The sequence below is a fragment of the Rousettus aegyptiacus genome, unplaced genomic scaffold (assembly GCF_014176215.1).
Source record: "Rousettus aegyptiacus isolate mRouAeg1 unplaced genomic scaffold, mRouAeg1.p scaffold_m13_p_12, whole genome shotgun sequence".
Taxonomy (NCBI): domain Eukaryota; kingdom Metazoa; phylum Chordata; class Mammalia; order Chiroptera; family Pteropodidae; genus Rousettus; species Rousettus aegyptiacus.
This window is the reverse complement of record NW_023416287.1, coordinates 63290374-63434552: the sequence shown is the minus strand read 5'-3', so window position 1 is coordinate 63434552 and position 144179 is coordinate 63290374. Positions and strand designations below refer to the sequence as shown.

General features: G+C 34.3%; 2 protein-coding genes, 1 non-coding gene and 2 pseudogenes across 4 annotated transcripts; 3 read left to right on the top strand and 2 right to left on the bottom strand.

The window, feature by feature from the left end:
• Nucleotides 1–18760: 18760 nt before the first annotated feature.
• On the bottom strand, nt 18761–18879 carry LOC118610293 (annotated as a pseudogene).
• A 38237-nt stretch (nt 18880–57116) lies between these two features.
• LOC118610508 lies at nt 57117–57234 on the bottom strand (annotated as a pseudogene).
• A 10785-nt stretch (nt 57235–68019) lies between these two features.
• Nucleotides 68020–94760, top strand: DSC1 (desmocollin 1). The gene is made up of 16 exons (XM_016131200.2): nt 68020–68140; nt 71010–71094; nt 72348–72550; nt 73706–73825; nt 74651–74806; nt 80169–80313; nt 81426–81592; nt 81993–82127; nt 83552–83737; nt 85273–85532; nt 85684–85826; nt 90369–90581; nt 91067–91312; nt 92626–92747; nt 93465–93719; nt 94563–94760. Exons 1-16 carry the CDS (start codon nt 68078–68080, stop codon nt 94758–94760), a joined length of 2697 nt encoding a protein of 898 aa, XP_015986686.2. The 5' UTR covers nt 68020–68077.
• Nucleotides 94761–96094: 1334 nt separating this feature from the next.
• Nucleotides 96095–96201, top strand: LOC118610140. Its single transcript, XR_004953799.1, has one exon. It is a non-coding gene; the product is annotated as a U6 spliceosomal RNA (small nuclear RNA).
• Nucleotides 96202–112620: 16419 nt separating this feature from the next.
• DSC2 (desmocollin 2) lies at nt 112621–140186 on the top strand. 2 transcript variants are annotated; one of them, XM_016131210.2, is made up of 17 exons: nt 112621–113132; nt 120784–120868; nt 121747–121946; nt 122873–122992; nt 124255–124410; nt 125727–125871; nt 126835–127001; nt 130204–130338; nt 130572–130757; nt 132671–132927; nt 133055–133197; nt 134496–134723; nt 136501–136737; nt 137137–137261; nt 138491–138757; nt 139294–139339; nt 139428–139533. In XM_016131210.2, exons 1-16 carry the CDS (start codon nt 113064–113066, stop codon nt 139327–139329), a joined length of 2556 nt encoding a protein of 851 aa, XP_015986696.2. In that variant the 5' UTR covers nt 112621–113063; the 3' UTR covers nt 139330–139339; nt 139428–139533. The 2 variants fall into 2 exon arrangements, with proteins under 2 accessions (XP_015986696.2, XP_015986695.2); XM_016131209.2 differs by lacking the exon at nt 139294–139339 and having other exon boundaries at nt 139428–140186.
• The last annotated feature ends 3993 nt before the right edge of the window (nt 140187–144179 follow it).

Genomic DNA, 144179 nt, shown 5'->3' with positions numbered 1-144179 from the left:
ATAAATTAATAATAAGGGTGAGTTCTACTTCTTAGATTATATCTTTGCTTTGTTACTTCTATGCTTCTGGGGTCTGACTTTAGACGGGGACACGGATGACAGGGAAAAGCTAACTACTTGATGGAATAACCAGGGTGGCTGTGCTGAAACAGCTCGAATTTGCCCTGCCAGAGAATGCCAACTTGTTTCCTGTGGACAACACTTGACCTACATGGAGAGGGAGTTGGGCTGGAGCCCCTGGGAGAAGGAAGGGCAGGGACTGCCAGGATAGCCCTTGAGACCTCTTATAAGAGAAGCACTGCCAGGAAAAGAGATTGAAATGACCCAATCAAGTCCAAGTTCTCATCTATTCTCTCTCCCTCTGTCTTCATCCTGATGGGAGTACATACACCCCCTAGAGAATGAGGAACAGATGGAAGATGTGAGAGCAGAAGCCAACAGCACCCCTTATGTCCAGAGGTTGCCAACTATAGAAGCCTTAGCTGGGAAAGGGCGGAAGACTTACCTTTGCTTCAATATTGAAGAATTGATTCTCCCATTTGCTATGTATTTGCTTTTTTTCTTGAAATTTTGATTTTTATATTAGAATCACATTTTGTGACTTTGTGACTTAAAGGTCTATTTATTTAAGAATAAGCAAAAAGCTAGTGGAAACTGCCCCCATTTTATCAAGAGGCAGGGCCAGAAGATAGCCAATGAATACATTCTAAAAGGATGATGGGAAACCGAAAGTTTAAGTTGCATTTTGATTAAACCGTAAAACAAAGAACTAAACTTATTTCATTTTCCTGTACATTTTCTAAATTTAGAAGCAAATGTATAAAAAACCTGTCCCTAGACATGAATGAGAGTAACATCCGTTCTTGTCTGAGACTAGCCTAACACAGTCAGGCTGGATGTTGACCAGTAGAATCTGAGGACGCTCCTGGATAAAACGACAGTAGAGGAAACAGGATGAAAGAACTATGCGCCACAACCATTAACATGAGAAGGTGATTATTTGGACAAAAACTGAAATTTATTCTTAAAGAAAAGCAGGATTACACAAGATTGTCTTTATCGACATAGTTAAGAGCAAAGAACAAGGAGTTTTCCTTGGATTTCCCTGTTCCTCATATCTCACATCTAATATGTCAGCGGGCCTCACTGATCTAAACCATTTCCCAGGCCTGTTTACCTCTCTCCATCTAACCAGGTCACAGCTTCACGCTATTTAAAACCGTCTAATAATAGCAATGAAAAAAACATGTACGTTTGTAAATCCTTATGCGACCCAACCTTTGCTGATCAGTCTGTCTTCATTTCATATCACTTTCTCTGTCATTTACTGCTCTCCGGCCACTCTCACTGTCAATACAGCCAGATGACCTGACTTCCTTTTGTTACTGAGATCTCAGTTGAGGTGCCCACTCCTCAAAGAGGCCTTTTCTGACCATTGAATAAAGAGACAATGTTACACTCAATTATAACACACTATTTTGATTCTCTATTGAGTACTCATTTTCATTTGATATTATCCTTGTATATTTATTTACAGGTGTGGTAGATAGATTTTAAGGTAGTCCCCATCATCTCCATTTCTTGCTATTTAAGTCCTGTGTAATTTCCTCCCTTTAATTATGGGTAGGACCTCTGACTTGATTCTAACCTATAGAATATGACAAAAATGATGGAATGTCACTCCCAGAAATAGATTTCATTATATTGAGAAGATGATAGGACGTCATTCCTGTGATTAGCATGCGTTATAAAAGACCCCATTTCTCTACTAGACTTGTTCTAGAGACTTCCTCCTTTGAAGAAGCAAGCTGCGATGTCATGAGAGGTCCCCATGGAGAGGGCCACGTGACAAGCAACTGCAGGTGGCTTCTTGCGGATGCAAAAATCCTTGAAACTCACCATTCTATATCTGCAAGAACTAAATGCTGCTGACAACCACATGAGTTGGAAGAGCCCTGAGCTTCAGATGACAACACAGGCTTAGTCCATACCTTGATTTCAGTCTTGTGAGACTTTTATCAGAGGACACAGTTAAGCCACGTTTGGACTTCTGATCCACATAAACTAGGAGATCATAAATGGGTGTTGTCGTCAGTTGCTAAATTAGTGGTACTTTGTTACCAGAAAAAAACAAATACTACATCAGTTTATGGTCTCTCTCCCCAGCTAGATTGTAAACTCCATTGTTGAGAAGACTACCTACCATCGCTTAGTAACTGTCCAATAAATATTCGTTGAAGGACTGAATGAAAATATTTAGATTATGAAGTATTTAAAATGACAACTAAATTCTTAGATAATTTAGTGTATGAAAATTGAAAATGCAATAATGAGTCAGTGTAGTGGGGGACAGTATGTATCATGGAGGTCAAACCATGGGCCTTGGAGTTGAGCAAACCTGTATTTCAGTGCCAGGTCTCATTAGATTATGACTTCGAACAAGCAGTTTTAACTCTGATCTTTTGCCTTCTCATCCCTTAAGTGGTGATAATAATACCTACATCATATAAGAAGCAGATCATTAAAAGGATTAAACAAGATACACTATTTAAATCTTTAAATCTCAAACATAGATATAGGTACTCAAGCTATAGCTTATCTATTTGTTTTAAAGTTATTTTCTAAAATCAAATAGAAATTCTAAATATCATTTGATCTATGACATTTTCAAAATACTTTAATAAGGATTTTGGAAGTCATATTTGCTCTAAGGAGGAAGGACAGAAGATTACTTCTGTAGTATAAGGCCATAATTTAGAACGGTATAAACATAAACCAAAACACAATGAAGATTAAACTGAGATTTAAAACAATACAGGGACTAAAAGTCTATCATAAAAATACTTAACATTTATTGAGAGCTTATAAGATAGCAGGCACTCTGCTCAGTGTTTTAAATGCATAATTTAATATTTATAACACTGAGTTACAATACTCATTTTACAAGTAGAAAAAAAAACATTCGAAGATGTTAAGTAGTAAGTAGCCTGTTTTTTTTTTTCTTTCTGTGGCCAATAGGAGACATTTGTGGAATATTAGAGAATAGGAGAAGGGGAAAAATTAGGATATTCCCTTTCTTCTATTTGTGCTTCCTGAGGCATCTCTAGAAACAGCTGCTTCTCCTCCTTGACTCTAGCTCCTACCAGATGGGTCTCTCTCCAAAGTCTCAGCTCTACCAGGCAGTACCTCCATGGTTCTGGCTCCCTTTAAAACAGCATCATCTCCCCCACAGTCACTCTAGCTATGTAAGAAGGAGCCTATTGTTGACAAACTCTAAATAGCCTTGTAGATTGTCATCTTAGCTCTTCTACCATATGAGTAATCAACTTTCTTATTAAATTTCTTTTATTTGAAACAAAGTGGTTTCTGTTTCCTGGCTTCATCCTGATGGATTCAAATTTCAGATATAAAATTCAAACCTAAAATTTAAAGTGTCCAAAGCCTGTGCTTAACAACTACTCTACAATGTCATTATGAAAAGAAATAATCTACTTCAAGGGCAGAAAAACTGAATATGATTTATGCAATTATCTATGATACGATCACAGTATAGTTACTTAACATTCATTATATAAAATAATATCTGAGACTGTCAGGAATCAACACAATGTTATTTAGCAAGTATTATACTTTATTTACAAATATTAATGCTTACTATTTTTAAGAATAATTAAACATTTTATTTGATACTACCACTTATATCCATAATATGAAGCATGTTATTCTATGTACAACATGAATTGTATTTTGTTGAATAAAAATTTAAATACTTGAAAAGGAATAATTCATTGCTACAATTCTACAAATTCTCACTGGAAAATGGAAAAATGGAAACACCATATTATTAATTGACATAACTGATTTTTTTTTTTAAGGGAGGAGTTAGGGTTTAACAACAACAACAAAAAAGACAAGGAAAATAAGCTTATTTTTAGTGATTGCTGCAGTTAAATTGATAAAGATTTTTCCAGACATGCTCTATTTATTGTATTGTTATATGTATTCCCAGTTAGACTCTCAAGTCCTTGCTTGCCTTTTTTAAGTCATTCTTTATTAAAAACAAACAAATTCTTATCTGAAATTGTTAAGAACTAGTCCAGTTTTTAAAAGGCAGAGCTTAGAAGCCAAATTCACAGAGACAGAAGCATTTACTTCTATTAATGCAATAAATAACGCTAACAACAAAAACTGTGTTTTGGAAGGTGATGTTGAAATAGATAAATGATATAAAAAGAATAAAAACTGAAATATTCAGAAAGACTTTTCTTTCTGATAATATTGGCCTAGGTAATACTTTTAGGTAGTGAGATTTTTTGTTCCCAAAGCCGTCAGTTTTACATAATACTTAAAATAAAATAAAATGTATTACTACTGTAAGATAAACTATTACATTTGACATCTATACAGACCCAAACCCAAGTCTATAAGTAGCCTCAAATTTAACTGAATTGCACATAGCATTTTTACATACTTCAAAATCATTTCCTAAAAACAAGTTAAAAATCAAGACTGAAAATATAGATTTATGTTCATTTATTCAGATACCAGCAATCTGAAGATAAACAGTTTTTTTCTAGTTCTGAAAAATTCTTAGCTATTTCTTCACCAAACCTTCCTATAATGAAACATTGTAGCTTCTCAGGCTATTTTTCTTGATTTTTAACTGTTTTGTCATATATCTTAAAACTCTTTTATCTTTCTGGGTTTCATTTGGGTAGAAGCATGGAATCCCATCTTTTAATTTGTTAACCTCTCTCTTTGACTATGCCCAGTCTAGAATATTGCTAATCTGTAGAGTTTTTCTTTTTTAAATTTCATCATTGAGCATATTTTATTTTTTATTACTATTTTGTATTACTCTCAGTTACAAATCATTACAAATTACTTACAAATAATTAAAAATTACTCTTATATTTTAATTTTATCTAGAATAATTACATTTCTTATTGTTGATTTTGTTTATTGTCTTTCTTACAGCCGTGTTTGCTTGCATGGTTTGGAATTTTGATTTGTAAACTCACTGAAATGTTTGTTTATTCTCTCTCCCCCTCTCTGTTCCTATTCAACCTTCTCTGTCTTTTGCAGTTTTGAGATGACTTGTGGAACAGACCAATAGGAATAGAGAAGACTATGGTTTTCTGTTTGTTTGTTTGTTTTTAAAGAAATTCAAAGACAGGCTTCTTAGATTTCCTGCCAGTTGATGATAGCAAGAGGATCATTTTTAGTTGAGATTTGAGATTATAAAATTATCTATTAGTACAGAATTCTAATTATGATCAATTAACTCCCTAGATTTTTGAAAATATCTTTTAAGGCATTGCCTTGGTTCCATATTTTTTTTTTTATTTCCTGAATTTATATCCAGAAACTTATCTATAAATATTTCTGTTTCAATCATGAGAACTAAATCTGACCTTAGAGAGATGAAGGAATTACTTTTAAATAATTTTTGCTTTTCATCTGGTGTTTATTTTGTGTTCGAGAAGAAAATTGGGCTTCTGCTTTGCTCCATGAAGAAAGCAGCCTGTATGGCATCTTTCTGCTTGCTCTCTTCCTGGAACCACCTCCTGAACCCCACCCTGCACATTTCACTACAAAGCCCAGTACCATGATGGTACACACACCACTTAGAGCATACATGTGACTGAAAATTCCTAGCACCATCCGAATCCCTTCCTGTACTAAATAGTAGGTCTACCTCACCAAACATCATCTTTAGTACAACAAAAGAAAGTGGAAATAATTTTTACTCCATCAATAGATTATCCAATGTTATAAATGACAACCTCGAATGTACTATTGATACACATCTTAACATATTCCCGGGGTCATCACCGATGAAGTGATATTATCCCAATGATATTGATAATATAGTGGCTTGTTTTCAGATATACATTTTTGGTAAACAAGCATAAATTTCTAATGCCATAGCATCTCCCTGCACATACAAACATGCATGCTTACACACTCCAAATATATGCATTCATTTGATACTCAAAGTGAAGAATGAATAGCTATACGATCCATTTGTTTTAAGAAAAGTATGAGTTATCATTCATAAAGGTCATTTGTATAATCTCTACTACTGATATTTATTATTATTTATATCCAGAACCTTATCCATAAATATTGTTAAGGTTCTGGATACAATTATATGTATTATAATTACATAATGCTGATTACTATTATCATTAGCTATAGTGCTTCTAACTTAGATGACATGATTTAGAGAAGAAATGAAGCATTAGAATCACTCTAGGAATTTACATACTTTTGGAACTTTTAGTTAATATTTTGAAGAAACAGCTGCTCATTTGTAAAGCATTGATCATATAGCTAGAGAATGATTTTGCATGTTTTCTTCAGCAGGGATTGGTATCAGATATCTCTGTTTAAAAAATAGGAAAACAATAACAATAGTTGACTCCTACACAATCGCCCTTACTACATGTCATTATGAGAATAAATGAGTCTTTAACTTAAAATAGAAGTGGAAGTAAGTTTAGAAGTGTGTATCACCATTATTACGCAATAGATCTAAATGCCCATAGAATTTGATGTGTTTGTTATTACAGGAGGTCTGAGGACATTATTTCTTGTTCCAGCTCTGTAGGGGGCAGGAAACAGTGAGCAAGATATTTAAACTGTTTGGTTTTTCAGAGCTCACCATGAGGAGACTATCTCCAGCATTATGAGGTCATGTCTCACCTGAAGGATTCATCTCCACACCCATGAAATCTCATTTTCTCTGCTGACACTGCCAATTTAAATGTACTTTCTGTGTGATGTAGACAGATGTCTGCTAAGAGCTGGACTGACTCCATTAACACTCCACAGAGGGTGGTGGTTTTAATACTTAAGTGGTAGTTAGCAGCTCTGACTCTTGGCCTTAGGTTTATCACTACCTGGTCTCTTCAAATCTTGACTAATATTTGGTACTCAGGCCAATTTCTTAGAACCTTTTTCTTACAGGAGCAAGAAGAAGAAAAATAAGAAATGTTCTTCAGTTGATTCTTCTTAAATATGGTGAAGTTTATTATTAATTTAGAGTAGAGCTCTCTCCCAAGAGAAGGGTGATGATTTATATTGTCAATGCTGTCACAACACCTCCCTTTATTTCATCTATATTCTATACATTATCTGAAGGAATATTTCTAAGTGGCTGAATTCTCATTTTTCACCACCCCTGAAGGCATATAGGGAAAGCAGTAGCTCCACAAAGTTATATTTAAAATATTAATGAACTGTAAATTTTATATATTACTCCAAAGATTTATAAATTGGTTAGAATTTAGTCTACAAAGTGTATTTGTTTCACATGATTCTTTTTTTAAAATTAATTAATTAATTATTTTTTGGCTCTCCATTTTTTTCTTAGGCTATCAGGCAAAGTTCATTCTTGTGAGCATTCTTCAGCTTCCCTGAATGTGTTGTCTTGGAGAAAAATCCTTTCAGCTGAACATTTGGGCTAACAAGAACCTTTGCCTCGGGCATCTGGTCAAGACGTCTTTACTTCTTGTTTTCTAGTCAAAGGTATAGCTGCTGACAGGCTAACATGGTGTTTTTCTGAGAGGCAGGCTATAAGTGGAATTTACCCTATCTGAGCCATCTTTTCTCTGGCGTGCCATTTTGTCTTTTACTTTCTGTTTTCTCTGTCTTAGCTAGACCAATTTCTAATGGATTTTCTGGCTTCCATTTTGTTCACTTAGTCTTCTAAGCTCAATTATTTCACCTAGTCCTGTGTATCACTGTCCAATTCTAATTTAGGACACATAGTTGTGGCTAACAAATCCATAGCACCTACTTGCCTTGAGTAAGTCAGTCAATGTACTGTGAATCGGTTTCTAAAATATCCCACGACGTCAAGAGAAGACTCGAAGTTTAGTGGTGAGATGTTCTCCTCATTAGCAGCGGTGTCATGTCTTATTTTGAAATAAAGTTTAGGGTTCCAAGCATCACAGGAAATATTTAAAACTTTTTTAATGTTAAAATATTTACCCAAAGTACAGATTAAACTCAAGCTAAAAATATTAAGAACTAACAAGATTGAACATAGGCTCTTAAGACTATTATGAAATTTTTAAAAAAATATTAAAAAGTAATAAAATGAATTTGAAATATAAAGCAGGGTTTAAACTAATGGCAAAAATTAGATTCCTATATAAATAAAATAAATGTAAGCTAAATGTTCGCCAAGGCCAAAAGAAGCCCCTCCTCTCCCCTTTTGTTAATTTTTTTTTTTTTTTTTGCTTTGTTTTAATTTAGAATCCAGTGTTGTGCAAAAGTCAAAGTGTGAAAGAAGAAAACGGAAATATTGGTCACATAGGCTGTTTGGGCACCAACTTTCACTGAGAAAGAGCTTCTCGCTGTTTCCTCAGAGAGGAGTGAGGCTAAAACCTCATACTTTGATTTCCTATGTCCCCCTTTACTATTTAAATAATTGTTAAAAAGAAACAACAAACTCAAAATGGAGTCATTTTTGTCGAGCCTCACCAAGACTTGCTACCTATCCTAATTGCAATTTCAGCCTCCCCAGGAGTGGGTTTAAACCAATCAGTCTGGAATTTCCTGATCAACACTAGTCAAATAACCTGACTCATAAGATCCCTGCCTTCCTTCTCCCAAAGACAGGTGACCTTGCCTAAAACAATCCTTTCTTTTCTTTTGCTAATGTTTCTCTTCCCACCAGTTTCTGCCTATCAAAACCTTCCATTTTATACAACTTCTCTGAGGATCTCTCTATTTACTAAATAAATATATTTCCCCATTCATGAATTGTTCTATAAAGACAATTAGATCTTTAAAATTTACTAGGTTGAATTTTTGTTCTTTACCTTAAGTTTAAAAAAATTATTAATTGCAATTTCATATTGTATTATATCAAACTAAAGCCTTTAGATTGCTGAGGAGAAAAAGTTTGTGTATTTGATTTAAAATTTTTAAATCATAATTCTGATACACTAGGCTGATTCATGTTTACTTTTAATTATTTAAAAGACATCCTTTTTGTGCTATGCAAATATGCATTTGTCAGACTGCTGAGGGAAGGATAGTTAACATTAAGGCAATCAAAATCTTTGTAAAGAGAACAGACTGTATGTAGTGGTTCACATCTGAATGTTGAGTAGTTACAGATTATTTGATTTTTTTCTTTTACTTACCTATACTTTTCAAAATTTCTATCATAGCATATATTTTTTATTTAGCATAAAACAAAATAATGTTTGTTTTTCAAGTACTTTCTTGCAACTTTTTAGGAACTTTTATCAATAAAAGTAAAAGACTGAAGCCAGTTGTTTTGTTTTTTACTCACCTAACATAGATTTCTTTTTAAAAACTTCTTCAGGCGAGTTCTTATTTTGGCCTTTATTCAGTCCTTTACCAATTAGCCCATAGTTCATTTCACTCTAAGCATTTGTGTGTGTTGGGGGGGGGGTGTGGGCGGGTGTGTGTGTGTGCACTCGCGCACGTGTGCATGCATGTGTGTGTGTTTGCAGTCTTAACTTGCTTTAAACAATTTGAGGCTGCAGAAAATGCTATGCTTGATCAGGCAGAATGGATTAAGGAAAGGAATGTTCCTGATGTTGGCAGTGAAGACTGTCCCTGTTAGACAAACTACAATGTAATTAGAGATTCAGCAGTTTCCTTTCCCATATAAAATGCTGCATTGTAAAAGACAACTTAAATCATGAGTAAAAGAGATAAGAGATTTGTATAGGAAATTAAATGTATGTTAAAGACATTGAGTTAGAGACTCCATTTTAGTCATTTGTTAAAAACTCTACTGTGAGATTAGACCATTACTTAGAATGCTCCACTTTCCTGTTGCTGTGTTTTGCAGATATGGCTGCATCCCGGCCCTTTACAGATTATATTGCTGCTAGGCAAATTGCCTGTGGTGTTGGCCTTCAGAAATGGAATTCCTAGGTCTGTTTGTTGTTCCACTTGTTGTTCTCAATTCTGCCATTTCACTTTAGCCACATGACAAATTAAAACTCACTAAGACTATGGCTCAAAATATCACTGCCTTTCTTGACTGAAATGGACTTCTTGGAGGAGTTAGTTTGATTACTTCTGTTTCCAGTTCTTTTCTAAAGTTTATATCTTAAAGTCAGGTGCTGACTTCAAATAAGCTATTATTAGGCTCTCTGATAAGCGCCCATGTGCAATATGCAAAATAAGGTCAATAGCTGATCAAGCCTTTTAATTGTGGCATTCTTTGAATCTTATGGAGCATTTTTACATCTAAATTATTTCTTGTTTAACCCTCAGAAGAATCTCTTTAAATTGGATATCATCCTCAGGTTACAGAGAGAACCAGGTTCAGAACAGTAGAATATCTAATCTCAAATCCTTATCTTTATGTTCCATTCTGGTGCAAATGGAGTCCTCCCCACCCCCCACCTCCCAACCCCATAGTATCTTTACTACCCACATTCCTCAAAAGCCAAGAAAAAATGGAGGGAAGAGAGGGGGAAAAAGGGGCTTTTCTGACAAACGTCAAATGTAAAGCACTGATAGTATAAAAATACTTTTTAGTTGAAAATACATTCTTCATACCTTTTAGATGGATTCTTGAAGGGCTTTCTCCTACCCTGAAAACACCTACTTTGCATGGTCAGTCTCTTTGATGTGGGGAGACTACACCCAAGGAACATGCCAGGGAGGCTGTTGGAGTTCAGCGCTCAGTGGACAGTGTGATCTCAACTGTTTTTGTCCTGTGGTTGGGTGATTTTAGCACTGCGCCTCGCTCTGAAAGCCAGTTCTATTTTGTGGGATTTCCCCAGTCTTGCCTTCCTTGGGCAGGCGTACAGTGTTAAAAATAACAAATGATCCCATCTGCTGTTCACGGCCAGGCTTTATATGCCAAGTTTAAATAAGCAAGTCTTACCTGGGTAACCACAATGACCACTGCGTAGTACTCACACCCCACTGAGATCACAGACCAAGTCTAGTTTCCAATTTGCTAGATTCTATTGGAAGTTAGTTATCTGAGTCAATGAGGTATAATACTTTAAGTTTATGAAATGAATAAAAGTTAATGTGACCAGGTACTTTAGAAGTCAAGTCAGTCTGTAGGCTTACTGACTAAGGACAGTAAGGAAATCAGGGAACCTTTGAATGGTTTTCAAAATAAAATTGCTTATGGACTCACATTTAGAGACAACGAAAATACAAATTATATTTATATATGTAATTATAAATATGCAATAATATATATTCACCTATACGTATGTAAATTCTCTGCTGACCCTGGCAGACACTAGCGTTTCCACAGGAACTCTAATGAAGACACCGAAGGTTTCATGATTTCTGTTCTGTGTCTCTGGTGTTTGCCACAATCTCCTGTGGAACGTTTAAAACCTGTATTTGTAAAACATTCCACAGTTGAGTCTCATAGTCAGGACCTTTTTTCAAGAAAGTCTGTTATTCCTATTTAGAAACAAAAGAGAAGTAAAAAAAAAAGAACATCCTAGGGGAGTTAACTCTTAGACCTTTCCCCTGTTGTACCTGCTGCATAACAGATATTACTATTGGAAATCACTGATTTTTCACTTCTTTATTCCCACCCATTCACTCATCATATATACTCAGAGCAGAAACACACCATCTTTTACTCTGCATTAAATATTGTCGAATGAATGAACATGACTTTAGAGAGCACCTTTATTCACTCTGTTCTTTATATGTTAAAATACTAAGACTCAGTACATTTAAGGGATTTGAAATTTTTCAAAATCAGCAATGAATGAATGTAGATAAGAACATGGGGTTCTTTGCAGATAGCTGCACTTCTCTGTGTTATTTTCAAATGGTCACCTACTCAAGTCATTCATCCAAACAGTATTTATTGCCAATGTGTCAGTCACCTCCTCAAGTGTTGTGATAAATACAGAAAGTGCGATAACACTGTTCTTGCCTCAAGGATTTTATTATCTAATAAAAACAATAAAACATATTTACTAAAACTATTTCCCCAAAATGATTGCTCCTCTGATGTGAATAAAATCACTGAATCATTGGCATATTCATCAAAAAGCCAAATATATTCCACAGTATGTAGACCAATATATCCATTACTGAGTTAATCTATTTGTGTGTCTGTTATTTAAGATACAGTTTCAGTCACTATGGATAATGGTTAGAGTCTATGACTCTTTCGATGGAATTACTGGATGTGACTTCCAGGTCCTGACACCATACAATCTTTCGTCGCAATTCGCTGATTCCCTAACAGCCACCCTGAGGAAAGGGCGAAAGGAAGACTGGAGTAAACGATGAGTTAAAATTTCATTTCTAGGCTCTTACCCAAGGCCCAACTCTGTCTGTCTAATGACCTGAGGATTATTATACCTGTTAACATAGGGCAGGTGAAAATTTCATGTTGTCAGCAAAACTCTGATGATATCAAAATAAATGAGTCATGTAATTTTGGCTTTTGAAGGTGGGGTTTGAGAGACAAGAAAGTAGGCTTTTCTGACTGACAGAGGGTGAGATAGCAGTGGGCCTACTGGATGCAAACGGAGGATCCCTCACCACCATACAGCACGATTGCCGAGACCACCACCAAGGTGCCCAAGTCCGGCACATTAAAAGCGAAGGAAGAATTCCCTTTCCCTGGTTAATATTCAGATGCACCATGAAACACACACCTCTCTTGTCACTCCTCTAGTCTCACATAGATCTAAGATTTTAAGAGGAGGTGTTGCCGGACAGTTTCATTGCTCAGGGCTAATTATTCATATGAGAACCTACCCAGCAAACTTGCTAAGCTGGTTTGCTGGTTGTTTGGTGGAGGGTTTTAAAGAGATATTGCCAAATGTGAACATATTTTATTTTCTTTTTACATAAAATTATACATGGAAAGAACAGTGAAAAGACAAGTAACTATAACCAAATAAATGAGACTAAAAATAAGAAATCGGGGGTATTTTGGTGACACTTTGTAAAAAGAACATGAGGTTTTAAGGTACTTGATTTCTTAGTGCTTCTGAGTTTAAAGAGGGAATCTTGTGAGAAAGAAAGGACACTCTGAGAGGAAAGAAAAGAGGATGAAGACACTCATAATTTTGACGGATTTGGCTTTAATACTGGGAAATGCAGCAGTGTATCACTGAATAGTGAAGTGATGCTGAATATCACATCCTTCTTTAGGAAATTATTTCAAATTTATATACGTCAGTGTAAAGAAGCATAGCTTTGCTTTAAACTTCATTTCATCTGTCTTTCCTTTAGGCAGGGCTTAAGTGAGGAAGTGAATGATAATTAAAAAGAATATGAGCAAAAATATATATATAGTCAGCTTTGGGACCTAATTTTCTCTGCATGGGGCCAAAGGTACCACTTCAACTCTAGTAACTTGGGTTTTGGAAATGAGAAAGGCAGGCTCACCCACCCATTCAGTAGACCCATGGGGCATAATATAATGTTGAGATCTCCTTTTTGCATATCTGTTTACGAAGATGTGGTTGTAAGTGCCCTCATCACTCAAATAAATTCTGCTCTGTTTCTGCAGAACAAATCATATTTTAGTAATTGCAAGTATACAGTAGTCCCCTCTTATCCATGGCTTTGCTTGCCGAGGTTTGGTTTTCATTACCTGCAGCCAACTACAGACTGAAAATATTAAATGGAAAATCCCAGATAAACAATTCATTTTTTTAAATTGTGAGCCATTCTGAGTAGTGGGATGAAATCTAATGCCATCCATCTTTGCTCTGCCTGAGACGTGAATCATCCTCTTGTCCAACATATCCTCCCATTAGTCATTTAGTAACCATCTCGGATATCTGATTGACTGTCTTGGCTGCATTCACAGTGCTCATGTTCAAGTAACCCTTGTAGTAGCCTAAAGCCACGTCACGATGCCAGTGTCACTCACCTCACATCATCTCATCGCATAGGCGTTGTATTATCTCATTTAATCACAAGAAAAAGAGTACAGTACAATAAGATATTTTGAGAGAGAGCACATTCACATAACTTTTATCAGTATCTTGTTATAATTGTTCTATTTTATTATTAGTTGTTGTTAATCTCTTATTGTATCTTAAATTTAATTTATAAATTAAACTTAACCATAGGTATGTATGTATAGGAAAAAAACAGTACGTAGAAGATTCGGCGCTATTTGTAGTTTCAGGCCCCCACCCAGGGGAACATATTCCCACAGATAAGAGGGGATGACAGTATTTCAAATGCTATAGTTAGACTTCTTTCCTTCAATTATTAGCCTCTGTTTTCTACTAGAGACTCTGAAGTTTTAATGTGCCCAAAGAATGGATGTACCTGAAGGCAGCCTGTCAATGGTTAAGACTACCAACAATTAAGAACCCTGGAAGGAGAGTCTGCATGGGTTCAAACAAGGCTCTACCACTTACTGGTTGTATAACTTCAAGCAAGTTACTCAATGTATCCAAGCCTCAAGTACCTCATCTGTAATGTGAGGTACTAATTTTACCAAGTTAATAAGATTGTCTTGAAGGTTAAAGAGGATGACCCATGTAATGTGCTCAGTGTAGAGCTTAGTATAGTAAGCTCTCAGTAGATGTTAACTTTTTTTTGAGGTTCCAACTGATCTTCAGTTCACATTCCAGTTAATTCTCTTAGGTAAGGGTCCTTTTATAGTTCTACTTCTGCTAAAATCCAAAGTTTAAACTGAAATATACACAAACTCTCAGAACAAATGTGACGGCAATACATCTGAGTTAAGTTTGGAAGGAAATAGGAAGTTGACCAAATTGGATTCCTTTTCCAATCTGATATACTTTTTATACTCACACAGCAACTGGAAATCCATTTGTTTGCTCAGTGGATCTTTAGGACCAGAGAAGAAATGGGACAAGTTTTGTCTATGGAATTAGGCTTAAATATACTTCATCCCCAAAAGGTTGAAGACTGGGAAATTCTAAAAAAGGGAAGAAATTACTTTCTAGAGAATTAATGCTCAGAAATATTGCAGCTGACTTTAATATAGGTTTCTGTTAATAAAATATGTATGAATTTTTGAATACACAGGAAACACAAAAATCTCTCTCCTTTATATGCTCTTTTTAGAAAATATGCCCCAAAAGTTCTCTGGCTTGGAACCCTTGTACATGTATCCCTGGCCTGAGAAAACCCATCTACTCTCTAAAGGGTGAACATCTTTGGGCTTAGAGCACATCTTTGTGCTTAGGAACACCCTGTGCTCAGCTTAAGATTTTATAATCTTCAGTCAAATCTCTAGGTATCATTCATAACACTTGCAAATACTAAATGCACCTGATGTTCCACTGTGTATCCTATTTAAGTTCTTAACAAACTGTTAAAATATATTTTAATAGAATGATTTTGTCTGTCATGTGATGCCAAGTATATAGTTTCAAGTGTCCATGCTACTTTGGAATTTAATGTGTTATTTATTTTTGCTGTCTCTTTTAATTGTCGTGTGTATTATTCACGCATGTTTTATTGCTTACACACTCAAGCAATGATGATTCTCTTTCTGCCATTTATGCCAACATATCACTATTTGTAGGAGATGACAAATTCAAGTCTTTATTAGATGACATTAGATCACAATGTTATGGTAGATTTTACTCCCCATATAAAGCTTATTTATGCAAATATTGAATTATTATATATTCTCTCACCGAGCATTGGTAAAATAATGGAAGAAGGCAAATGGAGTTCAGAGTAGCAGGGTAGATTGTAGGTATATGTGTGGGGGGCGGGGGTATATGTGTGTCTGAATTTCAGGAATAATCCTCTCAGTGGGCATTTTACTGAATATTATACCACTGAAGGTATTTTATGCTTATTAAAAATGAGGTGACTATTCTGAGTGATGCTGTTATCAAATATCACTTCCAATTTTCTTCTCACGAACTAAGGTAAAGGACATGCAAAAGTAATTTTTATTATTCATTAGCCATTGAATACTCTTCTCAGAGAAAAATTCTTGTCAAATTAGAAACTGACAAGAAAAAGCCCAGAAAACAAAAAGTCTATCAAATGTTACTTTTTATTTTTTTCCTCAGGAGCTTTATGATAATTGAGTTAAAAAAAAAAAAAAGAAAAAAAAGATTAAAACCAAAATGGAAATTACCAACTATTTAGAAATGAAAAGCAGTCAGTTCACTATGTGTGCTTTGGGAAACAACCAAATAAAAATATATTGACTTAAAAGAAGTTATTTGAAAGCAAAAAAAAAAAAAAGTAAAAAAGCACCAAATTCAAAGTATTAGGAAAATAATAAACACAAAGAAAAAGAAGTAAGTAAATTTGATTAACAAAATAATGAAAAAATTATTTTGAAATAAATAACAAAATAGAAAAGAAGAAAAATTGTCTACATTTTTGCATCTCTTTATCAACCCCCTCTCTCAGGGTTCTATTGCCAAAAATAATTGAAGTGCTGTAAGTACAAAATAATTTAAAGATAAAAAATAGTATAAAATAAAGGAAGGACTGACCATTCAAAATGATTTTTAAAAATATTAAGGACCAAACAAACAGGTAATGGACTTTAAAAACATTAAAAAAGACATAATCATGATGAGATTCTATGATGTTAGCACAATCAAAATAAACATTTAAGGTAGAACAAGCTATTAAGTCATCCAACTTTTTAAAAGAAGGACTTTATTTTTATTTTAATAACAAAGAGATGCAGCACACATTTCACAATAGTTTAAGAATTTTAATAGATATAAGAACTTCATTGTAGTTCTCTAATACATCCGCTATCAAGATACTACATGATGTTGAGATTAATCAAAGATACATAGATGTACCTAATTTTTATTCTAAAGTATGTTAATTCATTTAGAAAAATATATTTTTTTAAAGGAACAAATGCCTCTACTTTGGTAATATAGACATTTTCATAATTTGATTAATCTTGACTTAATGTAAATTTTCTGAATTTATCTAATAAGTCTGCTCACAAACATCCTTTAACAATGAAAGCTCCCTGAGAGGCATGAACTGAAAAGTGCCTGGTACACATGTTAGGCTCTCAGTAATATTTGTTGAATGAACAAGGAAATAAATGAGCTACCAATTACATAGGTAAATACTGAGCTAAGTTTGTGGAAGCAGTGAACCAGCAAACTAGAGTTATAAGTGTTGCATATTTCACTTATATTTTATTATTGATCATTATTTAGTTCATCTTTAAAATCAAGCAGAGATTGTGACACACATTCATATTATTCCTATCTTGCTGTTGAAAACATCTCATTTCTCCTTAATGATAATTCTTATTTGAAAAATATTTACTTTGAAGTATGTTAAGACAGAAATTTTTATTTTGGACATTTTAAAACAACAGATGCTTAATAAAGGCAGAGAAAATGGCCTTATTTTTTTTTGCAAATATTTCTATAAACCAGATAATACTCGATATATAAAGTATGTTTCATTGTATTTATATAAGTAAAACAGTTGATTATTTTCAAAATATAAATTCAACATTTTCCTCAGATGAAAATAAAATTTTGACCTATTCCTATTTACAAAAGCTTGTGTTTTTTTCAAGAACTAGACTTTTGTGGTTTAGAATAAACTGTTTGGTTTGTTAATGGATAAGAATATTTTCCTATTAGTTTTTAGTGATGGTTGAAATAGATACAGATACTTGCTATCTAAGGTATTGTATTCATGGACTAGTTGGAACCAACCACAACATTACGATTAATCTTTACAAGTCTCACTGATCAAAACTACAATACTGTAGTTACTAGATAAAATCTGGAGAAGCAGTTTTTACCGTTTCAGAAAATAGCCCACAGACTATATTACCTAAGAAATTTAATGCTTAAACTTTTGTCCAAAGCTTTTCAAGAAAAATTTTAATGACCACTGAGTAATATTTGTTAATGCATAATAAGATGAAAAGTTTGCAAAACAATTCAAATGCTACTTCTAGACCAAATTTCTTGTCTAGAACAAGTTCATATTTAAAAATTGCACTATATCAGTTTGGTCAAAAACAATTCAGTCTTCTTTTTTAAAAATTTATATGAAAACAGAGCAAATGAAAAATAAAGCCAAATGAGATATGTCATGTTGATAGGTAATCGCTTCGGCTCAGGCTGTGCCCTTCTCCTCAACTTGCCTTGCTTCGCTTCTCCTGGAACTCTCGCTTAAGCTCGTGGTGTCGGCTCTCACTTCTGTGCCAAAATTTAGAGACATCTCCTGTTATTTCCTCTTATCTTGCTGCTATTCTTGACTCTACTGAATGTGACGTTGTCACCCCCAACACACTCTATTCTAATCCAAGGTCAGCCACACTCAAAATAAAAAAATTCCCTCGAACCTCCCAACTCCTTTGGCTAGGAGACCCGACCATGCACACAGGTGGGATGGTCTCAAACAGCTGTTCTGGTTTCTGCTAAGGGCTCAGTGACCTCATGGCTTCTTCTAGCTGTGCATGCATGAAACTGCAGAATACTTTTGATACCTCTTTATCTTTTCTTTTTCATCCAAGCCTTTTCAGGTGTTCCCCTTTTGTCAAACCCTTTTTATTCCAAATTCCAGAATCCAAGCCCTAACCGTCTCAGCTTCCCTTCTATGTTACATGTTACTTCATCTCCAATTCAAACCATCATGGAAAATGCTGTCCAACTTATTCCAGGAAAGTTTTCTCATCAAGTCATTCTTCTGTTATATCCAGACTAAGCAGTAAATGTAACTTACATGGGACACAATGTCGGGTATGCAAAAATGTAACTACTTTCTTTCTTTTTTCTTTTCTTTTCTTTTTTTTTTTTCACTCCTACAGCACCTGGTCTTCCTACGTGGTCTTCCATCCAAGTACTAACTAGGCCTGACCCTGCTTAGTTTCTGAGATCAGGTGGGATCGGGCTTGTTCAGGGTAGTATGGCTATAGAGTATTACTGTACCTTCTAATAATTGCAGTCTCAAGTCCAAATTCCATCTGAGAGCAGGAAAAAAAACTCTGTCTAGACACTCACAGGTAAAAGTATTCAAATTCCACAATTTCTTAGTCAATTCAGGACTAGAACTTTGTCATCTTAAGAATAAATTCCCCTTTCCTCACACTCATTCTTCTACCGCACCAGCATATTTATGGAGAGGAAGACTTGGAGTTGTCTTGGTCATAGGGTGGACTGTATATTTTTCATCAGAGTCTGTACACACTTATTTCCACGGAGGCTACTCTTCTTGTCAGATCCCCAAGCTGAGAGAAAGTCTCTACAGAAAGGGCTAAGGGATAGCAACCTGGTAGGAAGAGAGACCTAGGGATTTAGCTTATAGCAAGGATAGTACTTTTACCAAAGAGCTTATAGTTCTTTGAAATGGCTTGTTACTTTGCAGAACACATGAACTTACTTATGCTAACTTTTTATTGAACTCTCTGCTGTAAATTCCTGTCATTCCTGCCAAAAGAATCTGTAGGCCTGTTATTCTCCATCTAGCAGCTAATTTTCATACCTTTCCCAGTATCTTGCCCATTTTAGGAACTCTCTTTTTAAACCACACTCTGAACTATTCAGAGCTAAGCACAGAGATAATATAAAAAATATTTAGCAAAGAGTTGGACCTGGGCACTGAGTAATCAATATGGATGCCAGCTGGGTGGGCTGACCTTGTACATTCTAGCTGTGTGTCAGCCCGGGGTCTATGTGACTCTGGGTCATTGAACTCTGGCTCAGGAGGCCCTGCTATGTGATCATCTGGGGCCATGCTAAGTGCAGAGCTTCCCTGCTAGACTCCTTAGGCACAGGAACTGGAAACGGGCATGTGGCTCAGCAATCTATATTTTAACAAACTCTTTAGATGATTCTGATGCATGTCAAAGTTTGAGAACCAAGGATCTAAGCTATGTGGGGTTTATTTTTATTTTTATTTTTTTATTGAGGTATTATACAGATGTACAACATTGTATAAGTTTAAGGTATACAAAGTGTTGATTTGATAAATTTATATATTGCAATGGAATTACCACCTTAGCATTAGCTAATACCTTTGTCATGTCTCATTATCTTTTTGTGGTTGTTGTGGGAACAATACAAAACTTTCAAGTTTATTTTTTAGCAACTTTCAAGTTTATAATACAGTACCATTGTATTATAATCACTATGCTAAGCGTGAGCTCTTCAGGACTTATTTATCTGCTGGTTTCGAGTTTGCAACCTAAACGACATCTTTCCAATTCCCTTACTCCTCAGCCCTTGGTAAGAACCATTCTACTCTTAGTTTTTATGTTCAAGATTTCTTAGATTCTACATTTAAGTCATATCATACTCTATTTGTTTTTCTCTGTCTGACTTATCTCACTTAGCAGAATTCCCTCTAGGTCCATCTATGTTGTCCCAAATGGCAGGATTTTCTTCTTTCTCACAGTTGAATAATATTCCATTGTATATCTATACCATATCTTCTTTATTGATTCACCCATTGATGGACACTTAGATCGTTTCCATATCTTGGCTATTGTAAATAATGCTAAAATAAGCATAAAAGTGCAGATATCTCTTAGAGATTCTTTTTTTTTTTTTTTTTTCATTTCCTTTGGCTATATGCCCAGGAGTGGAATTGCTGGATCATATGATAGTTTTATTTTTAGTTTTTTTGAGTAACCCCTATACTATTTTCTGTAGTGCTGAAACAAATTTCATTCTCACCAACAGTGCATAAGGGTTTCCTTTTCTTCACATCCTTTGCTCACATTTGTTATGCCTTCTTGGCGACAGCCAGTCTAACAGATGTGAGGTGGTATCTCATTGTGGTGTTGATTTGATTTCCCTGCTGATTAGTGATATTGAGCATCTTTTTCATGTATGTGTCACCCGATTTAGATATGTTCTTTAGAAAATATTTATATAGTTCTTCCACTCATTTTTAAATCAAATTGGTTGTTTTGTTCCAGTTTTTGTTATTGAGTTGTATGGGTTCTTTATATTTTGGATATAAACTCTTATCTGATATATGGTTGGAAATATATTCTTCTATTTTGTAGGTTGCCTTTTCATTTCATTGACTATTTCTTCTGTTGTGCAGAAGCTTTTTAGTTTGATGTAGTTCTACTTGTTGATGTTTGCTTTTGTTGTTTATGCTTTTAGTGTCATATCTAAAAAATTATTGTCAAGACCAATGCCAAAGAGCTTCTTTTCTGTTTTTTTTTTTTCCTAAGAGTTTTACAGTATCAGGTCTTAGTTTAAGTTTTTAGTTCATTTGAGTTAATTTTTTGTGAGTGGTATAAGATAGAAATCCAATTTTATTTTTCTGCATGTGTTATCCAGTCATACTAACACCATTTGTTGGTGAGATCATTGTTTCTTCATTGAAAATTTATGGCTCTCGTCAAATATTAGTTGACTATAACTATGGGTGTTTATTTCTGGACTTTCTGTTCTGTTCCATTGGTCTATGTGTCAATTTTTATGCCAGTGCAGTACTGTTTTAATTAATATAGCTTGTAGTTTAGTTTGAAATCAGAAAGTGTGATGTCTTTGGCTTTCTTCTTTCTTATGATTGCTTTGGCTATTCAGAGTCTTTTGGGGTTCCATACAAATTTTAGAATTGTTTTTTCTATTTCTGAGAAACAACGCCATTGGAATTTTGTTAGGATTTTACTTAACCTAAAGATGGTTTTGGGTAGTATGGACATTTTGACAATTTTAATTTTTTCAATCCGTGAACACAGGATATCTTTCTATTTGTGTCTTCTTCAATTTCTCTCATCAAAGTCTTGTAAATTTCATTGTGCGGGTCTTTCACGTCCTTAGGTAAATTTATTTCTAAGTATTTATCGCTTTTGGTGATCTCATGAATGGGATAGTTTATTTCACTTTCATATGTTTTGTTGCTACTGTATTAAAATATAGCTAATTTCTGTATGTTGATTTTACATACTGCAACTTTACTGAATTCGTTGATTGATTTTAACAGGGTTTTTTTTTTAGTTGAATCTTTAGGGTTTTCAATATGTAAGATCATATCATCTACAAATAAGGACAGTTGTACTTCTTTCTTTCTAGTTTTGGTGCCTTTTATTTCTTTGTCTTGGCTAATTGCTCTAGATAGGTTTTCCAGTACTACATTGACTAAAAATAGTGAGACTAGGTACCCTTGTCTTGTTTCTGATCTTAGCAGAAAAATTTTCACCAGTAAGTACAATGTTAGCTGTGAATTTGTCATATATATTCTTTATTATATCCAGTTTGTTTTTATCATGAAAGGATGATGTATTTCATCAAATGCTTTTTCTACATCTATTAAGTGATCATATGATTTTTATCTTTCGAATTATTAATGTGGTATATCACATTTAGTGATTTGTGTATGTTTAACCATCCTTATATCCCCGGAATAAATCCCACTTGCTCATGGTATATAATGCTTTTAATGTGTTGTTTAATTCAGTTTGTAAATATTTTGTTGAGAATTTTTGCACTTATATTCATCAGGAATATTGGTCTGTCTATAGTTTTCTTGCAGCATCTTTGTCTGGCATTGGTATCAGGGTAATGCTGGCCTCATAAATGAGTCTGGTAGAATTTTTCCTTTTTCCATTTTTTAAGAAAGTTAATTTTTAAAAAAATGTTTAATGTAATTTGCCAGTGAAAACATCTGGTCCTGAGGTTTTCTGTGTTAGGAGGTTTTTGATTTGTTCAGATTTCCTATTTCTTCCATTTTCAGTCATGGAAAATTGTATGTTTCTAGAAATTTAACCATATATTCTACGTTATCCAATTTGTTGGCGTATAATTGTCCATTATAGTCTCTTGTAATCTTTATTTTTTTAGTATTGGTTTTTAAATCTCCTCTTTAATTTTGACCTTTCTTTAATTAGTCTAGCTAAAGATTTGTCAATTTTGTTTATCATTTTAAGTAACCAGATCTTACAGTCATTGATTTTTTTCTACTATTTTTCTCTATTTCATTTATTTTTTTCTCTGCTCTTTATTTCCTTCATTCTGCTAGCATTGTGCTTAGTTTGTTCTTCTTTTTCTAGTTCATTGAGATATAAAGTTAGGTTGTTTATTTGAGATATTTCTATTTTTTTAACATATGTGTTTATTGCTATAAACTTTTCTATCAGAACTGTTTTTGCTGCATCTTACAAATTTTGGTATGTTGTGTTTTCATTTGTTTAGAGATTTAAATTTTCTTTTTCTTTTAATTTCTTCTTCAACCCATTGGTTATTTAGAAGTTTGTCATTTAATTTCCACATTTTTTGCAGATTTTTCAGCTTTCTTGTTATTGTTGATTCCTAGTTTCATACCATTGTGGTCATAAAAGACACATGGTATTTTTTCAATATTAAATTTGCTAACACTTGTTTCTTGTCCTGTCATATGGTCTATCCTGAAAAATAATCTGTATACATTTGAGAAGAATATTTATTCTGCTTCTGTTGAGTGGAATGTTCTATAAATATCTATAAGGTTAATTGGTATAATGTATGGCTTAAGTCCAACATTCTCTCCTTTATTTTCTATCTGGATGATCTACTCATTGCTGAAAGTGGGGTGTTGAAGTCTCCTACTATTACTGTAGTTTTGTCTATTTTTCTCTTCAGATATGCTAGTTATTGCTTAATATATATAGATGTTCTGATGTCAGATACATATATATTTAATATTGTTATGTCTTCTTGATTAATTAACTCTTTTATTATAATTTATTAGCCTTCTTTCTACTTTGTTACTATTTTTGGATTAAAATCTATTTTGTCTGTGTAGGATTTTTTTATTATCATTTTTCAATTTTATATTAGTTTCAGGTGCACAGCACAGTGGTTAGACATTTATACAGTTTATGAAGCAATTCTTCCAATTAGTCTAGTACCTACCTGCTCCCATACGTAGTTATTAAAATAGTACTGACCATATTCCCTGTGCTGTACTTTACATCCTTGTGACTATTTTGTAACTACCAATTTGTATTTCTTAATCCCTTCATCTTTTTCACCTAACCCCCCCAGCCCCACTCCTATCCGGCAATCCCCAGTTTATTCTCTGTATCTATCAATCTGTTTCTGCTTTGTTTGTTTATTCTGTTCTTTAGATTTCACATGTAAGTAAAAGCAAATGGTATTTGTCTTTCTCTACCTGACTTATTTCACTTGGCATAATACCCTCTAGGTCCATTCATATCATTGCAAATGGAAAGATTTCTTTTTTCTTTTTTTAAGGATGAATTATATTGCATTGTATATATGTACTCCTCTTCTACATCTAATTGTCTATTGATGGGCACTTAGGTTGCTTCCATATCCTGGCTATTTTAAATAGTGCTGCAGTGCATACATCTTTTCAAATTAGTGTTTTAATTTTCTTCGGATAAACACTCAAAAGTGCAATTGCCGAATCATAAGGTAGGTCTATTGTTAATTTTTTGAGGAATCTCCATACTGTTTTCCATAGCGGCTGCAATTATATGTTTTGCAATTATATGTTTTGTTTGTTTGTTTGTTTGTTTGTTTGTTTTAATCCTTTTTCCTTTGTTCAGCCTAAGGGATTATTAGGGGGTTGGAAAGGAGGCAGTTTGCAGAGAGTCTTTATTCCTTCTTTTTTAATCTCTAGTCCTTTTTTCTTAGGAGGAATAATGATAAACTGGCTAAAAACAGCTAGTGAAAACAACAGTGAAATAGAATGACTATAATTGGTTTCAGTAATACAGTTCTATATGGCTTTTATATGGTTTACTTGTATAACCTGAGGTCCACAGGCTAACATTCTAGGTTTCAATTTTTTAAATTTATTACATGAATATAGTGAGAAAGTGTTTCGTGTTTTGTTTTTTATTTATATAATTTTAACAAATGATTATTTGCAAGAAAGAATTACTTAGCATACAAGAATATAGTATATAAAAAGAGCAGGTTTTACAGGTTCAATTTTCATACAGAAACAGAAAATTTAGACTAAAAATATTAGGTGAAAATCTTGAAAAATGTACATTGCAATCTCGCTCTCATCTTAACATTACTTCTCCTTTTGTTAGTAATTGAAGATCAATATTTTGAACAATCATTGTTTTATTTATTTGCACTTAGCTCTTTCTCCTATTAAAATGTTTTTAATCATTATTTGATTAGAAATAAAATTAATAAAGCTTGTTTAAAAGTGAACAAGGTAGAAGTAAAACATTTCTGATGAAGGATCCAAAGGAATCTTTAATGCATAAAGTCTATTGATTTCATGACATTCATTCAACAGCCTCCTTATTGATATTCTTGCCAATTCTTGTTAAGATTTTGCTAGAAAAATTATTAAATAATAATGTAGAGAAAATTTTAAAAATTGAAACTTTTTGGAAAGAAGTAGGCTCGGTTTTTTAAAAGAATGTGTTATTTCTCCTGATTTCCAAAACAACTTTACTTATAATCTGATGCTTCATAAGAACTATACATCTGTGCTATCCCTTTAAATTTGACATACCGGATTCACCAAAATAAGATTAAGATCATATACGTAGTTAGAAAATAAACAACTGAAAGTATTTTGAAGAACTTTGTATTCATTTGGCAATTAAATGTTCCACCTTATCCAAAACTTGTCTAACTAACAAACATAGATTGCCGCCCCCCCTCCCCCCCACCCTAAAGAAGTAAAACAAAGCTTGCATTGTTCTCACATAGTCACTGCATCATTCTGGCACATCTTTGGTTAGGTATGAGTCATTGAACAGAAAGGACCATCTTTCACTACTGAAAATAGGAACTTGTTTCAACAGACCCTTGTCAGTTCTATGTAGTTGAAAAAGGAGACTACTTGAATGACTGCTCTGATATTCAATTCATTCATGACTCTGATTTATACCTAGAAGTTACAACATGGGGTCATTATAAATAAAAATGTAAAATAACAATAATAAAAATAAAATATAGTGTGAAGTAATGACCCAAAAGTATACAATATTTTATGCAATGCATTGTTAGTCATCATGGACTATACTGTAAGGGTATTTTAATCCTACAAGCTTATAAACAGTACAGTATTTTATAATGTTAGGCAAGTAAGTTAACTCGTGGAGGTAGCTTTGTCTCACAATCTGTAGATTTCAGTTGAGACTCGAGTTACAATATCTTTTCCGCATTTCTTTGTTATTATTTTTTATACATCTCCAAGTTTCACTTTTCTCTTTGGCCAGATAAAGATACTGTATCATTTTCCTTGTTCTAGGAAATTCTTAGAAAGAGGTTTCTTTATGCATGTAAAATAATCATAAGTTTTTCACAAATAGTTACTGGCCAAATAGACCAATAGGTAGGCCCTATTGTAAACGAAGCAAAGAAAATGATAAGCTGTAGCAGAGTTTAAAGGAAGCTGGCTACTCACTCTTTACTAGATATTTGACATATAGGATACTTTTATTTCTATTCCTTAAGTGCAATAGGATCTGCCTTGTGTTATCATTATGATCACTAAGCATAAATAAAATATTATCACTAAAAGTAATAACCAAAAAACCAACAGAAGAAAACAATTTATAGACCTTTTTTGAATAGCATACAAAGTGTCACTGAAAATTAATGAAAGAAAAAAACACCATGCCTTACAGTAGTAAAATATTGGTGATTACCTGATATCACATATATTATTTTAAAATTTCTTAAATGATATTAATAAAATACTGCAAATGTTCACTGTGTATATATAATTTATGTGACATGATAAATAAGTGGGGAAAATAGGATTTATTTATTTAATTGACAAAAATTTATTGCATGTATAAAGATTCCAGGAATTGTTCTAGGACCCATATAATTCCAAATCTCACAATAGGTTTATTTAACCAGAAGAAACATTGTGTAAAGAGAAAACTAAGTAATAGCTTGAAACTAATTTTCTTATGAACTAGTTTAGGAAAACACTGGAGTTGTGGGTGGAGTGGGTTAGGGAAGAAAGTGAGAGAAATAAAAACATTCTAAAAGTTTCTTTTCAGTGTAGGAGATAAATGGACAGATTTTTGAGAGAATAAAAGAATTATTTAATTTATATTAATAATAAATAAATATTAATTTATTTATGACTCTTAAAAATAGAAAGGTAACCATAAAGCATAAAAGGAAAGTATAGACTTTTCAAGTAAAAAGCAGGATAGAAGAGCATGAACATTCTCTACTTTTTCTGGAGCTTCAGAAGGGCATGCACATACAGTTGGAGACTGCCTGGTGTGGTCATGTGACTAAGTTTCACCAAGAGATTGTCAGTAGAAGAAATGAGTAAAATTTCTGTGATAAACTAAAGAAAAATCTCCTGCCTTGATTTTCTTATTCCTGCAACCTGAATACAAACATGTTCACATGGCAGTTTTGGCCATAAAGTTAAGAACTAAGTCTGAGATGTGGTAAAACAACGAAGTGGAAGGAACGTGGATTGGTATGTGGAGCAATTACCCTCGAAACCTGAATTGTTCGTCTTGGTATTATTGTGTACGAAAGACATAAATGTTTATTTTAATAAGTCCACTCTATTTTGGGATCTCTATTATATAGCTAAGCCTTTTCCATAACATTAGAGAAATTACTGTTGGAAGTGGGTGCAGCCATCACAAAAACAGAAAAAATGTAATATTGGCATGAAAAGCAAGTAATATACAGTGAGGACAAATGTAATAGACTGGAAAAATGGTTACCTTCATTCTTGCCATGAAAACATTTGGTGAAAATATTACCTGTGATGATTTGCAAGATAAACAAATTTCACACTGAGCTTGTACCTCTAGGTGAAGTAGTGAGAAACTTTCAGGTAGATAAAGTGAGAAGGCTGGTTTACTGCATAGAATTCAGAAAACAGATATGCTTAAGACTAAAAACAAACAAACCACACACAAAAAAACCTTTGGATGTGGTTATTGGAACATGCAATACTCTATAAGCAAATAAATCTGTAGATTACTATGTTTTTAAAGGATATGTTACCAAATTAGTCATCAGCAAAGAATGCTCAAGGAATGCATACTCTCCTACATTCATTTAAAAGTTGACAGGGAATCTGATGGTCACTAGACTTATCATAGTGATCACTTCTTTAGGTATATAAATATTGAATAACTATGGTACATAACTGAAACTAGTACAATATTGTATGTTAGTTATATTTTAATTTTTAAAAAAATTCTTAAAAGAATACAAATAAAATAAAAATTCAAAAAAAAAAAAAGAGTTGACATGGGTTTTAAAAGACAAGAAACATTTCCCATAAGGCAAGGCCAGAGACCAGCAAAGACCACAGACAAAAGAGTTTCTTTAGAGAGCAAAGCTAAGCACAGGCAGATGGACCAGCCAAGGATTTACTCCACTGCTAGCACAGACAGATGAATACCTCCTGCCTAGCATAGTGAAAATTGTTCTAGATCATTCTCTTCAGTGTGTTTCTCATGCTTTCCTTTTCCAAATTGGAATTTCTATTACAGTTAACCCTTTTCCTACTTAGAAGATTCTGGGATCAATTTCAATATGTGGGTGTGGGGATTCCCTCCACACCACCAAACAATGCTGAAGACACCAGGTGGGTGTCCTACAATTCAACTCTATTCTGACACTATTGACCTGGACTTAGCATTAGATTCCACAAGTTAAGGGCTCAGTCTTACAAGACCATCCTTTCCTCCTTTCAGAAACCAGTTGTAAGCCTAGGTTATCGCTTGTGCTCTGACCAACCAGTTATATAGGTCTGAAGTTCCTATGACCCAACTCCCTGGGTTTGATTAATTTGTTAGAGTGGTACACAGAACCCAGAGAAACATTTTACTTATTAGATTACTGGTTTGTTGACACAGATATAACTCAGGGACAGTCAAAGGAAAGAGGTGCACAGGATAAAATATGCGGAAAGGGGTGCAGAACTCCCATGCCCTCTCTAGGCACACCACTCTCCCAGGACTTCCATGTGTTCAACCTAGGTGTTCTTCAAACCTTCTTTTTTTGGGTTTTTATAGAGTCTTCCTTACACAGGGATGATTGATTAAGTCATAGGCCATTGACTCAAACTTCAGCCCCTTTCCCTCCTTGGAGGTTAGAGGGTGGAACTGAAAGTTTTAATGCTCTATTTGTGGTTGGTTCCTCTGTCAACAATCCCTTATCCTGAGCTGCTATCCAAAAGTCACCTTATTAACATAAACCTTGTGTTAAGGAGTTTAACACAGGTTTTAAAGGGGTTGTGGTGAAAAGGGGTTTGTTATGATTAACAAGACACACATTTCACCTTTGTGGTCTGAACTGATTTTAGGAACTGAAGACAAGAGACCAAATATAACAAAAAAATGCCGTCATAGCCCTTATTGCTCAAGAAATTCCAAGGGTTTTGGGAGCTGTGAGCCAGGAACCATGGATGAAAAGCAAATATAGATGAGAAATATATTTTCATCATCTGAATGACTAAATATATATTTCTTATAAACTATAATATTGCACTACTCCACTACTGTTTGTTTAGGGAATGGAGTTGTGAGAGGAAGATAACATATTGACTTAATAAAAGGGGACTAAATTTTAACCAGAAATCCTGAACTTTGAACTGGATGAAATAACTGAATTGGATTTAGGGTTATCTCCCTTGGAAAGGTAATGAATATATTCTGTTTATGAAAAGAAATTTGCATCTAAATAGTTGGGTGTTAAAGCCAAGTGTTGTGTCTGAAGCTGTTAACTTTCCACCAAATTTTGTTCTTCTGTAATATAAGCATATGGCTTCCCTGGCTAGAGTTACATTTCCTAGAGTCCTTGCAGATAATTACATGATATGACTGCATTCTTGCCAATGCCATGTGAGTAAAATTGTTGGGGATGATTTCTGCCTCACTTGTTTAAATATAAAACACTGCTCTGATTTCCCATCTCTTCTTCCCACTCCCTTGAGCTTAGATACGGAATATGCTCATGATCCAGTTTTAACCACGTTGATGACAATAAACTATAGGGTGGTGGAAAAACAAGATGAAAGGAAATCGGTTTTCTCAAAGACTATTTTGAGCAGAGTTGTCCCCATAATCTGGACCACTCTTTCCAGGACTTTTAGGTGATATACAGAGAGAAATTTCTGTCTTTAACTTGCAGTTAGTAAAGTACTAGATAAACTAGTTCTCCTGATTCTCAATGTAATATTTTACTGTTTTAACCAAGCAACTTAGATATGTACAAGGGTAATCAGGTTTCTATAGAATAAAAAGGATGTAACCAGTGAGGAACTTTTAGCCATATAAATGAAGTTGCTCTACATATTAATAGACAACATAGATATTAAGGCCAATAAGTTATTTAAGGTTAATGTATTGAAAGGCAAAGGGCAAACCTATATTCTTAAATGCATGTGATGGCTCAAGAAAGATATAAAAACTTCCAGTTTTCTCATGAGAGGTTGATAGCTGGAAAGAGCATAACCCTCATCCTTACAACAGTGACACAAAAAGTCAGATAAACTGCAAATTCATGACTTGACTTTAAACCCATGAAAGAGGTTATATCATAGGGCAACCAACTAACCTGAAAGATAGAAGAGAAGTGCCTGCAGGGAGAGAGGGATATAAGCACTTTACCTGGAGCAGATGCAACCAAGCACATTGAGAAGAAACAAGCTAAGGAATTAGTTAAGAAGTTAGTTTTTAGAGCTTGTGATGTTTGGTAAACATACTCGACATACAGTTGAAATTTGTTCTTACTTTTAAATGTCTGAATGATTCCAGGGTGAAATCCTAAAAGAGTGCTTTCTCAAACAGTCTTCTCTTAGAACACTTGAATGAGCTTCTCTCTTGTACTGCGACTTAGCCAGATTCAACATAATGTGCATTATAGTATTTACTAATTTAAAAAAAATTTATTTCTTAATTACTTCACATTTAGATTAATTCCTTTCTTCTTCCTCATGACTATTCATTGTCACTCTCCTCATCATTTTACAAGGCATCCAATTGTTAATTCATTAAAGAATGCTTATGAGTGTGCTAAAGAACTATGAAGTATGTTGGAAACATACTCTTTAACCTAAGTATGTTCCTAGTGATTATCCCACACTAAGTAATTTACATAATTACATGGCTTAGCTATTAAATTTACATTGCCTTGCTCTGCAAAGGAATAATGATGAAAAATTTTTCATTATGATGAACTTTATTCACGTTTATAAAAATCCTTTTAAATACTTCCTCAATTATTTGAATAATATACATACACGTAAAAAATTGATAAAATGATGGAAATTATAAGCACGATGAGAGATATTTTTCAACAATTGTTTATTTTAGGATCCATTACTCGTAGATAAAGTTACCCTACTGTCACTAATCATTACCTTGAAATCTAGAGGTATTAATGCAATGTTCCACCTAAAGTGTCAAGGAGGTTAATGACAGGAGCTTGAGGTGGGACTCTTTCTTTTCCAGTTCATAACATATTAATGTTACCACTAAGCCTTGGGGGGAAAATCCTTTACCTACTATTTAAAGCCAAAGGAAATCATAGAAATACAACTACAAAAAGGGATTCTAAAAATGCCAATGAGTTGGACTGATTAAAACATAACACAGCTCTCTTTTTAATATAGCATCTAGGATTTAATCTTTAGAATCAATGTGCAATGTAAAAACATGAGACAATTCTTGGATGATTAAGGCAAAAATGTATATTTGCTTAATTCATTTTGATAGGTGTACCAGATTGTGTCAGCAGCACCAAAAGTTTATCATCTCAAGATTAAGGATAAATTAGGTTAGAGTTATATGTCCAAAGCAGAATTGCCATCTTTCTATATCAAATATTTTTTCTTTGTGTTACAGGCAACTTCTAATTCCCTTAGACTCAAAGCCACATCATCTCTGACTCATTCTTTTCTCTACTCCCTTCACTGCCACTCCTGTTTGTCACTGAATTGCACCAGTCTTAAATCAGCAATATCCTCCTGAACGAATCCAGTTCCTTCTGAACACTCTTCCTGGGACTACAATATTTCTGTCCCTCAATACTTCTCACCTCTCTGCAGTAAACTTTGCCTTAATTTCCTGCTCAGTTTCTCTTATTCTGGAAGTGGGTTTCTTCTAGACATTTTAGGCCTGATCCTAAATCTATTTGTGTCGTTGGTCTTTGTTTCAAAACCTCCCCTGTGATATTTTATGACCCCTTAAGGTAAATATGACAACGCCTAGACCAGATCTTGTTTTATAGGGGTTTCGTTGTTGTTGTTGTTTTTAATGCTAGGGTGAAAAATGTCCCTTACACGAATGGCAGTAGAAAGATACTGATTTAAGAAGAAGATTATGCAGCAGTGTGAAGACTGGATTTGGAGAGAGAGGGAGGTAGTTTGAAGGGCATTGTATAGTTTAGGAGAAAGGTAATGAAGGCCTGAACCAGGGTGGTTACAAAGGGAAAGGGAAAAAAAGAGGGGCAGAAAAGTGTTAAGTAGATAAAATCTATAGGATTTTAGCAAGGAATCATTTAAGGAGAATGACGAGTAAGTCATTAGAATCACTAATGACTATGAAGGTTTTCAGTCTTCGTGGTGAAGAAGATGGAAGTGCCAGTAATAGAAGGAGGGAAGAGCAGATGTTGGGAAGCACAAGCACCCTTTACTTTTGGAGAGCCTGGGTTTGCCTCTGTTTCTGTCACTTTATCCCATACAACGACAAGCAAGTATTTTAATTTCTTTCTGCACTGGTTTGCACATCTGTATACTGGGCTAAAAATGGCTACCTAAACAGGATTGTTATGAGAATGGAGTGAGCAATTACATGAAAGGTACCAGCCACACAGTGAGTTCTGGACAAATAAATGAAGTTATTATTTATTATTCTTGTTACTATTATGATTACTCTAAGGAAATAAGCACTGGTCTAATTGTTAATCAGTAGTTAGTGATTATGTACACAAGGACAGACATCGTGTAGCATCTACATGTGGCATTGCCTCAGGTCTGGAGGACCTGACCTGACTAACTTAGAATCTAGCTGTCCATTCATGTCAGATGATCTATCTCTGGGATGAGTCTTCCAGGAGGTTTACTTAGTTCATCTGCTTTGCTTGCTATTTGAATTAATTTGGAAAGGATCCATAAAATGAAAGGAAAATGCAGAAAGACAGGTTGAGGAATCTAGGTAGGAGCTGTGTGTGGAGGAGTCAGGGAGGACACATTAAGGAGAGGCTTCATTACGGTTGAAGCTGAGGGATTGAGGGTGGAGGCAGAGAGGATCTGCTGGAGTCGGAGCTAGTACAGTAGACAGGGTGTGGTGTGTGAGCTGTTGGTTGGAGAGGCACAATCACCGCAATCACCGTAAAAGGAGGGAGGTGCCTGGGAAGGGCAAGCAGCAAGAGGGTGGAGACATGGGAGGGGCAGGATTGGGAAGGGACAAATGGAAAATTGCTGGGCCTAGTGGGGTGGGGCTCTCTCAGTAAAATCATTTGCTGGAACCGGCTTGAGTGTCTTCCTTTATACTGTGGCCTATTAAAAGGGAACTGCTTCTTTTCTGTGTTGGCCTTAGTCACTCCATTACTCACCCAAGGTAGCTGGAAGGTTTCATGCCACTTGGAGTGAGAGGCATGGAGCAGTTTCGTCTCTTTCTGTTGAGCAAGTACAAGCAGGATTGCACATCTCTGGAACATGGAAGATGGTATCGGGAATGCGACAAACATAATATCAGGGTGGGACAGAAATATTACTTGAATTGATGATATTGCAAAAATGTGTTGCCCATGAAATTATGTGCATGACACATACATAAGTAAGTATTTAGGTTTTTGTGATTAAAAATATATTTTATTCAGTATTTTAAATGTAACCTATATCATTATGTGGTCGATGTATAAGAAATAAGAAGGAAGAGGAGAGAGGATTATTGGAATGAAGACTATGGCTGTGGTGTAAACTAGAACCGAGTTCCAATCCCAGCTCTGCTGCTTAGCTGTGTGGCTTTAGGCAAGTTACTTAACCTGTTTAGGCATTACTTTCCTCACCCATAGAGAGTGAAAAGCAATACCTGTCAAAGGAGTGTTATGGGATTAAATAAAATATGTAACGGAGCCAGACATAGTCCATAGTTAACAAATGATAGCTGTTATTACTTACTCGGTTTTATGTTAGGTGCTTTTTCTTATAGTTTTCTCACATACCCTTTTAAACCATTAAGACAGGAGTGTGATTCCAGTTTCAGAGGAAATAAACAAGGCTATACTGGTTAAACTGTTTACTGGAATCATGGAACTGATAGTAGTAAAGCTACTTGACTTTCAAGTAGCTTTTGACGTTCAAGCCCAATGCCCTTCCTGTGCACAATACAAAGGTACAATAAAGTACAAATCAAAGCCACCATTTAGCATTTATTTGGTGGAGTGCTTTATTTCACAATGCAATGTGAAAAACACCATATATTCTAACTCTATAAAATGAGATGATTGAGTTTGGCTTTAGGCAGTAATTTCAGCTTGAGAAACTTTCAATAGATCTGCCCAACCCTGTAGTACTGAATATCTAGAACATTTCCCTGCTTCACTAGCAAAGAGGGGGGTCCTTAGGAGACAGGCGTGCTTTAGATATGGTCGAAGATGTGTGACAGTGGGAAGAAGTATGGGGGGGCTGAAGGTGATGCAATGTCTTTTTTTTTTTTTTTCCTAACCTTAACCCTTACTCTAACCCTAACCTTAACCCTAACCCTAACCCTAACCCTAATCCTAGTCCTAACCTTAAACCTAACTGAGATCAGCAAAAAGCTTCTAAGTAAAAGCCATCATCACTAAAATTTGTATATTTCTGTCTTCACTTAGTTTTTGACCTGGTTAATTATTTTTCTCTTTCTGCTTCCTTGATATTTCCAGGAAGAGGTTCTTTTTTCTAACTCTAACCTTAACCCTAACCCTAACCCTAACTCAACACTAACCCTAACCCCTAACAACACTAAACCCTAATCCTGACCCTAATAACACTAAATCCTAACCCTAACCCTAACCCTAACCCTAACCCTAACCCTAAATCTAACTGAGATCAGCAATTACCCTCTCAGTAAAAGGCATCATCACTAAAAGTTTTGTATTTCTGCCTTCACTTAGCAACCAGTCTTGTTGCAGCCAATACTCATTTTGAAAAGCCAATAGTTGCTACAAAGATGCTTTTCATTTTTACCTATGAAATGACTGCATTGACCATGATCTGTGTATTCTAACAAAGATATCTAATACAAGAAGATGCCAGGAACTTTTGTGAAATCTCTGCATATATGGAAGCTTAATCCAGTCTAAAAAAATTGACATCAAAGTGAACATCAATGGTTTCTAAATGTCAACACCACCCTTTTATGCTGCTATACTGGCCAGAACCCATTGCCCTTAGAAGAAAGCCCAAATGCTTAAGTAGTGTTGGAAACACTCTGCAAATCTGGCTCTTCTTTAATTACTTATTTCCATCTCTTGGTACTCTCTACCTCAAATCTATGTTCAAGCAAGATCAATCCAGTTCAAGCCTCTCAATGTCTGTCCTGCAGACATATTCTGTTTTCTCCACTCTTCTCCTTCCCTTGGTAATTCTTATCCTTCAGAGAATTGTGTGAAGGTCATTTCCAGGAGCCAGTTTTCCCAAACCTCTTCCTTGAAGTCTGGGTTGAAGTCCCCTGTATGTGCTCTTGATGTCCACATCCCTTTTCTGGCGATGGCCCTCCTCACACACAAACCACAGTGCTATTTACTTATCTATCCATCCCCACAAGACCCCTGTTCTCAAGGGCAGGGCTCCCAGCTCTCCTGTTTACCGCTGTATCCAACTCTGTGCCTGGCACACAGCAAAACAGGATCTCTCTATATATTTGTTGAATGAGTAAACGTATGTATAAAAGCATATTTCTTACAGTTTGTGTAAGAAGTCATAATACTGCAAACATGCATATTATTATCTCTATATTTCTTGATTCTGAATGATAATAAATATTTCTGCTAGTTCTGAGAGTTTGTGCCAATTTATGAAAGCAAGCAATATTAAACATGACAGTAGATGGCTCCTGTTTAAAAGTTATGACAGTCATGTTCTAGAATTAAAGGGCTTGATTGGGAACTTCTACTTTGAAAACAACATAATGTGGAAAGTGAAAGGAATTATTTTTACTTTAAAAACCATGAAAGAGAATATGATCAACTTCTAAGTATAAATCAAATGAACTTTGTGTTTGGTTTACATATGATTACATTTAAAAATAACTTCAAGATGTGTTTTTAAGAAACTGATAAAATACCAGGTAGGTATACTGAGGGGATGTGTGTTTTCAAATTATAGAATATGATTTTCCCCAAAATACTTATAATTTGTCTTAAGTTGTAGGTATTTTTATGTCCTCCTATCTATATATTACATCCTTTCAATGTGTGAGGCCTGTGTGAGTTAAGCAGGTATTTGGTTTCATTTCCCTCTCACAAATCAGCAAGCTCACATTTTTAGAACACAAAGAAGGGAGGATACAAGTACATATTCACAGAATGACTAGGTTGAAGGTGCTTTCATAGTCATTTTACCCTCTTGACCCCCTTGCACAGGGTGCCGTGATCACTTTTCATTTTATGAAAGAAAATGCCAAAATGCAGAACTGTTCAGCAAATTGATCAAGATGAAAGACGGCGTCTGTAACAGTCAGGCTAGTTTAAGTACTCATGCTCCTTCCAGCATACCCAGGATACAGCAGTTGCCTTTGTGTTAACTGAGCCCAGGTTCCTGACTCCAGCTTATTATTCCACACAACGCACTGTGTGCTTTATTGAAATAAGTATGAGTGTATCTTCAAGGAAAGCTGGCTCTCAGCAACTATTTATCAGAATGTCATACTTCTGGAAGCAAAACGTACAGAAGTGAGTTCTGGCTCCATCTTCTATTAACTGAGTGAATGGAGCAAGTTACTTAGCCTCTGTACTTCAGGTTTCTTACTATTAAATAGGTATTAATTAACTCACTGGGTGCTTCAGAGGATTATACATTATAATAATACATGGAAATTGTTAAAGCCAGTATTGAACATATAGTAAATGCACCTCACAATTAGACATTTTTAACATAAAGCTTGAACACATGTTTTATTTATCCATTTTAATAGTTCAATATAATTGTATTAGAATAATTTTTTTAAATTAAATAATGTAGATTTACACATATAATCTATTTACTAAGTTACATAACAGGAGATCGAAACATTTAGACCCTTGATTCAGAACCGTTAATTATAATCTGTAAAATATACAGAAACATGTTTGTCATTTTCATAATTTGAAGTGCATTTTCATGAGTAGTAAGATTTAGAAAATGTCTGAGATTGTAAAGTCTACTTATGATGTCTTCTTGCATCCCTTTCACCTTTGATTCTTGTTTTCTAATGAAAGCAAACAAAAGTAAATGTTCTCATCTTACCTCAACTACTTTTTTTAAAAAACTGTTCATGCTTTGACAATCTTAATTCTGTGACTAAAATATACAGCTATTAACTTGAGCCTATATTGTTGTAATTTATATGGCCGATTTGGCTTTTCATTGAGATTTCATACTTGTCAAGAACCTCTTGCTTTGTTTGCTAAGCTGCTTATTAGGAAATTTAAAGGTAAAAGATAAAACACTTTTTTCATTCCTTCTCATTGGATTTTTATAAAATCTTATTACAGTTTAGTTGGATCCATCTAAAGAAATTCTATTTTATGGTTGAATACATAATTTGAAGGCAGATGAACATAGATACAAATACTTCTCCTTTCCTGTGGTATCTGAAAATTTTAGTTTGTTCCAGAAAGGAGATTTAAATAAGGTAGTCTAATTTCATTTTTAAGTGAAGTATACTTCTGTAGTTCAATGCCTAGTTTTGCCATGAATAAGTTAAGAAGGCAAGGTAGATTTGCTAACCATTTTTAAATTAAGTTATGCCATGACTTTCTAAACTTTACTCTCAGATTCTAAAATAATTTGCATCTGACGCTATTAAAAAATGAATATTGACTCCCTAGTTTCTTTGCCTGGCTTGTCTACATGGAGGAAGTCTAATCAGTGCGACTTCTCATCCTTCCGAGGGTAGAAGTCTTTCCCCACTCAAGTTTTCAAAATATTTCACAACTATCTGAATAGTTTGTAACAGCTCAGATATTCATAAACTGGAACAACTCTATAAATTTAAAATGAGAACAACAGAAACTCACTGAAATAAAAACAATACAAAGACCTAGTTTTTATTTAAAGTGTTAAAAGAAAAATTTATATACGTGTATATGTATATAAATCATTATATATGTTAAAAGAAAATTTTATGTACGTGTATTCCTTTAACAGGGCACTTAGAAACACACAGAGAACCCATGGCACAAAGGCCCAGAAGTTTCTTCAAGTAGTGAAAGAGTCCCAGATGGCGATAGCTTCAACACCAGCTTCTCTGGCTGTGTATTTTGCATTTTTATAATATCAAGCATGGGATTTGTTTTCTCCAGGAAGCAATAAGGTAACTTTTCCCTACTAAAATGGATCAAGGCTAATGTAAACAGAGCTGCCAAACTCTCATGATAAGAGACTTCCTAAGGTTGGCAGAGTTTAAACTTTCCAGACAAATCCAATAATGTCAAGGTAAATATGAGGGGTTTTGATATGGATACCAATCTCTAGGAAGACAGAATGGGATCCCTCTCTCAATTATAATGATTATACCACCACCACAGCCCAGCTGGGAAATTGCAAAATGCAATCAAGTTATTCCAGATTATCTCAGCCAGTAATCAGGACTTTCGCCTGGATTTAGTCTGACCTCAGAAGACTAATGGAGCGAGTCTCAACATGGAGAATCCGTGGGCTTGGATGAAGCTTGGAGAATTTTACATGGATGGGTACACAGAAACTGTCACTAGCAGAACACCTGAGAGAGACCTGGAGGCTGCTGGAATGGTTCGACTGCAGCTTCACTCTTCATAAAATGGGTAGAAATATAACCTGCATTACTCCATGTAAATATTAATCATACACCTAAATATTGCATTTCATTTTTAAGCTTTGATACATGCATTCTATTCACGTGTCAAATATTTAAGAGTTTATATAATAAAAAAAAGTTCTGCTTTTGGAAGGATTTTTACAATATGTCCGTACATTAATGTGCAATTTTATTTTGACCACACTACTAGATCCATACCTCAAGACGGGTTTGAATACGCCAACAGAATATTTCTTGCTAGACGAGAGTGGTGGCCTAGTTCTCTGACCTGACAACCCTAGATTTGTCACCACTCTGTGAGCTTTATAATGAACTCAATCATCGATTAAAGGAGGTTCATAATTCAGCTAGAGTTTTGGAAGAAAATCACTTTTTATCTGCTTGTGTAAATCTAAAAGTCAGCGTCAGATTTCTGAGCTCTTTAAACTTGAAGAACAAAGAACTAAGAGAGGAAAGGAGGAGCTAGTGCTATCAGAGCTGCTCTGATGTCACAAGAGGAAATCTTAGATCTGTACAATAGGAAAACAAGGAGTGGAAGAGAACATTTTCAATGTGTGATTGTCTTACTGAAGGCAATTTATTGCCAAGGTCCAAAGTTAAGTTTACAATTAGAAATCTGATTCTTGTTAACTCAAAAGGAGGTGACTTTCACTCTCATTCAAAGTAAATGAAAAGTAGAGATAACATAAGCAACGTCTTGTAGAATTTGCTTAGATGAAGCTCTTTACCCTAAATAAAACGTGGCAATTTCTTTTCTTCTCCACTGTGGGGCCAATATCTACATAATAACATTAAGTAGGAGAGGAATAAAAGTATAATACCGTTGTGGGTCTCTAAGGGTACAAGAGGATAAAGACAAAAATAATCTTAAAAGATTAGGAAATTATTTGTAATATTGCCACTGAAATTGTAGCAATTATTATTTAATACAGTCATTTCCCAATGGGACTGAAAGTAAATATGCATAATACAGTTTAAGAATAAAAAACATAAGAGAGTAATGCAATAATTGTAGTACATTTTATTACAGATAATATTTTTAGGCTGAAGATAAGCGCACCAAGAAATGGTTCTGGGAAGTTCAATGTGCTTTGAGAATGGGGTTTCTTTTTAAAAGCAATATCTTCATCTATAGCTTGTGAATTGTATCTTTTCCCATGATGATCAGTGAGGGAGAGACCAAAGGGAGAAAAGCAAAATTTGTTTCAGTTGAGAGTATGCCAAATACACGGTGATTCACAGCGTCCTAATCAGACAGGCGTGACATCTCACTAAAAAAAAAAAGGTTCACCCCACCCGCCCTGGAAACTGTTCTTTGCCCAAGCTCAGCATACTGATAACTACTTTCTAGACATGTCACCATGCTTATACTGGATTGGCAAGAAAATTATATGAGAACGCTGACCAAAGCAAGTTAAATCATTATATGACTCTAATGCTGGCCTTTTCAAATAAATTCAACTATGAATATAATTGTTTTTAATTCAGGAACTAAACTCATTTATTTATGACTTTTTTATTTGTCCTGCATTTTTTTCAGCATTTTACATAACTCATACATGTGAGGAAAATTATAATAAACATTTCTGTTCACATTCTTTTTCATATCTAATTCTGTAAGATTACATAGATTAAATACATTTATGGCTTAAAGGAACTTTAGGAATTATCTCACTGAATCCCTCATTTTATAGGTGAGAAAATAAAAGCCTTATCTACCATCACAAAGGATTGAGTTTTTCACTAGGACAAAAATCCAGTCTCTTCTATTAATACTCTGATTTTTAAGAACAGAGTTATTTCATGAGTTATATAAAATAGGTAGGTTTTGCAAATTATTGCTAGTAATATCTGTAGAAAAATTAGACATTTGAGTTAAAACTCATGATTTCCCTAAATGGTAGTGCATCTGAATCACCTGGGAAATAAAAAAAATAAAAATCACAGACCTACTGACTCAGAATCTCGTAAGATTGTACTCACCCATTAGTATATTTAAAACAAATGAACAAACAAACAAACAAACAAACAAAAAAAAAATCTCTGTGAGAGAACCTCTGAGCTTTATTAAAAATCAGGTCCACCGAATTTTTACACAGGAATTTACAACTGACTCCTTGATTAAAATAAATGTTGGAAGATTTTAAAATGAGAACTCAGTGTTTTGATGGAATCCTGAATAAATATGTAATAGAAATTAATGAAGGCTACATTTTTTTGTTATTAGTGGTATAAGGATATCTGTAGTTGATTGGGGTCCAAGAATAACATAAAAATTAATAATAATAACAACCAGAAACCATCTTAAACCACACTATTGATCAAATGGCATCTTGAATATCAGAGAAAATCACAAGCCAAGCTTGATGTGTAGAGGATACATTTTACGTAGGATTTTATAAATCCCATTATTCCAAATCTTTTCTATTCTATTTCTAATCGTGCTCCTGCTCATCACTTAAACAAACTACATAATTAAAAGACCAAGAAAATGTTTCTGATGGTATCACATTTTGAGATCCCAAATAGACCAGAGCCAGACACCTTGGCCCCCAAGAATAGTCATTAGGTATAAGGGAAAACTATAGTGTGTTCTCTCCTTAAACTCCTTTCTTCTCTTGGGAGGAGCATACCCGGTTCTCTAGGAATTAATTTTCTTTTCCTTTTAAGCTTATGTTTTCGGGGGCAGGGCGGGTGGTGGGGAGTCAGGGAGAGAGAGAGGGATCTTAATTATAGTATTCCTCTCACTTGGCCACAGGGGTGGACAAATGATTGAGGAACATCTGCAGAAGGTCTTCTTGTGTTTAATTCAAATGGCAGTTATAAGAAAAAGCTCTCTCACCTCTGATGATGAAGGCACAAGACCATCTTCTGTAGGGAGTGAAGGGGAATGGAGGGACAAAAAATAAAGCAAGGCAGAGAGAGTCCTGGCAATGTTTGAGTCCCTATCCAGTCATCTTGCCAAGCTTCTTCCCTTCCTCCCCACCCCCAGTTCTTTGTTTTTGTGAAACAATAAGCTTTTCTTTTTGCCCTCAAAACCCAGTTTGGACTGGATTCCTATAACTTGCAACCAAAGAAGTTTTAATTCATTAAAAATTCAAGTGCCCTTAGATTTCATATACCATTTAGGACAAACCCATATTATTTAACTTTCTCATGTAATGCACTTGTTGGAGAGAGGGATGGCAGATGCAATTTTTTTATTGGCCATTTTCACATAAATTTTCATTGCTGGCTATTCTCTGGGAAAAAAAATAGGAAGCTAAAAACAGCAGCAACAACAAAGCCTCTTTAAAAATGTAGGATTAAACCAAAAAAAAAGGACAATAGGTTTATCATTTTGTATAAATGTAAATATTTGCACACCTCAATTTCTTATAGACTAAATTTTATATTGTATCTTGAGTTCAAAATGTCAGTAATTTTGGAAAAATCTTCTCAAGTAAGCTAAATTTATTATTCATACCTTTGTAAGTTCTGATAGTATGTTAGACATGTTTTTCTTCAATTTAAATTGATTTTATCTATTAGTCAACAAAATTATCTAAATGATTTGAAAAGATCAATGTTCTTGTCAGAACCTATCACTTTCATTGCATTTTATCTACAACCTTAGTTTGGGTTTATATTTAACCTTTTATATTAAACATTTTCAAACTTTCAAACAACAAAACGCTCCAAGGTGTCTTATTTTCTGAATGGTTATCATTATTTTCTTTGTATTTTTATTAGATGATGAGGCTTCACTAGTAATATTTACTGTAATGTTTAAGTATTTTTTTTTTAATTATCATCAGCCTAGTTGACACAGGGTCAGTGCATTTTTTGAGTTTTCTGAATGCCATGTTTTTTTTTTGCCTCATGTGAAGACATGAAAAATATGTTGTATGGCCACAGGGATGCTGACTATAGTGTTAATTTGTATTTATGACAGGTGTGGGAAAATCTCTGCAGGAATGTGTCTGCATTTCTCATCAGTAAGTACTTACTGAGCATCCACTATATACTCAGCATCTGAGATAGGAATTGTGAAAGAGTCAAAATGTGTGTAGGGCATGGTCCCTTTGAGTTAATATACATAACAACATGAGAAAACAATAAGGACTAAATTATACTTTTCATTAGAAGTTCAGAAAAGGAAAAATATGGGCCAGATCTATTTTCTTAGAAAATGTGGAAACTGTACAGTGCCAAAATGAGTGACATGTATAGACAGAAAAAATAAAGAGAAGACATTCCTAACTCCACCTGAAATGGAACCCTCCTGTATAATATACCATTCAGATAACTAATCCACACACATATTTGTTCTCATTAATGGCAAGGAACTCAGTACCTTGTGGGGAAACTCATTCATCCCAGGAAGTTTAATTGGAAGTTTCTTTCTTATGTTTAATTGAGATTAATCTTAACTGAAAGTTTAAATTCACTCTGGTAAGTAGACTCCTACTATCTGCAGATTGGTCACACAATCTGACACCTTGTCAAGAAGAACTGAGCTCCTATTTTCTTATTTAACATTCCTCCACACAAAGGAGTCTTAGGGATCTTGAGGCTTCCTAGAATTGTGTGAAAATTCTTGTATCATCGAAGACTCTATAAGATGGAAAAGATGCACTAAGTCTCTGCCTTTCTTTGAAATAATGGAACCATCTTAAAATTTTCTTTTGGTGTGATAAAGGTATAAAGGGAAATTAATGGACTGAGGCTTGAATTTCTTGAAAGCTTACCATGTTCCAGGCCCTTCAAAGGGGGGGGTGTGCCAGAGGAGTACTTTACTTATATTACTTTATTTAAACCCTCAACAACATTGTGAAGTAGGTGTGAGTATCTGTATTCTTATGAGAAACAATGTTTAGAAAGGATGAGCAAGGCTGATCTTTTATCCGTTGTGGCTTTCTATTTCTATTTTTTAAAGAAAGATCTTTAAGTATAGAACTATACACTTAAGTTTAGGTGATTTTAGTAATCATGTATATCTCACCCAATCCAGAAGACTTTTGAAATTGGTGGGGATCATTGTTATAATTATGTCCCAACAAAAGGTATAAATTGGGGCTGTCCAGGCAAACCCAAACCTTTGGTTACCATTACTTAAGGTCACTCCTAGGCCACCAGGAGGTCCTATCTGGAAGCACTGTAGTTTAGGGACTTGATAACAGTAATTGCATCATTTGTTTCTAACTCTCATGGTCCCTGTTTCTGTGCATAGTATGAAAAAAATATATCAGCTTCTTATATCGGTGTCCACACAAGAAGTTAATTTTTCTTTTTTTTTAATAAAAGATAGATTTGTACCTAAATTCACTTGAGTTCCTGACAAAATTCCAAACAAAAGAGGACTTCTTTAACTCTCCCCAGACAACAGTTGAGGCAAAGTTCAGTCTTGCACGCATTGTGCTGACTACAGATTAGACAGCTCACTTTCGGCTTTTCATCCACTTAGTTTCTCAAGGTTTGAACAGGTTGGAGCTGTTCTCCAACTCTTTGCTCAGTACTATGCAACTGCTATCCCTACATATCTCAGGAAAAGGTGACATTAATATTTATAGAATCCTTTTAAGATTCCTAATGAAAGATGATTTGATAGTATAAGATATCATTATAATAAACAGACTCTGGGATACTCTTTCAATGTGAACACCATTGAAGAGATGAATTTCAAAGATCTACTTGGTAGTATTCCTAATGACTTTGATTAATTTGGACCAGCAAATATTTAGTCAATCCTTAGTGAGAAATGCTCTGTGCGATTGTTACTTAACAAGAAACTAAAACTTGTTCTACATGTACTAATAGACTGACTCATATATTAAGTTGGGATAAGCACTAATAATGCAGATGAAAACTTGTTCAAATATGCCTTGGAAGAGTCAACTACCAAATAGAAGAGGACTAAATTTCTCAGCATTACCCAGAATGATTCAAGATAGAGCCAAATTAATAGAATATTGTCCAGTTTTACCTTAGTCTTAAAAAGAATGCTAATTGTCATTTTATGTTAAATTAAAGAACAAGGAAGTTGATGCTGACTATATTCTATTAAATAATTATTATATAATTGAAATGCATAAAATTATGAAATTCAGTGTAGAAAAATGATTTGACTATTTAATTTATCTCTCTTTTTTTTAAATTTCCATCAACTTAGAGATTTGGGACATTATTCTTTTGGCTCAATTATATTTTGGATAATCTGATGTATCCTGGTATTTTAAGAAGTGGGAGAGTCATAATATGTTACTGAACTTAGCAACAGATATAAAGCTTATAAATTTTTTTTACAACTTAGCATATGAAAATAGATTTTAAATTTCAGAGCCTACTTCCAAAATATTTTACTTGTTGCAAGGGTGAAGGAGATGCTTACACAAATGTTTCTAATGTAGATGAAAAAAGATACTTTAGAGCACCTAGAAATAACAGCGAAAGATATCATAAGAGTAGACATGCATTTTTGATTTTCTAAAGTTCTCTGCCTATAGATTTGGTAAGGCTGGTTGAGATATACCACTCTTTTGAGGTCTAACTTTAGCTCCCTTTCATAGGAAAAAAAAAAAAATGTTTGCATTTTCCAATCTGTTTGCCACATCAAAGGAGAAATTGAGCTCTAAGATAAAGAAGCTCGTATTTATGTTGGTATTCTGGTACCCAGGACTATAGAATCTAGGTAAAGAGAATCACCAAAGTTATTTCAGTGCTGTAGGCCAACACAAAAATGCACATGCAGAAAAGTTGTAAGGCAGTAGTTTCAGAAACTTTAGGGGCATAATTACTACCTGTGTGTCTTGTTAAACATACATTTTCCTTGATCCCTCCCTTTCTGCCAATCCCAGGACAGATTCATCTGATCTGGAATGAGATCAGGAATTTCAAGTTTACCCAATGCTTGTAATCCAGATGCTGCTTTGAAAACACTTGTCCAAGTTATCAAGTACTAAAACAATGCATGAAAGTTTAAGACAGGTGTGGTAAAGGTAGCAATAGAATATGTTGTTTATTATTTTTTTTTTTTAATGGTCTAGTCCAGGGTGGTTGAAAGGCAAGGATAGAATCAAAATTATAAAATTTTATTTTCTGCCCTTTCACTTTCTTTCTTATCAGCTTCTCCCCTAAATCCACTCTCTATCCCATATGTTCTTTAGATTAGACCCTACTTCTCCTCATCTTTCTAGAATAACTGAACTGAACTTACATCAAGTCCCTTTCAAAGGGGTTTTTTTTTTTCTCACTATAATAGGGTACTCTTAAAATATATTACTTGTCAACTGCTTTTCTATTTGTTAGAGAAGTTTAATCTAGTGGTTAAAGCCAGACTATGTGGGTTCAAATTCTGCCTCTATCACGTGCCTACTATGTTCCTTGAGACAGTCACTTTATGCCTTAGGTTTTTATTGTTGAAAGGGTGATAATAATAGCATCCATGTCATAAAATTCTTCTGAGGAGTAAATAAACTAACAGAGATAAAACATTTAGAACAGCATGAGGAAAATGTTATGGCTTTGTAAATGTCACTGTTGTGTTTAAGCAGTGAACCAGTTACCTGGGCCTAAAGCCTTGGTGTGAGACTTGAGTAACATTTTGAGTCTTGGATTTAGGGACCCATTGTTTTCCCTATTTAAACATAAATAAATACATAAATAGGTGTCATAACCAACTTAAAGAAGGCATGGTAGAACCATGAAAACAAGAAGTGAGATATTTGTGAACAAAGCTGTCTCTTACCTCAATATATAAAACAGTAATTAAAGAATTGTTTCAGAAAATACTCAGAAAGTCATTTGAGACAATTTAATAACATTTATTATCATCATCATCATCATCATTATTTTAATCTAGAAAGAGAAGAATGTTTTCTTAACATTAACAAAGATCTCTCAGCTTAACAGGCAAGCTCAGGCTGATAGAGCATTGACCAAGCATTGCCTGATCTGGGTCCCTAGTTGACAGCTGTGATAGGGTTATCTCACCATCTGGCACCAGAGCTTTGCTTGAGAAATGTCATTGTGGGAAATACCTTGATAAGCTTGTCTGTGATATAAAGTAAGGACTGGAAGCAAGGACATCAATGAGATAAGGGAAAATGAAATGGATAAACCATTCTACTTTAGAAATAAACATGAATTTAGAGGAGAAAAGAAAAGAGAGCAGAGAGTAGAAGAGAAAAGAATGGAAAAGACAAGAAATTCAAATAGGAGAGCATGGGCCAAGGCCTAAAAATGACAGGCCACTAACAACTTTCCGTCACGTGGTTGGTTAAATCACAAGATTTTAAGAAAAAGCATTCCTAATGTTATAACATTGTTTGGGTTTTGGTTTTTGTTGTTTTTTGCTTCCTAGTTTCTACCACCCACCCTCTCATCTCCCCAAGCCTCCAGCGAAGCCTGGTATGCTTGTATATTTCTGTGGGGGTGGTGTTGTGAATAAAGGGCTGGAACTGTAAAGGAAAATGTGGGCAACTGAATGCTGACAGAGAGAGAAAGAGTGAGCAAGGAACTCTATGTAGCAAATTTTAGGAAAGTGGATGACAGTCTATGGCAAAACTGAGGGTAGTATTAAAAAGCAGCTACAAGGCCGTCCTGACTCGAGAGTGGGCAAGACCATCATCTTCTCCTGTCCTCCTTTAGTAAATACACACACACACACACACACACACACACACACACACACACACACACATACATATATTGAGCATATACTACATGCCATGCACTATGCACTATACACATGTTATCCCTTAAGCCTCCGAAGAATTTATCGGTAGGGACTATTATTGTGTGTGTGTTTTTTTTTGTTGTTTTTTGTTTTTTTTTTTTGTTTGTTTGTTTTTTATAAAGACAAGAAAACTGAGGCATAGACAAGCTAACTCACTTGTCCAAGATCATACAGTTAGTAGCTGGCAAAACTGAGATGTAACAAAAAGTAGCCAGATCTAGAAGGCAGTATAACACTCTTCACTGCAACATTGTAATGCCTTGGTTGACTTGGAATGATGATAGTGGGGTTGGTCAGGCATGAGAGCAGCAGTCAAAAGTTCAATAGGATGACCTGAGAGTGGGAACCTAATTAATAGGCTTAAACAGAAGGGCCTGACCTGGTGCTTAGAGCTGGTGAAGATAGTAAACAGCCAAGGCAACAATATGGGCGTGTCTGAGACAGACCTTTTGACCCCAGCCAGGATTTTGCAGCCCACTGTGGCATGATGTGTTTGAAAGCCAGCTCCATTTAAGTCATGTACAATAGAAAATATTTAAAAGTAAAACTTGGTTGTTCTAATTCAGAAATCAAAGAAAAATGCTTCACACACTATAATTTAGCATTATTCTGGCAAGCGAATAGAATAAGAAACAGAAATTTGGAAAAAGATAGAAGAGTACAGAAAAATTGTTGCTGTTTGCATATAACATTTTAAAATTTAATCAACACATTACTGGGCATGAAATTAGCAAAAATCGAGGGCTGTTCACAGGAAACTTTGTGAAACACATCTTTATAATTTGTTTTATAGAATTATTTACTGTAAGCTTACTGTAGTTCGGATTAGAAAATGTAGTTTTAATTATTCTTATAAATTATTTTACCTTTTTTAAAAATCATGTTTTAAGTTTAACCCTTTAGGTATTATTAACTATTAATGTGAGGTCTTGATAAGTCAAAATACTAATGCCCAGAAGGCAAACAACATCGACTAGTATTTCTGTCCCAGTGGACCTTTGTTCTGAGCCAGTGTGCTAGGTTTCAGTGGAAAAGAATAATTAAATGTAATTTTAAATAATGTTTGTGTAAGTGTATGAAAAGAAAAAAATATGTAAAAATCTACATTTTAAAGTATAACTATTACAGATAAACACCTCCCCCAACACACACACACACACACACACACACACACACACACACACACACACAATGTGGGGATCAGGGAGATAGCTTTATGTGAAATAGAAAAAGAAGCTCTTTTTCTCTTGGCGGACACAGCTTCCTGCCAGGGCATACAGCTGATGTGAGAGGACTGTGGCCAGATTTCATCTCCACTCGCCCTTCTTCAGGTGCCTTTACTAAAGGCACACCTCCCAAAAATGTATGCAAGTAGATTTTCAGAAAGAGAACTTACTGGCAACAACGACAATAAAACATGAGTTAGTTAGGATTAACCTGAATAAGATATATTGTCCGGGCTGAAAAATTTACTGCTTGGCTATTGCGCATGGGAACATAACACTCTAACAATAAGCTTGTTGCTTCTGTACCCCCTGCTTGCACAACTGACTTGTGGGTTGACAGTTAGTAAAAAGAAGAAAAATAGACTTGTGTGTTCAAACAGGATGAAGAATGGGGTTTAGGGCTTAAAAAACTCTGTACCTCTACATTTCAGGGCTGCTTGATTTGGGGTCTGCGTACCTCTGGCAGACCCAGCTCACTGATAACTCACTGATTTCTGGTGGTCTGTGCATCTACTGAGGACTGGTGGCTACAACAATATGAATAACCTACATGAAGAAGATGGCTAGAGCTTACTGATAAATATAAAATAGTAAATTGAGAGTCATAGCTTGTACCTAAATTGGAAAATTAACGATTTAAAAGACATTAACTATTCATACAAATATTTGCTGTGTTTGGAAAATACTGTGTTCTGCAGCAGATCCAAAGGATATTTCTTAGATCAGAACATTCATCTATTGACTACAACAGAACCCTACAAAAATGTATATCTTCTTCAGCTCTCCAAGTTTGTATAAACTTTGACCAACCAGTTAGGCCACTCATTGCTGCACAAGAGTTTATGAATATCCATAATTCAGGCCACTTCTTCCTCTAGACAATATATAAAACCAAGTATACTGCTTTAGGATTTATCCATTGTGAGAATTTCCCTTCACCACCGGGGCCACCCCTGAGTGGACTGTAATATGCCAGAAGTTTCTTTACATTTGTAAGCAAGAAGTAAGTTTTGTTTTTCTTTCTGTTTTTTCCCTACTTCGTCACTTAATCATAATTAACCTCTATGAGGTTCTATTTGCTTGTTGGGGAAGAGACATGGATACAAAAGAAATAGGTGTCATAAAAATCTGGGCCTTCTGGTCATATAATTTACTCGTGTCTTTTGTGCTTTCTTGATCCCAATCGTAAATATATACTAGCCATCATCTAATGGCTTTTTCATGCTTTCATAAGTGAGACGAAGGTCCTACATACTGGTGGATTTTATAACATCAAGAAAATTCCAGTTGCATTACAGAATCCTTCCTCAAGGAGACCCAATTTACCATTCAATAAATAGACTCTGGATCTATAAGCTAATTACATCTGGATGAGGAAACATGAACTTTCTGTTATCATGGCCATCAGCCTTTTGCTCACTACCTCTTGATAAAACAATGCCCTGATGGCTCATCATCTTTCTCAACTCTTAGAATACTACAGTCTATCATCCATCACCATAGATATCAGTGGGTCCAGGTACATTCATTGCCATCCCAGCCATTCTACACATAATAACTATGTCAAACTTACATCTGTCCTCTGTCATCCTGGAATTAAATTATCCCCATTGCTAGTAGGAAGTTATAGCAGCATCTTCTGCTGTAAATTCCAGCCTATAGAGGACAATCACTATCAGTTTCCTCTAAGTGCCAGTGTGTCTGCACGAGTGCATTCCTCATTTCCTTAGTTTAAGTAGTAGCCTCTAGGCCCTCTCAAGGGACATAATCAGATGATGGGTTCTACCATCTCACATAATAAATTCATTAAAATATTCTCCCCTACCCAACCTTCTGATTTCTAACTTTCGATGTCTCCACTTTATTTACTATAAACCATTTCGATGGTCGAATTTCAAGGAACATTCTCAATAGCATATTAAGACTGGCTCCAAGTGTTCTTGCCAGACAATAAATCCTTAGTCACAGAAGAAGAATGGTCTCATATATAAAAAAATTCTCTCTTATTCAGTTTTATATTCTACCTTCTCTAGTTCAACACCAACTGCCATGTGTGATCTCATAGTTCCTGCCAGTACAAATGCATCAGCATTTTTAATTCTTTTGGTGTGTAAGTTATTTCTTCGCAGAGCAGAGGTTGTATTTGTCCATAAAGCTATGTTGAGACCTGTGATGCTTAATCTTATGTGTCGACTTGTCTAGGCTATGGTATCAGTTGTTTGGTGAAACACCAATCTGAATATTGCTATGAAGATATTTTTAAAATGTGATTAATCAGTAGACTTTAAGTAAAACAGATAATTCTCTACAATCAGGTGGGCCTCATCCAATCAATTGAGGGCCTTAAGAACAAAAACAGAGTTTCTCAGAAGTAAAGGGAATTCTCTTCAAGACAGCAAAACACAAACCCTGCTGGGTTTCTAGATTGCTGTTCTGTGGAATTTGGACTAAAGACATTACCTTTTTCCCGAATTTCCAGGCTGTTGACCTGTACTGTGAATTTCAAACTCACCGGCCTCCACAATCATGAGCCAAATTCTTAAACCTCTCTCACTCTTTCTTCTTAGACACACTCACACACATCTTATTGGGTATATTTTGGTTCTATTAGTTCTGTATTTCTGGAGAACATTAATACAAGACCTAACTTAATTACAAGCTTCAAGGCAATGAGCAGAGACAGGGGTAGATTTTGAAAGAGGTTACTCACTTCCAGCCAGAAGCATTCCTCTTGAGATTTTGTATTCTAGGGCTACTTCCTATTGTCTTGGTATAGGTTCTCCCAGAAGCAGAGCATGAGGAAAGAGAGAACCTTGAGTTCAGGTTCTATTTATTTAGGAAGGTTATTTAGAAAGCAATCTGAAGAAGTGGGAGTGAAGCACATGGGAGAGAAACATAGGAGAAGGAAAAGCCTACCCAGAGGTATATTACTGAGTCTGTTACCAGCACTGGTGACTGATGCACAGGGAGCCTTCTGAAATTTCTCCCTGAACTCTCTAGCCAGAAGACGAAAGGGAGAATCTTTATCTATCAGCTTGCCCCTCCCAATGTTCAAGATATTGCACACACAGGGGCATCATATGGACTCGCAAGACTCCATAATGAACCTTGAAACTTGTCATCCAGAACTAGTTGAGAGGTAAAATAATTAACTCAAACATTCTATTCTCTGACCATATTCAATCTCTGTAATTCAATTCTCTCACTTTCTTACTTTTATTTTACCTGTTTTCCCAACTCCTAATCTTTGATTTCTGCATTTTGTTCCATTCACAGTACATTACTGGTTTCAAGTAGGTTCAAATCCTGTCTTCACCTACTAGCTCTCTGACCTTGAGGAAGTTACTTAAACTCTCTGTGCCATCTTGTTTATAAAATGGAATAATAACAGTATCAACTTTATAGAATTGTTATGAGCACGATTTGAGATAATGCATATAAAACATTTGTGTCTGATACATAGAAACCAGTCAGTAAATAATAGTTATTATGACTATGATGGTGATTATAATAATGGTGATATTTGTCCAGCTCAGGTACTACAGTTCATCACTCCATCTACTCCCTTACCTTTTGACCTTTGGGTTTCTTTCTGGTCTTGACCAATAAACTTTAAATCTAAATTTATAGTCTTTTCATCTCATTTGGACTGTTGAAGCAGAGTTAGATAAAATTACCAAAGAAAGAGAAGATAAGAGCTTATATTTATTTAGGGTCCCTAGCTAGAGTAACGACTGTTTTCACAGAGTGGTTATTGAAAAAGTTTACCATTTAACTCTGACTTCAGTCCTAATCTTATTTTTGTCCTGCCATGATGTCCTTATTTCTGAGCAAAAATTGAAATCCTGGCATGGACTACCTTAAAACCACCCTCCTCTCCATGCTCAAAAACAGATACTTGGACATCTCATTCTTCCTCCCTTCCTTTCCTCTTATTTCAGAAGATACTTTGCACCATTGGATAAATCTAAGAATTCAACATTTGTTCTTTCTTCATTAGATCAACAAATCTTTTGTTGCCTAGATGTGCTAGTCAGCATGTGAGACTCTGCCTTAAAAGAGCTCTGGAACCTGACTGGTAGGCTTTCAAGTTTTGCCCTGCCATTTTCTAACAGTGTAATATTTGGGAAGTCGATAGAGATTGACTCAATAGCCCCTGGATTTCTCAGGTTACCCCCCACAGAAATGGGAAATAATAATACTTTTTACATCGGGTGGTTGTGAGAATAGGTTAATGTCTATAAAGTGCTCAGAACAGGGTCTAGAATATAATAAGGTTTTATAAGAAATAGCTGTTATTCTTCTCGATGTAGGGGATACATCCGTTGAGAAACTTAATGGAAGGCAGCAAGAAGGAGACCCCTCTTTCTGCTTTCTGGAGTCCAAAGCTGGAAGATTAGATCCTCTCACCCAGGGATTTGATACTTCAGCAAGGTAAACAAAGGCTGAGGGACAGGTGAAAAGATAGTCAAGGCTGTACCAAGGACTTTGAGAGCCTATAAGTGAGACAATGTCAAGTGTCCTAAAGTGGTGTTATCAGTGTGACAGGACCTTCAGTGTGCTTCCTTATGGCAAAGTCTCCCTGGCTCCTCTCAATTTTCTAAGCCTGGATGATCAGCTTTTCTGTTTATTCTGTGGTGTATCTGTTATTACTTCATTAAATTCCTTTTCTGTTGTGTGTCTCTCACCTTGGTGTGCAGGAATGCCTCTGACTACAGGGATCACTTCTGCTTTTTGAAATTCTGTCTTCCCTTGCGGAATGTCATTCCTTTATTGCTACCTGAATGCTTCTCAGATTCATATTCTTCTGATTTCACTTCCAAACTCTGTGATCTTTAACTCTATAATCTCTTTCTGTTCCCTTCTTAAATTTTCTTCTTCTCTCATTATTTTTACTTCCTCAGACTGAGCTCATCCATGCCAGTGTTTTCAATGACTTCAATTTTAATGTAAATAGTTCCTGTATCTATTTTTCCACTTAAGGCTTCAGTCCTAAATTCCAGATGCTATTTTTGACTTCCTACTTGTTATGTGACCTGGATAAACTGACTCTACTGTTGTAGCCGCCAGACCCCGAAAGACACACGGACCACCAGAACTAAGTGAGTTATAGGGAACACACTCTTTATTCAGCTAGCCGGGTCTGCCAGGAGTACGCAGATCCCAAATTAAGCAGCCCCGAAACGTAGAGGTACAGGGTTTTAAGCCCAAAATCCCATTCTTCAGTCTGTCTAAACACAAAGGTCTATTTTTCTTTTGTTCATTACCTGTCAACCCACAGGTCAGTTGTGCAAGTGGGGGTACAGAAGCAGAAAGCTTATTGTTAGAATGCTAAGTGCCTATGGGCGATAGCCTGTGTTCCCATGGCGATAGCCGTGTTCCCATGGGCTATAGCCAAGCAGTAATTTCTTGAAGGTAATAAATTTCTAGCAGTCATTTTTCAGCCACCACACTACCGTCTTCCACACTTGATCAGCCTATACCCCTGTACTCTTTCAGTAATGCATAAGCCAAAATTATTCAAGTCATCCTTGACCCTTTCTTCCCATTCTCTTCTCCTGTTGCTACTGCTTATGATCTCTATTCTTTAGACTGAATATTGCAAGATATTCTAAACTTGTACTTTTTAAAATGCAAATCTGAGTCTACAGCCATGCCACCCCGAACAAGCATATTGTCTGATCTCAGAAACTAAGCAGGGTGGGGCCTGGTTAGTACTTGAATAGGAGACCACCAAGGAAGACCAGGTGCTGTAGGTGTAAAATAAATAAATAAGTAAATAAGGGATTGTAAGCTGGCAAACTCCTTGCAATCTGTGAGGTCAACCGAGGGTTGCCTCGCCTAAAACAAACAAACAAACAAACAAATAAATAATGCGAATCTGGAAATAGTCCCTTTGCTCAACAGTTTCAGATGTTCTCCATTTTCTTCATGTCACACAAAGTAATTCTAGTTAAATTATTTCAATTCAAAACTAATCAACTCATGGACCATTGTGGAGGCCTTAAAGGGGGGTATGAAGTATTAAAAATGTAAAGGCACATACAAATAATTCTTTACTCTTATAAAACTCAATATCTTCTGGAAAAAAAAACACAATGCTTTGGACACATCTTATGTTTCACTTTAGATCTTGCAGCCTTGCCCTTCTCCCTTCTCTTGCCTCTCTCCCAGAGCTGCATGGTTTCTGGTTGACTTAACACACACAAAAAGAGCATCTTGCTTCCTGCTCACAGAGAGCTTCTTGCCACTTCCCTTCCATATCCCAGTCACCACGCAAGTTTGGAGTGATATTAAGTCCTGAATGAATTATTGCTTTGGAAATGTCATTTTAATTTTATAATATTTAAAACACATCAGCATTGATTATATAAGCAGAACTTAAATAAGAGCAACTCCATGTTGGCACAGGAGATAATTGGGGATTTAGTCCTTTTATTTTTTATATTGTCTTTAGTAGATTAATAGCTTATAACAGTGGAAGGCATCTTTTTAAAGAAAATTCTCCCAATAAACCCTGTAGCTAGTTTATTGGAACGATTACATTAAACAAATAAGAATATTTCTTAACTGTATTTATTAATGAAATTCCTCTAAATAATTAAACTAAACTAGAGCATAACATTTAATACCTTCAATAAAATAAAAAAAGTCAAACAATTTTTATCAAAATGTTCTACCTCTTACAAATAAAGAGTTAAAAAACAAAAACAAAAACCCTGCAACCTTACATTAGAATGGTGTTTGCTGTGAAATGTATTTACTTATTAGTATGATTTATGAATAATTGCTGAAGATATCAAAATCTCTAGACTATTTGATTTATGTATCAGCAGTTCAAAAAATTCAAGGAGTGTAACTGTCTTTTTTCACTGGATCGAAGAGTTGAATAAATTACTTCAACATTATTATAGGTTGAATTATGTTTCCTGAAACTCACATGTTGAAGTCTCAACCCCCCAGTACCTCAGAATGTGGCCTTATTTGGAAACAAAGAGGTCATTAGAGTGGGCCCTAATTCTATATGACTGGTATTCTTATACAAAGGGGAAATTTGGACACAGAGACACATATAGAGGGGAGGCGATATGAAAAGGCATGGAGAAAAGACAAGTCAAGAAGAAAGAACTGGAACAGAGCCTTCCCTCAGAAAGAACCAACCCCGCTGACATCTTGTAAACTGTGAGATAATAAATTTCTGTTGTTTAAATCATTCAGTTTGTGTTAAATTTAGTTACAGTAGCCCTAACAAACTAATTCCAACTATATGACGTCTGGAAAAGGCAAAACTGGAGATAGTCAAGAGATCAGCAGTTGTCAGAGGGTTAGGAGGGATAAAAAGATGAATAGGCAGAGCACAGGGAATTTTTAGGGCACTGGAACAACTGTGTATGGTACCATAACAATGGATGCATGTCATTATACATTTGTTCAAATACATACAATATACACCATGAAGAGTAAACTCTAATGTAAACTATGGATTTTGGATGACAATGATTTGTCAATGTGTTATCAATTGTAACAAATGTTTGTGGGGGATGCTATAATGTGTAGGGGTAAGAAATATATGAAAAATCTCTATCTTTCTCTCCACATTGCTATAGAGCTAAAATTGCTCTAAAAAATAAAGCCTATTAAAAAATTGTTGCATCTTTTTTCATAGGGCCTATAAATTAGAATATACTACAAACATATGGAAGCAAAATAAATATTTATAATTCAGAAAATTCAGAAAATACAAAATAAATATTTACAGGTAAATATGCCAGTTTTGTAAGTTGTACTTGATAATTATATTAATTATACATTTTATTGCATAAGTAACAATGGTATTCACAGTCTAAACTGGAAATAAAACATACGATTTTTTTAAACAATAAAGTTTTCTTCAATAATATTATTCCTAGTCATGTGCATTCCGATCCATACTTTGTGGATTTGGAAACTGTGAAAATGGAAACAACTTCCTTGGGAACTCGATTATATTCTTTCTTAACTTGGGTGTTTATTGGAATTTAGTAAAATTAAAAGAATGTATTACTCTACAAGTTTGGATAATGAAAAAAAAGGAAATTCTTAAATAACAAATAGAGATTTCTATGCATAAGATAAGCTCAGTAAAAATTGTTAAGAGAATGGTTGAGATGTCTTTAGAGATTTTATTTATTTATTTATTTATTTATTTATTTATTTATTTATTTATTTATTTATTTATGTTTTAGGAGAGACAACCCTTGGTTAACCTCACAGATTGCAAGTAATCCCTTATTTTTATTTATTTATTGATTTTTTACACCTATAGCACCTGGTTTTCCCAGGTGGTCTCCCATTTAATACTAACCAAGTCTGACCCTGCTTAGCAGCCAAGATCAGATGGGATCAGGCTTGATCAGGGTAGCATGGCCATAGATGAGATGTCTTTAGAGATTTTAAATACTCAAAATATGCATGGGAGTTCTTTCATTTATTTTCTCTTTTCTTTTCACTTTTCTATTAAAAATAAACACACGAAATGACTAGAGGAAGGAATAGATTCACCTCTTTGTTGTCATCGAAACATCAAGAAACCCCCCTGCAATTTGCTACTTTATCTTCTAAATTTCTATGGTATCTATAGATTGGACAATAGGAGTTTTTCTCTTTATGATTTCATTGGTTCCTGTCTTAAAGTAGTATTCTGTAAGCTTATTATTTAGATAGGCCAGTGATTCTCACCCTTGGAAGCATATAAAATCACCTGGAAAGGTGCTTTTTGTTTGTTCATTTGTTTTAGTGAATGTACCTGTGCCTCAATCCCAGAAACTCTGATTTAATTGATCTGGGATGAGGCCCAGACTTTAGTTTTGTTGTTGTTGTTGTTGTTACTTTAACTCTAGAACTGATTGAAGTGTGTAGCCAAAGTTGAGAACCCCTGATCTAGGCAGTGTTTCTCATCCTAGGCTATTCATCAAAATCATGTGGAGTACTTGTTAAAAATATAGATTCTTAGGTAACTCCCTCAATAATCTAATTCCATGAGTCTAAAGTGGACTAAGGGAATCTCGTTCTTTTACAAACACTCTCAGTGCTTCTGATAATTAGCCAAGTTTGAGAAACACGGAGGACATTCGATAAACTTGAAACGAGCTAGACTGGTCTGCTTTTTGCTTTATGACAAAATTTCTTCAAACTCATCTTACTGTTGCCTTTCATTGAAAAAGTAAATCCTTTTTAACACTTTCTATTTTATTCCATGTATGTGTTCATGTATGTGTATTTGGCTTAGTTAGCTATCAATCCCTTTAGAGCAAGCATCATAGAACCAATCTGCAACATTTATTTTATACAAACACATACACGCAACAACGTAAAAACAACCAATAGTGGAAAGTATTTGTGTATGTGTAATCACTTAAACTTACACACAAAAAACTTTTTAAATGATGTGTTTCTTTGGGGAACATTTATTTTTTTAAAATCTGATACTACTTTTCTCACCAATTCTGAATCAACATGTTCAAGCTAAACGGGGTTCTTAATTGACATTCTGAGAGTCTGACAGCACTGGGTCTAGTATGCATATAATCAAGCATGTTTCCTTCAATTTCCTTCAGGTCTTCTCTGCTGGAACACCTCATTCTCATCTTCATCTGGGAGATACGGCACTAATTGGATGTGGGAAGGTAGCTCCTTTCTGCTGACCAGCCTTTTCAAGTGGTTCTGCCCAGGAGACTCTCTACACAGCTGTTTCTTGTTAGACAGGAATCTTTCAACCAGGGATCAGATTACAACTACCAAGTCAAGGTGGGTGGGGCAGGGGTGAAAGAATGCCTATATTTTCATAATTTAAGTACTATATGCAGTATTTTAATTACTGCATTTGTTACGTGCATTTGTACTTCTCAAATCAGCATGAGGTTCTAGAAATATACATTTCACCCAAAAAAATCTCTTTGCAACTTATATGCAGGAAACATGAAGTTATTGCTCCAGACACAGTAGGATTTCCACTTTTAGCAAATAAACAAAACAAATACAAATGAATAAAACAGTATAATCATCAACGATAACAAAATAACATTTTGAGACCATAACAAATTGGTTTTATTTTCTTTAAATTTCTCTTCTTCACTACACTCTTTTCTTTTTACTCATGGATGTTTTTTCACTAGATCTTCAAACCCTCTGTAGTTTAGATTTTTTTTTTACTTAATCTCAACACGTTTATTTTGTTGAAATTCTTCTACAAGAAAGTGAAATGTATTCATATATTTTCTTTTTCTTTTTACTCACAATTGGAAATAGAGTAAGATTGTTCAGTTCTAAGAATAAAATAAAACATATATAACAGACAATCGATATTTTACTTATTGGTTGTTTAACAACAAACTCTCCAGAAAAAAATAAAAATTTAAAAACCCTCTGATTTAGAACATGTGATGATTACTACTATAGGAGGACCTGACAAAATATTGAGCCTATTCCAATCTGAATCCAAACTCTGCAAATGGAATCTAGGAGTTTCTATACACTCAGCATTTTCTAGACTCACTTTCCCTAAATTATCCCATTGCAGGGGAATTATCTGTAACCAGTTGATTGCAGAAACACCTATAATGCAATGATAATTTGAGCCCAGTGGCTAATTGAGGTTATTTCATAAAGGGAGTATGCTTTAAAGAGTGCAGTTTCTTTTGTTTAATGTTAATCATTCTTAATCCAGTCACATAAGGGAAACCATAGTTAACACAAGTGTAAAGTGTATTTTTAAACTAGTTTAATCTAAAAGTATTCATGAGTTGCTATCTTCTTTTTCTTCATCTCATAACTGTTTTATACATTATATACTACATCTAAAAATTAAAAGTTCTTATATATTTTATTAATAAAAATAGAAATACAGATGTCTAAGAAAAAATTTCTTTCCATCTATGTTTTATCTATTTATTATATGATACAATTGATAATATAAAAGATTTTCCCAATATTTGCTATTTCTTTTAACTGAAATTCACTAAGAGCTTGTCAAAATTTAGAAATCTGAATAATGTGTTGAGATCATAAGTACCTAACACCTAATTCTAGAAATATAATGATAAAAAACCTTTATTTTATAGCTTTGATTTTATTTTTCACTAATTTACTACTCATATCATTAAGCCAGATCTATGAATTTTAGGCAGAAGGCCTAAATCTGGCTCCATCGAAGATTAACAGTATAACCTTGGGCACATCTTTTTTCTCAGAATTTTTTCATTTGGAAATGGAGGATTAAATGAAATAATGTACATGAAGGGTTCTATAAACTGTAATACAGCATTTTAATATTTTTAGGAAGATACTTATTCTGAATTGTAAAATTTGAAGAAAAAAAGTAAAACCTGAACAAGGAGCTCCGTCCGTTGTTCAGGTCTTTAGCATTAGGGACCTAGAAAATCATTTTGACAGTTTCTAGTCCTTTTAGGTGAAAGCAATTTTACATCCATTCACACTTTCCCAGTTAGGTCAGGATACATGTCACATACATAGCTCAGAGGTATTATTCCAAGTTGTTCTATGGTATCTTTCTTAATCAACTCTAAAATAAACATCTGCTTTATTATGTTTTTCTTGGTTCTAGCCACGAGGAACACTCTTTCTTTTGTGCCAGTGTTTATTGCACTGCCAACAAGGGGAAATCTTTCTCTCTTTCTTCCTCATTTGATAAATTCCTATACTTCCCTCAAAACTCATTTCAAATGCCATGTTTCTGGAAAATTCTCCCTGACCCTTTGGCCTTGAGTTGGCTAATTATTACTCCTCCGTGCTCCCATCAGACAGTGAGCTTACTGCAGTCATATTGCTCTCACTTGATTTGAGCAGGTCCTGATCTAGTGCATGGGACATAAAAAGCTTTTGATAAAACCAGCTGAATTGGTCATTCTTCTGTCTTCTTCTTTTCTATTTTTTAACATCTTCTCGCCTTTCTCTAGCCTTTTCATCTCCAATTCTGTTTTAATATTTTTTGTCAAGCATATTATTTCAAATTTTTAAATAGGTATTAATTTTTTTTGCTATCACTACTGTCTCTAATTTTGTTCTGTAGAACTCAAAAATCCTGAATACTGTGGTATTGTTTTGATACATTGAGATGTATATATTTTGTTTAAAAAGATTAGAATTGTAGAATGCTTTGCATTCTATTTTAAAAATAGTACAACTAAAGCTGTATTTATTTTCTAGTATATTAGAAAAACAAGGTATTTTCTAGACTACATATGAACCAATGTAAGTTGGGGCATGCTTTTCCTCTGTGACCTGGCTCCTCTTGGTTCTCTTCCTAGCTTTGGGTTTTTTCCCTCTCTATATATATAACATATAAGATAAATTTAAATTTATATATTTAAAATTATAAATATATAATATAAATAAAATATATAATTAAATATAAACATATATAAAATGTTCCATCAGGAATAAAATAAAACAATTTCAAGCTTGAATATGCCTCTCAAGTCCAAGCAGAAGGAAAAGAAAAGAAAAGTTATCGTAGGTTACTCATTGATTTTGCTTTCTAGCCTGGCCCAATATCCCGTCTTCAGTTGTTTAAGGTGGGAATCTGTATACGTTTCCTCTTCCTTAAGATCAATATCCACCCTCACCTCCCTCACCAGAACAGTCACCAGGATATAGTGATACAGTAATGTATTCTCTAGAATTTAAATTATTTGGTTTAAAATAACACCACCAGGACTTCAGCAAAACCTATCATAATGTGCTTTCCTTTCAGAATAGTGGTAAAGTGTCAAAACAGTTAGCATGACAGTTGAGACCAATGTGAGATAAAGTTGAGCTTTTTCTCTATACCTGAGATCTCTGATTTGTCTTAGGAGAAACACGGTGTATAGGTACTCTTCAAAGTACAGGCAAAAATTCTTGGAAACATTCTAGTTCAAATTTATATGGGGAACTTTTACCAAAAGATAACCCAATTTACAAAGTGTTCCTCTGTCCACACAGGAGAAAGTGTTTTGTTTGATAATGCAGAGCAGTTTCTCCCTCCCATTCTCATCTTTCTCATTATCTCCCAGTACATAAGAAATAGCAGGGGTTCATAGCAACCCTTCTAAAGATGACCAGTCTGATCTCTCATCTTCATCCTTAGACCCACAAAGTAGCAGCAGGATGACAGTCTGTTCAATTAACCTTAGGCAAGAACAAATCTGCAGAGGCATTTTATGAAACACTATACAGAATCTGAACAATTGACGTTTATTTTTCGTTACATCCAAAAAAGCTGCAAGAACTTAGGGGAATGGATTTTATTTTTAGTTCAATAACAAAGAAATTGGAAATGGTTTCTTTGTGTATGAATCATATTTGCCATATAAGTGACAGCACTTACCTTTCTATCTAACCAACAAACCAAGTGAAGTTCTGGGTGAAATATACTCAGTTTCTCAGGGAAAATGATAGTTTCTCAGGGAAGATGAACATTTCAATGGATTTAACAGGCAAAAGTACTTTGACAATGTCATCAGATTCAATCACAAATATATAAAAGACTGGAAATTAGAAGTGTAACAACCTTCTTATCTCAGAAAAAGTTTCATTGAAAAGAGAGTTTTAATTATTAACTTGTCTGGTTTATGTCAAATGTGCCAATTTCCTCATAGTTCCTAATATATGTCAATATAGTAAAAGAGTATATGCATCATTTAAAAAATGCAATGGCTTGGCAGTTGCAAAAAATGTTCAACATCATGACCAGGAATATAATTCAGATTAAAATTATAGTGTCTTACTTATCAATATAACAGAATTTTTAATGAAATAATAATATTCGATCTTTGCTAGGGTATTTATTGTTGCATTCATTGGCAGTAAGAATATACACTGATACTTTGTTTTTGTGATGCACTTAGACTTTATATACCAAAAGCCATTATATCCCATATCTTTTGACCTAGAACTTCTACTCATGAGACTCTATCTCAAGAAACAATCCTTCAGCCAGAAAATGATTTATCTATAGAGATGGTCTTTATAATAATAAAAAATTGATATTAGGGAGTGGTTAAATCAATTAGTATACATTGATTTGAAGGAATTTAATATAATCACTAACATATCTATATAGGACTTGTCATGACATAGAACAAATGTATATTTATATTGTTCATTCATCCTATAACATTACATTTACAGTACAGTATAAAAATGTTAAAAATTCTATGCACAGAAACTAGATTGGAAGCTATATACTGGGACATTACTTTTAGATAATGAGTGAAATTTCTCTCCTAATTTTCTATTTTAATAAAGTTTAGGTACTGAGTATACATTTTTATGTTTAAAATCAATATTTAATAATATAATTTTAATATATAAGATAAATAAATGACAGCAAGATTTTATCATTTAAAAAAAAAACAACAACACTATTCAAATCCTTTAGCTTTGATGACCAAAAAGAAAAAAATAATAGGAGGAAATATCAGGAAGTGAATAAAAGTCATTCATAATGTTCCTTACCCAAGATTTTAATCTTGACCATATCATATGAAATACTTTAACTTATTTTTAAAACATAAAGTAGATTGTAAGCTCCATGAGAACAGAGATCATTTATTCTTCAGCTTTCTATTATCGACATTATAGGTAATGCTTAGAGTATAGAAGGTGTTAATAAATGAATGATGGATAATTGACTGGTATTATTGATGTGACAATAAAGAGAGTTTAGTTTTTGACATCTTTAATTTACCTGTCTAGCCACTATTCCTCTTTTTTCTGTCAATAGACCACAATTGTCTTCGAGCAACAATCTATACCACTTTTTGCTCTTGTGGTCTAGCCCACCTCTGCACTTTAGGCGGATGGACAAGATTTAGTCAGAGGGACTGTGTTTTGCTCAAACTATTGAAAACAAGACCCGTTCTGTCAACTATGGATTACAAAAGCAATGGAATGTAATCTTGGAGCCTCTGGTGGCCATCTTTGCCTCCATACTGACAAAACAATGATAACAAAACCAACACAAAGAAAGACGGAGCTAAGAAATGAAAGAACCAATATCTTGGTGAAATTATTTGATTATTTGGCTCAAGCTATGTCTGAATTTAGGATATCCCTGGACTTTCCAATTACATAATCTAAAAATCTCTTTATCTTTAGTAATTTTGTTTTGTTTTGTTTCTTCTAAGCCAGGTTGAGTTAGATGAATGCGCTGAATAGAGTTCTAAATTATACAGAGATGTGTGTTAACATTTCTTTTTATAGGTCTGTCAACAGTTTTGATAACAATGGGAAGTGGTCACTTTGTGTAAAATTAATCAGTATTCTTTGCTAACAACCTTAATAAATTATTGCTAGTAATTATTAATACTATTGATTGCTTTTAATTTTTAATAACCCTTTACCTAAATAAGTCTGTGAGTCTAGTGGAATTGAAGGGGCTTTCCACTACAGAACATTGAACTCATGGGGCCCAAAATATCTTCTATAGCTAAGACTTCTTTTTCCTTTGTTCGTACAGTTCTACCCTCCCATGCTAAGCTCACACACCCTGTTTTACCCCTGTAGTTTCCCTTATCTTCAGTCATATATATTTAACACAAAGTGCCTTCCTATGGATTCATCAGTGTGTACAGCATTCCTACCAGTCCAGAGACTTTTAGAATAAATTGAGTCACCGGACAGAGATAATTATTCTATCAGTAAATAGCTGCTTTGAGGCCTTGAATTTATCCATAACCATAGCTTTCTGTAAGTTGGTCATGCATAGATATCTCTTACAAAATTCGTCACTCTATTTCTGTGAGACATGTACTTTGAAATTCATAGGAAGGTATATTTTCTTGACATGCTTTAAGCTAAGAAACTAAAGAACTGCAAGAGTCATATGGGTCTTTAGATTTAAATCTATCTCTGTATGATTGTAAATCTGTGATGAAAAACAGATCATGAAACATTTACATATTTAAAATAAGTTCTTCTACAGTGGTCTTTGTGCAAAGAATGTAATTATTAACTTTTTAAAATTTCTCTCTAAATTGCTAAGATATTTAATAACTACTATCGTGCCTCTTTTCATCTTACATTTTGAACTGGAAAAAGAACTATATTTGTGTTTTCCTTCACCAAGTATGCTTTAAGAAACAGAGACATCTGCCTTTTTTTTTTTTAATCTTTATATGGTAGTCATCTCCAAACAGAGGTCAGAGCCCAAAATATGGACCCTTAAATATGTGTTCGATGAATAAATGTGTTTGTATATCTTTGGATAGCTTTTACCTAAGAGACCTTGGATTTGTGATAATTTTGTTTGTTTCATTTTCAGTTCATTCAGTCTCTAACTTTTCACTGCATACTTAGGCAATTATATGTGTAAAACATTAGTGCTTGTTATGAGCCTGACATTGTTCAAAGTTCTTTCTATGTAATATCACATTTATCTTCATAATAACCTATAAATTAGCAGCTATCATCATCTCCATGTTATAGATGAAGAGACTTAGACATGAGTGGTTAAGTAACTGCCCTAATAGTATGTTTCTAATAAGTAGTAAAGCCAGATGTTAAAATCAGAAAGTCAAGCTGCGGTCTTAGCTCCTAACCACTGTGATACACTATCAATCATTCAGTTAGGTTGTTAGACATAGATTAAAACAAATACAATACAACAAACATACACATAAAATAAAAAATAAAAATAGAGCTCTTTCTGAAGAATCTGATGGCCAGAAATTAGAGGAGATAAATTTTGTTTTTATTTAACTTGATTTTAAGGCAGCCAATTTTATTATAATAATACATTATTTTCCTATAAAGAAAGTACTTTGATAAGGAAAACTTTATGTATAAGTAGAACATACAGAAGAATTAGAATTAGTTTGTATACAAGTTTTTCTATTATTTTTGAGAGAAATCATGAGAGAAGAAAATATGTAATGGTTGTCTAAAAGAGGTAGGATCAAGAAAATCAATTTTCCAGAACTGTGAAGAGTATTCTGGATTCACCTGAACTTAGCGTTACCTTATATTTCTTCAACATGCTAATTTTTTCAGTATCACCAATTTAATTTTTGTAATGTATTTTTTTCCCATTTTCATAATACAGAAAGATGTAATGATGCCTTCATTAGCTGGAAAATGTATTTCTCCTTTCCAGGATTGGAGAACTAGAGAACTTGAATCTTTGAATTATTTAAGCTACAGACATATATATTTAGATATACACTTAGATAATTGTGCTTAAACATACACAGGCAGAATTATACTTGGATCTACACATATACCCATAAATAAGTATTCCTATTTGTATATATTCATTCCTTTCTCCAAAAATACCAAATATAAAAATAACCAATTAAAGTGATTTTATATTCTTATTGAGAATAAAATTCCAGTCCAGACACAAAATGTTTATTGGCAGCTATACTTTTAGCAACAAAATACTACAAGATGTCTTTTAGTTCTTGTCCCAGGGTTTTTATTTCTCAAATCTTCTTGGCTCATAATTACAAAAAGCAGTTATATTATTATTTTCATCTCTACATACAAAAAGAAATTGCTCCTACTGTCAAATAAGCAAAAGAAAAAATTTCATCTTTCTTTACTCAGCAGCCTGGATGTTGGGCTGGACCTTTACCTTTTAGTTAAACATGCGGTAGATAAGTAAGTAGCAAGAGCGGGAAGAGTAATTACTGGTATAAAAAATTTTTAAATAAGTAGTTTAACTGCTATTTTACTTCGCTGTATAATGACTCTCACAAAAGAGGCCAGGTTCCCACAATATTCTGTAACGATTATCTGTTACTGAGAACTGTAGATTGTAACTGCTTTCAAATATATTTTGCCAGTCTCAAACTTGCTTATTGTTCAGCAAGACAGAATCCCATATACCTGACCATCATTTCTGCTCCTTTTCAAAGTGACTGCCCAATGGTGGCAGTCAGACCAGGATTCCAATGTTTAGTTCTCTTTTGTCTCTGATTTATGCACTAAGGATGATTACTTACTTTTTTGTGGTTTCATCATCTAAAAAGAATCCTTTTGGGCTGTTTGGGAAAATTCACTGCAATGCTTGTCATGGTTTCTGATTCTTAGCATTGGCTAAGAATTTTAGTTCCTTTTCTATACCCAAAATTAAGCATTTGAAAATATTTACCCCCCTCTCTTAACTCTGTCATGGATATTGTACGTAAATGATATTAAACTCACTGAGTTGTGACAGGAGATGTGATGCTGAAGTCCTCATTGCAAGGGTCATTAGTGTACACTAAACTGTTGGAATATTGTATTTTTAGGCTAGGCTATCCTGAATGTAATGTACAAGCGATTAGGATGAATGGAGTGATTTTAAAGAGAGTTGGTTTCAGGTTGTAGTTGTTCTCGAATAAAGATACTAAAAAAAAAAAAAAAATGCCTCATGAGTAACAAAAAGAATGCAATAAGAAAATATTTCACAGCTATTTCTTTGTTCTCCTATTTTCATAAGGTCCATATACAGTCTGGCAAATTTCTGTGACATCTAGAATACCGAACCACAGTAGCCAGAAAATAAAGGGAGTCGATGCAATGCATCTATGAAGTTACTACTGTAGACTAGAGTGCCGGATCTCTGGCAGAACTGTAATACTATATGAGACAGACTACACCTAAATGCTTAGATAGGGAGATAACTTCTGATGATGTGATTACAGGTGCATATGTTCCCTGATTTGCCAATGGTAGCTGAGTAGGCATCACTTCCTTGGATGTAGTTTGTGCACGATTTATGTTTGTACCTAGGGGCAAGATAGGTTAATAAGGCCAATAAGGAGGGGAGAACGTAGGAGTGGGTAATAACTGGGGAAGGACTTCAGAGCATCAACCTGGGGGGAAAAAGAGGAGGGCCAACGATCTAGGGTGTTCCCTCTTGCTTCTGTTTATGTGTCAAGTGGCAGGAGAAGTTTTGAAAGCTGCTGTGAGGAGGAGCTAGTGACTGGGTTTTGGGGTGTTTTGTACCCCACCCTCCCCACTTGTAGGAAAACCTCTTTACATTCAGAAGAAATTGAATTGGAGGAAGAAAGACTGACCCGGGAATAGGAGGAAAGCAATTCTCCTTCTGCTCCTCCTCCTGTCACTTTTCACTTGCCTCCTGACTCTTCTCCAAACCAAGCTGACCTGCACCAGGGGGACAGCAGGGTGACCTGCACAAGTGCCAGCTCCTGGGAATCTGCTTAGCTGCCCTGTGCAACCCAAGCTGCCTTATTATCCAGTCACCATCCCTGAGCATTGAGACCGCTTCTCATGGCTGTGGCCTCGGCTGCCCCAGGGAGCATCTTCTGTAAGCAGCTCCTTTTTTCTCTCCTGGTGAGTAACAATAAAAGGATTAAGGAATTCAAGCATGTTACTATGTGCTTCCTCCCTCCAGTTTGGGTTTGAAACAGAGTAGAGATGGGAGGGGAACGCAGAGAAGACAGACTGGGAGAACAAAAACGGATTTGAGAAAAATTCAAGGAAGAGTTAAGAGACTTGGGACCTGGGATGGCAGGTGTTTTGTTGACTTTTCAAGTGCCTACGTTCAGATAGTTAGTTTTTCAAGGGATTCCCCTGTTCGGTCTTGCTGTGGTGTTTTTCTAGGGAGCAGTGGAATGAATTCATTCCTGAGGCATTTGGCACAGAAGGTTTTGAGGCTTGCTTTTGCTACTTGTCATTAAATAAGCTGTAGTTATTCAACATGCTTAGTTGCATTGAGCTTCGAGAAGAGAAAAGGGATCCTGGGTGAAGATGTGAGTTATGCAAGACTTTCTTAATTTTATCCAGGAAGAGTTAAGAGAAGGGCAGAACTCAGTTCAAGCAAGGTGTTTAACTTGAGAAAAATAGTAAAGAAACATGTAACTTTCTTTGAAAAAAATACCATTAACTTGGCTTCCACTTAGATTTTTAATAGCTTTATAACTGCAAACTCAGGTGCTAATGTTTCTTTAGTGGGGAGAAGGGAGGGAGAAGTTGTTTTACATCTACATCTGGCCTTTCTAAGCACTGAATTTCCTTCTTCTTTTTTTTTTTTTCATTTTAGCAAAATATTTTAACTTCTAGATTTGCAGAATTTAAAGATTTTGTTTTATGGGGATAAACATTTTTTCCATGTAAATAAAACATGATGTGGGATTGATGGCTTCCTTTTAATTCTGTAACTGCCTAGGTGGGGAGTGAGAGGACAGGCTCAAAAACTTTCCTGAGTTAATATTAGGTAAAGTGTAGTGAATGCTTTCCAATGATTCACCCAGGTTTCTTTTGCTTTTGGTCTCTGCTCTGTCCAGTATCCTTTGGTTCATCTCTTACCCGTTCATTCTTGATCTCCATAATGGCCACAAAGGTATCTGACCCCAACTCCTTCCAAATCACCACGCTAATTTAACCTGAAGACTGGGGTAGTACTTCTGGAGACCTCTATTGGCTCTTCCTGCAAATACAGAACCAGTTAAGTGGGGTTCCTGAGTAGGAAGGCAATAAAATAGGTGTATTTGTGGGAACGTGAAAATATCCTATGAGAATAATGTGTTTATATGTATATATGTGCACATATACATGAACATGTATATATATGCATATGTGTATATTTGTGTATATACATATATATTTCTAATTACAAAACACTCCACATTATATATTTAGATCATTAGTAAAACTCTTAATGCTCGGAAAGTTTTTTAAAGATTTAATTTAGTTCATTCTTTGGCATTAGGAATAAAATAGTAAAAAGTCAAATAAATTAAATGTCTCATATTTTTAAAAATGGTTACTTAAATTAAACTTAATATAAATGTGATTTAAAAAAAAAAAAAAGTCCAGTCTTTGCTAGTATCAGCCTAACAAAGTTTTTGTAAAATTACAAAGTACAGTCATGCACTACATAATGTTAGGTTCACCAGTGGGACTACATATACAATGTCGGTCCCACAAGATTATAATGGAACTGGTATAATGGAACTGAAAAATTCCTGTCACTTAGTGACATTGTACCTAACGTCGTATCCTAACTTCGTAGTGCAACACATTACTCATGTATTTGTAGTGATGTTGGTGTTTCCAGTCATAAAAGTATAGCAGTACAATTACAATTGTAGGCCATACCATCTAGGTTTGTATAAGTGCGCTTTATGATGTTCACACAACAAGCAAATCGCCTAACGATGCATTTCCCAGAATGTATCCCAATTGTTAAGCAGATCATGGATATTTAAATAGGCTAATAAAATATATCCAATAGACTTGAGATGGAAAACAAGTGTATATTTACAATATGGTTAATATGGTTAATAGTCTTTCCTTCTCCAAAATAATGGCTCCCATAAATCTGGAAATATATTCCCAGAGAAAAATTGATCATATAGCTGACCTATTTCAGGGAAATCTAACTCTGCTCTAGTTTATATTTAAATAATAAAAAGTATTTATTTCAATAAACAGAAGAGGAAGTAAATTAAAAAAAACTGCCAGAAAAAGAAGCAAAATAGTTTTGAACTTAAAGACACTTAAACTGATAGCTTATCTTTTATTTTTTAGGTGGTCTCTGTCTTCTTTCCTTGAACTACATAGCTTTTTAAAAAAATAACTGTGTCTTGATTTTTAATTAAAAATCTTAACTCTATGGAAGGCTACTCTTTATCTTTTGAAATTATTTCTTTTTAGACTAATTTTATGAATGAGATTATTGAGACTTTGAAGTTTATGCCAAGCCAGTCGAAGGAATGATTTGAAATCAGTGAATATTTGTAGATGTTGTTCTTTAAGTGGCTAAAAAAAATCCTCAAATTTTTCTAAACTTAATAAACTATATCCTCAAATTGCTTGGGTCTGTAAAAAATGATGATTTGTATACATTATAATATATAATGTGTGATTATTATATTCTAGAGTTAAGTACTTTATGCTAAAAATTCAGAATGACATTTATGAATGAGCTTAGAGATAAAGTGAAATAAAATCAATAATTTATAACAAATTTTCTTAAAATGATACAATACGATTTAGGTTCTGGTTTTCTTATTGATACTAAATGACGTGGTGCCTTTAAGGCTACTTTCTTTGCTGTTTCCTTTTAAAATAAATGTGAAAAATATACAAGGATTAGAAGAATATGTTGCTGAAATAGACAATATTTTTATCAATAAGACAAAACTGTGAAGAAAATTTGTAATCGAATATAATTCCTGATTTTTTCCTTTCTTTTGAGGTTTTAATATTGTTTTGCGATGCTTGTCAGAAAATTTCTCTGCAAGTTCCTTCTCATCTTCAGGCTGAAACACTTGTAGGCAAAGGTGAGAAACAGTATTAAGTATTTCATAGTTTTAACTGCTACACTTAGCTTCAGCCAGCCTTGTAAACTTTGGGATAAAAGCCACATACTAGCTACTTGGCATTAAAATTCGACACAGAATGAAAGACGAACTACTTGGTTTTTGGTAGTGGTTAGAAACGATTAAAGTACCAAGTAAGTTGTATGCTTTTTTCTGCCAGAAAAATAGCATACATCAGAAGGCTAAATTATCTTAGTTTAGTTCAAAAAAAGGAAGATACCAACATCGAAAGCATATTTTAATTCATATTGATTAATCTGCTGCCAAAATTCCAAATCAAAGATTCTTTAATTGATTACATATAAAACAGATGTGTCAAAACTTAAATGTCTCGAAATAAACTTCGTGCTTGAAGTCGATTACAATGACCTGGTACTCAGAAATTTATGTGATCTCTTTCACAGAATAGCTTGTGAAAGAAAGTCAAATAAAATTTTAACTAGTTTACTACCACAGTCATATCTAAAGTCCAAGGATAATATTCCTTCCATTAAGATTTTTTATTGACCTTAAGTTTACATTTAGAAAAATACACTTTGAATACAGAAGTGGTATCCTTTCCAAGGTAGACATCACTTTGATCAGTGTTTTAAACTCAGCCTTTATATCTTTTCAAAACATTTCAAAGATATATAGCCTACACTCTAAAGACACACAATAAATATGCTAAATTTATTAAATATGAATCTGTAAAGAAAATATTTTGATACCCACAATATGTAGTATTATAATAGATTATTAAAACTGCAAAAAATATTATAGAATGATTATCTGCAATATTACTAAGAAATACTATATAAATATAGACCAGTTTTCTTATTTTTTGCAAGATTTAACTATCAGAGATTATTGCAAAGAAGTTCAAAATCTACTGATGTCATATAGTTATACTACATATAATATAAAACAATGAAATATATTATACACATAAAAATCCATGAGTAGAAGATAAAGTGGAAACAATAAATCCATCGACACTAAGAAAATATTTTATATCTGTTCAAAATTAACTTCTGATGAAAGTAGTGGAAACGGTATCTTCATTAATTTAATGATTTAATTTTCATGGCCCCTCAGTTTTAGAAGAGGGAGTACTCAACACATTCCAAGTGTAACTTTCTGGTTCTCATGTACTAACTTGTAGTTGTTATTCCTGTAAAACTTGTTCTATTATGTTTCATCTTACAAATTACTGTGCAATTTCTTCCCTGCAGTGAATCTGAAGGAGTGTCTCCAGTCAGCCAGCCTAATCCTGTCAAGTGATCCTGACTTTAGAATTCTAGAAGATGGCTCAATTTACACAACACATGACCTTGTTTTGTCTTCCGAAAGGAAGAGTTTCTCCATTTTTCTTTCAGACAGTCAGAGGCAAGAAGAGAAAGAGATAAAAATTGTACTGGAAGCAAGAGGAAAGAAGGTATATTAGGCAAAGACTTAACCATATTAATCTGCTTATGAAAGTCCTTCATTTCACAGATTTCCTTTCATGTTAAAATTATTGTTCTTTAATGCTCACTTGTTTGTCTATTCTACTGATAATTAACACGTGTAAAAACTAGACTATTTTAAGGAGTGGTAGAGCTATTTATGAAATGGTATGAAAATAAATAACTCTGTAGTCCCCAGCAAAGTCAGACTGTCAACGGTTTCAGATAGTGTTTTGAGGTGTGGCAATAAGAACAACCAACCTGAAGAACAAGACAGAGGTGAGTCTAAAGCAGTGAAAATTGATTCAAGCTGCCACTCCACCCTGAGTGGCTCTCTCCTAAGTGACTAAAGGTGTGAGTCTCTCTTTAAAGAGAAGAGATTGTCTAAAGCTTACTGCCATCTTCTCTTCAGAAAATGGAGTAATGGCCAGTCCAAAGGATTGGTTTAAATATTCTGACGCTAGACTCACTTTCTTGCAGTGAGTGGTGGTGATCAAGGGGTGGGAAGGTGTTACTGGCATTCATACAAATCTTATTTTAAGCTACCTCTGCACAATGAATTTGGTCTTATAAAATCATTTATTAATAAGTGATTCAATTTATGAGATTTCCCCAGCTAAATTCTCTTTGATTTCAAGAGTTCTTCTTCATCAAATTTGGAATGTGCTTAAGGCTTTCGAAACATTATTTTATGTCCAAATTGTAAAAGTCTCCATATCACAAAATGAAACACTTGAACAAACACTGACCTGTATCATTATATAGGTATACAAATACTTTAAAATGCAGTGTTTTAACAAATTCTGGTTGTACTACTCCTAATGGAATAAAACTGATTCTTAAATATTTGTTAATGGATTATCTATTCTAGGGGGTTTATACTTATTAAGACAGCATCTTTTATCAGTGCCATATAAAGTTCTTGTTGGTTAACTGATTCAATCAGGAAGAAGGTGAAACTGGTTCTTACTCGTGTGTGTGTATCTTATTAACAAAACAATAAAAACCAGAAATAGTTTTGGGGTTATCCATGATATTGTTATGTACACCCTTTACTTATTTTCTTCATATTAATGTATATGTTAAAATTACAGTTCCTAGAATGATAAGCAATGCTATATTTCTTCCTCTTTCATAAAATGCAGCATCCTAAGAAGAGACATACCAAAGACTCAGTCCTCAAACGCAGTAAGAGACGATGGGCTCCTATTCCATGTTCACTGATGGAGAACTCATTAGGTCCATTTCCACAACATGTTCAGCAGGTACATTTCATCTTGTTTGATTTTATATATTAGAGGGTTGTTAAATATTCCACTTGAATTGCACAGTATTTGGAATCAGGGCTTTATTGGTATTAATAAGGATCACCTATTCACCAGGAATAGGGGCCTGTAGAAGTGAGTCAGTGTATTTTATCACTTTCCTTCAGAAGTCGTATTTAGCATTTAGAAAAAAGTTTTATATTTTAAGTTTTTGATGCTTTTAGGTCTATACTCAGATTTTCCTAAATATTCTACTGGACTTTAGCATTCATGTAAAAAGAATATGCTTACAGATTTTGCATAACTCAACTGTCCATTTAGCACTTATTCTCACCAAAAAGAGGCCAATGTCTCTGTTTACCAAAATGGTAGTGTCACTGCCATATAGCTGTAGTATAAACATAGGCCAGCTTTGAAATTATATAATTATTGAAGAATTAATTGTGGGAGAAAAGTTGTATTATTTCTACTTTTTTAAATCACAACGTTTTTTATTACAAATAATCAAAATCACAGTTACTATAATTTATATAGGAATAAAAACTAGTAAATAGAAATTATAAAGGTATATTCAACTCCAAGAATTGTCCATAAATATGCAGATAATGCAAAAAAGAATTTGGGATCAAATAAGTGACAGAATTTGTGGCATTGCACATTCAGAATATGAATAAGAATTTGAAAAATATGAAATATGGTGGGTGGATAAACAGAGGAAAGAAAAAATAGGTGAGTAGGAAAGAAAGCAAGTGATACAAAAATAAACCCTTAGAAGATATTAGGTTGAAGTTATTTTTTATCATAAATTATCACTTATTGTTGTAGGTTCAATCTGATACTGCACAGAACTATACCATTTTTTACTCCATAAGTGGACCAGGAGTGGACAAAGAGCCCCTCAATTTGTTTTTCATAAATAGAGACACTGGGGATATCTTTTGTACACGAAGCATAGATCGTGAGCAATATGACCAGTTTCCGGTAAGATTATTGGATTACTTTTTCAGAATTATATTTCTTATTACTGGTTTAATGTTTTAAGCTTTGATTGTTCATATATTATTGGAATCAATTATTTGATTTAATATTTTAAGTATTGTTAATGTGTAATATAAATTTCAAAATTTATTGATGCCACTGATGAAGAAAAACAATGGATATCATAAAGGAAGAAAAGTAGGGGAGAACAATAGAAGATACAATGATAGACTTTTAAAAGACAGGTTTTGACCTGTAGAATCTGGGACAACAGTGAATTTTATTGAATTCAAAATTCCCCATAATAACATGGTTTAATTATTCTCAACCCTGCCCGTACATTATAAATGACATGAGAACTTTTTAAAAAATACTGATGCTCTGGCCTCTCCCCAGAAATTCTGGTTTAAATATTCTGAGATGGGGCTCAGTCAATTGAAAATTTGAAGTCACCTGAAGTGACCCTAAATGTATCCTAAGGTTGAGATCTGCTTTTCTAGCCTCCTGCCTAGCATAGTTCTTTTCTTTTTTTCCCTCTGACTGTCCTTCAGCAACAACAATCTTGAGTATCATTTTCTTTCCTTAGTAATACAGGATAAGTTTATCAGTTCACCTTATTCTATCTAATCTTATCCTACCCCAAATTCTAACTTCTGAAAATTAAATCATGTGGTTTTTTTTTTTTTTTTTTCTGTTTCAACTTCACATGTCTCCTTAGAATTCTGATATAAAGAGAAATTCACAGTGAATTTGGGGATGATGGAGAATGAAAGTGTTTAAGCAGTTGGTATCTTGAATAATAAGGTTGTAGTAAAGATATTTTTTTGCTAAAGGAGCACATAAAAGGGAAATTTATCACATACTTTGGCAGTTCAGAAAGTAAAATCTTAGCAGGCATTCGAAAGAAGAGTAGGAATTGGTGACCACACAAAGCCAGTCATGAAGAAAGCTAAGAGATGAAGGCAGCGGAGAGGAGGTAGTTAAGTGTTATAGACACAGAGGCATTAGCAATAGAAAGACCCATTTGTTTAAAAGGTAGCAACAAAAACAGCAACAAAGCCTGGATGAAGTGTTGTTTGAAGCTAAGCAAGAGTGTGAAACAAGAGGCTAGAGTGGTAAGAAAAGAATATACTAAGAAGGACCTTATAATTCATGCTAAGGACCCTATCCTTTAGGTATGTTAGAGCAAACATTTTGATCTTTCTGTCAAGAAGCCAAATAAATAATTGGTAAGTGCACACAAACAAATATATGTGTGTGTATGTATATATATACACACATATATACGTATATACATATATACACATATATTTATATGCACACACATCTATCTATCTACATATACATACACACATATGTATGTAAATATATAAGTTCTCTGCTGCTTTTGCAACTTCTTCACAAGAAGAAACAATCTAAAACTAGCAGTTACTCTTGTGGAGAAATAAAAAGCTGTCTACTCTCTATTATGTTCTGATGTATACTTTATTTCTTCTTGTGAGGATAACATCCTGTTTATGGATTTTGAAGGCTTCAGCTGCTTTTCATCAATCTCTCCTGACTTTTTATCAGGATCGTTGCTAGAGGGAACAGGGAGAAATTAGTTTAGAATTAAAATAAATTACTTTGCTATTTTTTTGACATCTTTTAAAGAACAAAGGAATAACGTAGTTTGGAATTTGTGCTCAAAATTGGGCTTTTAAATAATATTCAGAATTACTCTTATTTCTCTAGTTTCCATTGACATAGTTAAGAAACACCACTTGCAAATCAGCAACATTCTTAAAGGAAAGTATAACAACCAGATGTATACATGAAGCAAGCTGTAAAATCACTTGCGGTAATGTAAAAGTTAAAATTAAGAAATAATGTCTTTGTTTTTCTCTCAAATCAAGTTCACTATTTTATATTGAAAAGCTTATTTTTCTGGAAATTAGTAGATCTTCAATACCTGCTACTTTTCTTTTTGGTCTTGGACCAGTCACAACCTCAAGAATCTATTTTCTTCTCTGTTTTATGGGCTACTAATAGTTGTCTTACTACCTCAGAGCTATCGTGATCATTAAATGTTGGCAAAATCACTATACGAACTATAAAGCTCTTAAAAATATCCTAATGATAAATCAAATAAAGCACATGGTCCAGAATTTTGTTCTCAAAGCTGAGGATTTTGATTAGATTTCTCAATTCGTGACTTTTATATAATCTATATAAAATGTTAAGTATTAATAAATTGTTATTATTTGAAGTAATTGATTTCATTAATTATTGGGGAAAGTAGCCATGGTTCAAAGTCAGTACATATCATTACTGCGCTCCTGTTTTCTCTCTTGCCCCATGTTGCATTGTTTAATTTTGGCTTGTAAAGATATTTCTAGGTTAGTCACACCATTTTTGCAGTTGGAGGAATTCATCTTAAGCCACGCAACTCATTTAATCTTTTAGGGATTTATATGAGGCCATTGTTTTCCAAATTTTTTAAAGAAGAAATGTATAAAAAGAATTTTTTTCAATAATTCCAACTTATTCTATGAAAGAAAGCAGCTACGAATACTTTCTCTCTCTCTCTCTCTCTCTCTCTCTCTCTCTCTCTCTCTCTTTGGTTTAAATATTAAAGTATAGTTGGCATACAATATTATATTAGTTTTAGATGTAACCCCTCCTCTTTGATTTTGAGGAGAATCTGTATCTTCTATAAGTTCACAGGGAAAAATTGGTTCAGTCTGGTCCCTTCTTACCTATCCAATGAGAACCTTACTATCTTATAACCTATGTCTCTTTTTCCAGACACACAAGTCTATCCATTGTCTTCAGATGTGTTGCTAATCATATGATAAACCTAGTCAACCTTGATGTCGCTGCTCTCCCCCTTTCTCTGCCCAGATACTGGATGCCCCTCTCTACAAGGCCAAATTCAAGCCCCAATTCCTATTGTCAACTTTTTACATATTCCCAAAGATGAGAGAAATTTGAGAAATAAGAGCAAATTATAATGTGAAAGGGCTGAAAGAGATGAGATTCTTCAAGCTACAGAAGAATTTAAGGGGAAATAATATCACAATAATACACACATGAAATTTAAACAATACTCTTTTAATTTAGTTAAAATATGACTAATTCTAAAATATATTATTTATACTTATAACAATTTTAAGTATTTTTTATTGCTTTTAATATAAAATAATAACTAGATTGTTAAACTTTTAAGGTTTTTAAAAACTGTTGCCTTAATAACTAAAATATTTTATAATTAGTTTCTCTATTATATGAACATAAGTGGATTCTCCTAGGGAGCTAAGCTATGCTTTAAAGTTTAGTTACATTTTCAGTTTAAATTATCCTCTTTACAACGAACATTTCAATTTTGATTTATTTTGGAGATACTCAGCTGATTTACAGCAAAACATAAAAACAGTACCTGAAATAGTACTGGAAACAAAACTACCACATCTATATCAGTGGAATGTGAAATAATATTTACTTGTTAAAGATCAGGAAATATTATTTCAAACTACAGGTAATTATATGATGGGAAGCAGATGTTTATCTCCACTGAAGAGAAATACTAGAAAAACATAATATAAATTATAGCAGAATGAGCTTAAGTTAGATATGAAAATATTTTAATGCCAATGTGATGAGATAGGAAAATTCATTAAAAGTGATTCCACAGAATGTTTATGACATTTTTTATAATGGGTAAACGTAAGGAGTCATTTGTCTTCCTAAAAGGAAAAGGATAGAAGTTAATGCAAAAGGCTAATATAAGGCTCTGTGTTAAATACTTAAGACCCATAAATATCTACAAGACTCAGGCTTCATCTTTGAGAATAATTGTAATCCAACAGAGACATAAAACAGTTTCATAATTTCCTCCAGCCAAAACTCTACTGGCAGCAGTTTAAAGAAAGAAAAATTCACATCAGATATGGGGGGAGAGGAAGGGATTGTAAGGAAGGTTGAATCACGTGACATGTGGATGTGATAGTAGCGATGGCAGTGGTGATGGTGGCGGTGACAAAGAGGTGATAATACACTTCTGTATTATGTTCCTGAGTTCAGAATTTATTGAGGAATAAGATACAGAGAGCAGACTGAGGGAAATCAAAGTATAAGTTCTAATATTCAAAAAATCCTCCTGGAGGTTGTTTGGTGAAAGTGAATAAGGGAACAGAGAGAACATGGCTGGTTATTTCAAAGCTTCCCATCCTAGAGATTGGAGTGGAAATCACTTCCTTTCCATGTTAGCATGTGAAGCTAAAATGTTGCCTTTTAACATAATAGTGAGGGTTTTGTGGTTACTTTGGTCAATGACATGTCACTGAAGAGTGTGATTAAGTGACACTATAATTAAAGTTGTGCTTTATAGATACGAATCTGATTCCTGAGTTCTATGTAGATTGAAGAGGGTCAGTTAGGGCAATTACAGGAAAGTCGGTAGGCCAGCATGTTGGCAGGACACAACAGGAAAGTTAGTGGGATACACTTGGAATCCCAGAAGGATGATGGCATTGGGAATAGGAAAGAGAAGAATAATGACAGAAACATAGAAATGCCATAATTGCTAGAATTTGGCAACTGACTAAAAAGGCTAATGAAAGAGAGGGAGGAATTAGATGTCTGGAATTTTAATTCTGGTTTGTTTTAGAAGACAGTTATAGTAGGTAGTTGGTTGTGAAACACTGAGTTCATACAGTTTACTTTGGGTAAGTTTAGTTGCTCCTGTCAGTGAAAAGAATCTGTTCATCTCAACAACCATTCATTGAACACTTACTATGCATAAACTACATAAGAAGAGTACAGCACTAATTTGATAATGTTTAAAGGGAAAGGGCATTAAATCCTGGCATTTGGGGTCAAGTATATCATTTCGAGATGAAATTTGGAATATGTATATGATTTTATTAGCATTTTTATTACATAAGAAATGAATGTTTCTGATAGAAAAATGAGAAAATGCAGGTAAATAGAGAAAAAAAAACAGAATTGAATTGTTACATATCAAGTACAAATAAATAGAATTCTATTTTTTATAAACTTAAAAAAATACTTATTAGCATAACTGGAGTACGTCTCTATTCATTCTCACAGGAGAGCAGTGTGCAGTTAACTTGGGGGATGGAGCAGCCTCATTTGGCTGGAGTGCGTAGTAGTTGGGAGAATAGTGAGACGCTCAAAGAGAACTGAAGCCGTATGGCAAACATAGACGGTGCTGGTGCGTTGTCTCTGTTACATAAGTTCTTAGTGACGTACAGTGCTGTGAATGTTTTTTTTAAAACATTATATCTTTCCCCAACTTCTAGGTTTAATTTTGTGCATAATTTGTTATTTAAGAATAAGCTGTTGGTGTTTGTCTACCTTTCAGCTATATGCCTATGCAACAACCGCAGATGGTTATGCACCAGAGTACCCACTCCCCTTATTATTCAAAGTTGAAGATGATAATGATAATGCCCCATATTTTGAAAACAAAGTGACTATCTTCACTGTGCCTGAAAATTGCCGATCCGGTAAGTGCACATTTTAGGAAAACACTACATTTTGCTTTAATTAAATTTCTCATTAATGTTTTAAATGCGATCATATTAAACATGTTTAAATGCTTGACTTTCAAGAATATTCTACATAAAACTTTGGAGTCTTTAAGATTATATACTCTTCATTCTTCCCTGCACATATAAAGGCAGATAATTGATACATAAATTTTCTAACTTTGTTAGATTATTCCACAATGAATATGAATGTGTGACAGACAAATGCTGTTTATGTTTTCTAATTTGACTATGCACATATGTATCACAGATGTATTTATAGAACAATGAATAATTGGAATCTTTATAAAGTCTCAATACATTTTCAAAGACTCAGAAATATAGCACTGTATGGAAATGCTGATTTATAACAACATTGCTTTACTGGGCATATTTTCCTAGTATAAAATAATTTAAACTAGTTTGACGCTATAGGCAGCCAAGATTGTGATCTTGGCATAATCAGGAGCATAACAAGAATAGTTTATAAAAAATGATCTTCAAGAAATGTTGTTAGTTCTTTTATTTCCTCCATTCTGTTGCCATTATGTATGTGTTTAATATTGCTCTCCCACAATAAGTGGTTTGCTGGCCAGTGATACTCAGACTGGTGCATAATATTTGTGTCTAATGTATATTAATAATTACTTGCATATATTAATAATTCACCATATTTGTTCAAATATAAAAGCATAAAATCTTTGCCATCATATGAAAAGATGTGCTATGGTATTGAATTAGGCCATAAAGGAAACAAAATATATAGAGAAGGTCACATCCAAAAATGGCCCATGATCTGAGGTAGTGGATTGAGGGGAAGAATTTGAGAACCACTGCTACCAAGGGTGAATGTTCCATATATGTAGAATACAAATCATGTTATTCACAGTACCTACTTAATTGAACTCTAAGTTAGGGGAGCTTAGAGTTTGGAAGAGCATTCAGATACTCCTCTATTTATCTGTAAAATTAATCTACTTGTGGTTCTGGGGAGAATATACTACAGCAATGTCTTGATTTAATTTTTATTTGTAATTCAATTAATTACATAGCTATTTTAGATGTTGACAATATCACATTTATTTAAACAGGCACTTCAGTGGGAAAAGTGTCTGCCATAGACCTTGACGAACCTGACACGCTACATACTCGTCTGAAATATAAAATCTTACAGCAAATCCCAGATCACCCAAAGCATTTCTCCATCCATCCAGACACAGGTGTCATCACCACAACTTCATCTTTACTGGATAGAGAAGTATGAATTGATTAATTGATTTTCCAGTTACTAAGTGTATTTAAACTGATTACAAACTCTCAGAGAAGTTGCAGTAAGGCCTCTTGTAGCTGTCTCTTCAAGCATGCTTCTATATAGGCTGCGGTTAGAACTTTTCTGAACACTTTGTCCATGCAGAAATTTTGGAGAAGGTACAAGGTATTAGGTGACGTCTCACTTGAGATCATTGATTTGATTTGATGTATAAATGCTAAAATAGAAAAAAATAGCTTGAAGTTTTGAAATGTTATATTAGACACATAAGCTTTCCATTGTCCTGACTGATCAATCTCTTGTTCTATTTTTTTTATTTATGCTGGCTTTTTTGTTGTTGTTTTGAAAAAAAAAAGTTCATCAAATTCCTTTCTCTTTTGTTTCCCAGAAATGTGATACCTACCAGTTAATTATGGAAGTACGAGACATGGGGGGCCAACATTTTGGTTTATTTAATACAGGAACAATTACTATTTCTCTCGAAGATGAAAATGACAATGCACCATATTTTACAGAAACTTCTGTGAGTATATCTTTGTATTTATTTATCTAAATTTATTTACTTTTTCAAAAAACAAATATGTAATTTGATAGCTCTATGAGATTACACATTTTAGTTTTAACAGCTACCACTTACAAATAACATAGGCAGAAAAATACTATTTCTGTAAAAATAATTGGAGTTCCGGTTATTTCTGGATGCCAGGAAAATAACTACTCTCTTAGCCATTTAAAAACATCTTATCCCTTGGAGCTGCTCATGAATTCAGTGTTTTCTCAAATGGCAAGCTTTAAATCAGATTCTTTGGGTTTTAATTCCTTTTATAGGATAAAGGAAAAAAGACCCTCTCCCTGGCATCTATACACTTTAACATCTTAAAATGAAAAAAGACTAGTTTTGTATTCTTTGCTCTGCTGGGAAGTCAGTAGTACAGGTTGACCCACCACTATTTATGTGCAGTCTCTTCCTGTATCATGGATGAATAAACTTTCCCTTAAGAAGTACACAATACAAGAAATATACGTAGGCTAAAAATTCTAGAAAATGATTCTTCTTTCTTGACCTTTTAATAAGTAATCTTCATTTTTTTCATTAACCTATACCAGACTGCAAATCAAAGAAGGGAAAATCTGTAGCGATAGACACATTCATACATTTTTTTTTACATTAATCATTACAACTTGTAAGGATATGTTTTATTCCATATTTCATATGAGAAAATGGAAGTTCAGGTAAGTAACTTGGTCATGATCTCATACATATAAACCACGTAAGAATTAAAACTGGGATTAGAATCAACCTCTGTCTTGCTCCAATAGCTATCAGGCTGTTATTCTTCTATGAATTCATCTGACATTTCTAGAAGATTCTGATTTACTACTTTTTTAGTCTTTGAATATCATATGCTTCCATAACCTTATTTATTTTTTTGAGGTGGGGGAACTATAATTTAATACTCAAAAGAAGAAATAACATTTTTTCTTAAAAATGTTTGTCCAGTAAATCAAAAGTAAATTTTTTAAAAAATGGGCTTAATAACAAGTCATCCAGTAATAGTAAGAAGTCAATAGGTTATAATTATTTATAAATATTGAAGGCCTAATAAATTAATATAAAGCATTAGTTGCTTGCTATGTCTTAAAAAAGAGTGGTAGACTGTAAATACTACAGATTCAGAGTAGAGACAAATCTGTGGTCTTGAATGAATACGAGTAACCTCAGAGAAGTTGGAAAATTAAGACATAAGTTAATCTTTAAAGAGTGAGTAAGATTTGAAAAAGTAGTTTAACAAGGCAATAAGCTATGCATTACATTTGTAAATTCTTCCCAGTATATGATTACACATTTCTATATCACCTTTCTTTGACTTTAAATATAAGATTTAGAGGAGAAAATCATGTTATTAAAGCTACAAATTTATAATGACAAGAGGCAATTTTTTTTAGTATTCTACAGAAGTAGAAGAAAACAGAATTGATGTTGAGATTTTACGAATGGCAATACATGACCAGGATCTGCCAAACACTCCACACTCAAAGGCTGTGTACACGATCCTACAGGGGAATGAAAACGGAAATTTCAAAATTAGCACAGACCCAAATACAAATGAAGCAGTCTTGTGTGTTGTAAAGGTAAACAACAAAAATATCAAGCAATACTTCAAAAAGTTCTAACTTAAATTAATTGATATATAGGAATGTATATATATGTGTGTATGTGTGTATATGTGTATCTATATCTATATCTATCTATATCATCTATATATCTATATAAATTTCTGTATGTATGTGACTAGAGAATTATAATGCAATGCTGAAATGATTACGTTGGTTTACATAACTGTATTCTTTATTAATTATTATTATTATTATTTTACCCTCCTTTTCTCTCTTAGAGAAAAGGCGTGTCAGGTACAAAATTCATTGTTTTATAGAAGAGGCAAGCCAAGACAGAGAACTATTGAATTAGTCATCAAATATTAGCCTTAGAAGCATTCTTTGACATCCACTTGTCCAAATACCTTATTTTATAGAATACAAGGCAGAGAGAAATGGAAGGATTTGAAATTAAACCTCTTGGTTTCTTCATTCTCTTCATGTCTATATTCTACTTTCACCTCTTTATTGTGTATTTTATAAGACAATTTCTGAAATATACAGCAGCTATTCTCACTAATCCCCTTATATTTGAGGTAGCCAGTGCTTTAGGATTTCTAAAAACCAATTACAATTACTGGTACCTACAATGATTATTTTAAATAAAACCAGTTCTTTTCTAAGTCTTTCTGCTCAGAGCCCTCAATAACCTGTTATATATCTTCCCTTATTAATTTCTTAAAGACAATGTATTTTCTTAGAAGCTTTATGCACAAATTATGCTTTCTTCATAATATTTTTAGAAAATATCTTTTAATTATTAAAATTTCTTCTTCTTTTCTCCTTCTCTTTCTCTTCCACTGCCCCCCCCCCCCCAAACTTCCTCCTCTTTCATCCTTCTCTGTTTTTTTCTGGCTTCTAGGTTTCTTTTTCTTGATTTCTTTTTTATTATCTTGATAGATTTCAGTCTTTAATTCTTTAACTATTGTTTCAGATTCTTTCTAATTATTCAGTTTTAGACTGAGCATTTTGATTAGGAATGAAGCAAAACCCAGATATAATGTGCTTTGAAAGACGCTGCTAGACAATATCATTATATCGACTCAAATACTCAAATTGTTTCATTTGTAGCCAAATCTCATATGTTAGTAGTCTATCAGATTGTTTTATACACTTAGCTTGGAGGAACTGCTGTTTTAGTTATCACTGTTAGCCTATTTGATAAGTAATGAAATAATGAGCAATAGTAATCTATTTGAATTTAGTCAAACACTTATTCTGTATTTATATTAATATTTAAACTTGCAACAACAAAAAAAATGAAGGCAAGAGCTTCCCAAAGCAAAGTGAGAAGAAAACTCAATTGAATCTGAAAAACAACAATTTTGCATTTGGTAGTGTTAGTTATTATAGGAACCTAATTATTAGACTTTAACTGCATTAGCACCTGCTTTTGGTAACATTTTATACACAAAAATAATATTCCCTTTTGTGCTTAAACAGAATCTTAATTACTAGACCTTTATATATAGTGTCATATATTGACTAATTAAATTATGTTTATTTAACAGCCATTGAACTATGAAGTCCATCCCCAAATTGTTTTGAAAATTGGTGTAGTCAACGAAGCACAATTCGCCAAAGCACCAAACTCACAAAATCCTACTATGTGCACTACAACTGTCACTGTGAAAATTAAGGATCATGATGAAGGCCCTGAATGCCAGCCACCAGTAAAAGTTATTCAGAGTAAAGATGGCCTCCCCGCTGGCAAAGAACTCCTTGGATACAAAGCACTGGATCCAGAAACACGCAGTGGTGAAGGCTTAAGGTAATGTAGTTTTCAAAAAAATTCCTTATTTTTAATTGTGATGTAAATTGATTTCAAATTTAGGAAAGTTCTGTGTATTTTTCAAAATGACAAATTTTTAGATTATGCCCACATTTGATTTGAACATTTACATTTGATTTCTAAAAATTAGGTATAAGAAGATAGGAGATGAAGATAACTGGTTTGAAATTAATGAACACACTGGTGACTTGAAAACTGTAAAAGTACTAGATAGAGAATCAAAATTTGTAAAAGACAACCAATACAATGTCTCTGTGGTTGCAACCGATGCAGGTGAGTGCAATTTCCTATGAGATATAAATACAGGACATAATTTTAAGGAAATCTTGGGGTGAAATTTGTTTATTTCCAAAACAAAATTCATGCAAAAATGTTTGCATTATGATTGCTCAATTTTTTGGACACCACCCAATTTAGACCCCAGTGCATCAGCAAATCAATGAGAGAAGGTGATGAATGGCCGAATTTCAAGTTTCAAGGTTCATGTTATTTGATATTTGCCTTGGATGTAGTGGCATCCTGTAGATATTTTATTTTCTGGAGTAGAGATTTGGATTACTATGATTTGAAAGTGCTGTAAGGGTTCAACCCACTTAAAGCAATTGGGTTTGAAGTGGGTTTGTTCTGAGCTTCTCTTAATGGGAAACAAAATGTTTATCTTATTTCTTAAAGAAATAATCAAACAATGACTCTAAAACCTATCCTGTGAAGAAATGTTTATCAAATGTTGTAAACTAGTGCTCTCAAGAGTCCTTGTTAACATACTCTCCTAGCAGTAAACCATTTTGAGCATGTATCACTGTAGTGTAAGCCCTAACCATGGGCTTTTCTTTCTGTAATGCAGCTGCCTGACTTAGGTTTGCTTGCTGAGGCATCCACTTCAAAGATGGCAGTCTCGAATAAATACATGACCAGCCACACAACTAGAGAAAGAGCCAGGCTGCTTCCCCTATCTTTTGTTTACTCTCTTCTTATGCTTTAAATTCTGGTTCTTATGTTTTAAATTCACCAATAAAGAGTGAACCTGAGAAACTCTAGACTCCCCTGCCCTCCACCCCCGGCCCACAAGAGAGCTTTCCTTCTCTCAGCCCCCACCCAACACCCAACCTGGTGACTTTGCTGTGTGGCCTCTGGTGTGCCATCTAATTTCCAGGACTCTTAACTTTTCTTTTTTTCAAAGTTTCCTGAGGGTCTCTTGTAATCATAATGAGAACTACAAGGGCTAGTCTAGCCACGACATTGGTTATCGATAGCTGGCACACATACTTTTAATGCAGTTCTTTCAATGTAGGTCAAAAAAAAGAAAATACTAGAGAATCAGAAAAACATTAACAGAAAAGTATAATTAATACTGCTACCGCTCTATAATCCTGAGTGATTTGCTGCTTCTATATAAGTAAAAGTGAAATACGAATGGTTCAAAACCCCTGACAAGCAAGGATTTATGTATACTCATTTATTCTACAAATGTTGACTATCTATTAAGTTCCAAGGTACTAGGCAAGTTACCATGGAAACTAGAATTCATACATCAGGGTCAAAATCTCACATGACATCAATTAAAGAATTATTATATTCTTATAAGAGGTTCTATATGGTATGAAACTTATGCCATAAAAGACTGTATGACTATCATAAGAGGTAGAAATCAGTTAAGAGTTGCCCAGATTAAAGGATAAGAGGAGATTTCACAGGAATGCAGAAGCTTGGCGATAGGAAAATGAAATACTATTTGGAGAGAAGGAAATATGGAGAATAGAAATAAAAGAAATTAGCTTTTAGTGCTATAAGACAATGTCTATAAGCACAGTAATAATAATACAAATAAAATGCCAAATCTAAAAGGTAGGAATTTATGTCCTAGATTCACAGAAAACCTGAGTTTGCTCAAAAAGAAGTAAAGATGAGGATGTTATAAATTTTAATGGAAGACCATATGGTGACATGAAAGATTTTTGTTTATTTGCATTTTAATCCATTAATCCATTAATATATACTTCCAAGGAACAAATATACAAATAATTTTTTATATTTCCATGAACGTTTAGTTTTGATGCTCATAAACATGTCAGGATGATGACCCAGATGTTTTTCTAGCTTTTTTAGAATCTAGTTTATTTCCTAGTCTTTCCTGTGTCGATTATCTCTGTCAATCAGGCTGGTTTCCCTGCTGTCACTCTAAAAAACACTGTTTTATACACCCTCTGCCTAAAATAACACTGCCCCCCTTCTATTCGAAATTCAGGTCCCTTTCTTTCTTCAAATGAATGGCAATGACAACTTCTGTGATTGTTTCCACTAATGTGTGTTCAGCGATTCTCTTAATACCTTTTAAGCCCTCCTTCCCTAGGAATAATACATTAATTATCACAGGTGACGTGTCTTCTTTATAAAAGGATGTTTCATTGTTTCTCATGTGTGTTCTGTTCCTCTAATTTAAAAGATTATGAGCTCAATTCTTATAAAGACCCTCTTTCTTTGCTAAACCATCCTTTTACCAAGTATCTTGTAGAGATTTTGACATGTTTGCTTAATTCGGGTACTGATATTTTTCATTATTCTGCTGTGAGTCCCATGAATTTCCAGGTCTAGGTTATGAATTTCACTACCAAGAGCTTTGCGATTCCAGGCGAATAATTGATACTTGGAACAATTAGTTTTAATATAAAAAATTGAGTTCAAAAGTTTATAAAATGTTTTGTTATATTTGCATGTAAAAATAATTTTCTTAAGGTAATAAATATTTAAAGGTTGTCATGCAGAAGAGACAAATATTTTGTGTGTGCAGTCCAAAAAGGACATGAATAAATTGTTGGAAATGATTAGGAGGCATAGTGCAGCTTGATAAGAAAGAACTTAAAAACTTTATAACATTTAAAAAGCTCTGTGCATGGAGTGGGCTAATTGATAATGCAAAGAACTTCTGATTCCTGAAAACATTTAAGTGGTAATGGGAGACCATTGCTCTTCAGAGTTCCTATTGTTGACATACTGTAAATTTAGATTTTAGTTAACCCAGGATGTACTTTTCAGCCCTGAGATTGTGATATTCTTTACTCACTGATGCTTGGCATTTACTTGTATGATTAATTTAAAGCAAGGTATAAAGATAGACAAACATACCCACTCAATCACCTTTTCACAATCTTCAATTATTATCAGTACTTTTTTTTTTGAGCTCTATTTCCCAGAAGTAGGCTGAAAACTTTCCAACAATCTTTTGAGGTTTTAGAAGGCTTCTATGACTTTATTTCACCTCCAGTTTTGAACACTATCTATTTTAACTATTTTTAAAAAGAAAGTCATAACACACATGTTGACTCACATTGTAATGCTTATAAACTGCATTGTTTTTTACTTTAAAAAGTTTCTTTTTGCATTACTCACTTCTTTGTTTATTGATTTTCAAGTTGTAACTTGTATTTGGATTTATTAACAAATTTCTGGTAGTCTCAAAATGTTTATATGCTAATGTAGATTTCTTCTTACAAGAGCTAGATCTCTCTTTTATTTCTAGATATTGTAAACCTTGTTCAAATAGAATAGTTTTTAAATAGATATATAGAGTAGTTACTTTTCGTAAACAATTAACATAAAAGCCACTTTTAACAAATTAATTTTGCAGTTATTCAACAGAAAAATTTTACTTAGAATTAGTTTGAAGTGTTACTTCCAACTAAAAATTTTTAAAAAATAGATTTTATTTGCATTTGATTTATAGTAGTATTTATGATAAATTTAACATAAATGCTCCAAAATTCAGACCAGCATTTAAAGCAAAAAAAAAATTAGAAATTTTGTCAAATTTTTTTTGGTTATTTCAAGTTTGAATGTTTATCATTTATTGTAGTTTATTATCTTATCACAAATAGAAAAATTTGAACATGTTTTCTGAACTTCATGATCTCTTAAAAATGAATGGGTACTATTTTAATTAAAAATACTTATTGAGACTTACATGTGAAGGATTAGGCTAATACTAGTGGCCATCTAGAGAAGAATAAAAGTCCCTATTCTCAAGAACACATTAGTAAATTTAGGTTGGGGTACAAACTTGTTTATAGTTTATTAATTAAGTTTTTTTTATAAGGTATAAAAATAGTAAGTACATTTTGTTCAATGTTTTGGTATTAAGTTGTAAGTTAGACAAGAAGTACTAGGCATTTTACTGGGCTCTCAAGATAAATATGACTTAGCTCTTAAGATGAATAGTTCACAGTTCAGCGGGAGGCAACGATGAGCCAAGTGTTCTGAGAAATCAAAAGAGAATGTGGCTACCATTGTCCATAGAAATCACAGCAAGTTTCATGAGAAAGTGATATTTGAGTAGATTCCTGAAGGATAATAAGGTTTTGTAAGGCAAAGAGGAAGAGCAAATTATTCCCAGCAGTGCCAACAGGATGTACCAAAGCAGACATGCGAAGGAGCACACCTAGAAAGTTTGATGACAAGTTTTACAAAATTTTGGCAAAATTGCATATTAGGAAAATGATTAGGAGAGGAGGTTGAGGAAGTGATTGATGATCAAATGTAAAGTTTTTGTATTTTGAACATGAATACAGAAAAATGTAAGAAATCAATTTTAATTTCAACTGGTGATTCCATTAGTTACAATCTTTTACTTTTTAATTTTAAAAAGCTGTCACAATTTTATACTTGTGAACCAGAAAATGTGATCCAGAAAATATGAAATTCAAGTTGTCAGCTAGTTGACAGCAAGTGTTACCAGTGTATCAGAGATGGTTGAAAGTAATTTTTTAAGTGAAGATACGTCTTATTTTAATTTTTTTTTTTTTTTTTTTTTTTTTTTTTTAGGTGGCAGATCTTGCACTGGAACATTAGTTGTTTTTCTGGAAGATGACAATGATCACCCACCACAAATTGAAAAAGAAGTGACGATTTGTCAGCATACTCAAGATTTTGCTCTTCTCAATCCTGTGGATCCCGATGGACCTGAGAATGGGCCACCTTTTCAATTTGCTTTGGATAATTCTGCCAGTCGACGTTTTACTCTAGAAACAAAGGATGGTGTGTAATTATGCTAACTCTTCTAATCAATAGGAACTTAAAATGGCTAATCATCTTCACTTTCACCTAACTTCATGACAATAAATAAATATTCATTTTAGAAATTATTTTATTGATCCTCAGAAAGAATAATGCCTTGCTTTCTTTAAAAAAAACAATGAATAATGTATTTATGTTAAGTTCAGACATTTGTTCTGAACATATTTTATGAAAATGTAAATTCATTTTAATGTAATATTTGAATAACATGTTAAGCATAGATTAATCTAAAATAAGAGTAAAGCAATGCCAATTAGTTTTCCTGCTTTTTTTTAAAGAATTCAAAATTACTTTTAAGAAAAAAAAAATGAACCACTAGAACTTTTCTTCTAAGCTTAATTCTGTGCCTCTTAGCCCCCTTCCTCACCCTAAGAATACCACGTCAGAATAATATAGTCGCTGGAAAGTCATATCAACATATATTCTCTGTCTTTTTTCCCCTGTAGGTAAAACTGCTGTTCTTCGTGTACGGCAACCTCTTGATTTTGACTATTATAATGTGCCTATTGAAATAAAAGATAGACGTGGTTTTGCTGCAAAACACATGTTGTCAGTGAGAGTATGTGACTGTGTAACTCCATCTGACTGTAAAATGCATGCGAAGTCACGTGACAGTGAGGTTAAGCTATCAAATGTAATACTTGGAAGATGGGCTATTCTTGCCATGGTGTTGGGGTCTGCATTGTTGTTATGTAAGTATAATTATCTAGAATGGGTTAGCTAAAGTTTTATTGAATATATTAAAAAATACCTGACAGTTCTTTGTATCATTTATGGCCTTTGATAAATGTGCCCTTTAAACAATCTTCTATGTACTATATGACTTAGGGTTCTGAGTGATAGAAGAAGAAATGTGTTAGTAAGAGCGAATTTAATTTAAAGTGATTTTTCACAGATGTAGCCTTATTTCTTTCACTAATTAGCTATGAAACAGTGAGTAAATCATTTCTTACTTCTGAGCTCTTTTTCTCATATGGAAAATGAGAAGGTTGGAAAAATTAATGTTAAGATTTCCTCCCATACAAAATATTGTAGTCTTCAATCAGACAAATTTTTGTAGTGAATGCATAAAAAGAATTAGTGGAAAGAGTATTTCCAAAATTTTCTTAGATATTTATGCTCCATGATCATAATGAAGTGATGTAGTATACATCTTAAGAATGAGTGGAAAATGGTCATATAGTGAACCACTGAGAAAAAGCAATGCACACAGAGAATGCTAAGATTTTGCATTCTGCCAAATGTCTTTTTCAGAGATACAAAAGTGATGGAAATCATGACCCATGCTTTCCTGACTCCTTCCCTCTCTCCCTTCTCCCTCCCTTTCTACCTGCTTCCCTCCTTTTCTCCCTCTCTTCTTACCTTCCTTCCTCCTTTCTTTTTTTAACAATCTATTCAACTACACACAACCTATTTGCATTTATAAACTCTTCCCATAGTCTTCACTATGTCCTAATTTATTGATTCAACTTTTAGGTTATGGATATTCCTCTTAGCACTATATTAGTGATGTGTATTTTCAAAACCAGTCACTGATTTCATGTAATTGCCTTTTTTGTTTGTATTTATGCCTAATGCTCTTTTTTTTTTGGTTCTAAGTCCTTTGAGTGAGTTCTGCATGGATTTTAAACATCAATAACACTAGGTTAAATTTCAATGGAATGAAGTTTCCATGTTAGTGTGGATGAAATAAGAGAAACATTTAAGTTAATTCTGGACCTGGGAAGAGACTATTAATAAACTATGCTCACTTCATTCTCTTTACTTTTTTTGATTTATTTCTTATTTAGCCTAATAACATAATCTCACTAAGACAGAGATGGTCTATATTCTAATACATTTGTTAATAGTCTGTTTTGAATTTTATAGCTGAAAGATATCTCAATTTATGAATGAGTTTTTTAAAGTTCTGCAGAAGAAATTTTTAAACAATCATATGATTCAAGTGATTTAATATATACCAGCATAAAAACATACTATTCACTTAAGTATTTTTATTTTTTAGGTATTCTGTTTACATGTTTCTGTGTTACTACTAAGAAAGCAGTAAAGAAATGTTTACCAGATGATGTAGCCCAGCAAAATTTAATTGTATCAAATACTGAAGGACCTGGAGAAGAAGTAATGGTAAATCATATTTCATGTTCCTTTGAATTGTTACATAATAATAGCAATAATAATAATAATAATAAAAGTAATGTTTAATGAGCACTTATTATGCCAAGCAGAACTCCAAGTCTCCAGTATGTGTTAATTTATTTAAACTTCATAATTCTATTGTATTAATTTCTTAGGGCTGCCACAATTAAGTACCACAAGCTGAGTGACTTAAACAGTAGGAATTTATCATCTCGTAGTACTGAAGGTCAGAAATTACAGATCGAGGTGTTGGCAGGGCCATGCTGTTCTCTCTGAAGGTGCTAGGGAAGAGTCTGTCCCAAGCCTCTCTCCTAGCATCTGGTAGTTCCTTGGCTTATGGCAGCATAAATCAAATCTTCAAATGGCATTCTTGTGTGTTTATCTGAGTCAAAATTTCTCTTTTTGGATTAGGGACTCACCCTAATTGAATATGACCTCAACTTAATTTAACTAATTACATCCATAATGATCCTAGCTTCAAATAAAATTACATTCTAAGGGTTAGGACCTCAACATATGAATTTTGGAGAGACACAATTCAACCCATAACACCTAAGGTATGGATACTATTATTATTTTGATTTTATGTATGAGGAACTGAGAGACATAGCAGATAAGTGATAGGCTTATGGTGGGAAAGACATGAAATCTAATTGTTAGTTTTAATTTGATTCATTCATTTTATTACTCTAATTTTATTTTTAGGAAGCAAATATTAGACTCCCGACACAGACATCCAACATCTGTGACACAAGCATGTCTGTTGGTACTCTTGGTGGCCAAGGAATCAAAACACAGCAAAGCTTTGAGATGGTCAAAGGAGGCTACACTTTGGATTCCAGCAAGGGAAATGGACATCAGACCTTGGAATCTTTCAAGGGAGCAGGACAGGGAGGAACAGATACCAGCAGATACGCGTACACCGACTGGCACAGCTTCACCCAGCCTCGGCTTGGCGAAGTAAGTGCCAATGTCTTGGGGTTCATATTATGTGAAAGTTAAACACTATTAACAAATAAAGATTTCCAAAGTGTTTTACTCCTTATATATCTGGAATTCATCACTGTTTTAATGTTGAATTATCATAGATAAGGCTGTCAGTTCCAAATCCAAAGAGAAAAACGATCTTTTAAAGTTCATTTTTTAAAATAAGATTTACAAGACTTTATCTAAGGGTGGCATATGTAGAAATGTTTAGGAGATAAAAAGGCTGATAGCTTCTTCCCTAAAAAACAAAATCAGCTGGAGTAAAATATTTGTTATAGAGTCATGCACAGATCATAAATTATAAACATTTTTTTAGTGTGTTGAATCCTCCATGTGGTTTTAAAGTCCTGGCTATCAATATCAATGAGATAGACTGACATGCTTTTAGTTTAGGTTTTAGTTTCTTGTTTTATGTTCAGATTAATCAACATAGGTTAATATTAGCCAGTTTAATATATTATATTATATATTAAATAGCCAATTTTGGTTTCCCCCACATATATGAAGAAGCAACAGAGACCTATTTCAACTGTACAAATCTTATGTTCGAATAGGAAACAGTAATTTAGTTGTATGATATATGTGTAGCTTTAATTTTCATAAATGTGTTCGCAGGGAGCATTTATATATTTGCTATATTTTAAAAATGACTATAATACAGACCAATTATGTGCATTTTTTATATGTAGGAATCCATTAGAGGACACACTCTGATTAAAAATTAAACAGTAAAAGGTAAATCAAAGACATTATTTTTATGCTAATATGTTTAGGTGTTTTTAAAAAAATAATAAAATGTGCTGTTTTTTAATACAGAAGGTGTATCTGTGTGGACAAGACGAGGAGCATAAACATTCCGAAGACAACGTTCGTTCGTACAACTATGAAGGAAAAGGGTCCATGGCTGGCTCTGTAGGCTGCTGCAGTGATCGGCAGGAAGAAGAAGGGCTTGAGTTTCTAGATCATCTGGAACCCAAATTTAGGACGCTAGCAAAAACATGTGTAAAGCAATAAGTATGGCTTTTTAACAGAGAAACATCTACGAATGCATATATAAGAGTTTATTGAATGTAAAATGAAAGCAGCATCTGCTAATGTGTTTGTTTATTGGAGGTAAACTTCAAGTCATATAGAATAGGACACTATAAATATAAAGCTTCCTGAAAGCTCCTTGCCTGATATAACTTCCCTGTGCTCTAAAAATAACAGTTTCAATTGTTCATTTCCTTTTATATGCATGTATATATTGCCCTTTTCGGGACTGTGCTATGTGCTTTCTTGTACCTTCTATTTGGAAATTTATGTTACTTCATATGCTATGGAAGAGTATGTGGGAAAGCTGGGTACTGTGGAAGCCAATAAAAAATGAATTTTTATTTTAGATGAAAATAAAACACTTTCTTCAAAATGTTGGGGAGAATTATGCTTTTAGAAATATTGTCTAAATATTCCAGAGAACTGCTTCTTCTACCTAAGTGACTATGTATTGAAGAATTTTTAAGTATTCTTTGGTGCATGATACATAATAGGTCATTTCTCACTATACTTTGCAGGTGCTCCTAGCACTGTTTACTTTCAGGAGGCTCAGTCTTTGGATCTCTGCCCATGTGAATGTATTCTCAGATCCTACAGCTTCTAGGAATATCAGAAAGACACAGACCAAAACAACCTCACAGCAATTTCAGCCACAGAGATTGTATAAGGATGACATGAGAGGATTTCCATGAAAGAATTGCAACCTTGATGCCCGTGGTTTGCTTAGGCTCACAAATACGTTTTATTTGCTCATCATGATGTACTATTACCTTTTTAAAACATAAATACCTTCTTAAGAACTCTCTCTCTAGTTTGACACAGGCATTAGGCATATAACCCTGACCCACAATGCTTAGCCCTTTGAAAATACTGAATGACCATCCATATGGGAACTTAATATTCTGTTGACATTAGTAATTACTAATAAAAAATGGAAAATCAGAAATAAAGAGTATCTGGCATGTATATGTCAAAAATTGAAATCTATAAAAGGAACACTTAACCGGACATTTGTTGAATGATAGATGAATGAACACATGCAAATAATTTTAAATGCATAATATTTTAATAGGATACCGTATTTTACTTAGAAAGAAATAAACCAAATATTTAAATAATATTTTAATCATCTTTTGTGCCAAACTATAAATTTATAAACAATAACAGCATATATCACATAGAAATTCCTCATTCAACAAAAACTTTTTTTCATATAACTATGAATTAGTTAATAGTGATTATTTTGTTTTTTTAATTTTGTGATTAGTCGTCTTATTCTCATTTGCAGTTTCTAATTAAAGGTGTTTCTTGATGTGCTTACTTTGGCAGCACATATACTAAAAATAGAACAATACAAAGAAGATTAGTATGGACCCCGCACAAGGATGACATACAAATTCATGAAGTGTTCCATATTTTTTTTAAAAAAGGTTTTTCTTAATATGAAATTAAATATTAGAATAGAATAAAAAAGCAGTTTTAATAAATAAAATTTTATTTTATAAACTGTCCACATTGTATGATTTTTACAGCTATTGTGAGAAAAATAATTTCTGGGGAGTAATGCAACTTCTATTGTTTAATATCACATTACTCAGATGATGATAGCAATTTTTGAAATTAAAATGTAATAGTAAAAATTTGGAAATAAATCATCACGCTGTTATATTTTGAAATGTAGGTGTAGAATGTTTTCTGAGTCTAAAAATTATTAACCAAACATTAATTTCTTTGTATTGTTTATGTTTTCACATTTCTTAAATTTGCTTATATATGGAAAAGAAAATTTATGTCTGATTAAAAGGTATAATTAAAGGCCAAAGGAAGATTTCTTGGTCAGCAAGAGAAGATATTATAAAACTATTACTAGAATTATTAGAAAAGTGTGGGAAAAGAATTTTTTTAAGCCATTTAATCTATTTAAAATGTTTTCAAGTATGATTAAAATATATCTCACAGAGAAACTATGACTGTCTTTTGATTTATGTAGGAAATTCAAAGTTGTTTTCTGTTTACACTCAAAATGAAAGTTAATTGTATGAGTGATGAAATTTATGAAACTCCACTGGTCTGTTGACAAATTTCATTTGTTAATAAAACATTGTATTTTATGGATTATTTCAGATAAGTTAATTGCTAGTGAATTAATAGTTATAAATTATTTTTTATAATTAAATCTATAGTTAGAGAAAATATACAACTAAATTTTTTTTATCTTGTTTCAGATTTGAAATTATTTTATGGGAAAAAATTATGTGGGAGCATCAAAATAGGTGAAGATGAATATAATAATTACAAATGAACTTTGTTATATACTTTCTTAACTTTACTGAGCTTTTAATTACTTCTGAGTTTATTACAAATATTTTATAAAATTTGATATTTATGCATATGTCAACTTTTATAAAATGGAATATGCTATGTTATTTGAAAAATATTCACAATAGATGCTTTAGAGTTGAGGATTTTTATTATCAGATATAAGAAAAGCTAACTTCATTTTTGTGGTGTGCTAGATATAAAAGTCCTCTACTGGTTGAAAATTCTCAGTTAGATTAGGGTAATCAAACAAACAATGTTTATCGCTGCATGCTTCAAGTCTCTTTTGTCTGCTTTTCTAATAAATGTGAAGGAACATTGCATTTGGCCAATATTGCATTTGTCATTCTACTTATGTAGGGAAAATAAAATAAAACTATAGTAGGAGAAAGCATCGCTAAGAGTAAATAGACTTGTATATTTTGTAGGGCCCGATAAAATTTTAAAAAGCATAATTTTTATAAACACTTTGAAAAGATAGTATATTGCATAAAAAATAAAAACTACATGACCTTGAATTTTTACTATTAACAAATAATAACCATTTCCAAATATAAATAGACTAACTTAAATGTATAAGAAGCATTATGAAAACAAATGTGTAGATATTCATGATATACATTTTGCAAAGATAAATCAAATTACTTAAAGATATCTACTTCCTAAAGTAAGTTTTTTGATTGACAGGAATAAAATGCCTTTTGGTAACACCAATCTGCTGAGTTAGAAGTTGTTTATTCCCTAACTTTGGAGAAAAAAAAATGATTAGAAACGAGTGTGGCCCTCCGCTGTATTTGGCTCAAGAATATATAGGATCTCAAGAATTTTTAAACTTAGTTGTCAGGGTGCAACAATTAATACCTGTAATTGTATAATGTTTTTATTTGCCCATATTTGGGAACTTTAAATGCAATAGTATGGAATTATTAAAATTAAAAAGAAACATCAGGACTTACTATGAAATACCTGAGGTTTTACCTAGAATTCATACCAAAAATTCATGCAGAATGATTTTCTGCCAGATACAGCTCAAGAAAAACTACAAGGAACTCTCTAATCTAAAGTGGAAATGAAAATATTTCCTCGTTTTGGCTTTGCCTCTCAAAATGAATAAAGAACTTAGAAATTAAGGGTGGATGACATTTATATAGTTCATTAATGTAAAATTTAAAATCTAAATTCACAAAGATATTTCTTCACTAGTAGGTATTCTACCTGAGGGATAGATTACTGTTCTATGCTCTCCATATTTCTCACCTCTTTGAGATCCATACTTAAATTCTAAATCAGTGGTTCTTGAAGTGTGATTCCTCGATCAGCATCGATATCATGTTGGAGTTTGTTAGAAAACCTAATTCTGGGGTCTCTTAGCAGATTCATGAAATAAGAAAGTCTGAGGGTGAGATTCTCCACATGTTCTAATGTCCCATCAAGTTCACCTCAGTCTTACTAGCTCTTTGCTACTCAGTGTTGTTCACATCACCAGCGAGTTTGTAAGGAAAGTAGTTTGAGGTCCCAGTTTAGACCTAATGAATCAGAATCTGCATTTCAACAAGACCATCCATGAAACTTTGGTAATCCCTGTACAGAGGATTTCCTTAGAAGAAGCTGCAAAGCTAATAGGTGAACAACACAATTAGCCAATTAGAGTTAGTGACACAGGTAGCCTCAAGCAACAGGTAGTTTCAGGAAGCAGGTCTGTATAGCCATTATATGGTAGGGAAATTAGTTCCAACTCACCTGGTGACTCAAATTCAAGACCACTTTGCCTCTCACCCTCACAAAGCAGAAGCCCCACTCCGTTTTCTTATGTATCTGCGTAACTGACTTTCTGGTGTACCTAACAGTGCTATATACTGGAGGGTACAAGATGGTATGTAAGTAATTAAATTTAGGTAAGTAGCATTTTCATTGACACCTTACTTAGTACATTTGTTTTGCTAATCTGTAATTTAAAAATATCACATGTCGACATCAATTACTTTTGGTGAGGCTTATCCAACAAATTTACCAAATTATGTTTAAAAACCACTCTGAATAACCCTGATAGTTTAAGCAACACACAGTATCCTGAGATCATTTTGGCAAATAGGTATCTTCATGTATTGTTTTCTTACTAAGCCACTTATTATCATGTATGTTTCTAACATTTTATTTTTCTGGGTGTAGCTGACTTTGAGTATTATAGGTGTAGCTAAGAACCTGTCAGAACCAGTTGTGTTATACTAAGTAACCATATTCTGTCATGATGTCTTCTTTTTGTTTCAGATTGGGAAATCAGGTAGAAGAAAATTAAGACAAATTTTCAGAGTTGTTTTGATTTTAATATTTTATTTTAATATTAAAGTATTATTAATTGACATTAAATATATAACAGAATATAAGTATATAATATAAATAATCATTAATATGTTAAGTACTACTTAGTAGTATTAAATATTTTGGTATTGATGTTTTAATAGTAAATATATTTAAAGTTAAACATTAAGAAGACACACCACTGACAAACACATGTTCATTGGTATTTTGTGGGTTGTGGCTGTCTACCAATTATCTGTTACCCTCGATCTTTCTTAGAAATTGAAGTCTGATTTTACTGAGAGTGGCTATGTGCCTAGTTAAGAGACCATTATTCCCCAAACTCCTTGAACTAAGTGCAACATATCTCAGTTCTGACCAATGAGAAACAAGTGAAATGCTATATATAAGATTTCTGAGTAATTGTCTTAAAGGAACTAAATGAATCGAAAGATGTTTTTGTTTTGTTTTGTTTTGTTTTGTTTTGTTTTGTTTTGCTTCCCTCAATTATATTTCATGATATCTAGAACACAGATTAGGTGCCTGGTGCTCAAGCAGCCATCTTGTGATGTATTGCATTGGAAGCCATGAGCCATTTGTTGAGAATAGCAGAGCATAAAGATAGAAGGAGGCTGAATCCCTGGTGTATTCTTTTGTGGAGCCCCTAAACCTACTTTAGATTTCCTGCACCTAGACTTGTTTACTTGAGTGAATAAACCTTTGCATATTTAAGCAATAAAACATTAGGTTTTCTGTTAAATGTAGCTGAATCTAATCTTATATAAGAAGAGAAAGGATTAGATGGAAATAGTTGATGTATGTAAGTAATGATTCGATAAACTTAATCTGCCTTGGGAACTCCTTTTCTCTTGGCTAAGATTTCAAAAAATCTTAGAAGATATCTCAGTGTTTTCTAAATAGTATCAAGGCAAAATGAAGTAATAATTATTTCATGGAAATCAAGGACACCATACCTTCTCTGAGCCACTTGAAAATATTCTTTTTCATCCTCTCTAAAGTTAGAAGCCTTTTTGGGAAGCCATGCATCTAGAAGTGAGGACACCTGAATTCTTCTGTTAACTTATTGTATGAACTTTAACCAGTCGTTGAATCTCATTTACTTCAATTCCTTTAGCTATTGAAAGGATTTTATTTACTGGTTTTATCAGCAAAACTATAATGTTCTTCAATGCAGAGATGATGTTTTAGTCATCGTTGTATTCTCCCTTACAGCTGTGCTTGACAAGATTTTTGTTTGTTTGTTTGAGTATATATACATGACATTTAGTATATAATCGATTCATTAAATTAAAATTTTAAATGAAAATATTTTCCTTAAAGACATACATTTTAAAACCTGATATGCTATTTCCACCACTTGATCCTCTGTTCCTATGAATTGTGTGATCAAATTGGTGTGTTCCCTTAAGTCTGAGAGATTCTATATTTGGTTGCATTCTAATAGCTTGAGTTATGTTCTCATTTTTCAGTTAGTTAATGTATAGATAACTGAAAGTAAATAAAATTTATTTTTCTATTAATTCAATGAATTTCCATCATGATTTAAAACTTTTCTTATTCTAAATCAAATAGACTTCAAAACAAGTAAAGGTGAGTTTAACAAACACAGGAAATTGCAGAGGTTTTAGCATGTGACAAAGAAGATAATTTAATGTTTTCTTCTGAATGACAAATAGTGTTTCCAAATGCTAATTAACTGAGATAGAACTCTGCTCTTCCATATTAGAGGTTATATAAAAAGTTATTTTAAAAATAATCTCAGTGAATTGTCTAGAACTTTCATAAGACTACTTGGTTAAAAAAAAATAAAGGGGTTTAAACAAGATTAAAGTTTATTTTCACTAATATAAATCTAGTTCAGAGTCTTGGACTCATCTGGAGGCTTCTTAACGTCATCAGTGTCCCGAGAGCCTTCACTTCTTCTGCTCAACCATCTTTTGTACAAATCACTTCACAATCACAAGGTGACTAATGCAACTTCAGTCACCACAGATTAAAAAAATAAGAAAGAGGAAGGGGGAAGACATTTTTTAGAGGTTATTCCCAGGAGCTTAGTTCAAGAACTTCTGTCTACATACCCTCAAGAGAACTTGATCATATGTCCATTCCTATCTGTAAGAGAGAATGAAAAATATAATGTTTCAGCTGAACAAAATCAGGGCACTATAACTAAAGAAGATGTCTAATTATAATATGCAGTAATCCAGGAGCAAATATGCAGGAGGAATACTGTTTCTTATTCTTAAACAATGTTACCCTGCTCCAGATAAATATGATTCTTAGCAAAATATTCATTCCTTATATATAATAGGTAAGGGATTATATAGTTATAGTAGAAATATATGTTCTTTTACTTATCAAGTTTTATAAAATATTGCAAAGCAAAACAACTTTTAAAATCACATAAATATAACTTCAGTCTTTTTCAGAGATTAAAGCCTAATCACATCTTTAGATCTGGGGCAGTGGGGATGGGGCAGAAAGGTAGCTTTTACAATTGAAAAAATTATGAATAAATTTCTATATTAAAAATCAGAATATTTCAACCAAAATGTAGATTTGTCATTTGACTAATTGAAAGGTCTGGTAACACTGACTCTATATTCCCAAAGGCCACTAGTTGGCCGGAAGTGACAAGTGGCTTTCCCAGTGCCCCCTGCCAATGCCAATGTCCTTTGAAACTCGCCATTCATGTCTCAGATAGGAAAGCTCTGCCACTTATTGTTTTCTGAATATAGAATAGGGGGAGACAAGAGACACTTTCTGTACTCCTATCTTTCTCAAAAGCAGAATAATAACAAAGAGCTGTTCTTTTCAACCAAACTGACATTTATTTTGATTATTTTTTGGCCTCTGCAGGCATTAAAGTTTGTGATTACTTCTACTACATTAGTTTCCAAAATAAAATGGATTATGTTGCTATTTGGCATACAATGTAATTTGTTTCTTCATTATGTTCATTGTTTATTGCTTTTTCTTCCTTCCCCGAATTGGAGTGTAAACTCCACCAGAGCAGGGATCTTCATGCCTGGAACAGTGCCTGGCATTGGAGGGAAAACAACAAATGTTGAAGAAATTTATTGAGCACCAACTATGTGCAAGTATTACAGAATATGCTCATCAGTAATATGCTAGTGAGAATTACTATTGAGAGAAATAAAATGAATGTGAGAAAGAGGATGTGAATTATATCTCAGTAAATTTGGTATAAAAAAGAGAAAGAGAAGAATGAAGAGAAGGAGGGAAAGAAGAGCTCAGAGAATGAGATGGCTTATTTTAGTTTATTTAGTTTATTGAGAAATAGAAAGTGAGAAGTAGGAAAAAGTTACATTTAAAATTTCAGGAAGCAACAGCAAACTGTATGAAAGATATTGAGAAGGTTAGCTGTGGCAGGGGGCGGGGGGAGCAGAAGGGGGCAGGGGGATTTTAAAGATGGTTGTTGCAGTTTTAAGAAAATCCCTTGAAAAGGTTAGAAAAGATTTGAAGTACTTGAACCAGGTTTTTGTTTTGCTGACTGCATTTTCTAGAAAGCCCAGCATAGCTGTGGCACAATGTGTAGCAGTGTGGTGGCTGAAAAATGAACTCTTACTGGAAATTACTGTTTGACTATCACTATGGACACATAGGCCTTTGATTATAGGAACATAACATTCTAAACAAGCTTTCTGCTTCTGTACCCCCGCTTATCCACGTGACCTGTGAGTTGACAGGTAGTGAATAGAAGAAAGATAGCCCTTTGTGTTTAGAAAGAATGAAGAATGGGATTTTGGGCTTAAAAATCCTGTACCTCTACATTTCGGGGCTGCTTAATTTGGGGTCTGCGTACCCCTGGCAGACCCAGCTGGCTGAATAAAGAGTTTTTCCTATAACTCCAGTGGTTCGTGTGTCTTTCAGGGGCTGGTGGCTACAACAGCAGGAGGGTAGTAAGAGTCAGGGTCGGAGAGATACACAGTGGAATGTGGAAGGCCCGAGAAACCACTGGAAATAGTTTATATTTGATCTAAATGAGATGAGAAGCCCATGAAGGACATTTAAAAAAAAAATCTTTTATTTTGGAATAATTCTGAAAGAGTTTAGATAGAGAAACATCATGATCCAGTTTATTTATTATCAAGGACGATCTGGCTGCTAGGTTGAAAATAGACAGAAGAAAGTAGTGTTGGCAGTAGAAAGATTAATTAAAAGGTTTTTTTGAATAACTTGGGTGAAAGATGACACTGGGTTGGACTGCATGAAGATGGTGAGAAGGGAGTGTCTTCTAGGTATATTTTAAAGGTGAAGAGTTTATAGGATTTACTGAAAGATTGAATTTGGAATATAAGAGAAAAAGAAGAGTCAAGGAAGCCTACAAGATATTTGGGCCTAAATAACTGGAAGGATGGAGTTGCTATTAACTGAAAGGGAAAAGACTGAAGGGTGGGCATTAATGGAGAATATCAGGTGCTCAGAACTGGAAAGATTAACTTTGCAATGCTTACTAGATGTATAAGCTAAGATTCCATGTGGATGGTTGGAGCTTGGAGTTCAAGGGAGAGGCCAAGATAGAGCTTTAGATTTGCCAGTCAATAACATGGAGATGGTGTTTAAAGTCAGAAGGCTGGATGAGATCAGCAAGGGAGTTGGGGAGAGATAGAACTAGAATTAAGGTTCAACAACTGAATTTGGGGGCATTCCATTAGTAAGAGGTAATGGAGAAGAAGAGGAATAAATCAGTGAAGCAGAGGGAAAAAAAAAACAGAAACCAAGTGAAGATTGTGTTTCAAGGATGTGTGTACTAACTCTGCAATTAAGACTATAAGAGGAAGGTGAGAGATGACCATTAGATTTAGCAATATGAATGTCTCTGGTCTCTGTAACCTTTGTAAGAATACTTTTGGTGAAGTGGTAAGAGAGAAAACCTATTTAGAAGGGGTTCAAGAGTTAATGAGGAAAGAAAGAGAAGATGGTAAATATAGAATAACATTCCCCAGATTTTTTTTTTTTCTGTAAGAGACAACAGAGAAATGTGGTGTCATAGGTATATAGAGAAATAAAACATAGAAAGGTAGAGATTTCTGATGGGCTTTTAATTGTAGCTTAGTTTTGTTTATATACTTGAGGAAGATAGAGAGGGATTAAATTGATGAAGTAGGAAAGAAGGAGTAGAATTGCCAGAGCCATGTCCTTGAGTGGAAGAAGATGGAACACCCAGCTAGACCTTAGCCATAAACAGAGGCAGTTCTTCCATGATATCAAAGGAAAAGCTGTGTATGCGGTACAGATGTAGGCAGGTGGGTAGGTGTGGGGAAGTTTGTAGACATTCACCTTGATAATTTCTATTTTTTCTGTGAACTAGAAAGCTAAATCAGTAATGGAAAGTGAGGATAGAGGAGGATGTACAGGAGGTTTGGGCAGAGATAAGGAGGTATGAAAATATTGCTGAAGAGAATGGGGAAATGAGTGGACTAGGCAAACGGTACGACTGCAGGGCAGAACCAAGGGCTGCTTTAGATACTGATCATGGCCTTAAAGTCAGACTCCTGAATTTGGATATGTATTTATCTGTAGTCATAGTCAACTATAAGTGTAGATGCTGGGAAGATGGAGAGTTAGATTTAGTTAAGGAATAACTCTGACAAGGAAGAAACAGCTTCTTATTTTTTGTCAGTCCAATATTTTATGATTTTAGCATGCACTACTCTGATTTCTTAAAATATACTTTGTAGGCTTTGAGATTCCTCTATTGTAAAATGCCTGGTCATATATATATATATCTTTTGGTCATATTCTTTATACATTTTTTTTTCTGTTGAGGTTCCTGTCATGTTCTTACTGATGTGTAAGAGTTCCTTGTATGTTATAGATATTATTTCCTTGTCTGTTTTAGCTATAACTAATGTATTCTTCCAATCTATCATCTGTCTATTAACTTTATTAAAGGTGTCCTTTGTTGAATAGAAAGCCTGAATTTTAATGTAATCAATGTATCTTTTATTCCTGTATAGTATACGTTTTTTGGGTTTTGTTTCAAAAATCTTTTTCTACTCTTGTGTCATTAGATGTTGTTCTGTATTGTATCCATTAACTTTATGTCTTCATCATCACAGGAAAATTTAGCACATCTGGAGGCCACTTTGTATGTGGCATTAAGTAGGGGGACAGTTTTATTTTTCTATATGAGCCAGTTTTCTCAATGTCAGCACTAGGTAATTTTTTTCTTTTCTCAGTAGTGTATGTTGCCAACAATTTTATCAGATATTAAGTTCCTATTTATGCACTAGTCTCTCCCTGGATTCTAAGTTAAAATCCATTAGCCTATTTGTCTTTTCTTGTGCCAAAACCACACTGGAAGTTCTTGGTAGGCCCATTTCACATTTCGACAAATAGACTAATACATGTCCATCATGTTTGAGATTAGGTTAGGAACAGCCCCCAGCAAATTTGACCAAAAATATCATTTTAATAGTTATTAGAATAACATTAAAAATAGAAAAAGAGGAGAAAAAAATGGCATAGATCATAGAGGCTCTGTTCATCCCTCTGGTGACAAAATCAAAGTTGTGATGGAAACAAAGAGAGGCATCAAGGAAAATCACCTGGGATCTAGATTAACAAGCTGTACAACTAGGGAGAAATCCAAGAAAGCACCCACAACGGCAGAAGGTAGGACCGGTGAGGACGTGGGGCTGTCCGGTCTCCAGCAGCTAAGACAGAGGCTGTATCAGCAGCAGTAGCAGAAGCCTCTTAAAGGGGCCACATCCATAAGGAGGTTTTCGCAGTGGAGCTGCTCACTCTGAGCATCAGTGCCCATTTGGCTGTGTGCAAAGGTCACCAGGGACTTGCAGGGAAACATTGTTAGAGTGAGGGTCAAGGCGATACTTACTCTGTACAGAAGTACCAGCAGTATCCATTGTTCCCTGTTGAGCCGTCCCCCATCCCAGTGCACGGACACAGCGCGGCCATAGTAGTGACATCGTCGAACTGGATCACAAAGATCCCCCAGCTGAGAGGATTCCCTGAAACCCCGCCTACCCCACCTTGCGGCCCCACCTAGGCCACATCCAAGTATATCCTCAATGAGTCAGGTGCTCTTTGCTGAGCAGTGCTTAGACTCACACTGAAGACAGCTGACCTTGGTTTCTGGTGTGGCCTTTTGAGGCAACTGTAAGCATGGCAATTGCTTGCTGAATCTTAATAGGTGGCCCTGGAGGGGTAGAGGCTTGGGTTAAACTTGGACTGCCGCCAAAACCCTCTCAGGACTGTGCCACTGGACACCTACTACACAAATCCACACTGAAAAGACCAGAAGACTTAGGAGATTTGCTTAGTACATAGAAACAGACATGGAAAGACAGCCAAAATGGGAAGACAAAGAAGCAGAAGCCATATGAGAGAACAGAACAGAGATCTAGAAATAATGGAGTCAAGTAATCTAACAGATGTGGAGTTCAAAACACTGGTTATAAAGATGCTTAATGAACTTTTGGGAAGGATAGATAAATTCAGTGATAACTTCAACAAAGAGATAAAAACATAAAAATGGAAATGGAAGTTATAAAAGGGAACCAGTCTGAAATGAAGAACACATTATCTGAGATGAGAAGAATATTAAATAGAATAAACAAAGCAAATTATAAAAAGGCTCAAGTGCCCTATCTGGAGGACAGGAAAGCCAAGGACACACAATCAGAAAGACAAGAGATAACAGGCAAAGACAATAAAAATAATTTAAGGAGCATATGGGACGCTATTAAGGGTCAAAATATCCATCTGATCGGTATAACTGAAGAAAATCAAGATGTTGAACAGCTGTTTAAGAAATAATGATGGAAAACTTCCTAACCTGACAAAGAAAATGGAAGCTCAGAGATTTCCAAAAATCAGGGATCCAAAGAGGCCCACACCAAGACACATCATAATTAAAATGCCAAAGGTTAAATACAAAGAAAGAATATTAAAAGCAGCAAGGGAAAAAAACAAATAATTACTTAACAGGGAATACCCATAAGACCAGCAGCTGATTTCTCAAAAGAAACTATGCAGGACAGAAGGGCTTGGCATGAAATATTTGGCATGATGAAGACCCAGGATCTACGACCAAGAATAACTTATCCAGTAAAGCTATCATTTAGAATTGAAGGACAGATAAAGAGCTTCCCAAGCCAAAATAAGCTAAAGGAATTCATCACTGCCAAGCCAGTATTACAGGACATGTTGGAGGGACTTCTTTAAGAAGAAAAAACATGTACCAAAAACAGGAATAAAGAATGATAACAACTATATTCTTATCAATGAGTACCTAAAATGGAAAAGAATTAAGTGTTCCAACCAAAAGAGTGACTGAAAGGATGAGAAAACAAGACCCCTACATATGAAAAGGAATGGATGAGAAAAGATAATGTTTTGATGGACCTAGAAGGTATCTAAGTCAGAGAACGATAAACACTATATTATTTCACTTATATGTGGAATCTAAGGAATAAAAAGAACAAACTGATCAAAAACAGACTCACAAATATAGTAGACAATTTGGAGACAAATGGAGGAGAGGGGGTTGTGGGGCTTGGAGAATGGGATGAAGGGTTAAACAAGTACAAATTAGTAGCTGATGAATGGTCACGGGGATGTGGAACACGGCATAGGGAATGCAGTTAGCATTAATATGTTGGCTAGGTGGAGGGTCAGAGGAGGGAGGGAGCAATTGAGGAGACTGTATACTTAAAACTAATTAAAATGAATAAATTTAAAAAATAGAAAAAGAAAAGTAAAGAATTACTTGCCCCCAAAGTTCTCAGGAGTCATTCATTCATTTGTTCATTAGCTCAGTCATTCAGCAAATACTTATTAGGTGTCTACTTTCTGTGCACCAGGATTCATGATAGATAGTGCTGAAGATACGAAAGTGGACCAAAAAGGACAGGTTACTACAGCCATGAAAATGTACAGTCTTTGGTGAGAAACTAATCTTTATCAAATAATTACTCAAATTTAACATTGAAATGTGACAAGTGCTCTAAAGAAGAAGCAGTTGTTCAATAAGGAATATTTGACCTGATCAGAAAGGATTTGATCTGGTAGAGGAGAAAATAAAAGCTATTTATAGAATGGTGAGAGATAAACAAGGCCAGAGGGATGGAAGAAAGTTTCAGGAAGAGGAAAGAACATGTACGAAGTGCCTATGGAGAAAGAGCCTTCCAAGGGCAAAGGTCTGAGAAAATACAGATGTGTTTGTGTGTGGCAACGTTTAGAAGCCTGAGCAAAAGAGCCACCCAGAGAGAATGCCATAAAGCGAAGAAGAAAGTAGATGTTGCTGTCAAAGAAGAAGCCAAAAGCAAGTATGTTCGAGACCAGATGATCTCATGAAACGAGTTTCTTCCCTCTAGGTCCATTTAAGGAGCAAGTAATGTTTTATAATCTATGAACAGATATTAACACATGATTTTTATATTGGTAGTTTGCCATCCTTGCAGAATGCTGTTTATATTTGATTTTGCACTTAACTTGAGATTAATCTCTTTTAAGAAGGAGTCAGTATGATGTAAATATCAGCCAGAGAATACTTGTCCTACTCATTTTTTATTATACTTCCTTAGGTGCTTCCCTTGAGCAAGTGCCCTTTCTATCTTGTTCACCACAGCATTCCCAGTGACGAGGCCAAAGCCTGAGACATAGTAGGTGCTCATTAATTACTTGTCAAATTAATTCGTAAAGCAAACAGAAGAATGTTTTGTAGTTTTAAGGACATATTCACTTATAGGATTCCTGGGGGACATATGTTAATGGCATCATTAAAGGCAGACCATTGTGAACAATCTCGGATCCTGTTCTACATAATTGCCTAAGAATTTACTCATCGATTTTTTTTATTGATGGTCTATTAAGTAAAAAGTACTATACTAAGAATTGATTTATAGTTTATTGCACATTCTATCCCTTATGTATTTCAAAAGTACATTTTGAAAAGCACTGGAAATTGATTTTGATTAGTGTGCTATGTTTTACTGAGGCCAACTTTGAAAAATGAACTTCAAAGAAATATGGACGGCATTTAAAAATATGTTATTTATTGGACAAGTCAACAATTAAAAAAAAAAAAAACTTTTCTCCCACTATAATAAGATTCTTTTTAAAAAATTAATCCAAAGTTTCATAAAGTACACAACTGGCACAAACTGTAGCATCTCATCTTAGTGTTGCATAGTTCCCCCATTAGTGTCAGATAAGGCCTGGGGGGTTGTTTTGAGGGGAAAGAGGTTGAAGGATTTGGAAGCGGTAGGCGAATTAATGCTGGGACTTAGTCCTAGACCAGGACCTGAGAAAAAGTACTGGAAGATCAGGAACTAAGATGCTGTCATAGGGATGAGGCGGGGGTGGGATATGAGTGGTCGTAGAGATATGACTGGGAAGAGGGTTTGTTACCCATACTAAGTAACATTTAGGGAGCACTTAGAATATTCCAGACTTTATTCTGCATATCTTTCCTGCATCATATCACTTAATCTTGCAACAATTCTGAGAGGTAAGTAATTGTGCTCATTTTATTGTGGTTATCAGATGTTTCCTCTCTACTCTCACCTGTAAAATAACTAGATCATTTCCGTTAATCTTGTTTATTTTACCTAAGGTTTCTGTTTCCTTTGTTTTTGGGTTCGAATCTTTGTCATATATCATTCGAAGAGAAATTCACCTTAAAAATCATGTGTCCACATTGACCCCCCTCCCCAGTAGTCGTAAGACTGGAGGGAATCATGAAACACAGGGAGAGCTGTCTTTATGTACACATCAGTGAGGGAGGGAGTTTTTTGTTGTTGTTGCCATTACTATCTTTAGTTTCTGAAATTAAAAGTTATGAAGCTAGGCTGCATAGATGTGCCCCCCAAGGTCTTCCGTTGCTGTTTGTTCTTCTCTTTAAGGACAGCTCTGGTTCTGACTTTTTATCAGAAATGAACACTGATTTCCAGCCAATTTTCTCAGAATATCAACCACGAGAAGCCTAACTACCTTAATTTTAAATGTGAATGTGACCACAGATGGCATCCAGTATCACTTTATTATCTTACTTAACAAATGAGAACGCTGAGGCCTGAGAGGTTACTTGAACAACTCAACAAATAGAGAAAGTTATTCTTGACTTTTGGTTTAGTGCACTCTTGACAAGAGCATAATGGAAAACCTTTGTTGAAGTCAGCTGAATCATCTTCACAGACAAAAGATATTCCTTAGGAAAAAAAATTCTTTACTTACATTTCATCATCTCTTCAAATTTTTACCTCTTTAAAAATTGTCTTGTAGAGGAATGCATATTAGTGATCATCTAGGCTCAACACATTAAATAAATTGGGCCACTTGTTTAGAGTAAGTAGATTATATTTCATTCCTTTGTTTAAAACAGGGATCCCAACCCCTGCTGATGACCGGTACCAGTCAGTGGCCTGTTAGGAACCAGGCCACACAGCAGGAGGTGAGCGGGGCCAGGCTAGCTAGACTTCATCCCTATTTGTGGCAGCTCCCCAGTGCTAGTAGCATCGTCACCTCAGCTCCACCTCAGATCATCAGAAATTAGATTCTCATAGGAGCACTGGTTCCTGGTGCCAAAAAGATTGGGGACCGCTGGTTTAAAAGTTTTATGATGAAACAACAGCAACAAAAATCACCATTTTTATAGCCTCAATCAGTTACCTACCATGAAAGATGGAAATAAATATCTATGATGAATTCTTTTCTAAATGCTCTTCCACCCTTTTTTGGAATGAGGAAAACATGAGTCACCCTTACGGCATAAGTGATTAAAGGGTAGTTGGGAATTTGGTACTGTCCTTTGTCAAAGACTATGATGATAGCCTGAGTATATTTCTAGAACTTGAAAAAATTAGCTTGCCTCTCTATCCTTAGGAAAGTTTCATGCTAGTCATGATGTCATCGTTTATAGGATGAGGTGTGTTCATGAAATTGTTGCTGAAAAAATGTGAGGGTTGAAAAATATGGCAACAGAAGGTTGTCAACTATAGTCTCAGGCTGACAACCCAGGCTTATTTTATTAACAAAAGTTCAATGATAAATGTTATGGATATGAAGTCCGGGAAAAGCTCATTATGTGTGGCATTCACTAATAAAATAGAGCATGAGACTAATACATAGAATGTAAAGCATATACTGTTTGACATTACTTATGAATATAAATATATGCTTAGTATGATAATAATTTTGGCTCTGTGTCTAATGGTATTAGGATGGTACATGTTTTTAAGAACTGAAATGGTGTGAGTGCCATGATTGGCTTTTCAAACAGGTTTCTCCAAACATCCTTGAGACAAACCAAACGGAATGGAACAGACAAGTTTTTCCTTTTGTTTTAAGCCAGTAGTTGAAAAGAAGTATAGAAGGATGAGTCAGAATGCCTTGTCATTGCTTTCTGATGAGCTTAAAGCATACCGCTTTTATGTTTTAATCTTCTAGGTTAAGTGCTGCAATAATTCATCCAATTTAAGTACACTTCAATTGAAATGCAAACTTTATTCCATTTTTTTTCTCTCACCACAAACTCTGGTTTTGGTGGTGGTAAAGGAAAAGAGAAATCTCTACAAAATGTCCAGAAGTCCAATTTAAAAGAAGCTATTAGAAGGCCAGTAGTCGGTTTTAATTGTGACAAGGTATGATCTTAGAGAAGATCAGTAAGCCCACATTCAGCCTACGTCTAGGACCTCAAGCAATACATTTTCTATAGTAATGCATCCTTGATTTTGTTATTTTCTTGTAGCTTGAAGGTATATATATATATATATTATACATATACATATTTATCTATAAAATATTTTCTCGTAGCCTGGATTTTTATAATTGTCTTTAACCTATAGTAATTTTCTTGTATCACTGTTATAATGGCCATAAAATTTCTTTTAAAAAACCCCAAAACCCAAGACCTCAATGAGAGGTGTGTTACAGATGAAAACCACGTCAGAACTGCACTTGAACGTCTGCGCTAAAATTACTCCAGTAAAGAGTTTGTAAAATAGTCTCCCTGGAATCAACCCTCTAATAGGTGAGCCTTAGGCAGCTGTGACATAAATCAGACCTCTCCAGTTCACAGGCGGTCTTCGCGGGTCTGTAGCTGACCCCAGGGAAGGGCAAGCTGCGGTCCGAGAGGGCAGAGCTGAGGGTGGAGCCTAAGCCGGGAGCGCGCTCGGACACGCGCCCTTTCCCGCGGCCGGCGCGCTCTGGGAGTCTTTGTAGAGTCAGGGCTTCTGCTGGGCAGGGCCAGCTGCTGATCCTTCAGGCGGACACCAGGGCGGGGGACAGATGGAGCATATAGGTGGCGTCCGCTGGTGAGAAACACCTAGCGCGGGCAAAAGGGTGGCGACGAGAGGGAGTTTCCACCTGTTGCGCTCTTAAAGAAATGAAGACTTAAGAAAATAGTAAGGAGGGGCGGATTGGTGTCTTTCGGACGCACCTGGAGCCCCGCCCTCCGCCAGAGGAAAAGCCCCTTGAGTGAGAGGCAGAAGCTTCAGAGAAATCGAGAAGAGCGTCTCTCTCCGCGCTCCACCTGCTCCGCCTCGCACTTCTGCGGAGCAGCCAACCCAGCCAGCGCCGGGCCCGCGGCCCTTCGCCCCTCCGAGCTCTTCCACTCCGGCCTCCGGGTGCCTGGGCGGGCGACCTGTCCCGAGTCCTATGGCGGCGGCCCCAGCCACACGTTGCTGGAGCGGAGCCCTCTGCCGGCAGCTCCTGCTGACCCTCACGGTGAGTGGCTCTCCAGGCCACTGGCTCTCGGGAGGGGACTCCGATCGCCTGGGGACAAGAGGGCACACTTTGGGAGCAGGGGCGGGTGGGAGAGACGGGCCAAAAGGGTGTTAATGGGCTAAAAAACGGAGTCGTTCGAGTGGGGGAGAGAAGACAGGATGGCGACCTGGGCGCCACGATCCCGAAGAAGAGAAGGGTGTCTCCGGTAGATATAATCAGCGCAGGCAGGTAGAGGTGGCATGAGTCGCAAACGCCCATCCGAAAGCTTAGCCTCTGGGTACCAGCGGGAAGCGCAGTGCTCCCTCGCTGCTCCTTGGAACCTCCTGCACTCCCTGGAAAGGTGCGGTCCGCTTCTACCTGGCTGCCTGTTCAGACCACGGGAAAGCGGAGCCTCTGGGCGGACGCCGCTCGAAGCACAGTCCTTGGGTGAAAGAGGACTGCGCTCCTTTAAGCGGGATTGCTCTCTCTCTCTCTCTCTCTCTCTCTCTCTCTCTCTCTCTCTCTCTCTCTCTCTCTCTCTCTCTCCCCCCGCCCCGTGTGTGTGTGTGCACGCGCGCGCCTCAGTGGTCTCGACCCTCTGCTCCTAAACATCGTAGATGGGCGGGCCGCAGGTGAACCTTTGTAATTCCTAATTTTTGTCGGCGTGTGAGGTTACCCTCTCCTTAATTTTGGAGAAAATGGTCATTGTGACCCCTTCCCCCTGGAGGCATCTGGATTCTTCTGGCCCTTGCCCTCCCGCTTCCTTCCCACTTGAAAAAACACGATAGCCAATAGCGAAGACCCTACCCACACAGAGATGGGAGCGGAAGGGGGAGGTGTAATTTGGGGCGGAGGCATCTGGATTCTTCTGGCCCTTGCCCTCCCGCTTCCTTCCCACTTGAAAAAACACGATAGCCAATAGCGAAGACCCTACCCACACAGAGATGGGAGCGGAAGGGGGAGGTGTAATTTGGGGCGGGACAACCTTCTTTTCTGGCAGAAAAGACTGGGATCTCATTGGGTGACCGGAAGACACAGGATCCAGTACGAGGGAGCAACCACTGGGAGAGTTTGGGATCAAAGTTTCCGCAGACCAGGCTTCCTCGGTCCCCTAGAAGGAGAAAAGTTAAATAGACCGGATGCGAGAGAGTGCTCGGGTCGCCGATGGCCTTTCACGTCGACCCTCAGGCGTTGTGGCTTCAGTTAAACCTGAAAGACTAGGGGATGAACCCGACGGCCAGACCGAGGGAAGACTTCTGGGAGTGGTGGAACTGGGGGGCTGAAATATTCGGATAAATACGCCTTCTTTACCGCTCTCATTTTACACTGAATTCCTTAAAATTTTACGTAACAAAGTTGTAGTTGTTATTATTACAGTGTCTTTTCCAAGGAACTCCATGGACTTGAAACCCTTAACTGAATTTCCTGGACACATTAATAACTGAAAAGGCCAGGTGCACAGCAGTTAACGTTTTCGGTTGAGAAAACTGAATGTAATAAATGAATCACAAAATCCATGGGTTAATTGTTCTTTGAAGGGAAAGAGGTGGGAACAATAAATAGCATTGCTTTGTATATACTTAGACACAGAACTTTCTTTTTAGAAGAAACCAGATGTAAGTGAATAAATAACATGAATAATTCCCATTCTGTGGCCTTCATTGGCTTCAAAGCAGGATAGACCAGAAGTGGGGTGGAGACAAAAGAGCCTCGGCTCTGGTTGCACCTCTCCTGCTCCATTCAAGCTGGAAGGCTTGGTGTGAGACTCTCAAGTTGTTCTGATGCTGGTGGGTGCATCTCTGCAGATCCCTGCCAGCCCCTGGCAGTTGTGGTTGTGAGCCTCAAGTGTGATTGATGTGAAGAGGCTATTTGAGTAGAAGGTATTATTAAATAAGGATGACTTCTGGGGACGCCCTTGACATTTCCTGCTTCCCATACACCCCAAAAACCCTTCACCATTCCACAAATCAGCTTTCCCCACTTCCTAATATTGCCTCACTTCACACATGTCTTCATCACTTTGAACTCTGGCTTCGAGCTAAACACCTAATGAAGCTTCCCTCTCTACGGTCATCAGGCATTTTAATTGCTAAATCCAAATCCTTCCTTATACAATTCCACCTTGTAGATTGCACCGTGATTCTTGAAATTCACTCCTGACTACTCAGAATCAGGTTCTCTATTCTAGGTCCTGTTTCTAAAATATTATACAGGTGACTCCACAAACTAAATTTATTTCACGGGTTCAGATATCTTCACTGAACAGTAAGCCTCTGTATCTCTACTTACTATGTGTGATGTGTGACATAGCATTTATTATCTTCCCAAACAATATTGCTTTTCTTCTAGTGTCCTATATTTCAATAAATGATGCTACAATACACATCATTCTTCAAGTAAAAATTCTAGAAGCTGTTTGATAATTCCCCACTGTTCTCCTTCCCTATTCCATCGAGTCCCATTAAATCTACATTCAAAAATATCTCAAATTTCTTCTATCCCTTACCTCTGCTATTACTTTTTGCTATTACAAATAATGTCACAATGTATAAACTTGTATATATGTTATTTCATATATGGGTAGGTGTATCAATAGAATAGATTACCAGAAATGGGATTGCCCGATAAAAGTATAAACCACTCTATATATGTAGTAGATGTTACCAATTCCCTCTCTCTTCTATAAAGGTTGTATATGACTAGACAGAAAGCTATTTTATGATTGTTGGCATATCACATCATTGAGGATATGTATATATACACACATATATTTACACATGTATATCGTTCTGTATTATATGTGTGCATGTATATGTCTATATCAATATCTCTATCTATCTATCTATCTATCTATCTATCTATCTATCTATCTAGTCTAATAGTACTTGATCTAGGCAGACATTTAGCAAAACATAAAGTTGAATCCATACTTCATGCAGAACACCACAGGAAATTCCAAACAGATGAAAAATTTAAATATAACATATGATACCACGCAGATAATAGAAGAAAACATGATAAATTTCTATTTAATTTTAGAGTCAAGTAAGCCAATTTAGTGCTCAGATTTCAAAAGTCATTTGTTGAAATTGAGAAAATCAATTATATTAAAACACATACACAACACTCGTCCTTTGCAAAAAAACTAAACCAAACCAAACCAAACATCATAAGCAAAGTCAAAGGTAACTGATACAGTAGAAAAAAATATTTGCAGATCATGTTTAAAAGACTCTTATGTAATAGCTCTATGTAAAGAAGTCAAGAAGTCTAAATATAAATCAAGAAGAAATGTCCAACATGAACACAGATATGAAAATTTCCCATAAAATAATAAAAATGACTGATAAAAATATTTCAGCGCCATTCATAATAAGAAAAATGAGTTTAAAACTACATTGAAATGCCATTTCTTATTTGTTAAACATCCAAAAGTTTAACAACATGCTGTGTAGGCAATAGAAACTCTCATAAGTTGTTAGTGAGCGTAACAAAAAGTTACAGCCTTTATGGACAGTATACAGTTATATCGAATACGAATAGAAACTTTTACTTCTTCCTTTCCAACTTGTATGAATCTAATATCTTTCAGTTTTTCATATGCCAATGTTGCATTGTTTTAATTATTGAGACTTCACAGGATCTTTTAATATATGCTAAGGCTAATACACTTTCATTGCTTTTCTTTTTCATAATTTTCTTGTCTACTCTTATTTATTTTTTCTTATGACCTTGTAAATCAGCTTGTTTAGTTCTGGAAAAAAACATTAGTGGGATTTATATCATCATAAAATGAGAATTAATATATTTATGTTGTTGAATTTTCCTTCAAAATAATGGTGTATTTTTGTGTGTGTGCAAGTCTACTTTTGTGTCCTTCAGAAATGTTTTCATGTTTTTCTTAAATAGACTTTATATGTTTCTTGTTAAGTTTACTCCTTGGAATTCTAACTTTTTATTGCTTTTGAAAATGATTTCTTCCATTATATTAATTCACTGGTTTTATTTATGTATATGAACACTAATGATTTCTGTATTTTAAGTCATTGCTACTTCTTTACTTAAATTCTCTTGTTTTACAGTAATTTATTGGTTCATTTAATTGGGTTTTCCAGGTAAACGGTCATATCAAATGCAAATAGAGATTTTTCTTTACCTCTTCCTTTTCAATTTATATGCTATCTAATGCCTTCCTCTTGCCTTATACACTTTAATGTAATGTTAACTACAAATAATGACCTTAGAAAGCCTGTGAGTTTACCACTAGTGCTTTTCCACTGATGTCGTGATTATAATATAATATAAAAATCATATTGAAGAAGTATCACGGAGGAGTTGACCAGAATCTCGTCAACGCCAGGAGAAAGAATTCATGGACAGTGAAGCAATAGCTCAGGTTCATTGAAAGCAAAAGTACACTCAGATAGGAGTGCCAGCAAGCTCTAGAGGGAGCTAAGCCATTTCATGGTGGGGTAGGGACTTTATCTACTGATTTAACTAGGGGGTGGAATATTTGTGGTTTGGGGTGGTTTTTCTGGGGAAAGGGAATGACTTCTCTTGGACTTGAGAGACACCCCTGTTCTTGCAGTTTCTGGCCCTTTCAGAGCTGTCATGACATCAGGTACATGATAAATACATCACTAACTGCAATGTTAATTTCTTATAATGGCTGTATAATTAGGGGAGGGTTAGGTTAAGGACAAAAGGGGCTTGGTCACACGTGCTGTTTTGGGGGAGAGCAGATGTGTCTCTGGGTCAGGATTGGTTTTTGATCTCTAAGGGCTTATCAGGGCTCATAGTGACTACATCTGTTCTCTTGTGGGTTTCTCTCTTTCCTGTTCGTATCTGTCTAACAGAAGTACTTATTGATTCCTATTTTGGGGGCAGGGTGAGGGAAATTTTTTAAAAATTTAAGAATGATTATCGAATTCGGTCAAATTCTTTCAGCATTCATGGTGGTGATCACATACCAGACCTTCTTTAAGCTAATTAATGGCTTGTGGTTCCTAGACCAAACAACTTGTATGAATGTAGATTTCAAATCTATGCAAGGGCCAGTACTTCCAGCTCACTGTTACATTGAAGGTTTTGCTTTTGGGTCCTGGATTAATGTGGTCTCTTGTGTTAGGCTGGTCTGTGCTTTGATATCAACTCTCGTCTATGAAGTCCAAAAAACCAGAGTCAAATCTTTTCAGATCAGAAGTCGTTTCTGGTTACCACTCTGTGCCCTAGCTTTGTCCTCAGTTTTTGCCTTGCAATTCCTTGCTAGATGTTTTAGAGTGGTTAAAAGAAATGTATCTATCATTTTCAGTTTTGGCATAGGGATTTGTCTGAGTGACACAGTTGCCATTATTAGAAATGAAAATTGTTCCCAGATGCATTCTCCATACTGGTCAGATATACCTTATTCAAATCAAGATCTACTTATGTAATTTTTCTGCTTAAAACAAATCTTTGGTTTCTCATTCTGTTTAGGAAAAAAGATCATATACTCACTAATGCTGTTCACAATCTGTCCCACATCTACTTCTCTGAATCCATTTTGAACTTCTGTCCCTCATGTGCTATTAGCACCATCTATTCTACATTTCATGTTCAGGTCTATGTCATCTCTGAGCCTTCACATGTGCTATTCCTGTGTTTGGAACATATTAGTTTTGCCTCCTCTTGACATGGCTAACTTGGAGTCACCTGGCTCTTACATGAAACTAGTTTCCCCTGCTCTCCCATGGCACCCTGTACTTCCCTGTCATAGCATTTATCTTACTGTACTGAAATTACAAATATGCCTTGCCCTTGAATGGAGTGTTTTGTGAAGATCATGTTTGCTGCTTTGTGTCTGATACATAGCAGAAATTCAGTAAATGCTTATGGAATGCATGAATGAATGGATGTCTAGGACACTGTTATCCAAAGTATTGTCTTAATTCAGCCATTTCTTACCTTCTTCACCATTTTTACCTTAGTCTAAGTTATCATCTTCACTCTCTTAGATTCCTCCTGTAGCTTCCAACTTCATCTCTTGCTTCCACTTTGGCTCCTTTATAGTCCAAATAGCCACCAGAACAATTCTGTGTAAATGTGTGCCACTCTGCAGCTCCTAAACCCACTGTTGCTTCTCTTTGCACTCTGAATAAAATCTATACCCCTTACTATGGCCTTTTAAGCCCTCCATGATATGCCCCTGATTGTCTCCCTTCAATATCATCTCCTATCACTCATCCCTCAATGTGCACTACCACTATGACCTTTTTGTTCTTCCAAGATACCAGGTAAAGTACCCTTCCAGGGCTTTTGTCCTTCTTTTGCTTACTTGGAAAACTGTTTCCATTAATGAACTGGCTTGCTTGCTCATCTCATTCAAGCTTCTAGTCTTCCTTTTGCTTTATTTTTTCTCAGAACATTTATCTCTTGGCATCAAGTGACCTTTGTACATTTGTGTATTAGTTTTTTGTCTCATTATAATGTCATTGCCATGAGGTCAAGGACTTTGATTTGTTCATTGCTGTAGCATTTGAACACTGCCTAACACCTAGTAAGCAATTCATAAATGTTGATCGAATAAGTGGATGTACGCTTTCAGTCACCTTGAGCTGGAATCCTCAGTCGTATGACTCTACTCCTATCCTTTCTTGACTATGCAACCAGTGACAATTCTTCTCATCTTTTAATTTCTAGTTCAAACATACTCTCTTTATTGTGTCCATCTCCAATTTCCAAGTGAAATATAACCTCTGGTTTACCTTATCTTTCACATGTAATTTAAATTGGATAATTAAAGGTTCTTTAATATGTATTGGAAGTAAAAATTTTTATCCAAATTTTGCTGATTCTCATTTATGTTTATAGACTTTATAAATAACAGTATAAATGCTAGTTTTATTTATCTTGCATTTGGTCAAACTGTAGAAAAAATTGTGACTTTCGAAAATATCTATTGTAAAGTTTCAGAGAAAATAGAATTATATTTCGCTGCGTTTAAATATATATTGTATTGGAATTGGTTCAACATAAATCACTAAGTCTTTTAAAATTTTTTAAGTGAAATATTTTCTAAAATAACCATAACTCTCATTTAGGAGAAGTTTGTGTTTCAAAGTTATGTGCTTGTTACTATGGAGTTATACATAAATACTCCCCAAAGCACTCCACGGCAATGAGTTAATACTACTCTTTAGAAGCATTGGGGTTTTATTTAGGATATCATTGATTTGGTACCATAGCTCATTTAGGAATTGACAATTAACTGAAACACCTGTTTGGCTCATTAAATTTGTTTTTGTTTCTCTTTTCTATTTACATACCTGTGCTGTCTTCCTAATAGTTTCAGCACTCTCTTACATAGGTTGTCATTAGTTCTTCAATATAGCCACCAAATTAGTGAAATTACTATTAACTTTATTTTTTTACAGAGTAGAAAGCAAAGCCCAAGAAGTTAAGGAATTCTCTGAGTTTACATGCTTTGTGAAGGAGTGAGCCATGACTCTTAGTTTATTATTTTATTCTTCCCCTGGATACAATTTTTTTTTCTGATTTCTTACTCCAGTGTACGTTTTTTGTTATTTAGTTAATTATATAAACTGATTTATAATTATATAAATTTATAATTTATATGAACTATATATACATTAAAGGATCTTCTTTATGCATAATATTGATTTGATTTTTTTAGATTTTAACATTTGCCTGTGATGCCTGCAAAAAAGTGACACTGCGTATTCCCTCAAAACTAGATGCTGAGGTATTTGTTGGCAGAGGTAAGAAACTGATAAAATATGTTATATCTTAATTTGGCAGGATTTTGTAAAATTAGTGTAACTTTTAGAAGGATAACTATATTGACTCTAAGAGTTAAAACTAATGTAGTACATTATCGTTTGTAAGCATATGATATCACGCCAATGGAAGGAATTATTTTTTTGTTGGAAAACATGATTATATGAAGTATATAAAAAGGTTTAGTATGAGTAATAAAAATTATTAGTATTTACGTTAGTTGAAGGATATGGTATATGTTATAACATGCTTCTATAAAACTGAGAAATAGTGTTGAAAGTATTTCTTGAATTTAATGGTACTGTTTTTGGATTTTTATCCTAAAACATTTTGGCATCTTGTTGACATTGATTTCCACATATTGTTTTTTTAGTAATTAATTTTTTACATAACTCAACTGTATAAGAAAAGATTAGACTGATGAGAACACAGAATGACTGCTATTTAATAATAGTTGTAAGAGTTCGGTAATATTTTAGTTGAATAACTGCCAATTTTAATCTTCTAAATTCCGTTTAACATACTTCAAATGTATTTATGTGTTACTCTATAGTTAATTTCAGTTAATAAAGAACAACTTTTTCTTGTTGATTTAAATATTCAAACAATGGGGTTTACATGCCTTTATTTCAAGACAAATGTGTTCTTTAAATAATTATAAAGTAAATATTAGAAGTGATATATATATTTACCAGAACTTAATTAACCATAAAGTTTCCTATGTTCTTTTAAAGATGGAAAAATTGTGTCAATATAGTTAATTTTAAGTTTTGGGCTTTCCCAAAATGCATAGATTACTATTAAAACTATATATCGCATGTTTTACTTTACAAATAATTGCTGTGTATCATTTTTACAGTTAACCTGAAGGAGTGCTTTAAATCTGCAAATCTAATTCATTCGAGTGATCCCGATTTCCAAATTTTAGAAGACGGTTCAGTCTATACAACAAATGCTATTCTTTTGTCCTCAGAGAAGAGAAATTTTACCATAACACTTTCCAACACTGAGAACCTGGAAGAGAAGAAAATACTTGTACTTTTAGAGCATCAAATAAAGGTATACCAAATCATAAAATGAAGTATAATGAAGTATTGTCTTCAGGTATCACTAACATTGCCAGGGAAGATGTGGAATCAGAAAGGACATAAAATAATTTAGTTTGGAAGAGAATGAAAACCATGGCACAATTTCATAGTGTTCAGATGGAAAAGGATTGCACAACATAGATTAATTAGGGGTTGTAACTCCTTTTCATCTAGGACATAAAAGGAGAAATTGGGATATACTACAGCCTGAGAGCTTGAGATTAGACAGAGGAGCATCTCTTGATCTTTCCTGTAGAACAGATTTTAAAAAACAAATTTTGAAACTCTATCTCTGGAGGCCTCATGCTTAGACAGCATAATTTGTAGTCGTTGAAAGTAGATGACTGTTTTAGGTTGAGGTTTGGACCTCACACATGCTTATTATGTTGTGACACCCAAGGTCAAAATGACTTCTATTCAATCATTGGCCATTACTCTGCAGCAGATTGAGAATGGTCAACATGTTTCTCTCCTCGTCTGACAGATCTCTCTGTTGGTTCCCTGGCTCTTCCAAGTTATTGGTGAGTGGAAGATGCTTTTACTAAACTTAGAAGGGCACATACTTTACTTATTTTCTTGGCATATCTCTCCCATGTTTTTGCATGGCAATTTGGCAAAAGTAATTTTTTTTTTTCAGTTTTGGTTCTAAGCTTCCAATTTCATCTCTTTTCCATATTCCTACCAAGTTATTTTTTCAAGAAGATTGACATGATAAGTTAGGACACTTATTTCTTATCTTTTTGCAGTGTTGACATCTAGTTTGTTTTTTAAGCACTACCACAGTCTTACACCCCAGCCAGCTAATCCTCATGAGAGGAGAAAGATGTATCATAGTTCTAATGTTTGAGAATAAAGTAGTTTTTGACTTTATTCTTTTTTTCTGTCTTCTAAATTGAGGTACCAAAGCAAAATCATTCTAAAGAAAAAGTTCTAAGACGTGCCAAGAGAAGATGGGCTCCGATTCCTTGTTCAATGGTGGAGAATTCCTTGGGTCCTTTTCCACTTTTTCTTCAACAGGTACAATTTATTTCCTTCCACGGTCAAAGTCTATAGTTTCCTTTTTTTTTTTTTTTTTTTTAAATTTAGACAATGAGTAGGCAGTTACTTAAAAAATCTTGGTGTATGAATAGACGAATAAATGAGGATGTGCACATATGTTTCAATATATGGGTATAAATATATCTCTCTATATCTGCATATACTTATTTGCAGTTTTAATCATTCAAAGGTCATTTATAAAACTGTGAAACCCATATAGTACTCTGAAACACATGGTTCCTTAATGAAGTTTTGTATCATCAAGGATATAACAGCCTGGGTATAATCTAAAAGCCCCCAAAACATCTTCCATAATAAAGGATGAAATTGCTAATGAAAGACAAACAAATGCCATGAAGGGGGAAGACATATACACCTTTTTATTACTATCCCCAAGTCCACTGCTTAAATCATACTGGATCCACATTTTCTCTCTCTCTTTATTTTAGTGGAAGCCCTAGCAAATCTTTCCTTCTTCCACTATCAGTGGCCACTTCCATACAATCTATGAGTTGTTTCTTTTCCCTCAGTTCTTGAAATGGTGAGAGAGAATCTCCTTTATATCTTAACAATTTAATGCGGCTGAGAGAATAGCACATTAAAGTCGAGAAAGATATTGTTGGAAAACAATTGTGTTAATCATCCTGATACATAGTCAAGATCTTACTAAGAGGTTGAAAACGACTTGGAAAAAATTTGCTTTTTGAATCAAGTACCAGAATATCACACTCGTGAGAATATTATGCCATTTCTATTCTCATTCCTTCCCCCCACTTTACTCAGGTCCTATAATAAAGAAGATGATGACAAATACCAAAAACTAATTAAGGAAAGCATTGTCCAAGTTTTTGCCCTGCAGACAGAATACTTTAAATGCAATATATCAAATATTATGTAAAATTAAAAATTCAGGTTTAAAAAAAAGGGGGGGATAATTTTCATGTTTAGAATACTTTGTTTTCTAAGGCAGGAAAAGTCTTAACTGTTTGGTCCATGTAGGCCCATTTAGCCTTTAAAATATCTTTTAGTTATTCTGGAAAACTAAGATGCTGTTACATTATTTTCTTCATGCCTTGCTCTTGAAATTTTTCAATTGTTAGGCTTCCTTATTCTCTCTTTTTATTCATATATAATAACTGGCGGGTAGTTATTTCAATGAAATGGAATGTTATTACATAATCGTATAGATGAAAGTTTTGCTGAAATAAAAATATGACTCGTGTACAATATCTCCCTTCTAGGTACAATCTGATACAGCACAAAATTACACTATATACTATTCTATAAGAGGGCCTGGAGTAGACCGAGAACCCATGAATTTATTTTATGTAGAGAGAGATACTGGAAACCTGTACTGTACTCGTGCTGTAGATCGTGAGCAGTATGAGTCTTTTGAGGTAAAGTCTGAAGTTTACCTTTTATATTACTAATTATTAAGCTGGGCTATTTTGTTTCTCATTCTCAGTTCATTTACCCTTTTCTGTTTTTTGATTTTATCATCTATGCTCTGTCTATATCTGATAGCTTAAACTTGGCTTGAAGCAAAAATAATTTTGCAGAATAAATAGCTTTAGATTCTATTAGAAAGTTCTTGGTATTATAGTTATAATTTTTTTTTAAAGAAAAAAGTATCACTTTGAAGAAGAGTTATTTAATTGGTAGAAAAGATAAAGATCTGTGAACCTCTTTATATACAGATAGAGACACCATAGGAGGTAAGTGAAGGTTGGAAGTTAGGTCTCAGTTGCTTTGCAATGGGAGAAAGTTAACTCGTGAGCAATTCAGGAGTATGGACAGCACTTAACTAAAATTATTCAGTCTTTTCATCATCTGGGTAACATCCCATGGCGGAATGAGAGTTAATAATGTAAGAATTTAACCTAATCTTGCATTGATTTCCCAATGGAACCTAGCGATTTAGCTCAACTCAATTTTAATTTATTTACATCTATTTTGAATTAATTAATTATTCATCAGTAGACTAAATGAACCGAAGAGATAGGCAAATATTGAATTAAATATTTAGGATTAAAATTGCTACAACATGGCCCTCTAAATATCTGTGTTGTTCTGCTATTTCAATGATAGACATTATGATAAAAACTAGAATTGAAATTCATACTATAAAATCATAAATAAATTATATTCTCCACACTATTTACAGCCATTCATTTGTTCTATTTCTGATTCTCCTTTTTTAAGTTAATAAATTTCTATAAAGACAGTTATCTAAATATAACCATCGATATGCCTAAAATCTTAATTAGTAGAAAATAAAACAATATCTCAGTTAACTGCACATGAGAAATTTGGAATCCTAAGAATCCAAAGTGAAAAAAGGGCCAGAAAGCTGTATTTAAAATTCATGCATCTGAAACTTTCAAACCAAAACAAAATAATCCTGAACACTGTTTTGGGGAAATAATTGTAAAAACCATTACACTCATGTATAACAATACGGCAATGATGAGGAAACCAAGATTATTTATGTCATTATATTAGACAAATTTAAACATAAAATGTTATACTACACCATGAAATTAATCACTTCATGGCATTAAGGTTGTGTCCACATCCAAATACAAAAACAAATGGTGAAACTCATACTGCTATACCGAACAGTCTACAAGTTAAAGCCAACGCTAGTTTGAAATGTATTTTGATACGTTTTGATTGTTTTTGCCTTTTTAAAAAAATTTTACTCTCTTCATAGATAATTGCCTTTGCAACAACTCCAGATGGATATACTCCAGAACTACCACTGCCCCTAATAATTAAAATTGAGGATGAAAATGATAACTACCCAATTTTTACAGAAGAAACTTACATTTTTACAGTTGCTGAAAATTGCGGAGTTGGTGAGTACTCACTTTAACAATGTTGGTAACTTGACGTTTCAATTCAGAAACGGAGTTTTACTGTGCGGTTGTGAGGCAGCATATCCTGCTGGCAAGGTAGGATAAGGGACTTGCCTGTCGGGCTACTCTGGGTGGAGTTTACTCCACCTTTCACTAGCTAGCTGTGTACTGTGATTCTGGGTAATTTCCTTAACTTTGATAAGCCTTAGTTTCCTTATCTGTAACATGGGATATTACTATGCAAGATCATTATGAAGATTAAATGAAGCATAATACACATGGAATGCCAAGCACAGTGCCTAAGAAATATTACTCAACAAATGTTACTTTGCTTTCTTGTGTGAAATAAAATAAGTACTTTTAAGAGGACACACTCTAAAAAGAATAAGCTTTTGAGCACCTGAGGTCTTAACTTTGAAGAAATTTACTGATGTTCCATAATAATTAAATGATAGGTAATAGTCTGGGCATGATCATAAAGGTTATTGAGAATAATATAAATGTTTTTTCAATCCTGTGAAAATGGACCAGGTTAGCTGGAAAACAGAATGCAGTTTTTGAGTCTTCCTCTAGAAAGATCTAACTCAACCAAGAATTTTCAGAGGAAACTGATCCATTTGATCAATTTAAGTACAAGCTTACCAATAGAAAAAGGTTAAAGAATAATTAGAATTCTTTAGTATAGAAATAAAAAGGTCGTGGAGAGATTTTATTAACATTTATAAAATTTTACATTAAACACAGTGAATAGGGATATAGTCAGCAAATTCCAAAATGTTAGGCTCCTGGGATATTTAAAAGGAAGTGATACTTTATATAAAATCCACCAACTTATAAAAACTATTACTCTAATATATAAGGAAGTGGTTCAAAACATTTTCAAGTAGATGGAAAGGAATGAAATAAACGGAAAATTTAAAATGTAAAAGTTTTGGAAATTAAAGATGATTTTTCAATACGTAGGTTCTACCGTGGGACAGGTATGTGCAACTGACAAAGATGAACCTGACACGTTGCACACACGCCTAAAGTACTCCATCCTTGAGCAGTTGCCAGCATTGCCCACCCTGTTTGCTATGCATCCAACTACAGGTGTGATCACCACAACATCATCTCAGCTAGACAGAGAGGTAACATAAATATTAGCAAATAAAATTTGGTTGTCATGTGGTTATTTAATAGTAACTGCGTATCTCTATACATCACCTATAGATGTGTTTTTGAAAAGCATGTTGATCTAATTTTAGAGAAATTATAATGTTAAGTATGTTAATGGAGATCATTAACCGCACTGTGTGCTAATTTTGAAACTAATGTGTTCTCTGCTGAATTGTGTTTTATGGATTCGATTTTCCTAATATAAATATATGTATAGTATTAAAAACAAACACTAAATATGAAAAGTGAAAAGTGAAGTTTGGGGACGTATAGAAATTTGTCATCTACAGAGAACAATGCTTTTTCTGTTTGTGTCATCTCTTCCTTGACAAGTTCATCTATATTCTTCCCCTTGCATAAATGAAAAGAAAGTCTATATCTATCTCTGGCTTACCATTTTCCATTGACTGCTAGAAATTTTTATTTGGATGTTCTACAGGTACCTAAAATGCAGTACATCTGAAATCCAACTCTTCTTTCCTTCTAAACATGCTGTATTTCCCGTATTTTCTAGTCAAAAAGGCATTAATACACCCTTTTCCTATTAATAATTTTTCTAATTCCTTTAATTCATGTTCTCCAAATTGTATTTGATGTCTCCTTTTGTCCCTTAGATCAAATCACTTTACAAAGCATGTCCATGTTACCTTCAAAATTATTTTGCTTTTATATTCTGTCCACTTCTACTGATACCATCCTAGTTTAATAATTTGCTCACTTGGTTATTCAACTCTTCCATCTCCACCAAGCATTTGTTCATCTGAATTCTTATAACAGTTTATCTGGTATACTTACTACAATTATAATGCTTAGTCTTAAAATATAGTAATATGTGTTTATTGGGTATTTCTTTAATTCCAAAAATTTCATATCAGATTCATTTCCCCTTCCTCTATCCCTCAAAGAATAGAGCAGTGGTCTTTAAATGTTCCGATCTCAATATCCCTTTACAGTCTTAAATATTATTGAGGATTTAAGATGGATTCTCATGTCTCCTTCTGCATGCAGTCTAATATGCAGTTTTAGCTAACATATATAAAGAAAATCTAACATGATATGAAGTTAGAAAAGAAAGGAGTATTTTAATAGTAAGTTCAGAACGTTGTGGATATTAATCTTTGATACTACACCAAAACTTGACAGGTCGTAGTTTCTTAACTGTTTTTTGCAATGTATACTCTGAAGCTTTATCAACGAATTTTTGTACTTTGTTACATTAAAACCTATTGGTTTATCTTATACTATGTATAAATAGTTTACCCATGTATGATTTGTAACAAATGGGTCAATTGGAAAATATTAATTAATTCACTAAGTCATGCAGATCTACCAAATGTTAACACGTCAATTAACAATATTGAAAAAAAAAAATCACCTATTTACCTCCATTAATGTCACAATGGATGAAAAAAGTTTTCCAGAATTCTCATTTTTGCTTAAACATTCCAATTTATTATTGGTGACAAATATATTTTTTATTTTTGGAAGTGACATATTCACTTTGCTTGACAAAATGTCTTCCAAACATACCAATTTGAATAAACATAGGTGTCTTTTATGTAAAAATTATTTGCTGTAAAAAAAACAACTAATAATCACACAAGTACTTTTTTGTGTGAGAAGAACACCATACCATGTTACACTGCAGAAATGCTATATGCATACCTCCCTTTTTTTCACATGGAAATTTAATAAAATTAATCATTTTTTGCTGCATCTACAGGGAAATTTTTAAGTGAAACTGGTACCTATTTATTTTATTATTTATAAATTCATTTATTTTTATTGTCTGTGCCAGTAAAGAATACGATGTCATTCGCTGGATAGATGAATGAACAAATGAATGAATGGATGTTACAATACTACATATTATACAGATTTTTAATGGAATTTATGTGCTCAAGATAAAGCAGATTATAAATCAATCTATTTTTTTTTTTTTTATCAAGTCTTGAATAGGTTCTTCTGATAGGATCAGCTGAAAATTAATGAAGGAGTCTTGGAGTGCTTTTACCCAAGCATGCTCTGGAATCACTTTTTGACCTCAGGATTCCAGTGTTTATCTGTTACTTTAAGACCTTTAAACATCAGAATTTTTCTTCCATCTGAGGATATCACAAGTTAATAATTAGGCCCATAAAGCTTTTATTTCTTTGTTTTATCAACGAATTGGTTGTTTCCAATAAATCTTAGTTCAGTAAAACCAAAATATGTATTCTCTCCTGAAAGTATACAAGCATGAGGTTTTAGAACTTTTAAATGCAATAAGACCATTATTTTTCTAGTCAACATATGTGATTAGTTATGAGATAAGAGTAGATCAGGAAAATTTTGTGTATGAAAAGCATAGCGGTCAAGAGAAATTTTGGTTTATTTTAGGTAATTCATGAGGATGAGAAAACTTGAGAGGCGACAGAATTAAGGAAAGAAGGTAGCTATTAAGAGAAGGGTGAATATTTTAGGTAGAAGGTTAAGATAGTTTGGCACATTATTTTGTCTTATGATGAGAGTGGAATTATATTGGAAAGGTGTTATTATTATTGTTCTTTAGAAGAGGAAACCTAGGTAAAGAGAATTTTCAACTCCCTGAGATTAACATTTATTATTTTGGGAGTTGTGAATAGAACCCAAATCTTCTGTTTAGTCCATGATAATTATTATTAGTGTTATTTATAATCCATATCTCAATTACTTATGATAAATAAAGCCATTAGGAGGAGAAACACATTTTTTAACTAGTGAATAGAAAGTTTTAAGAGCCAGATTTTATTTTCCATGGAGAGAAAAATTTACATACCCCAGACCCTTGTTTTCATGTTCATTTAAAGATCTTCTTATCAATGTAAATATTTAAAATCTGTCTCTTTTAAGGAGGATATTTAACTTCAAAGTTTTCTTATAAGACTGGTATGAGTCACTTCTATGTAATTTTGAACATGAGGTTTTGATTAATTATCAGGCAATTTCAAATGTACTATTTGAGAAATAACTACTACTATTTTCATAAATTAATTAAAAAGTACTAGTGTGATGAAATATTCTTTTACCAGTACATGAAAGCTATGAAATTTGTACCTTTAAAATTTTTAATGCAAGGAAAATATAGAATATAAATTCAAATTTCATTTATAATGTTGTTTTCACTCAATAATTAAATTCTTAATTTCTTTTCAGTTAATTGACAAATACAGTTTGAAAATAAAAGTACAAGACATGAATGGTCAATATTTTGGTTTGCAGACCACTGCATCTTGCATCATTCACATTGAAGATGTGAATGACCACTTGCCAACATTTATCCGTTCTTCTGTAAGTACATGATACCAATAAAAGAAAAATATACAGCCCAGTATTATTGCTAAATGCACACATCTCCGTTGTGCCACATGATTTCAAATGAAATATCCTCTGACAACAATTTGGACTTAGGATTTAAAATTATGTAAAAGGAGTACTTTGGAAGATAGAAGAACAGAGCTCCCTTCACGTGGTGTTTTATTTTTGTAAAAATTACTAATTGAACTTTTTTTTTTTTTTTTTAGTATGTGACATCAGTGGAAGAAAATAAAGTTGATGTGGAAATCTTACGTGTTAGTGTTGAGGATAAGGATTTAATTAATACTGCCAATTGGAGAGCTAATTATACCATTTTAAAGGGCAATGAAAATGGAAATTTTAAAATTGTAACAGATCCCAGAACAAATGAAGGAGTTCTGTGTGTCATTAAGGTAAGAATAAATTAGTAAATTCGTTATTTGTAGTTTATCATATTGCAGATTAGTATACTAGAGTTAATGAAAAGAAAGGCATTCTGGTAAATGTAGGAATAAAATAGATATATAGATAAATGTAAATGCTATGTTCTTAAAATATAATGGGATGGATATATTAATTTTGAGAACCTTTTCTTTAAGTTGAGGCATAATTGACATAACACTATATTAGTTTCAGGTGAATGACATAATTTGATCCTTGTGTATGTTGAAAATGATCACAATTAAGTCCAGTTAATATCCATTACCATACATAGTTACAATTTTTTTTCTTGTAACGAGAACTTTTAAGATTCACTCTTCTGGCTACTTACAAACATACAATATAGTATTACTAACTATAATCATGATGCTGTACATCATATTTCTGTGACTTATTTATTTTATAACTGAAATTTGTACCACTTGATCAATTGACTCAACAATCTATAAGTAACATTTTAAATTTCAGAAACTATAGTATCTTCAAAAATTGAAAATTACTAGTATGAGGAACCTTATATAAAGTCATTATTTAAAATTATATATGTGTGTGTTCAAATGACATGTAGCATTTACTCAGTAACCAGCATCTCTTAATTCAAAAACTAGTACAGCTGTGATTCCAGTGGGACAGTGCCAGACTTTCCTAGCTCATTCTTTCTACAGCTGGGTCAGGGAGCCTCCATTTATTTACTGAATTTCTCTAATGATGTATTACTTCTGGTCAGACCTATAGGAAAGTTGTTTGTAGATCTGTTCTTCTGTATCCAGTGTCCATTACAACCTTAGTTTTCTGGTTCAGAATGGGAATTCTCAGACGTTCAAGGACATAAATACTTCTAAAACCTCTTGTTAATACTATTCTACAGCATCTCAGAAGAACTTGCTGCTAATTCAGGAGCCAGAGTGAGCCCACGAAGTGGTCTGAGCGACTTTGGCTGTAGACTGATCATAGGCTTATATCTGCTTCATCTTTTACTAGAATATGATCCAATCTTGGGTTTATGCAGTGTCCTTTTTGTACATATTCACAAGATGCATGGATCGAAAACGATTAATCTATTTTTCCTACAATCATAAAATTTAGTTGCAGTCTGTGGGTTAATTTCTCTGTTGCAAAACAGCAAAGAACGGTCCATTAAATTTTGTCTCTTTCTTCACCCAACCCCTACCCTAATCCTTGGTATTCTAAGAAGGAAATTCATTTCTGTGAAGTGCAAGACCTGACTCAGTTTCTGTCTTCTAGGAAACGGCTTCACCCGTTCTCATTACAACTACTATCGGATAAAATTAAAACCTTCTATTAAACTTGGTACTACAAGTTTTTTTTGGAAAGTAACTACAATAGAAGAGATTTTTTTAAAAGTATAATGTTTGTAAGCTTCTTATTTTCTTTTCCCTTTTCTTAATAATTGGACCCATGTTTTCTACTCTAAGCCAGGTAGAAAAAAATGTATTCATTTCAGGAGGGTAGGATAAGCTGTCCCAAATTTAACAGACCAGTAAATAAGTGTTGGTTAAGGTGTGGACCTCCTAAAGGGTTAATCATGAAACACATTCATTCAATACTTTCTGAAATCATTATCAGGACCTATGACATACCTGTGTTAACTTTGCAGTTGAGGAACAGTTTTTTGTTTGTTGTGGGTTTTTGTTGTTGTTGTTTAGATTAGTTAATTTATTTTTTGCTGGCTTCACCAAATACTGAGTCAGTTGAAGGACTGCCCTTCTCCCACCACAACCTCATTTCTGGGTATATGTTTAATATTCTCACAACTATTTCCAACATAGCACTTACATATTTCCAGATTTAACTAATTATACACAGTACTAGTTAGCATTGCCAAATATTAAATGTCTGATTTTCCACACACTTGCTTTTGTAGCCACTGAATTATGAAGAAAGACAACAGGTGACCCTGCAAATTGGTGTAGTTAATGAAGCTCCATATTCTAAAGAGGTTGGTTCAAGATCGGCTATGAGCACGGCAACAGTTACTGTTAATGTAAAAGATCAGGACGAGGGCCCAGAGTGTAACCCTCCAGTACAAATTGTTCAAATTAAAGAAAATGTGCCAGCGAAAACAAGGAGCAATGGATATAAAGCACATGACCCAGAAACAAGAAGTAGCAGTAGCATAAGGTGTTTATAATTCAATTTAATTAACTCCAAATTTACCATGTTTTTAAAATTTATAACTTATTTTGATACCAGTATTGTAATTTGGCTTAAGATACATTTTGTTATTTTTATTTATCATTATTAATAGGTATAAGAAAATAAATGATCCAAAAGGTTGGATCACTGTTGATGAAAACACAGGATCCATCACAACTTTCAGAAGCTTAGATAGAGAAGCAGAGACCATCAAAAATGGTACATATGATGTTATAATCCTTGCATCAGACAAAGGTAAGAACTTTAAGTCAGCTCTGTACAGTCTCAAAATGTATTTTGCCCCAGATGATCCATAGAATAATTGAGAGGTTTGCTATAATTTATTAACTCACGTCTGCTTTCTAATAACACCCTCAGTTTTAGATTTAGTTATAAATAACTCAGTCATGGAAATACTTAAAACGTTAATGGCAGATGTTTGGTTTGCTTTCCGTTTTTGGTTTTTCTTCTCTCCCACTTGACCCCATCATAATTAGCAGTCTTGAGTTTGCCTTCCCCTCGTCCTTTTCTGTGGCCCACCTTTCAGAACCAGTTCTTAACTTGGTGGGTTATGATGATGCTGGAACTATCACAGTTTCTGTCAACTGGATTAAAATTATAACCAACCAGCAGCTTTATATAAGACATAGCCCCAGGCAGTGGGTGGCACAGGTTTTTTCTCCATCCTTTAACCCACTCCTGATATCTAAGGCCCCCTTATTAAGCAGAAAGAATAAATGATTTAGAGATAGAATCTTGTGTTTGTGTTCAGCTTTGGACATCATAACTATTACTAATTCACGGCCTGGACCCAAGACCACTTCATCTTTGAATCCCCCAGATTTTACAGTGCCCTATACAAAATAGTTATTTAGGACGTTTTCATTGAAGACACAGATAAATAGATTCTTTAGGCTATACCAAAGAATGATTATTTTGGTTTGCAAATGATATTCCTCTTCTGGAGTCTTTCACCCTTTAAACATATACATGTACTATTTTTGTTCTAATCTTCCAAATACATACCTTCTACATTTAAATTTCCTGTCTCCCAAACTGTCAGTGTTTTCTATATGGATATGGAACTCCAAGCTCTCTAGTTTGGTTTCCAAGGTCCCTTGGCTTTTCTCTCTGGTGTCAACTCCCACCAATCTGCCTTCCTGTTCGTTATGTCTAGAACATAGATATGCATACTGTGTTTTTCTACCTCAAATTTCCTTGTGCTTTGAAATGTACCAGAAATATCTGTTCATACTCTTTTCCTTTCTCCTTTTAAAAATCAGTCAGAACTTACCTCCATAAAATTTTCCATGTCTACTACAACTATTTAGTGATTGAATGACAAATCTAAATAGCAATTATTGTATGGACAACCCATTTGAAAGTGATAATGTTTTACTTTTAATGTTCCCTAAGGACATAGCTTGTGATTGTGCTTGTTACTGTCATTTATATGTTACAAGTGCCTAATATTAAAAATTTATTTCAATGTGTAATTTCCTAGGGGAAGCTCAAAACATTAAAAGATTGTATTTTTATATCTGATTTTCTAGATGGAAGAACATGTACTGGGACACTGAGAATTAAACTTGAAGACGTGAACGATAATGGCCCAATAATACCTAAACAGACAGTGATAATCTGCAAAACCGTAATGTCCTCTGCAGAGATTGTTGCTTTCGATCCTGATGACCCTGTAAATGGCCCACCCTTTGACTTCAGTTTGGAGAGTGCTCCTAATTCAGACACACAAAGAATGTGGACACTGAGAAAAATTAACAGTATGTACTTCTAAACATTACTTTGTCCTTTTCAACATAAGGACATCTAAAAAACTTTTTTATTTTTTTAAAAAATTAAATGTATTGGTGTAACATTGGTCAATAACACATAAGTTTCAGGTGTACAGTTCTTTAATACATCATCTGTGTAATGCATTGTGTGCTCACCACCCAGTCTAGTCTCTTGGTCTCCATGTTTTTAACCACCTTCACCTTCCTCATCTTCCCCTCACCCTAAAATACTTTTTTTTTTTTCCCCCCCTTGATGAAATAGAATCATTCACTGTGTGGGAACCACCATTAAAAAAAGCAAGTTTCTCAGTTTTGGTGTGGTAGGAAGTGAGTCTCTTTAATGCCTTTGTCTGATCAATCCTATGCCAGCATTCCCTTAGAAGCTGTGTGAATTCTCATCCTCACTCCACACATGCATACCCACCCTTAGAATGGGTCTTATATAATCACTTCCTGACTTGTGTACATTCTTTCTACACAGATTCTTTCCACAATGGACTCTTGATATACCACAGGTCTGTTCTTCAGGAAGCAGACGCTGAGACAGAGTTTCTCAGGCAGATTTTTATTAAGGAGTTTGCTTGGCATCAATAGCTGTGACAGGAAGGGAAGCAGGATTGGGCAAAAAAAAAGAAGCCAAGTTGCAACTCGGGCCAGATGACAGTCTTAGCTAACCCCATGGGGAGTCTTTGCTCATTAGCCCTTCAAAGTGGCTCCAAGTTGAGCCTCTCTACACCGTCCCTGCTCAGTCAGTGGACCAGGCTGCCGTGAGAGGCGTGAACTTTGACAGGAAGGCACAATCTCTGAAGATGCTGATAGTCTCCCAAGCAAGTAGGACAATAAGTCCTTGATTTCAGAGTGATCTACGTGTGTATCAGTATCCACCATACTCTCTTCTTTCTGCTACCTTGACTTCTGACCATTTCTAATTTATTGTTTTCTACTTGGAATTCTCCCCTAATTTGGCTCTTAGTCTGTACTTCTGACTTTATCCACGACAGGATCTATGGTGTCAAGAATGGAAAAAGTAAAGGCGATTCTCCATATTGCCATTGCATCACTCTCTACATCAGCTCTTAACTTTTCAGTACATTCTCCATCTCCTGACTGTACTATCCATGGACGAGGATGTCCTGGGCTTCTTGCCCTTCAGTTTTCATGATCCAAGATCTACTGTAAACTGAATGAGGTGTGCCTTTAAAATGACCTGGAACAGTTTCAACTCCATGCTTTCAGTGAATATTTTTTAATTTCCCAATACAGCGAATTAGAAAAGAAAGGTTATAAAAGAAAGGAAAGGGAGAATAGAATGGGTGAAGAAAAAGAGGACATAAGGAAGTCTCGGTGGCAAGTTAAAGCACTGTGTCTGGAATTTCAGACTATTACTGTCTGATGAATTATGTATAGAAAAAAATATACACAGAATGATTATATTAAAAATTTTAAAGTTGCGATTAAAAAAAATCTCTTAACAAGTCTATTAGTTAGGATAGAAAGAATTGATTTATAGAGAGAGAAATATATTATCACAAAAATCAAAAGACTTTTTCTCAAGGCAGTGTTCACAAGTTTTATAGGCATTGTGTTTGCAGTGACTGGAAATTAGCACTCCTCAGTGCATTCACATTTACAATTTCATAGCAGTCGTGTCATCTCATCAGGAATATCCATTTGTAGGGAAGTTCGACGACTATCTTGTCACTAGTTGTTTCTGTGCAGGAGAAATCAGTGGCATTCTATAGCACTTGGTTTTATTTTCTTTCAGGTACAGCAGCACGACTTTCCTATCAAAATGACCCTCCTTTTGGACAATATACGGTACCTGTCAGAGTTACAGATAAACATGGCCTGTCACATCTCACTCCATTGAACGTCATAGTATGTGACTGTGTTACCGAAACCGACTGCGCATATCGCACAGGTCCAAGGACTGGCGGTGGAGAAGTAAAACTTGGAAAGTGGGCCATCCTTGCAATATTGTTGGGCATAGCCTTGCTATTTTGTAAGTCCCTTTATAAACTCAAATAATAGGTTTAAAAAACTTTCAAGACACATTCATAGGTCAACACTGTTTTACGTGCTATTCATTTGTATATAATTGTATTTCTATTTAACATACAGTTGTGTTTCTATTTAATGCACACATATTTAACTTACATAGTGAAAGTACATGTACACTTCTAGTGTTAGCTTAACATAATCATAAAATTTAACTCAGAAATACAAGTATTTAGCTTGTCTTTGTGGCATATCTGCTTAGGGCAGACTTTTTCTATTGTATGCTACTTTGACACAAGCTATAATATCTGTTTTCTAGAAATCTGTCTTTGTATGAGTCATCATAAGTTCATAACTTCACATTGTTTTATGATAAACTAAAGTAATTTCTCTCGTTCTTCAGGTATTTTATTTACTTTAGTTTGTGGGGCAACAGGAGCAGCCAAAAAGCCAAAAGTAGTTCCTGATGATTTAGCCCAGCAGAACCTCATTGTGTCAAACACTGAAGCTCCTGGAGATGACAAAGTGGTAAGTAGTTCCTCTTTTTAAAATAAATACAAAGAATAAATTGGCTTACTATAATTCTTTTCTGAACGAAGTTTTTTTACTATATATAAAATATCACGGTCCTATAGAACAGATAAAATGACATCGATTCTCATGGCAATAGATAGTATTTCAATTTTGCCATATGATGTTACTTAATAGTAAAAATCTTTCATCATGTCATTGTTATTTTCTACTTCAGATGTTTCATAATTTCAACTTTAGGCCCAGTCTTCTTTCTATATTGAAATTCTTGTTTGTGTTGTAAAAAATGTTGCATTTAATTATTTACATGTCATTAGCATAATTGTTTTAATTTTTCCTGGCAACAGCAATAAAATGGACTACAAGCTTTGATCAGCGTGAGAAGAACTTTAATGGAGTTTTCTGACTCTAATGTTGGTTAGAAAAGAGCCTTAGGTCAAATACCTGAAATAACCAATGCCAGCAAGTAATTACATTGCCCCAACTTTGATTTCTAACCTAGTGTGTGGATGAGTAATAAATAAATTCCCTACAAAAAGCATAATCGATGATCAGAGCAGGAAAGATTTAGAAAACCAAAGGATGTTGGCATCTAGGAAGGTACTGGAAAAGATTAAGGTTTCCTACAAAAACACAACATAGAAAATCAGTGGCCAGAGCTTTGGTGTTCTTATTTTCACTGCTGATTTCTTTTTATTTATTTAGATCGCAAGGATTTATTATTACAGCTGATTTTTATGGCAACTTTATTTCTATTATTTTTGTTTTAGTTATAGAGGATCTAGATGAGACACTGAATAAAAATACTGATCATTATTTGTTTCTGCTCTAGTCAGGTGAAGAGAATAAATTTAAACTAAAGGTAAATGCATGTGAAACAATAGTCTTGGAATCTTTATTTTGAGGTGTGAGACTCTGGAAGGCTTTAACAACTGAAGTAGTACAATATTCTAAGAAGTTTTTAAAAAAGAAATATGCATTAAGCTTTTTAATTTGTCTTAAGGTACAGATCAGTTGACATCAGCAATTTGTTTCTTGTGTTAGACAATGAACGAAATACTGGGGTTCCAAGAACTAGGTACTCATGAATGCTCAAATTTAGTTCCTGCCCTCAGAGAGCTTACCTTCTAGCACAAAAATTCATGGCATTATCTGTATAGTGTGTTCTTTTTCTTTCTTTTTTTTTCCTCCTCTGTATTTCCCTAATGCAAACTTCTTCGTTTCAGTATTCCACGAATGGCTTCACAACTCATACTGTGGGCATTTCTGGTCAGGGAGTGAAAAATGGAGGGCAAGAGACCATTGAAATGGTGAAAGGAAGACACCAGACCTTGGAATCGTGCCAGGGGGCTGGTCATCATCACACTCTGGAATCATATAAAGGAGGCGGACAGCACACCCTGGACCCCTGCAGGGGAGGACTCGTGGAGGTGGACAACTGCAAATACACTTACTCCGAGTGGCATAATTTCACTCAGCCCCATCTCGGTGAAGTGAGTTTCCATACGTGTCCTACAAATCTGTTTTGATTTCTTTTCAACTTTCTAAATAATTACAATTTCGTGGCCTGATATTTATTTTTAATTATTAGTCTACTAAGTTTTCTTTAATTTTGATTTAGTTATTATGTTCAGATCCGAAGTGGATCTTTACTTTTCCTCACATTTTGTTGGATTTTTAGTTCTTACTGAAATAATGTGAGCTAGTTAAATGATTTTTCTCATGACTTTGTGTTACTATGTCCGCCTGACAAGTCTTGTCTTAGAAATTAAAAGTGTGATACAAGGTAATTCTAGCCTGTGCAGTCACTATGCCTATGTGGAAAGATCTGAGCCCATATTAATTTGAATTAAATTTAATGGATGCATTTCACTTTGGCAAAAATTTTGAAGGAAAAGTAATGATTACTTAAAATAGACACTTCTATACTTGCTGTCACATGTGTGACCTTTAGAAACAGGCTATATAGTGAGTGTATTTATAGTGTGATTTACGATACAGACCAATCATGTGAATTTTCTATATGTAGGAATCCATTAGAGGACACACTCTGATTAAAAATTAAACAATGAAAGGTAAATCAAAGCTATTATTTTTATGTTAGTAAGTTTTGGTGTTTAAAATAATAGTAATAAAATATGTTATGTTTTTTTCCCTTGGCAGAAGGTACAGCTGTGTAATCAGGATGACAATCATAAGCATGCCCAAGACTATGTCCTTACGTACAACTATGAAGGAAAGGGATCAGTGGCTGGTTCTGTAGGCTGTTGCAGTGAACGACAAGAAGAGGATGGGCTTGAATTTTTGGATCATTTGGAACCCAAATTTAAGACACTAGCAGAAGCATGCATAAAGAGATGAATGCCTTCTTACAATCCTATAAGAGTCAGTGGCTTTATCACCTATTTTTTTTTTTTTTAATTAAAAGCCAAGTTTTTGAAAAAGAAGATACTATGTTTGGGACTTTTTCCCCTTCATTTTGATATGCATTATTGTTTACATTTGGGTATAATAATGACAGCCAATTTACAGTGCAATAAAATATAATTAATTCAAGTCTATATCATGGACTACTTAAGTATAACCTGATAGAAAATTGTAGAGACCTTGCTTTAATGTGATCTCTGATTACCTAGTTAATTAATTGTTTGTGTGGTGCTTGAAGACTGTTCTCCTAAACATTCTAAAGTATATATACTGTATTCTTAACATCGTTTTATTCTTGTAACATGATCGTTCTTCATAATGCAGAGGGAGATTCCCAACCAGGCATTGACTGTTATTTTGGTGGGATTTAGTTTCTAGATTGTATTCTATATGAAATCTTGCACTGAATTTATCTTTTCTGTTACCCACCTTGTCGAATTTAAGTTTAAAAAGTGCTTTAAGAATGTATTTTTACTCCTGAAAGGTTTTGGTCTTTCCCTCCCTCCCTCCCTCTCACCCTTTCTCCCTCCCTTCCTTCTTCCCTTCCTCCCTCCCTCACTCCCTCCCCCTTTCCATCCCTCCAGCTCCCTCTCTCTTTCCCTCTATCTCTCTCTCTCCTCTTTGTTTTTTTTAAAATTTTTACTTAAGTCAAAGAATTTAAATATTTTTAAAACCATCTCTCTTTTATTCTCTTATAAAGTGAGTTATTCCATTTCTATTTTATATGAGGACATGTATTCTTGGTTTTTCTTAAAATCAATGTAAAGTCAACTTTCTTGTTTCAAATATCTTGGTGGTTGGCTTCATTATTTCTTCAACAAAGAACCTTTAATTTTACCTTTGAAACTAGAAATGTGTCATGTTTTTATTAGATGCAACTTTCTATGTTAACAAAAAGAATAGTGTAATGGAAATTGGGATGTGGCTATTTCGTATATAATAGAATTTTTATAGCTCATGTCTTTAATGTAAGGATACTGTTTATAAATAAAAAATAGTGATGGTTTTTAAAATAAACTTTAAAATACAGGGATTGTGAAAGCTCTAGGAACAATTATTTTATAACATTTTAGATGACATGTCTGGCTATACCTATATGTTTGTAAAGTTATTTTTTTAGTATTTTAAAATTAAAAATTTTTAACAAATGTAGAGCAAACTATTTAAATTTTGAAAGAATAAGACAAAATTAAACTTAATAGTCAACCAAATTCCAGGCTAGGATTCACGGCTGATTTCAGTCAATGATTTTCTATATGTGCTATCTATTGGACATTTTAAATGTATTTCTAATATTTATGATTATTAGGGATATGTCTATCTTGAATTCACAAGGTTGGCTTATAACATTTGTTAAAGATTAATATTGGATAATTATTCAATAATCAGTTTATCTTTTTACTAGTTTCATTACCGTTCAGTCAAATATGCTACTTCTCAAAGTTATTTTTAATAAATTATGTACAAAATTCTTGTATATTATTGGTTATGATAAAGTTTCTAAAAATTAGTATGAGTTTGTTAATCATGTGTCTGATAACGAGCTTATAGGACTTTATTTTCTTATTTAGAGAAATGAATCTCTTTGGAATCTTGTGCTACATTTTTTAGAATGTTAAAGTTTGATTTAGAGAGATCATTGGTCCTTTGTTATCACCAGATTTATATAATTTTCTATTCTAAAAACTGTAATGCTATGAGATATTGGTTAAGTTGAATAATTCCTCTGTGTCTGCTTTTTTTCTAACCTAAAGTGGGGATAATAATAGAGAACTCTTTTCCTGGGATGACTATAAGACATTTGAATAAAAAAATGCATTTTAAACATGCAAGTTATACAGAGTTATCCACCTAAAAGACACTCCTAACAATACTGATTTTAAATAAATCACTTGTACAACCTATTTTATATTAACAAAAATCAATTAAGAAAATAGGATAATGGAAAGAGTTGTTTTGTTTTGACTTTAGAATGTTTGTCAATTGAGTACATGTCTTCATAGTAATCACTTGATAACTGGGTATTATATATCCAATGGTTCAGAACACATATTGCAAAGGTTGCTGAAGCATCTGCAAAGGCTTGCCTAGTTTGAAATACTATGAAAGTAATTAGATGGAAAGAAGCATATCCACTTCTTAAAAAGGGCACTAATTCTAAAACCTTATAAAAATTATATATGTATAAGATTCCTCCTGTCAAAGCCCTTCCTTAGCTTCTCTCCTAGCTGTCCTGCTAGAAAGATGGCTTGCCTCAGTTGCCTGGGAGTTTTAAGTCTCTTTGGCAATCACCATTATAACCATAAGTGCAAAGACTCCAGAGAGAGTGTCTTAAGTTGAACTCCCAGCTCCACCCTTACTGGCTGTGGGTTTTCAGAAGTCGCTGAACTTTGAGGCTAGTTTCCTCGCTTGTAGAACCAGTATGGGGGAGTTGGAGGACTCTAATTGATTTGTTGTCAGAGTTTTAAGAGTTAATTCATAAAAAGAGTTGACACAGAACACACAATATATGTTAGCTGCTAATGTTATACGAGAGAAGAAGACGCTTAGTTGGGAAGAGTCATAGCTCCAGTCTCCACTTTGCTTTACAGCTGACATTTTACCATGATGTCATTCATCTTTCCCAGAAGCTTAACCAGTGATTTACCTGTGATGGCTTTTAGGACTTCATGGCTCATAATAATTTCCAAGTCTCTCAGAGTCATAGCTCCAGTCTCCACTTTGCTTTACAGCTGACATTTTACCATGATGTCATTCATCTTTCCCAGAAGCTTAACCAGTGATTTACCTGTGATGGCTTTTAGGACTTCATGGCTCATAATAGTTTCCAAGTCTCTCATTCTTGGTATTAGGGAAGCTACATCTTATCCATATCATTTTCTGCTTTTCTTTTTCATTCCCTATCTTAAAACTGGTTATCTTGGTTTCCCATTTCCCATTTCATTGTGCAAAATCTGATGTTGCCTACAGCCTTCCTTTTAGTCTTCATCCAACCTTTTCCTGGGCTCCATATTGAAGTCTTGACAGGCAATAACATCCTGAGAACAAAACACCTTTCCTTCTAAGTGCCTAGAGCCATTATATTTCAAACTTCTTGTATAACTGAAGCTCCAAGAAATTACATGATACTATATGTAGGTCTACAGCTCTTATTCAGTTCTTCCGTGAGACCTAATACTTTAAACATGATGTAAAAAGACAGACACGTTACTGCATCAAATCAGGTTCTCCTGGGTTTTGTGTATAGTGTCCTCATAATTACTTAGGCTTGAAACAGAATCCTCAGCATCGTTCTCTTTTTGCATGGCACATCTTATTTGTTGTCCCATACTGCCAAATTTTCTGAGAATTTTAAAAACATTTTTATTTGTCATTCATTCATTCATTGTTTGCATAGTCATTTAATGCCTTTCCCATACAGTTATATAAGGCCTTCCTAATGTAGACTGTGCTGGTATGAGAAGGTAAGAAATGAATCAGCTACTCATGTACCCCCATACTCTAGGATAGGACAAGACATGGTGGATGCGAGTATGGAATGAGCCAACTTGAAATGAAAAATCACATTCAATTCAAATGCCAATCTCTTCATACCGCCCCTGCCCCCACACACACTTTTCTCTGTGCCTTGCTAGTGATGAGGCCTCCATTTGCAATGTCTTTAGGTTTATATGTGTGTTTGTGTATGTGTCTTTATACAGGTACATTTGTGTGTGTTTCTTTTCATATGGAATATTAACTGAGGACAAAGAAAGTAGTTCACAATCGCATGCCTGTAGAATTATGGCTATCAGTGCATTTTGATGAGTCAGATTGCATTGCCCAGGTCACAAAAGAGAAAAAAAGATTAATTGATTTCTATCTCACTATATTACTTTCTTTTGATGTAAATTTTCAATTATAAACATATGTTACATTCTACATTGAATTATTTTTTTCAACATAGAGACAATGAATGCACAGAACATCAAACATTTGCATTCACAACTTAATGCAAGAAAAGTGAGGTGGTTAAGTTTTGGAATCCTGAATATTCAGCTCTTTCCTCACTCCTGCATCTTAATAACTAAAAGAAAGAGGCAATTAGCAGAAACTTCTCCCTCGGGGTGGTGGGGGTGGCAGATCCTCTCTGAATCTTGTGGTTCAGGTTGGCTAATTCCTTCTTAACTCCAGTAATTGTATGACTCTTAACCAGCTGCACCGCACTGAAATGTGACCTCTAAAAGTTCTTGTCCCTCTTTAGCACTGTATGCCTAGCACATAGAACAATAGATTCTCAGCATGTTTGTCATATGAATAGATGGATAAATTTACATACTTATTAGGTATCTGATTAAGATTAAACTGCAGCTTTGCCTAAAGAACCATTTTTTCCTCAGCCTGAAACGTATTGACCAATGTGAAAATTGTGACATTGTGTCATTGTCACATATTGCAACAGTGTAGTAAAAATAATTTTAGCTAAAGACTCACTTATTAATCCACTGA

Coding starts and splice junctions, on each gene's coding strand:
- DSC1 (XM_016131200.2), top strand. CDS start 68,078: ATGGCTGTGGCCTCGGCTGCCCCAGGGAGCATCTTCTGTAAGCAGCTC. Junction 81,593..81,992: donor CATCTTTACTGGATAGAGAA/GTATGAATTGAT, acceptor TTTGTTTCCCAG/AAATGTGATACCTACCAGTT. Junction 85,827..90,368: donor TGTGGTTGCAACCGATGCAG/GTGAGTGCAATT, acceptor TTTTTTTTTTAG/GTGGCAGATCTTGCACTGGA.
- DSC2 (XM_016131209.2), top strand. CDS start 113,064: ATGGCGGCGGCCCCAGCCACACGTTGCTGGAGCGGAGCCCTCTGCCGG. Junction 127,002..130,203: donor CATCTCAGCTAGACAGAGAG/GTAACATAAATA, acceptor ATTTCTTTTCAG/TTAATTGACAAATACAGTTT. Junction 130,339..130,571: donor CAACATTTATCCGTTCTTCT/GTAAGTACATGA, acceptor TTTTTTTTTTAG/TATGTGACATCAGTGGAAGA.